Genomic DNA, 121,896 nt, shown 5'->3' on the forward strand with positions numbered 1-121,896 from the left:
GTTCTAATGAGGTTACTTTTTTTCACAAATATGTCGTCACTTCTGGACAAATCAGTTTCTTTTGGATTAATGTGCGCTTCCACAATACTTTTCTTCATAAAACTTTAAATTAAATCTTAACCATGGATGTTAATAAGATTTTTGAATTTTCTCCCTATTTAGAAAATGGCATCAGGAAGTGTAGGGTCATGCGTTTTGGTAGAAATTAAAAAAGTAGACACTGTATTCTATCTGTCACTTCTTTGCCTATTCCCCTAATCTGCCAAAGACCTTCTGCAACCATCCCTGCTTCCTCAACACTACCTGCCCCTCCAGTACCTTTGTATTGTCCTCAAACTTGCCCAGAAATCCATCAATTCCATCATCCAAGTCAATGAAAAGAAGTGGTGCAAACAGAAACCCCTGCAGAGCACCACTACTCTCCAGCAGCCAACCAGAAAAAGCTCTCTGATGAGGGGAGGTTTGATAGAGGTATACAAAACTATGAGGAGTATCGAGTAAATGCAAGCAGACTCTTTTGACTGAGTTGGGTGGGTGGAACTTGAATTCATGGGTTCAGAATGAAAGCTGAACATCAGGACGAGCTTCTTCACTCAGAGGATGGTGAGGGTGTGGAATGAGCTGCCGGAGAAAGTGGTGAATGTGTGTTCCATTTCAAAATTTAAGAGAAATTTGGGTAAGTACATGAATGGGAGGGGTTTGGAGAGTTTGTCTGGGTTTTGGTTTAATGGACTAGGCAGAATAACAGGTTAGCATGGTCTGGATGGGCTGAAGGGTCTGTTTCTGGGCTGAAGTGCTCCATGAGACTATGCATCTCTGAAATCCAAATAGATCAATTAAAGCATCCTGAAAAAAATGTGATATCCCCTCCCTCTCTCTGGGAGGAGTTTCTCCCTCATGTCTCCAGACTGAAGGGATGGACAGGGAAGCAGGTGCTGGAGTCTAAGAGTTGGCGGGTCTGAGTGCCCCGAACTTCTATGAAAGGCGAGGAAAATGTCAGGATGTGATAAGCACGGCATCAAATGGTGACCAGACTGGAAATACATAGTTCGATGGTCACAGCAGGAGGCCAGCAATACGTGCAGCAGAAAGAGGAACATTATTTACCATTCAGACAAGTATATGGGAGGGGGAGGGAGGCAGATGGACTTGCATGGATAGATATGTTGAAGGACCAAAAAAAAATGAGAGCTAAATGAGCAAAAGGAAAAAAGGATATTGAGGGTGAAAGTGTGTGGATAGTCGGAGGTATTGAGAGAGAGAGAGAGAGAGAGACTTGTGGAGGTAGACCGAGATCAAGGCAGTTCAACAGAAGCTGAGGAAGTCAAGGGCTGAAGGTGAAAATTGGAATTGCGTATGTTCTGAGAAAGGGTTTGAATCAGCGGATCGGGACGTAACCACGATAAATAGTGCTTTCACGCACTGAAAACCTGATCACATCAAAATGTTCTGTAACCAGAGATGAAACATTGAAATCTGACCTTACCGAGAAAGATGGCCAATACAAAAGCACAGTTCCAGGACGTCCCCATCTTCAAGCTTGTCTGGTGAGTTCGATGGCCTTGCGATTGTCTCAGGAGGAAGTAGAGCAGGAACTGAATATGTCATCACGAGACGAGAAGTACATATTTGACAAAAGTATCATACTGGGCCCACCCAGTTCCTTTATCTGATTCAAGTTTTAACTTTCTGAGTTTGAACTACTAGCTCCCTCCTCACTGACAAGGCTGCTTCCACTGTGGTTTGCAGAACCGATCACCATCAGCTCTCAGCAACAGACCTCATTTCTCCGGATCATTTTCACTTTTCCCCACTGCCACACAGCCATTCCGAGCCCATTTGGAGCTTCAATTCCAGAAAAAGAAGTTGGATTGTCCGGGTGGATAAACGTTTTCAGTGGCCCGAGCCTCACTGGATCGTCCTGGTGGATCAGCTATTTCCAGCTGTCCGAGCCCCTCTGGACCATCCAGGGGGATCAATTGTTTCTAGCTGCTCAAACCATAAGATATAGGAGTAGAAGTAGGCCATTCAGCCCATTGAGTCTGTTCTGCTATTCAATCATAGGCTGATCCAATTCTTCCACTTCCCTGCTTTCACCCCATACCCCTTGATGCCCTGGCTAATCAAGAACCTATCTATCTCTGCCTTAAATGCACCCAATGACTTGACCTCCACAGCCACTCATGGCAACAAATTCCACAGATTTAACACCCTCCGACTAAAGTAATTTCTCCACATCTCTGTTCGAAAAGGACATCTTTCAATCCTGAAGTCCTCTTGTCCTAGACTCCCCTACCATGGGAAATAACTTTGCCATATCTAATCTGGTCAGAGCTTTTAAACATTCATTCAGATTGTTTCTATAAGATCCCCCCTCATTCTCCTGAACTTCAGAGAATACAGCTCAAGAGGTGCTAGATGTTCCTCATATGGTAAACCTTTCATTCCTGGAATCATTCTTGTGAATCTTTTCTGAACCTTCTCAACTGTCAGTATTTCCTTTCTAAAATAAGGAGCCCAAAACTGCATACAATACTCCAAGTATGGCCTCACCAGTGCCTTATAGAGCTTCAACATCACATCCCTGCTCTTATATTCTACGCCTATAGAAATAAATACCAACTTGCCTTCTTCACAACCGAATCAACCTGGAGGTTTTAGGGTATTTAGGGTATCCTGCACAAGGACTCCCAAGTCCCTTTGTATCTCTGCATTTTGACTCTGTCCTCATCTAAATGATAGTCTGCCTGATTATTTCTTCCACCGAAGTGCATGACCATACACTTTCCAATATTGTATTTCATTTGCCACCTCTTTGACCATTCCCTAAACTACCTAAGTCTCTCTGCAGGCTCTCAACACTACCCACTCATCCAACTGTCTTTGTATCATCGGCAAATTTACCCACAAGTCTATGAATCCCATAGTCCAAATCATTGACATACATCATAAAAAGCAGTGATCCCAACACCGACCCCAGTGGAACTCCACTGGTAACTGGCAGTCAGCCAGAATAGGATTCCTACTCTCTGTTTTCTGCTGAACACCCAATGCTCCACCCACTAATAACTTCCCTGTAATTCCATGGGCTCTTAACTTGTTAAGCAGCCTCATGTGCAGCACCTTGTCGAAGGTCTTCTGAAAATCCAAATACACCACATCCACTGCATCTCCTTTGTCTACCCTGCTTGTAATTTCCTCCAAAAATTGCAGTAGGTTAGTCAGGCAGGATTTTCCTTTCAGGAAACCATAATGGTTTAGGCCTATCTTGTCATGTGCCTCTAGATATTCTGTAATCTCATCCCTAACAATTGATTCCAACAACATCCCAATCACTGATGTCAGGCTAACAGGTCTATAGTTTCCTTTCTGCTGCCTCCCACCCTCTTAAATAACAATTTTCCAGTCATCCAGTACAATGCCAGAATCTATTGATTCTTCAAAGGATGCCTCCGCAGACTCTCCAGCTACTTCCTTCAGAACCCAAGGATGCATTCCATCAGATCCAGGAGATGCATCCACCCTCAGACCTTTAAGCTTCCTGAGCACCTTCTCAGCTGTAATTTGTACTGTACAAACTTCACTTCCCTGACACTCTTGAATGTCCAGTATACTGCAGATGTGTTCCACTGGGAAAAATGAAGAAAAATTTATATTCAGTTCCTCTGCCATCTCTGCGTCTCTCATTACAATATCACCAGCGTCATGTTCTATTGGTCCTATATCTACCATCAACTCTCATTTACCCTTTATATATTTAAAAAAGCTTTTACTTTCTCCTTTGATATCAGTCATCAGCTTCCTTTCATAATTAATCTTTTTCTTCCTAATGACCTTCTTAGTTTCCCTGTGCAAAAGCATCCCAATCCTTTATCTTCCCACGAGCTTTGGCTTCCTTGTATGCCCTCTATTTTGCTTTTACTTTGGCTCTGACTTCACTTGTCAGCCACGGTAGTGTCCTTCTTCCATTCAAAAATTTCTTCTTATTTGGAATATCTGTCTTACACTTCCCTCATTTTTTGCAGAAACTCAGTTCTTGCTGCTCTGCTGTCCCTTTCCATTCAACTTTGGCTGTTTCCCTTTTCATACCATTGTAATTTCCTTTATTCCTCTGAAATATCGACACATTGGAATTCAGCTTCTCCTTCGCAAATTTCAAAGTGAACTTTGTAATATTGTGATTACAGAACCCTAAAGGTTCCTTAACCTTAAGCTCTCTTATCACCTCTGGATCATTGCACAACACCCAATCCAGCACAGCCGATCCCCTAGTGGGCTCAACAAGCTGTTCTAAAAAGCCATCCTCCAGACATTCTAAAAATTCTCTCTCTTGAGGTCCAGTACTGGCCTGGTTTTCCCAATCCACTTTCATGTTAAAATCCCCAACAATTATCATGACATTGCCTTTCTGACATGCCTTCTCTATCTCCTTCTATCCCGGCTGCTGTTTGGAGGCATATATACAACTCCTATTAAGGTCCTTTTGCCCTTGCCATTTCTTAACTCAACTCATAGAGACTCTACACCTTCCGATCCTATGTCATTTCTTTCCAATGATTTAATATTATTTCTTATACACAGAGCTACACCACCCCTTCTGTCTACTAACCAATCTTTCTGATATACTGTATATCCTTGAACCTCCAGCTCCCAATGGTAGCCATCTTTTAGCCAAGATTCAGAGATGGCCACAACGTTGTATTTGCCAATCTGTAGCTGAATTTCAAGATTGCCCATTTTATTCTTTATGCTGTGTGCATTCAAATACAACACTCTCAGTCCAGTATTTGTTGCTTTCTGTTTTAGCTGCACCACACCTCTATTGCCCTATAACTCACGCCACTGGCTTTGATTAAGCCTTATCTCCTACATGTTCTTTCTATAATCTCTGTTGCACACTATCTTTGATTTATTTCTGTTTTCCTCTTCCTCAGCCCTATCACTCCGGTTCCCATCCCCCAGCCAAATTAGTTTAAACCCTCCTGAACAGCTGAATTAAATGTGCCTGCTAGAATATTGGACCCTTTTGGTTTCTGGTGTTACCTGTCCTTTTTGTACAGGTTGTACCTCCCCCAGAAGAGGCCCCAATGATCCAGGAATCTGAAGTTCTGCTCCCTACACCAGTCTTTTAGTCCCAAAATGATATGCCTGATCATGCTATTCTTGCACTCACTAGCAGGTGGCACGGGCAGCAATCCTGAGAGGACTACCCGGGAGGTCCCATTTTCAGCTTCCTACCGAACTCCATGAATTCTTTCTTCAGGGCCTCCTCCCATTTTTTTCACCAACGTGTACCAAGACTTCTGGCTGGTCACCCTCTTCCTTCAGAATACTCTGCACCTGATCCGAGACATCCCATACCCTGGCATCTGGAAGGCAACACACCATGCGGCTAACTCTATCAGGCTGACAGAACCTCCTCTCTGTTCCCCTCACTATGGAATCCCCTATGACTACCACATTTATCATCTTCCTCTTTCCCTTCTGCACCACGGAACCAGGCTCAGTACCAGAGACCCGATCGCTGTGTTCGTCCTCTGTCAGGTTATCTCCCTCAACCGCTTCCAAAACAAGGTAACAATTACTGAGGGGGATGGCCACAGCGGTGCCCTCTACTATCTGAGCTCTTTCCCTCGTTTCCCTGATGATCACCCATTTATCTAACTCCTGCAGACTTGGGGTGACTAACTCCCCGTAGCTCCTCTCTATCTCCTGTTCACTCTCCCTAATCAGCTGTAGGTCATCAAGCTGCAGATCCAGATCCCTAACATGGTCTCTCAGGAGCTGCACCTGGTGCAGATGTGGCCACCTGGGAGACTGGAAGATTCCCAGGATTCCCATATCCAACAGCATGAGCATGCCCTCCATGCAGTACTTCCCTGTCTTCCCTCTGCCTCAGTAAAGCAGCCACCATTGTCAGAGACCCCACCCATCTCAGACATTCTCTCCCATCCACCAGATGACTCAAAAACCTGAAGGCATTCACCAGCAGGATCAAAACTGATGGCAGATACAGTGGGGACAATTAAGAAACTGTAACACAGGCAGATGGATGATAGAAAATTTGAGAGCAATGCTGGAAGTTCAAAGGTCTATTGTATAGTCAAAGTATGCATGTAGAACACAATGATTTTGCCTTCTCCAGATAGCCAAGGAATATTGAAAGATCATGAGTATGGATAAAAGAAAAGACATCAACTCCCCCATCCCCGGCACAAAAAAGAATCAAAACAGAATAGAGTTTATTTCATTTCTTACATCTATCTCTCAACATGAGGGATTCAAAATCTTAATGTTGCATCTCCGTTGCTACATGTTGCCCAAACACTAAGATTGTGCATGTTATTGTTTTGTATACGTATTTACAATCAGATACAATGTCCAGTCAGATATACAATCAGATCAATGCGTATTGATAAATCTGATTGCCTGGTGAAAGAAGCTATCCCGGAGCCTGCTGTTCCTGGCCTTTTGCTGTGGTACCTCCATACAGAGGCAGCCAAAACAATTTGAGCTTGGGGTGGCTGGAGTCCCTGATTATCATCTGGGCCATTTTTATGCACCTGCTGCTGGAAATGTCCTGAATAGAGGTGGAAAATGACCCACTATAGACCTCACTGCTTCTGTGACAGTCCTCAGACCCTATTGACCTGCCTGTCTCTACAATCCTCTCCAAACCCCATAGACCTCCCTGTCTCTTTAATCACCTCCAGACCCTATATTCTTCTCTCTCTAATCTCCTTGAACATATATAGTCCTCCCATTCTCTGTAATCCCCTCCAATACCTTTGGTTCTCCCTGCCTCTGCAACAGCCCCCAACCCCTCTAAAATTCCTTGTTACTGCAACGTCCTCCAAGCCTCATAGACCTCACTGCCCCTGTGATGGTCTCCAGACCCTGTAATCCTCCCTGTCTAACCCTAACCCTAACCACTATAGATCTCACTGTCTCTGTAACCCCCTCCAGGCCCAATTGACCCCCTCTATCTGTAAGCCTACAACCCCAGTAGGCCTTCCTGTCTCAGTAGCCCCCTCCAAGCTGCATCAACTTTGCTGGCTCTGAGATAGTCACCAGATTCTAAAATCCTCCCAGTCTCTGGAACCGCACCTTTGTCCTTCCTGTCTCTGGAAACCCAAAAACCATTGTACAGTAAAAATCCCTGTGTCTGTAAACTTCCAGATCCCACAGACCTCACTGTCTCTGAAACAGCCTCTGATCCGTTCAGACCCTCCTGTCAACGTAACCCCCTCCAACCACTCTGGAGCTTCCTTTCCCTGTAACCCTCTCCAATTTCCATAGAGCTCCCCATTTCTGAGATAGTCTCCAAACCCCTCCAGGTCAAATAGACCACCCTACATCTATAACACCCACCAAATGCTATCGACCATCCTGTCTCTGGAAATCACTCCCAACCCCATATTCCTCACTGTTTCTGAATCAGTCTCCAACCCTTACAGCCTCCCTGCCTTTGTAACACTCTCCAACACCTATTGACCCTCCTGTCTCTGTGACAATGCAGAGCCCATGGACCTCCTTGTCTCTGTAACCCCCACCTACTTCTGTAGAACTCCCTGTCTCTGTGACAGTCACCAGACCCTAGAGACCTCCCTGTCTCTATAACCCCACTCGAACCTCTTTCCACCTCCCTCTCTGTAACCCCACTCCAACCCCTTGTCTCTGAAAACCCTCCAACCCTTATAGACCATCCTATAAGGTCTCCAGAATCTCCTCCAGACCCCATAGATCTCACTGTCTCTAAAACAGACCAGGTGTCTACGACAGAACTCCCTGTCTCTGTAACAGCCCTCCAACCGCTATAGACCTTCCTGCCTCTGGAAACCCACTCTGAGCTCCATAGACCTTCCTGTCTCTGAGACAGTCTCCAGATTCTATAATCCTTTCTATCCCTGTAAACCCCTCCAGACCAGATACATCTTCATGTCTCTGTAAACCCCTCAAACCACCATCGACCCTCCTGTTTCTGTAACTCCAGCAGACCATATAGACCTCTCAATCTCAGTAACCCACTCCATCCCCTATAGATCACTCTTTCTCTGTCACCTCCTCCAAGCCCTCACTTTCTGTGTAAGCCCCTCCAACCGCTATGGACCTCTCTCTGTGTAGCCCCCTCCAGAACATAAAGACACATCTGTCTCTGTAACCCACTCCAGTAACTGTTGCCTTTCCTGTCTCTGTAAACCCTTGCAGGCCCCATGGACCTCCCCAACTTTGTAACTTCCTCCATTCCCTTTACTGAATCCTGTCTCTGTAACCCCCTCCAGCCTCTATAGAACTCACTGTCTCTATGACAACATTCAGACCATGGAGACCTTCCTCTGTAGCCCCAGTCCAACCCCGAAAGACCTCACTTTCTCTGTCACCCTCTCTGAGCCCTTTAAACCTCCCTGTCTGTGTAATTGACTGCAGACCCTACATACCCTGCTGTGTCTGGAACCAGCTCCAAATCCTATTGACCCCACTGGCTCTGTAACTCCCTCTAAACCCCTTTAGACTTCTCTATGTAACTGCTTCCAATCCCTACAGAATGCCCTGTCTCTGTAGCCCCCTCCAAAAACTATAGACCTCCCTGTCTCTGTAATCCCCTCGAACCCCTATATAGACCTATCCATCTCTGTAATCCATTCCACAACCTATAGAACTCCCTGTCTCTAATTCTCCTCCAACCACTATAGATCTGCTTGTCTCTATAACCATCTTCAGACTCTATCAACCTCTCCGTCTCTGTAACAAACCACAATGGCGATTGAACTCCATGTCTCTGTAACCCCCTCCCGACCTTATCGACCCCTGTCTCCATAACAGTCTAGAATTCCAATAGACCTTCAGTTTCTGTAACCCCTCCAAACCCTCCATCTCTATAACACCCTGCATATCCCTATAGATAATGATCTCCAAACCCAATAGACCTGCCTGTCTCTGTCACCCCCTCCATATCGCTATAGATAACAATCTCCAACCCCTACAGACCTCCCTGTCTCTGTAACCCCCTCCATATCCCTATAGATAACAATTTCCAACCCCAATTGTCCTGCCTGTCTGTGTAACAACTTCCAGATTACATAGACCTGCCTGTCTGAGTAACCCCCCCCCTCCAACCTCCATGGACCTTCTCTCTCTGAAACCCTTCCACATCCCACAGACCCATAGTGAATGGTGACTCCTTTGCATTATTGGAAACAGCTTTATTTCTCAGTTTGATATCTCTTTTTTCCCCTTTCAAGGTTCCTTTGAAGACCCTGACCTGAAGATAAACTCTGACTTCGGATCTTTGTGGGAATGGGACCTACTCTCAGCTGCTTTTTGATATCCCAAGGACGCGCTCTGGAAGACTGGTTCGGCTTCAGGCTGCTGGATTTTCGTGCCTCTGGAGACGGGCTGATTCAAGGCTGACTGACATGTCGCGGGAGAACACGGAAGATCGGAAGCAGCGGGCTTGCTGCTGGCTGTGTGTCCAGAGGTACAGAGCTCAGAAAAAAGCGAGACCACAGACTTTTAACACCATAAATCAGTGAGTTGTTTTGTAATGTCTCCCTTCTTGCTGTGAAATGGTGCCAAGTCTTTTTTCCCTTCTTCGGGAGAGAGGGAGTCTGTGGATTGTCAAATTACCGGGTGAGCGAGTAGTCTTTGGGGTACTGCAAGACTGTGTCTTTATTGATGCTTTGCTGCACATTTGAGTGCTTGGTGGAAAGTGTTGAAGTATTTTTGCTCCTGTGGGGGAAGTTGGGAGGGGCTTTGGTGTTCTAACATTTTAACTGTCTTTCATTCTTTGGGGCACTCCTTAGTTTTCCTGGATGTTTACAAAGAAAAAGAACTTCAGGATTTACATTGTATGCATTTCCCTGACATTAAATGTACCTATTGAATCCTCCCTATCTCTAACAGCCCTCCAACTCTTATTGAGCTGCCTGTCCGTGTAACGTCTTACCAGCTCCATAGATCTCCGTGATAGTCTCTGTGATAGTCTCCACAAACTATAACCCTCCCTGTCTCTGGAACCCCACCAGACGATACAGACCTCCCTGTCTCTGTAACAGACTCCAGACCCTATAGTCTTCGTCTCTGTAACAGCCTCCCTATCTTTATAATCTCATGCAGCTCCTTTAGATCTCTCTCTCCAACCTCTGTAGACCTCCCTTTCTCTGTGATGCCCTCCAACCACGAAAGACCTTCCTGCCTCTGTAATCCTCTGAAGATGCCACAGACCTCTCAATCTGTGTAATTGCCTCCAGACCATGTACACCTCCTTGTCTCTGTAACCCCCTCCAGACCAGAAAGGCATTCCTGTCTCAGTAACCCACCCCCCAAAACCTCTTGACCTTCCTGTCTCTGTAATAACCTGAAGACCCCATAGACATCCCTGTCTCTGTAATCCCCTCCAGCCCCTGTAGACATCCCTCTCTGACACCCCACTCTAATCTGTATAAACCTCCCTGTCTCATACCCTACAGTTTCCAGACCCTACAGACCTCACTGTCTCTACAACAGCCTTTAGAACCGATAGTCCTCCCTGTCTCTGTAGCCACATCAACCCCTATCAACCTCACCGTCTCCAGACCCCATAGACCTCCATGACCTTGTAACCCCCTCCAGATCATATAGATCTCCCTATCTGAGTAACCCATTCCAACCACTATAGACCTCCCTGTCACTGTATACCCATCCAAACCACAGAATCTCTATCTCAGTAATCCCCTCTAGACCACATAGACCTCCCTGTCACTGTATACCCATCCAAACCACAGAATCTCCATCTCAGTAAACCCCTCCAGATCACGTAAACCTCCCTGTCACTGTAAACCCCACCAAACCTTATAGGCCTCCCTGGTTCTCCAACATACTCCAACCCCTGTAGACACCCCAGTCTCTGCAAGATCCATCCAAACACTATAGACCCTCCTGTCACTGTAACAGGGGTCCTCCAACCCCTATGCTTCCAGCTCTGAACACCCCTCCAACCTCTATAGAACTTCCTGTTTCAGTGACCATTTCCAGACCCAAGACATGTCCCTATAACCCCACTCCAACCCTGAAAGACCTCCCTTTCTCTGTCACCCTCTCCGAGCCCTTTAAACCTCCCTGTCTGTGTAACTGACTGCAGACCCGACATACCTTGCTGTGTCTGTAACCTGCTCCAAATCCTATTGACACCACTGGCTCTGTAACACCCTCCAAACCCCTTTAGACCTCTATGTAACTCTTTCCAATCCCTACAGAATGTCCCCTCCAAAATCTATAGACCTCCCTGTCCATTTCCAGACTCAAGAGACGTCTCTGTCCCTACATCCCCTTTAGACTTTCCTCTCTGTAAACTCACTCCAACCACCATTTCAGTAACAGTCCCTAGATCCGACAGACCCTCCCCTGTCTCTGTAACAGCCTCTAGACCCTATGTAACTCCATGCGTCCGTAACCCCCTCCTCTATAGGAGTTCTATAGAACTCCTTGTCTGTGACACCCCTCCAACTCCTATAGATAATCCTAGCTCAGTGACAGTCCTCAGACCTGAGACCTCCTTGTCCCTATAACCCCAAACAAACCATTTAGACCTCCCTCTCTGTAATCTCCTTTAGACCTCCCCCTCTGTAATCTCCTTTAGACCTCCCCCTCTGTAATCTCCTTTAGAGCTCCCCCTCTGTAATCTCCTTTAGACCTCCCTCTCTGTAATCTCCTTTAGACCTCCCTCTCTGTAATCTCCTTCAGACCTCCCCCTCTGTAATCTCCTTTAGACCTCCTCTTTAACCCCACTCCAACCCCTATAGGCCTTTATGTTTCTGAAAATCTCCAGATTCAGATTCAGTCAGATTCTGACTTCCCTTTATCTATAACCCATCCAGCGCTTTCAGACCTCCCTTTCTCTAAAGGGGTTGGAGGAGGCTTGTGGCTGGGATCCCAACATTTATAGGAATCCCAGTCTCTGTAGCCTCCTCCAACCCTTTTAGACCTCCCTGTTTCTGTCACCCCCTCCAACTTCTGTAGAAATTCCCTGTCTCTCTAATCCCATCAGACCACTATTGACCTCCATATCTCTACATACCCCTCCAACACCAAAAGACCTCCCTGTATCTGAAACAACCTCCAGATCATATAGAACTCCCTGTCTCTGTAACCACTTCCAAACCATATAGAAAAACCTGTCTCTGTAAGTGCCTTCAACCACCATGGACCTTCCTATCTCTGGAAACTCCTCCAGACCCAATAGACCTCACTGTCTCTGAACAGCCTCCAACCTTTTCTACCTCCCTGTTTCTGTAACAGCCTTCAACCCCAAAAGACCTTCCTGTCTCTGCATCCTCCTCCAAGCTCCATAGGCCTTCCTGTCTCTGAGATAGTTTCCAGATCCTATAACCCTCCCTGTCTCTGGAACCCCACCAGACCATATAGACCATAGTCTCGGCAAACTTCTCCATCCTCTGTTTCTAGAACTCCATTTGAACCCCTTTACGCCTTCCTCTCTGTAATCCCATCGTACAGACCACCCTTTCCCTGTAAACCACTCCAACTCTATAGACCTCCCCTCTCTGTAACATCCCTTCAATCGCTATAGACTGAGAGTCTGTGAGTCTCCGGACTCTTTGGATTTCCCTTTCTCTATAAATCCCATCAACCCCTTTAAACCTCCTTGTCTCTGTAACAGCCTACAACCTCTTTAGAGCTCCCTATCGGTAACACCCTCCAAACCCTATAAACCCCCTCGTCCATGGAACCTCTCCAACCCCTATAGACCTTCCTGTCCTTGTAAGCACCTCCTATCTCTATAGACAACCCTATCTCAATAACAGTCTACAACCTCCAATGCCTGTAGACCTCCCTGTCTCAGTAACCATCTACAATACCGACCCTATCGACATTCCTCTGTCCATAACAGTCTATAACTCCAATAGACCTCCCCAATTCTGTAATTCCCTCCAACCCCTTAAGTCCTCCATATGCCTGTAACCCCCTTCAACCCCAATAGACCTCTGTGTCACAATAACTCCCTCCAACCCTTATAGACTTCCCTGTCTCTGCAACCTCCTCCAACCCCAGTAGATCTCCCTGTCAGTTTCCACACCCTATAAGATCACAGATCACAAGAAAAAGGAGCAGAAGTAGGCCATTCAGCTCCGCCACTCCACCATGAGCTAAACTATTCTCCCATCGAGTTCCAATTTCTGGCTATTACCCCATATCCCTTGATACCCTGACTAATTAGATACCTATCAATCTCCTCCTTAAACACCCTCAATGATCAGGCCTCCACAGCTATATCCTCTTGTCCTGGCTGTAGCCATATATCCACAACCCTCTGGCTAAAAAAAAATATTTTCTCATCTCTGTTTTAAATGGGTACCCTCTAATTCTAAGACTGTGGCCTCTTGTCCTGGATTAACCCACCAAGGGAAACAGCCTTTCCACATTTACTCTGTCCAACACTTCCAACATTCGAAATGTTTCTATGAGATCCCCTCTTATTCTTCTATACTCTAATGAATACAGTCCAAGAGCCGACTAACACTCCTCATATGTAAGTCCCTGCATTCCAGCAATCATCCTCGTAAATCTTCTCTGAACTCTCTCCAACATCAGTATATCCCTTCTAAGATAAGGGGCCCAAAACTACACACTGTATTCCAAATGAGGTCTCACCAGTGCCCCATAGAGCCTCATCAACACCTCCTTACTCGTATACACTATTCCTCTTGAAATGAATGTCAACATAGCATTCGCTTTCCTTACTGCTGATCCAACCTGGTGTTTAACCTTTAGCATATCCTGCACGAGGATCCCCAATTCCCTTTGCACTTCCGATTTTTGAATTTTCTCTGTACATTTCTCAACATTGTATCTCATCTGCCATTCCTTTGCCCACTCTCATAAACTGACCAAGTCTCTCTGCAACCTTTCTGTTTCTTCAACACTTCCTGCTCCTCCACCTATCTTGGTGTCATCCACAAACTTAGCCACAAAACCATTTAATCCATAATCTAAGTCATCCATATACAGTGTAAAAAGAAGCAGCCCCAACACTGAACCCTGCGGAACACCACTAGTAACCAGCAACCAACCAGAGTAGGATCCCTTTATTTCCACCCTTTGCTTTCTGTGATCAGCCAATGCTTCACCCATTCCAATATCTTGCCTGTAATTCCATGGGGTTGCAGCTTATTAAGCAGCCTCTTATGTGACACCTTATCGAAGGCCTTTTTGAAAATCCAAACAGACAACATCCACAGACTCTCCCTTGTCAATTTTATTTGAGATTACCTCAAAAAATTCCAATAGGTTGGTGAGGCAGGATCTTCCCTTCATGAAACAATGCTGGACTCCATCTCCCGCTTAAGGACATGTAAGACTTAGTTGCTTCTTGTCCGCCTTTAATCTCTCCATTTTCCAATTTAAACTTTGAAATTTCAACTTTATTCAGTCGAATCTGTACAGCAATAGTTATAATTATGGCTACTTTGAAGAGCACCTGGCGGAATCCGGACCTGACTAACGGAAAGTCTAAAAAAGCTGACGAGTTCTCGGAATAACCCTCTTGGGTTAAGAGATTAGAGTCTCGAATTAGCAGTATCGGCACTGAAATATCTCAACTAAAAGAGAAATTTGAAGAAAAAATTCACTCTCTGAGCCTCGATCTTAGTCGAAATGCAGATGACCTTTCTTCTCGTTTGGAAAAGGCTTAACAATGAATCGTGGATTTGGAAACGCGATCGCATCGGAATAATTTTTGAATTGTTGGATGAAACGAGAAATCAGAATCTGCTGACACACTGGATTATTTTGCTAAAAGGTTTCAGTCTTTATTTCCGGAGGTTTGTTCGCAACTCCCGGAGATTGAATCGTCTCACAGAACCGCTGCTTTAAAATCTTTGGATGCAGGTAAAAACAGACATATTGTTGTGCACTTTCTCCATTTTAGAGACAAGGACCGCATTATTAAACTTGCAAGAAAACAAAGATTATTTCAATTTCAAGGTTCAGAAGTTCACTTTTTTGAAGATTTCCCACACGAAATTGTTAAGAAACGTGCTGCATTTGCTTCTTCTATGAAACTAGCGTATAAAAAAAAGCCTTTTCCATCGTTACAGTACCCAGACAAATTAAGGCTTTTTGTTAAAAATTCTGGAGCTTGTATTTTTGATGATCCAGCCGAAGCACTGCGTTTTATTAACTCTTTGTCTGATGAGTCTGAAGCCTGAAGTTTGAATGATCTACAACACTTTGAATGTCTCGTGGTGTAAAGTGATGAAATTGGAAGATTTGATGGTTATAGAAAGTCTTTACCTTAAAATGTATTTTTATCTCTGAAAAAGACTGGTTTGGATGGTTTTAACCTCAGAAGACATAGCGGGAGAACTGTTGAAAGACTATAGATAATTCTGAACCATCTAGAATTCTTTTTTCTGCAGCATTTAAATGAACCAACTGTTTTTTTTTATTCTGTATGCTTTTGTAAAGTATTTTTAAGTAATTACTGGGATTTTTTTACGTATTAAAGAAAGACTGGATAATTTAAAATTGGCGATTGTTTTTCTTTTGTGCAAATATTTCAATGACGACGAGTCTGAAGCCTGAAGTTTGAATGGTTTATAATGGCTTGAGTGTCTCGCAGTGTAAAGACTGATAAGATTGGAAGCTTTTAAATGAATTAATTGTTTTTTTTAATAATCCGTATGCTTTAGTGAAGATCTTTTAAGTAATTATTTGGATTTCCTTGTGTTTTAAAGATAGATTGGACAATTTAAAGATGGCGATTGTTTTTCTTTTGTGCAAATATTTCAAGAATATTATGAAGGTTACTCTCAAATTGAAGGTCGTTTTGTTTTACAAAAAAAGACCACTATCCTTCCAAGTTAATTATATTGAGATATGTAATGAGATTTATGTTCAGTAGAGGGAGACAGAGATGAATTTTTAAAAATGTTTTTATTACTTAGGTGGGCGGAGCTGTATCTGCATCTATGCTTTCCTTGGGGATTGCGTCAATTGATATCGACTTGTTTCTGGGCTTTGTAGTTTGGGTGGGTTTTTCCTTCTTTTCTTATCGCCATTATGGAATCCTGGAACATACGCTAATTATTTTTATTGTTGTTCACCTCTGCCATTTTATCCTGACATGCATCTAATTACTCTTTTTTAGATACAAAGTTTCATGATAATATCTAAACAGTTAAATGTTTTAACTTGGAATGTTCGTGGTTGGAATCATCCTATTAAGTGAGAAATCATTTCAAGTTATAAATCGACTCCAGCCTAATATAATCTTTGCTCAAGAGACGTATATCAGGTTATGTGATAAAAATCGATTTTTTTAAATTCTGGAAGGATCTTCAGTTTCATGCAAATTTCCAAAAACTAGGGGAGTCTCTATTTTTATTGATTCCAATATTCCTTTTAACGAGGAAGATATTATAGCCAATATTAATGGTAGAGTTTTGAAAACTATTTCCTAGTATAGGCAACTACTGTGATAGATGTAAAACTGAAATAGCAACTTTGTCATGTTATGTTCTGGTCATGTTCTTCATTAAAACCATTTTGGAAATCTTTATTTTCTACAATTTCTAAAGCTCTGAAAATTAATTTACAACCTAATAGACTGACTGTTCTATTTGGAATAGTTCCACATCATATTCAGGATATTTCATCTTCAGATCAACATGTAATTGCATTTGTTACATTATTGGCAAGAAGGGCTTTTCTGTTAAAATGGAAAGGTATCTCTTCCCCTACATCAATTGAAAGGTTTTCTCAAGTAATGTTATATCTCAGTTTGGAAAAAAATTAGAAGTAGAACTTTTGAATCCTGATTCGATTTTGAGGGAAGATGGGGTTCTTTCGCCAAATATTACCATTGAATTTGAATTATTCTATATGGTTTCCTTCCAATTTTATTTTTTTTAAATATGAATTGGCAGTTGATGACTCTTTCTCTTTGTATATTTAGATGATGGTTAAACGTATTGCTCTGGAGGGTAGATTCCTAATGGTTCTTTTTCCTCTTTTTTTGTAGTTATAGGGTTTTTTTTTTCTTAGTTAGACGGGGATTTTTTCCCTTCTTTTTCCTATACATACATTTTTTTAATTCCCATTTTTATATATTACGATCAGCTTTTTTTTTTCTTCAGCTCTATTAATTGTATACATATTAATTTGTTGAAGTTTTGTATCATTCTATAGCTGTAGAAGATTATGTACCAGTAAAAATATTCTAAAAATGAAAATGAAACCATGCTGGCTTGGGCCTATCTTGTCATGCGCCTCGAGGTATTTCATAACCTTATCCTTGAGAATTGACTCCAATAACTTTCCAACTACCGATGACAGACTAATAGGTCTGTGATTCTCTTTTTGCTGCGTCCCTCCTTTCTTAAACAGCGGAACTACATTAGTGACCTTCCAGCCCTCCAGAACCATGCCAGAGTCTATTGATTCCTGGAAGATCACTTCCAATGCCTCCACAATCTCCAAAGCCACCTCCTTCAGAACCTGTGGGTGCACCTCATCCAGTCTGGGAGACTTACCTATCCTTAGTGCATTTAGTTTCCCATGCATTTTCTCTCTAGTAATCTTGACTGTACCTAATTCTATTCAGATTCAGATTCAGATTCAGTTTATTGTCATTTAGAAACCACAAATGCAATGCAGTTAAAAAATGAGACAATGTTCCTCCAGAATGATATCACAAAAGCATGACATGACAAGACAGACTACACCAGAAAATCCACATAACGTTTGGCAATCCCCAGTCCAGAGTCCGGAGAGGCTGCTGCGTATTGAATTACCCCTTGGGGATGAATAAAGTATCTATCTATCTATCTATTAATATTGCGCTACTGTCTTAGCGCGTTCCCTGGAAAGGAGCTCCAATCCCACCAGACAAACAAAACCAAAAACTAAAGCTACAAGACCTGCACAAAACCAGATAGTTACAACAGTGCAAACAATAGAATAATTGATAAAAAAACAGACCATGGGCACAGTAAATATAGTCCAAAGATGTTAAAAGACTAAAAGTTCGAAAGAAACCACCACACAGTTTCCAGAAGTCCTCAGGGTCCCGATTGACTCATCATCCCACAGCGGCAGCAGAAGGGAATACCCTCGCTATGGACTTCCACGGCACCGCCCGACTCAGCCTCACAAACGCAGCACACAAAGCGACCTGATCGCAGAGGACCGTCGACAGTCCGTCGAACCTCTGAGCCTCCGACCATCCCCTCCGGCACAGCTTCTCCGAGCACCATTCTCTGCTGAGCGTATTAAGATAGCCCCGCCAATGGCCATCAGCAATGTGACCCCGAGGTCTGGGGGCCTGTTCTTCCCAGCAGAGTCCCGGACCTCACAGCAGCAGCAGCAGCAACGAAGAAGGTCTTCCTGGAGATTTTCAGATGTTCCTCCGTGCTCCCACATCCGTTTTTCATCTGATTACGATTGCGCATGGCACCCCGCTTCACAAATAACAGATAATCAGCTCTGGAGTGGCCGCTGCAATCTGCATCGCATCGCCATCTTGGAATATCAGGTGTGATGCTAAAGTCTTCCACTGTGAAGACTGATGCAAAATACTAATTTAGTTCCTCTGCCATCTCTTTGTTACCAATTATAATTTCTCCAGCATCATTTTCAATTTGTCCTATATTTACCTTTGTCACTCTTTTACTCTTCATATATTTTAAATCTCTTAGTATCCTTTTTTATGTTAATTGCCAACTTCCTTTCATAATTCATCTTTTCTTTCCTAATGACTTTCTTAGTTTCCTTCTGTAAGTTTTTAAAAGTCGTCCAGTCCTCAGATTTCCCACTAATTTTTGCTTCCTTGTACACCGTCTCTTTCGCTTTTATTTTAGCCTTAACCTCTCCCGTTAGCCACGTGTGTGCCATTTTTCCATTCATGATTTTCTTTTTTCTGGGAATATATTTATCCTGTACTTTCCTTATTTCTTGTAGGGATTTCATCCAATTCTGCTCTACCGTCCCTCCATCTAGCTTACTATTCCAATCAATTTGGGCCAGTTCCTCTCTCGTACCACCATAATTTCCTTTCTTCCACTGAAATATTGATACACCTGATACCAGCTTCTCCTTTTCAAATTTGAAACTGAACTCAATCATATTATGATCACTACTTCTAAGGGGTTCCATTACCTCTAGCTCCCTAATCGCCTCAGGTTCATTACACAGAACCCAATCCAAAACAGCTAATCCCCTGTTGGGCTTATAGAAACATAGAAACATAGAAAATAGGTGCAGGAGTAGGCCATTCAGCCCTTTGAGCCTGCACCACCATTCAGTATGATCATGGCTGATCATCCAACTCAGAACCCTGTACCTGCTTTCTCTCCATGCCCCCTGATCCCTTTAGCCACAAGGGCCATATCTAACTTCCTCTTAAATATAGCCAATGAATCGGCCTCAGTTGTTTCCTGTGGCAGAGAATTCCACAGATTCACCACTCTCTACAATTATGGACAAGCTGCTCCAACAAGCCATCCTGTAGGCATGCTACAAACTCCCTCTCCTGAGATCCAGTACCCACCTGATTTTCCCAATCTGCTTTCATATTAAAATCCCCCATAATTATCTTGACATTTTCCTTCTGACATGCTTCTTCTATTTCCAGCTGTAACTTGTGGTCCACATCCCAGCTGCTGTTTTGAGGCCTGTATATAATTACTATTAGTGTCTTTTTACCCTTGCCATTTCTTAACTCGACCCATAAGGATTCTACCTCTTCTGATCCTACGCCCCATTCTTTCTAGTGATTTGATATCGTTGCTTACCATCAGAGCCACTCCACCCCCTTTACCTCCCTTCCTATCTTTCCTATACACTGTGTATCCTTGGACATTCAGCTCCCAATCACATCCATCATTTAGCCATGACCCAGTGATGGCCACAATGTCATATCCTTTAACCTGTAGCTGTACAACTAGGTTATCCACTTTACTTCTAGTGCTGTGTACATTTAAGTATAGTACATTTAGATCAGTATCTGTTACCAATTTTGCTATATTTCTGTCACACAGCAAATTACCCTGTCTACTCACCTGCCTGTCCTTCTTGCCATCTTTGCTGCACAGTATCTTTGACTTATTTCTATTTTTCTCTTCCTCGACCCGAACACATTGGTTTCCTTCCCCCTGCCAACTTAGTTTAAACCCTCCCTAAAAGCTATATTAAACAATCCCACCAGGATATTAGTACCCTTTGAGTTCAGGTGTAACCCATCATTTCTGTATAAGTCATGCCTCCCCCAAAATAGATCCCAGTAATCCAAGAATTTGAAGCCCTGCCCCCTGCACCAGTTACTCAGCCACACATTCATCTGCTTAATTCTGCTATTCTTATCTTCATTAGCGCGTGGCTCAGGCAGTAATCCTGAAAGATTATTACTCTGGAGGTCTGTCTTTCCAATTTTCTTCCTAGCTCCCAGTAATCTTCCTTCAGGACCTCCTCTCTTTTTCTGTCTATGTTATTGGTATCAACATGTACCAAGACTTCTGGTTGCTCGGTCTCTCCCCTGAGAATACTCTGGACCCAATCCGAGATATCTCATACCCTCGCACCAGGGAGGCAACACACCATCCAGATATCTTTGTCCGGCTCGCAGTATCTCCTGTCTGTTCCCCTCACTATAGAATCCCAAGGCTCTCTTGATCACGGCACTGGGCAGAGTGCCAGAGTCCCATTCGTTGTGGTCTTCCTCTGTCAGGTCAACCTCTCCAACAGTATCTAAAACGATATATCGATTCCTGAGGGGGACTGTCACAGAGGTGCTGTCCACCATCTCTCTACAGGTATTATCAATCACCTCCTCACTTTCCCTAATTAGCTGAAGGTCATCAAGTTGCAGCTCCAGATCCCTAACACTGTCCTTAAACAGCCTCATCTCAATGCACCTGATGCAGATGTAATCCTGGGGGAGGCTGGGAGTCTCCCAGGGTCCCCACATCTGGCACTCCAGACACAACGCTGATCCTAGATGCATACCTCTAGTGCTGCTGTTATTACGAAATAAATAAACCTGTAACTTACCCCTTTACTATAAGACTAAATGGTTGCAGGAAGCCTCTTCCCGTTTCCGCCAAAGCCCGATCACTCTGCACCCTCAAACTCTGCTGTCCGCTGGATATGGTGGTGTTCTTTTCAAGCCTTCTGCGCTCTGAGGTTACGCGCCTGTGCATTCGTGTCCCCTCTTTCTACAATGCCCTCTAAAACCTTTAGGGTACCTTGTCTCTGTAACTCCCTCCAATTCCTATAAACCTCCTTGTCTGTGGAACCACCCCAGAGGACTTCTTGTCTTTGTAAACCCCTTCTATTCCTATAGACTTCCCCATCTTTGTAACCACCTCCAGCACCTATAGAATTCTCCGCCTCTGGAAGCCACTCCAACCCTATAGAATTCCCTGTCTCTGGAACTCCCTCCAACCCTATGGAATCCCCGTCTCTGGAACTCCCTCCAACCCTATAGAATCCCCTGTCTCTGGAACTCCCTCCAACCCTATAGAATCCCCTGTCTCTGTAAACCCCCCTTCAAAAACTTCAGACTTTCCTGACTCAGTAATCCCCTCCAACCCATATAGACCTCTCTGCCTCAGGAAACCCCACTAACCTCAATAGAACTCCCTGTGTCTGTAACTGTCTGCAACCCCTATAGATTTCCATGTCTCAAAAACTTACTCCAACCACTATAAACTTCCTTGTCTGTGTAACTCCCTGTAATGCATATAAATCTCCTATGTCTGTAAACCCCTCCAACCCTTACAGACCTTACTGTCTGTCTAAACATCTCCAACCTGTATAGACTTCCCTGTCTCTATAACATACTCCAAAACTGATGAATTCTCCTCTGGGAAAAGGGGGTTTAATGAAGGGTCTAAGGAATGCAGAGCCAGACAGTCCTCTTATCGTATTCTGGATCACTGGTCGTCTCGTGTCGGGGAGCTCAGATCCCCTGGCTAACTGGAGAATCACATCGCCTGGATGAGTGTTTCTAGGCACTGGACACTAGAATACTACAGCACAGTACAGGCCCTTCAGCCCTTGATGTTGTGCCGACCCATATATTCCTTAAAAAAGAAATACTAAACCCACACTACCCTGTAACCCTCTATTTTTCTTTCATCCATGTGCCTGTCCAAGAGGCTCTTAAATACCCTGAAAGTTTTAGCCTCCACCACCATCCCTGTCAAGTATTCCAGGCACTCACAACACTCTGTGTTAAAAAACTTACGCCTGATGTCTCCCCTAAACTTCCGGAAGCAGAAATAGACTGGAGTTTCCGGGGGATAATCACCCCTAAAAGTCAGGAGACAGGTAGCTGGGTGATTGTCAGGACAGGGAAGGGGATTAGACAGGAAGAGCAGAGCACCCCTGTGGGCCGTTCTCATCAATAATAATTATACCATTTTGGATACTGTTGTTGGGGATGACCTACCAGGGACAAGTTGCAGTGATTGCGTCTCTGGCACCAAGACTGTACCCTCAGCTCAGAAGGGAAGGAGGGAAAAGAGGAAAGCAGTAGTGATAGGGGATTCGATAGTTAGGGGGACAGATAAGAGGTTCTGTGGGTAGATCTGTGGGTGAGCAGCCAGATGTCGTGTTCCATGTAGGGACCAATGACATGCATAGGAAGAAGGAGGAGATCCTGCAAAGAGAGTTTAGGGAGTTAGGTGCAAAGTTGAAGGACAGGACCACCAGGGCTGCAGTCTCAGGATTGCTACCCATGCCACGTGCTACTGAGGCTTGTAACAGGAAGATAATGCAACTGAATACGTGGCTAAGGAGTTGGTGCAGAAGGGAGGGCTTCATGTTTCTGGACAATTGGGCCTTGTTCTAGAGAAGGTGGGACCTGTTCCGATGGGATAGGTTGCACCTGAACTGAAAGTGGACTAACATCCTTGCCGGAAGGTTGGCTAGTGCTGCTCCAGGGGGTTTAAACTAGGTTTGCAGGGGGAGGGGAACCAGAATGTTAGACCAGATAGTGAGGTGGAAGAGGTTAAAGGTCATACAAGTATAGCGCATGGAGTAAAGCCAGATCTAACATATGAAGAGGCTTTGAGGAAAGAGAAGCAGAATAAAAGGTTTAAAGGTAGTAAGGTAGAAGGGCTAAAGTGCGTGTACTTCAAAGCAAGAAGCATCAGGAACAAAGGTGATGAACTGAGAGCTTCCATGTACACATGGAATGATGATGTAGTGGCCATTATGGAGACCTGGCTGGCATCAGGGCAGGGATGGATTCTCAATATTCCTGGATTTCAGTGTTTTAAAAGGGATAGAGAAGGGGGAAAAGGGGAGGAGGGTGGCATTACTGGTCAGGGATACTATTACAGCTACAGTAAAGGTAGGTAATGTAGCAGGATCCTCTTTTGAGTCAGTATGGGTGGAAGTCAGAAACAGGAATGGAGCAGTTACTCTACTGGGGGTATTCTATAGGTCCCCTGGTAGCAGCAGAGATACCGAGGAGCAGATTGGGAGGCAGATTTTGGAAAGTTGCTAAAATAACAGGGTTGTTATCACGGGTGACTTTAACTTCCCTAATATTGAATGGCACCTGATTAGTTCCAATAGTTTAGATGGGGCAGAGTTTGTTAAGTGTGTCCAGGATGGATTCCTGTCACAGTATGTTGACAGGCTGACTAGCGTGAATGCCATACTAGATCTAGTACCAGTTAACAAACCGGGTCAGGTTACAGATCTCTCAGTGGGTGAGCATCTGGGGGACAGTGACCACCACTCTGTGACCTTTAGCATTATCATGCAAAAGGATAGAATCAGAGAGGACAGGAAAATTTTTAATTGGGGAAGGGCAAATTATGAGGTTATAAGGCTAGAAATTGTGAATTGGGATGATGTTTTAGCAGGGAGCAGTACTATGGACATGTGGTCGACGTTTGGAGATCTCGTGCAGAATGTTAGGGATAAATTTGTCCCGGTGAGGAAGATAAAGAATGGTAGGGTGAAGGAACCATGGGTGACAAGTGAGGTGGAAAATCTAGTCAGGTGGAAGAGATGAGGTTTAGGAAGCAAGGATCAAATGGGCCTATTGAGGAATATAGGGTAGCAAGAAAGGAGATTAAGAAGGGACTGAGGAGAGCAAGAAGGGGGCATAAGAAAGCCTTGGTGAGTAGGGTAAAGGAAAACCCTAAAGCATTCTTCAATTATGTGAAGAACAAAAGAATGACAAGAGTGAAGGTAGGACTGATTAGAGATAAAAGTGGGAAGATGTGCCTGGAGGCTGTGGAAGTGAGCGAGGTCCTCAATGAATACCTCTTCGGTATTCACCACTGAGAGGGAACTCGATGACGGTGAGGACAATATGAGTGAGGTTGATGTTCAGGAGCATGTTGATATTAAAGGAGAGGAGGTGTTGGAGTTGTTAAAATACATTAGGACGGATAAGTCCCCGGGGCCGGACGGAATATTCTCCAGGCAGCTCCATGAGGCAAGGGAAGAGATTGCTGAGACTCTGGCTAGGATCTTTATGTCCTCGTTGTCCATGGGAATGGTACCAGAGGAATGGAGAGAGGCAAATGTTGTCCCCTTGTTCATAGAAGATAGTAGGGATAGTCTGAGGTAATTATAGACCAGTCAGCCTTACGTCTGTGGTGGGAAAGCTGTTGGAAAAGATTCTCAGAGATAGGATCTATGGGCATTTAGAGAATCGTGGTCTGATCAGGGACAGTCAGCATGGCTTTGTGAAGGGCAGATTGTGTCTAACAAGCCTGATAGAGTTCTTTGAGGACGTGACCAGGCATATAGATGAGGGTAGTGCAGTGGATGTGATCTACATGGATTTCAGTAAGGCATTTGACAAGGTACCACATGGTAGGCTTGTTCAGAAAGTCAGAAGGCTTGGGATCCAGGGAAGTTTGGCCAGGTGGATTCAGAATTGGCTTGCCTGCAGAAAGCAAAGGTGGAGGGGCTACATTCAGATTGGAGGGTTGTGACTAGTGGTGTCCCACAAGGATCGGTTCTGGGACCTCTACTTTTCGTGATTTTTATTAACAACCTGGATGTGGAGGTAGAAGGGTGGGTTGGCAAGTTTGCAGTCGACACAAAGGTTGGTGGTATTGTGGATAGTGTAGAGGATTGTCGAAGATTGCAGAGAGATATTGATAGGATGCAGAAGTGGACTGAGAATTGGCAAATGGTATTCAACCCGGAGAAGTGTGAGGTGGTACATTTTGGAAGGACAAACTCCAAAGCAGAGTACAAAGTAAATGGCAGGATACTTGGGAGTGTGGAGGAGCAGAGGGATCTGGGGGTACATGTACACAGATCCCTGAAAGATGCCTTACAGGTAGATAGGGTAGTTAAGAAAGCTTATGGGCTGCTAGCTTTCATAAGTTGAGGGATAGAATTTAAGGGTCGCGAGGTAATGATGCAGTTCTATAAAACTCTGGTTAGGCCAAACTTGGAGTACTGTGTGATTGCCTCGCCACAGAAAGGATGTGGAAGCATTGGAAAGGGTACAGAGGAGATTTACCAGGATGCTGCCTGATTTAGAGAGTATGGATTATGATCAGAGATTAAGGGAGCTAGGTCTTCACTCTTCGGAGAGAAGGAGGATGAGAGGAGACATGATAGAGGTGTACAAGATATTAAGAGGAATAGATAGAGTGGACAGCCAGTGCCTCTTTCCCAGGGCACCACTGCTCAGTACAAGAGGACATAGCTTTAAAGTAAGGTGGGGGGAGTTCAAGGGGGTTATTAGAGGAAGGCTTTTCACTCAGAGAGTGGTTGGTGCGTGGAATCTACTTCCTGAGTCAGTGGTGGAGGCAGATACACTAGTGAAGTTTAAGAGACTACTAGACAGGTATATGGAGCAATTTAGGATGGGTGGGTATATATGGGATGCAGGGTTTAAGGGTCGGCACAACATTGTGGGCCAAAGGGCCTGTACTGTGCTGTACTATTCTATGTTCTATGTTATATGTCCTATGAAAATAATTAATCTGCCTGTTCCTATCCTCTCTGTCTCATGGCACAGGCAGCAATCTCGAGATTACCACCCTTGAGTTCCTGCTTTTTAACTTCTTTCCTAGCTTCCTATATTCCTCCTTCAGGACCGCATCCCTACTCCTATATATGTGTCATTGGTCCCCACGTGGACCATGACATCTGGCTGCTCACCTTCTCTCCTGAGAATACAGAGAACTTGATCAGAGATATTGCGGACCATAGCACAGACCATCCGAGATTCTCAATCTGTCCCACAGAACCTCCTATCTGTCCCCCTAACTATCGAATCCCCTATCACTACAGCTTTCTTCTTTTCCCTCCTTCCCTTCTGAGCTGAGGGTCCAGACTCGGTGCCAGAGACATGACCACTACAACTTATCCCTGGTAGATCGTCCCCACCAACAGTATCCAAAACAGTAAACTTTTTGTTGATGAGTACGGCCACAGGTGTGCTCTGCTCTTTCTGCCTATTCCCCTTCCCCCTCCTGACAGTCACCCAGTTAGCTACCTGTCTCTCGACTTTTAGGGGTGACTGTCTCCCTGAAACTCTGATCTATTGCTCCCTCTTCCTCCCGAATGATCTGAAGTTCATCCAGCTCCGGCTCCAGTTCCCTAATTCGGTTTGACAGGAGCTGCAGCTGGATGCAGGTGTAGACATCAGAGACAATTGTGCTGTCCCTGACTTCCCACATCCTACAATCAGAGGCTGGACTGCCCTATCTACTGCCTCCATCACCAACTCCTAAGTTAATTAAAGAAATAAACTTACCCAGCCAAACCTCTTGAGCCAAAGCCTCAAAGCTCCACTCCTTTACAGGCCACTCGCCACTGGCCACTCTGCTTCAGCTACCCCTCTTTTTATTTGGTTGAACTTCTCAATTTTTGATTGCCTAATCAAACTGCTTGATCACCTGACCTCGATTGCCCAAATCAGCTGCTTTCTGCTGAGCCTGAGCTATTAATACCTTGATTGACTTGATTGCACAATCCAACTGCCGAAACCTCTCGAACCAAAGCCTCAAAGCTCCACCCTTCACTCACTCACTCCCCACTCTCCACTCCCGGTTGAGGTAGAGCGGCCTCTACATGTTTCTGGTGTATTTGAATGGCCTCCCCAAGGCTTTTGTTGCTTCAATAGTCTTTTCATCTGGGCCGTGTGGGAGGTGTAATTTTACATGCTGCTTGGCTGCTTTATCAGCTGCCACATTGCCCCATGTTACGGGATCTGTGGTACCAGTGTGGGCACCGTACTTGATTGTTGCTGAACTATTTCGCAGCTGCACCGCCTGTAGCAGGTTCACCATCACACTGGCGTGTTGTATAGGCTTCCCAGATGAAGTAATAAATCCCCTATTTTCCACAGGGTCCCAAAGTCATCTACTACCCCACAGGCTTAACGAGAGTCAATATAGATATTGGCGGTCTTCCCGGCAGCGAAGATACAAGCCCAGGTTAACGCACAGAGCTCACCTGCCTCAGCAGATGTGCCTAGAGGGAGGACTGATGTTACTATCTCCACTACATTCAGGCAATCATGGGGTTGGGAGGACCAGGGAGAAGCATTAAAGTGGAGGGATTTAGGGCTGGTGTTCTGTGAAAAGAGAGGTTAGGTTTACATAGCAACATCACCTCTTAGCCGGTTCGGCGAGGTACGGTCAAATGCTGTGTTGTTGTTGAGTTGAGGAGCGGCAGCTCTGAGTGGGGAGTGAGAACGGTGCAGCCATGATCCAAGACCAATGGCGTGGCCTTTCCCACCATAATGACAGTGGTGGTGACCACAGCACAGAGGCAGCAAGGACCTCAGGGGGCAGAAGGGTCAAATAGTTGGCTACAGACCATCGAAGTCCACTGTGTTCTTGGGTCAAGACAGCACTAGCAAACCCCTCCATTCATTCTCAAATTTCAACAAATAATTGTTTCTGTGCATGGAAAAAGCCAGAGTTCAAATAAACTTCGGCAACTAGTCTCTCCAGACCAAAACCTATGGCCCCACCAAAGAACTTACAAATAGGAGTAATGCCATCTGGCCCATTGAACCCGCTCTGGCATTCAATAAGATGATAGTTGATCTGTCCATGGACTCATCTCCACCTACCTGCCTTTTCCCCATATCCCTTAAATTCCCCTACTACACAAAATTCTATCGAAACTTGTCTTAGATATGTTTACTGAGATAGGCTCCACTGCTTCTTTGGGCAGAGAATTCCACAGATTCACCACTCTTTGGAAAAGCAGTTCCTCCTTATCTCCGTACTAAATGTAATGCCACAAATCTTGAGGCTATGTCCCCTAGTTCTAGTCTCATCTGCAAGTGAAAACCACATTCTTGCCTCAATCTTATCTATCCCTTTCATAATTTTATCTGTTTCTATAAGATCTCATCTCATTCTTCTGAATTCCAGTGAGTACAGTATAAGGAGACTCGATCTCTCCTCATAGTCTAACCCCTCATCTCTGGAATCAACCTCGTGAACCTCCTTTGCACCGCCTCCAAAGCCAGTATACCCTTCCTCAAATAAGCAGACCAGGACTAGACTCAGTACTCCAGGTGTGGCCTCACCAGTAACCTGTACAGTTGCAGCCTCTTGAATTTAATCCCTTCAGTAATAAAGGCAAACATTCTATTGGCCTTCTTGATAGTCTGCTGCACTTGCAACTCAACCTTTTGTGATTCATGCACAAGCACTCTCAAGTCCCTCTGCACAGCAGAATGCTGCAATTTTTTACCATTTCTTTACCATTTAATAATCTGCTCTTCCATGTCTTCCTTCCAAAGTGAATGACCTCACAGTTACCAACATTGTATTCCATCTGCCACCCCCTTGCCCACTCACTTAACCTATCTATGTCTCTCTGCAGACTCTCTGTATCTCCAGCACAATTTGCTTTTTCACTGAATTTAGTATCATCAGCAAACTCAGATACACTACACGCGGTCCCCTCTTCCAGATCATTAACGTAGATCATGAACAGTTGCGGGCAACTGGATCTTCTGGTCTTTCATGTGGCACCTTATCGAACACCTTCTGGAAATACAAATAAATAACATCCATCTGATCCCCTCTATCCACAGCGCTCATTATATCCTCAAAGAACTCCAATAAGTTTGTCAAGCAGGATCAGTATTGGCTGAATCCATCCTGTGTCTGCCTCATGGATCCATTTCTTTCCAGATGCCTGACTATTTCTTATTTAATGATAGCTTCAAGCTTTTCCCAACTACAGATGTTAAACTAACTGGCCTACAGTTACCTGCCTTTTGCTTAAATCCTTTTTTGAACAGTGGTGTGGCATTTGCCACCTTCCAATCTGACTGGAGCTGCCCAGAGTCTAGAGAATTTTGGTAAATTATAACCATATAACAATTACAGCACAGAAACAGGTCATCTTGGCCCTTCTGGTCCGTGCTGAACACTTACTCTCACCTAAACCCACTGAACTGCACTCAGCCCATAACCCTCCATTCCTTTCCTGTCCATATACTTATCCAATTTTTTTTAAATGACAGTATCGAACCTGCCTCTACCACTTCTACTAGAAGTTTGTTCCACACAGCTACCACTCTCTGAGAAAAGAAGTTTCCCCTCGTGTTACCCCTAAACTTTTGCCCCCTAACTCTCAACTCATGTCCTCTTGTTTGAATCTCCCTTACTCTCAATGGAAAAAGCCTATCCACGTCAACTCTATCCTCCTCATAATTTTAAATATCTCTATCAAGTCCCCCCTCAATCTTCTACGCTCCAAAGAATAAAGACCTAACTTGTTCAACCTTTCTCTGTAACTTAGGTACTGAAACCCAGTAATGTTCTAGTAAATCTTCTCTGCACTCTCTCTATTTTGTTGACATCTTTCCTATAATTCGGTGACCAAAACTGTACACAATACTCCAAATTTGGCCTCACCAATGCCTTGCACAATTTTAACATTACATCCCAACTCCTACACTGAATGCTCTGATTTATAAAGGCCAGCATACAAAAAGCTTTCTTCACCACCCTATCCACATGAGTTTCCACCCTCAGGGAACTATGCACCATTATTCCTGGATCACTCTGTTCTACAGCATTCCTCAATGCCCTACCACTTACCATGAATGTCCTATTCTGATTAGTCCTACCAAAATGTAGCACCTCACACTTATCAGCATTAAACTCCATCTACCATCTTTCAGCCTACTCTTCTAACTGGACTAAATCTCTCTGTAAGCTTTGAAAACATACTTCATTATCCACAATGCCACCTATCTTAGTACCATCTGCATACTTACTAATCCAATTTGCCACCCCATCATCCAGATCATTAATGTATATGACAAACAACATTGGACCCAGTACAGATCCCTGAGGCACACCACTCGTCACTGGCTTCCAACTTAACTAACAGTTATCCACCACTACTGTCTGGCATCTCCCATCTAGCCACTGTTGAATCCATTTTACTACTTCAATATTAATACCTAACAATTGAACCTTCCTAACTAACCTTCCATGCAGAACCTTGTCAAAGGCCTTACTGAAGTCCATATAGACAACATCCATTGCTTTACTCTCATCGACTTTACTAGTAACTTCGTCAAAAAATTCAGTAAGATTTGTCAAACATGACCTTCCTCTCACAAATCCATGTTCCTAATCAGACCCTGTCTATCCAGATAATTATATATACCATCTCTAAGAATACTTTCCAGTAATTTACCCACCATTGATGTCAAACTTACAGGCGATTATTGCTAGGTTTACTCTTAGAACCCTTTTTAAACAATGGAACCACATGAGCAATACACCAATTTTCCGGCACCATCCCTGTTTCTAATGACATTTGAAATATTTCTGTCTTCTATAACTTCTAACTTCCATAACTTTTTCTATGATCATCTTCTGTAACTTCTGCCATTTCTTTCAGCACCCTGGGATACAGTCCATCAAGACCGAGGACTTGTCTATCTTCAGGCCCACCTTCAGACCAAGTTTGCTCAGCACTACCTCTTTAGTGACAGCTATTGTATTGAGGTCCTCACCTCCCATTGCATCCATAACATCTCTCATTGGCATGTTAGGCATGTCCTCCATCATGAGGATGGAGTTATTCAAAGACTCTGCCATTTCCTCATTACCCAAAATCAATTCCCCCTTCTTGTCCTTCAAGGGACCAACGTTCACTATAGCCACCCTTTTCTGCTTTATATAATAATACTGGTGGCCCATTTTCCAAACGTTCACTTTACGACAGCTTGCTGTTACGAAAGACCCACATTAATTATCTGGTTTCGCTAGCCGAAGAGTGTTTTCACTGTTACAAAAAAAAGGCAGCGCGCACCCCGAGCAGCCAAACTCCTCCCCCGGAACAACATTCTAGCTGCCATAGCTTAAACACGTGTCTGTGAGCATGTGTGCTTTATCTCGATTCATTTTGCGCATCCGTTAACAAGATGAGTTCTAAGGTATCGGAAAAGCCTAAGAGAGCTCGTAAGGATGTTATACTTAGCGCAAAACGGACTTAATTAAGCACTTCGATCATGGTCAACGAAGTAAGGGCATTGTCCATGCGTTGAACTTGCCTGTGTCCACCATTCGCACTATTTACACACAGAGAGAAAGAATCTTGAAAGCTGCCAATGTTACTGTTGGTTCTGCTTGTAGCAGAGTGGTCTCTATTAGTCAGCATCCAATAATGGATAAAATGGAAAGTCTATTGCTTGAGTGGATTGATGTATGTACAAAGTGTGGTGTTTCTTTATCTTATACTTAAGGAGAAATCAGTCAATCTGTTTAATAAGCTGAAACAGAAAGCACTCGACGATGGTGATGAAAGGTAGTCATGGGTGGTTTGATCGGTTTCTGAGGTGAGGGCAGCTTCATAGTTTAACGTTTACTGGACAATGCGCTTCAGCTGATACTGAAGTTGTTGAAAAGTTCCCAGCAGAAGCGAAGAAAATAATTACAGAAGGTGATTATTCATATAAGCAAGTGTTTAACTGTGATGAAACTGCAATTTATTGGAAAAAAATTTTCCCACATGAATTAAATATTTTTGTGAAAATGGAATTTAAAGATAGTCATGGGTGCTTTGATCAGATTTTGAGGAGACAGCAGCTTCATAGCGTAAAGGTTACTGGAGAGAGCACTTCTACTGAGAGAGTTTGTGTGAGATTTTCACTACGCTTGACCGTACTGCAATGGTTGCAGAAAAGTATTGCTACTTTATATATAGGCTGTATATTTATCATATTATTCCTGCCTTTACTATATGTTAGTGTTATTTGGTATGATTTGGTATGTTATTTTTTTGGATCTGGGAACAGTCACAAATTTTTCCCATACAAATTATTGGTAATTGCTTCTTCACTTTACCACATTCCAGCTTACGAACCAATTCACAGGAACACTCTACTTTCGGATAGCAGGGGAAACCTGTAAAAACTTTTACTAGGCAACACGAGTGAATCTGCAGATGCTGGAAATAAATAAAAACACAAAATGCTGGCAGAACTCAACAGGCCAGACAGCATCTATGGGAGGAGGTAGTGATGACTTTTCGGGCCGAAACCCTTCATCAGGAGGGTATTGGCCCGAAATATGGCCACTACCTCCTCCCATAGATGCTGTCTGGCCTGCTGAGTTCTGCCAACATTTTGTGTTTTTAAAAACTTTTACTATCCTTTCTTATATTTTGTGCTAGTTTATTTCCATAATCTATCTTCCCTTCCTTTTTACTTGCTTAGTGGTTTTTTGTTGCTTTTTAAAGTTTTCCCTATCTTCCAGTTTCCCACTACTCTTGGTGACATTATATGCACAAGCTTTTAGTTCTTTTATTTCCTTAGTTGCTGTCTGTCCTCACCCTTACTGTCCTTGCTTTTAACTGGAATATACCTTTTTCTGAGCACTGTGAAAAATGTCTGAAAGTCTTCCACTGCTCCTCAACTGTCCCACCATATAGCCTGTGTTCCCAGTCTACACTAGCCAAATCCTCCCTCATCCCATTGTAGGCGTAATACTCTGGTTTTAGATCAAACTATTGCACTCTCCATTTCTATGAGAAACTCAATCATTCTGTGATCACTCTTTCTAAGAGGATTCCTAGCAACAAGATCACTAATTTTATCTGTCTCATTGCACAGGACCAGATCTAAGATAACACATTCCCCTGTAGGTTCAGTGACATGTTGTTCAAGAAAGCCATCACCGATGCATTCCTCCTCAAGAGTGCCTTGACCAACCTGATTCACCCAATCTATGTGTAAATTAAAGTCCTCCAAGTTAATTGCTGTTCCAATCTTACATGCCTCAGATATTTCAGTTCAGTTCAGTTTCTGTTTATTGTCATTTAGAAACCACAGGGTCAATGCAGTTAAAAAATGAGACAATGTTCCTCCAGAATGATATCACAAAAGCACACTACAAAAAAACACTACCAGAAAATCCACATAACATTTGGCAATCCCCAAATCCAGAGTCCGGAGAGGCTGCTGCATATTAATATCATGCTACTGTCTTAGCACGTTCCCCGGAAAGGAGCTCCAAAATCCACCAGACAAAACAAGACTACCCAGACACACTAAGTCAGGAGACCAACTCTACCACCCAACAAACCAAAAACTAAAGCTACAAGACCTCCACAAAACCACATAGTTACAACAGTGCAAACAATAGAATAATTGATAAAAAAAAACAGACCATGGCACAGTAAAAATAGTCCAATGATGTTAAAAGACTATAAGTTCAAAAGAAACCACCGCACAGTTTCCACAAGTCCTTAGGGTCCCGATAGACTCATCAGCCCATGCAGGCGGCAGAAGGGAATACCCCCGCTCTCTCTGTTTCTCTGTTTATTGCCTAAGCCACTATAATATTATTCAGTGGCCGACAGACAACTACCACCGGTGATTTTATTCCCTTTACTTTCACGAGTAGCTTCAGATTCTTCTGCTTGGAGCTGAGTCTGATCTGCGCTAATGATACATTGCTAGGACACTGCCATAACCGTAAACTACTTGAAAGTGGTTAGCAGCTTGAGCAGGGTGGTATGATCATGAACAAGGCAGTTGCAAGGAACCGCTGACGAGGATTTGATCCAGAATAGCTATCAAGTTCTTGCAGCCTATGTAGATGCTAACAAAGACTGTGGCGAGGATAAGCTAAATGAAAACAGGTTCACACTGTCTATTCCAGCTCTGGGAGCAAAAACTGTGGGGCATAGAGGAAATATAGATCAGGGTATAAACACTACTCTCTATTCCAACCTGAAATGCGTGACCTGTTTCATTGAGTTATAAAAATGAGAAATGCTGGATGGCTGTAATGAAGACAGAAAGAGCTCATTATGTCAGCATCCTTGGGGGGAGATTGAGAACAGCTTTTCTTCACACTGCAGCTTCTTCATCAGGACTGACTGGGAAAGACTGACTTCAGAATATGAACTACAAAAGGTTGTTTTCAGGTGACACATGTTATCAAATGGAATCTTGGCCTTCATTGTGAGAGGAACTGAGTTTAAGAGTAAAGCATTTTGCTGCAAATGTACGGGATACATGGAGTCCAAGAATCCAGATAAGAACTTAGAATTAAGAACTAAAGTAGCTTTATTAATTTTATTAACAGTGACAATGCAGACTTTGTGGCACTACTGCATACCTGTCTTTTCTGGGCAAGCTCATGCAGTTCTCTCACACCAGTTGGACATGACATGTTAAACGCTCAACATTGCTTTTTCTCAGCATTATAAGGCAATCGTTCTACTTTGCTTTAAAAGTGTTGCAATGCATGAACACCCCCAGACGTGTCCTCCACTGTGAAGAATGACACAAGATAATCATTCAAAGCCTCTGTTGTTTTCTCATTCCCCAATATCAATTCATCTTTCTCATCCTCCAAGGGATTTACATTCACTTTAGCCAACCTTTTCCACTTTATATAATTTTAAAAACTTTTACTATCCATTTTTATATTTTGTGTTAGTCTCCATGTAGACAAGACAAAAGATGACTGTGGGCTTCAGGAAGGCTCCTGTCAACCACTCTCCATTGCACATCAGTGGCTCTGCTGTAGAGAGTCTGAAGAGTATGAAGTTTCTTGGTGCGCTCAGAATAAAAGCCACCGAGAGGTTCAGCTGGGTCTCCCTCCCCCTGTTTGTCACATTTACTGGGAGTGTTGATAAAAGAGCCCAAAGTATTGATGAGGACCCCTTCCACCCATCTCAAAATCGCCAACACCATCAGGAAGGAGGTACAGAAGCAACAGGACTGGGACTGACAGATCGGGAACAGATTCTTCCCTCAGGCTGGGAGACTAATGCCTCCCCTGTCAGCACCGAGGTCTCGTCACTCAGATAGTGAACAGCTTACTGGTCCTGCAGACTACATGTGCTCGGAATTACATTTTATTATTTGTGGTAATAACGTGATGTTTTATGTCTTGTGAGTGTGCCACACTCCAGAGGAATATTGTTTTATTTGGTTGTAAATAAAAACAGTCAGATGACAATAAACTTGAACTTGAGTTAGTAATTGGCAGATAATGGAGGAATCCTGAACCAGAGGGCATAGGTTTAATCTGAGGAGTAGAGGCATTCGAGGGGATCTCAGGAAAGCAAGTTTGCAACCTGAAACACAGTTCTCTCACAAGATTTGAAAGTATCTGGTGAACACTCGAATAGTCAAAGCACAGAGGCTACGGAGCAGGTGTTTGGTGAATGGGTTTGGTACAGATGGTACTCGGTGAGCTGTATGAACAGGAAGGGTGAAGGATGGGGTGGGCAAGTTACCCGATATACATGCTCTACCTACCCCACCCACACCTACCCTCACGAGGGTACTGCCTGGGCCACAAGAGAAACCCATTGCAATATCTGCCCTCCCACCATCCCCACCCTGATTTAACACCCAAGCACTCGCGACTGTGGCTGTCGAACACGGATCACATCCGTGGAGGATGGTTGTCTCCTGGTTCACAATGGTGGGTTATTTGAGGGGACCTAGGGGTCTTGACAGTGTCATACACGGTGGGAGGAATCTTCATCATCTCCTCTTGACTGTGAACCTGCAGAGAAAGCACAGATTTCAGAGACGAGATGCAATCCTGGACACGGGAAATGCAGGTGGGGGACAAGACCATTCTCTCATTCTGCAGATACCCTCATTCCTCAACATTAACTACCCCTTCACCAATCTTTATATTATCCACAAACTTTACCACAAAGCCATCAGTTTTATGATGAAATTCATTGACATATAACATGAAAAGTCCCCAACACCAACCCCTGTTGAACACCACCGGTCACCGGCAGACAACCAGACAAATTCCCCTTTACTCCCACTCCTGCCAATCAGACAATCGTCTGTCCATATCGAGAAAATCTGTAATTGTTGGAAATCCAAGCAACACCCGCTGAATACTGAAGAGCAGGCCAGGCCAGGCAGCATCAATGGAAATAGTCTCAGACTGACCCTTCATCAGGACTGGAAAACAGATGAGAAGTCAGAGACAGAAGGTGGGGTGAGGGGTGGGGAGGAAAAAGTACAAGGTGGTAAGTGATGGGTGAAACCGGGAGACGGGGAGGGGTGAAGTAAAGAGCTGGGAAGTTGATCAGTGAAAGAAATAAAGTTCTGGGAAGGGGGAATCTGATATGAGAGGCAAGAAGACCATGGAAGAAAGGGTAGGGAGGGGCACCAGAGGGAGGTGAAGGGCAGGTAAGGAGATAAAGTGAAAGAGGGAATTGTGAACGGGGGAGACATTACCGAAACTTTGAGAAATCCATGTTCATGCCATCAGGTTGCAGGCTACCCAGATAGAATACAAGGTGTTGCTCCTCCAACCTGAGTGTGACCTCAGTGCTGAAGCAGAGGGTGTTGTGGACTGACATGTCAGAATGGGAATGGGAAGTAGAAATGACATGGGGGCCACTGGAAGATCCTGCTCTACCCCAGCCAGCTCTCTCTTATACCTCTGTAATACCCATTGTACTACTAATAAATCTCACTTCAGCTTCTCCCTCTCAAACTGCAGTAGGGAAATATTTTATATCATCATCACTGCCTTCTACAGATCCTTTACCTCAAGCTCCCTGATGAAATCTGATCAAATAGCAGTGACTGGGTGTGAGGGTGTAATCTACCCCAGTGACTGGGTCTGAGAATGTAATCTACCCCAGTGACCAGGTGTGAGAATGTAATCTACCCCAGTGACCGGGTGTGAGAATGTAATCTACCCCAGTGACTGGGTGTGAGGGTGTAATCTACCCCAGTGACTGGGTGTGAGGGTGTAATCTACCCCAGTGACTGGGTGTGAGGGTGTAATCTACCCCAGTGACCAGGTGTGAGGGTGTAATCTACTCCAGTGACCAGGTGTGAGGGTATAATCTACCCCAGTGACTGGGTGTGAGGGTGTAATCTACCCCAGTGACCAGGTGTGAGGGTGTAATCTACTCCAGTGACCAGGTGTGAGGGTGTAAAATACCCCAGTGACTGGGTGTGAGAATGTAATCTACCCCAGTGACTGGGTGTGAGGGTGTAATCTACCCCAGTGACCGGGTGTGAGGGTGTAATCTACTCCAGTGACCAGGTGTGAGGGTGTAAACTACCCCAGTGACTGGGTGTGAGAATGTAATCTACCCCAGTGACTGGATGTGAGGGTGTAATCTACCCCAGTGACTGGGTGTGAGAATGTAATCTACCCCAGTGACCGGGTGTGAGAATGTAATCTACCCCAGTGACTGGGTGTGAGAATGTAATCTACCCCAGTGACCGGGTGTGAGAATGTAATCTACCTCAGTGACTGGGTGTGAGGGTATAATCTACCCCAGTGACTGGGTGTGAGAATGTAATCTACCTCAGTGACTGGGTGTGAGGGTTTAATCTACCCCAGTGACTGGGTGTGAGAATGTAATATACCCCAGTGACCGGGTGTGAGAGTGTAATCTACTCCAGTGACCGGGTGTGAGAGTGTAATCTACCCCAGTGACCGGGTGTGAGGGTGTAATCTACCCAGGTGACCGGGTGTGATCTACCCCAGTGACTGTGTGTGAGGGTGTAATCTACCCCAGTGACTGGGTGTGAGGGTATAATCTACCCCAGTGACTGGGTGTGAGGGTGTAATCTACCCCAGTGACCGGGTGTGAGGGTATAATCTACCCCAGTGACTGGGTGTGAGAAGTTAATCTACCCCAGTGACCGGGTGTGAGGGTGTAATCTACCCCAGTGACTGGGTGTGAGGGTATAATTTACGCCAGTGACCGGGTGTGAGAATGTAATCTACCCCAGTGACTGGGTGTGAGAATGTAATCTACCCCAGTGACCGGGTGTGAGGGTATAATCTACCCCAGTGACTGGGTGTGAGAATGTAATCTACCCAGTGACTGGGTGTGAGGGTGTAATCTACCCCAGTGACTGGGTGTGAGGGTGTAATCTACCCCAGTGTCTGGGTGTGAGAGTATAATCTACCCCAGTGACTGGGTGCGAGGGTGTAATCTACCCCAGTGACCGGGTGTGAGGGTATAATCTACCCCAGTGACTGGATGTGAGGGTGTAATCTACCCCAGTGACTGGGTGTGTGGGGATAGTGCAGCCCGGTGAATGGGTGTTTGGGGGAGTGTATCCAGTGAGTGCATGTGTCGGGTCAGTGTACCCCAGTGATTTAGTGCTGGAGAGGACAGTGCACTCCAGTGAATGGATGCAGGGGGGCAGAGTACCCCAGTGATTGGGTGCGGAGGGCAGTGTACCCCAGTGAATGGGTGCGGAGGGCAGTGTACCCCAGTGAATGGGTGCGGGGGACAGTGTACCCCAGTGACCGTGTGCATGGAGGGGGAGAGTGTACTCCAGTGACCACGTGTGTGTGGGGGGGGGAACAGCGTAACCAAATGACCAGGTGTGTGAGGTGGGAGAGGCCAGTGTACCCCAGTCACTCAGTGTTTGGATGGAGACAATGTATCCCAGCGACTGGGTGTGTGTGTGTGTGTGTGTGTGTGGGAGGGACAGTGTACCCCAGTAACCGGGTGTGGAGGTGGGGATGTGTATCCCAGTGACCGTGTGTGTTTGGGCGGGGAGGACTGTGTACCCCAGTGACTGGGTGTCTGGAGGGGAAATGACAATGTACCCCAGTGACCAGGTGAGGGGTATATGATCGGACAGTGTACCCCAGTGACCGGTGAGTGTGGGAGGTCAGTGTGCCCCAGTGACAGTGTGTAGGTTGGAGGTTTGGGTGACAGTGTACCCCAGTGACCAGGAGTGTGTGCGCAGGGGGGTTGATAGTGTACTCCAGTGACTGAGTGTGGACAGAGGGGGACAGTGTACCTGTGTGTGTGTTTGTGTGTGTGTGTGTGTGTGTGTGTGTGTGTGTGTGTGTGTGTGTGTGTGCGTGTGTGTGTGTGTGAGTGTCTGGACAGTGTATCCCAGTGTTTGGGTATGTGGGAGCTCTCTTCCCCAGTGAATGGGTGCAGGGGAAGGTCAGATAACCACAGTGACTGGGGGGGGGGGCGTGGAGGGGTGGTGACAGTTAACCTCATTGACCAGGAGCAGGGAGGGCAGTGTACCCCAGTGGGCCAGGGTTTGGAGTGTACCCTTGTGACTGGTTGTGGAGGGAGGGGGATAGTGCACTTCAGTGACCGTGTATGTGTCTGGGGGGAGCAGTGTACTCCAGTGACCGGGTGCAAGGGAGTAAGTGTGCCCCAGTGTCTGGGTTTGTGTGTGGAGATTGTGCTGTGACAGTGTACCCCAGTAACTGAGTGTGTGGGGGCAGTGTACCCCTGCATATGAGTGGGAATGGAATCTTGCTGCCCTGGTTGAACCAATGTGAAGGTCACTGTTCAGTTTGAGGGGGATTCTCTTTGTTTATTGCCCGGGATCTCACAGAGCCTTTGTTTATGTTGCTCAGCTCTGTGGAATCTTTGACAGGACTGTAAGGGCGCTCAGCTTTGGCTCTCGATGAGCCTGCGATTGTCCTTTGTGCCAGCAACACCCAGTGGTCTGAGGACATTAAACTAGTACCCCTTCCCGAGGTAATGTGGCTGTCCTTCAGACTGTGAGAGTGGTCCCAGGGGATTGAAGAGTTCAGTCTGCAGTTTCCCCTCCCTTCACGGGGTAATACATCTCCTCTTACCATCTCGTTTCCCTCTGGAGGCTGCCGGTTAGTTGCTGTTATGTTTATTGCCTGAACTTCTGCGTAAATAGTGCAGGGACTTGGGTCTGTGGAGCAGAGGAAGAGGAGATGAGGACCAGGCCCACCACAATGTTTCCTTCATGCCCCAATTACTGTCACCCCTCTGCACCACATCCACTGCCAATCCCCCATCTCTCTTGAATCCCCCCCTCATCTCTCCTTTCCCTCCCACCCTCCACTCCCTCTAACCTCTTTATTCCTTTCTCCAACCACCCACCTCCTCCCTCTCCCACCTGCACCCCATCTCCTATCGACCCCACACACCAACTACATCCCTTCTCTCACCTTTTGTCCCGAGATGTGAGGGTCAGGATGTGAGACACCTGCCTATACCGCTCCCCTGCTCCCCGGTCCTTCGGGTAGGACAGTTGGGTACTTGCCTTCAGGCCTGCTCCCTTCTGTTGTCCTCCTCCCGTGGGTGAAATAAATCGAGCGAACTGAGCCCTTCATCTTAATGGCAACCACAAAGACGATGATTAGAGTGCCTGCAATGACTGCAATGGCTGCAATGACTGCAATGTTCTGCTTGTTGTTGCTGTTTGACGATTTGTCAGCTACACCAGGAGAGGAGAAAAACAGCAGTGAATAATCCCATCCTCACGCTTCCAGTGATGGGAGATCGAAGGATCAATTTCATCCCACCTGCGGATGAAGAAAACTCCCATTCACCCCAACCATCACTCCCCACCCTTCTATTACCATCACTCCCCACCCCTCCATTACCCCTCATCACACCCCTCCACTTCATTACCTCTCCACATCACTCCTGATATCACTCCCCTCCAATACCCCTCATCACTCCCATCCCATCCATTACCCATTATCACTCAAATCCCCTCCATTACCCCTCATCACTCAGATCGCCATCATTAAACCTCATCACTCTCTCCTCCATTAACATATCTCCTGACCCCTCCATTAACCCTACCACTCTTCACATCACTCCCCTCCATTACCTCTCATCAGTCCCATCCCCTCCATTACCCCTCATCACTCCCCTCCCTTCCATTACACTTCATCACACCCTTCCACTCCACTACCCCTTATCACACCATTTCCCTCCATTAACCCTCATCAATTCACTCCCTTCGATTACCCCTCATAACTCCCTTCTCCTACATTACCCATCATCACTCCCCTACTCTCCATTACACTTCATCACTCAAATCCCATCTATTATCCCTCATCACTCCCATCCCCACCATTACCCCTCATCACTACCCTCCCCTCCATTACCCCTCATCACACCCCTAGACTCGATTACCCCTTATCACACCACTCCCCTCCATTACCCCTCATCACCACCCTCCCCTCCATTACACCTCATCACTCTCCTTCCAGCCATTACCCCTAAACACTCCCCTCTCCTCCATTGACCCTCATATCTCCCATCCCGTCCATTAACCCATCACTTCTCACATCCTTCCCCTCCATTACCCTCAATCACTCCCTTCCCGTCCATTACTACTCATCACTTGCCTCCTATCCATTACCTCTCAGCACTATCCAGCATCCCTTACCTCTCATCACTCTATTCCCCACCATTATCCCCATCACTCCCAGCCTCTCCAAGTCCCCTTATCACATCACCCTCCTCCATTATCCCTCATCACTATCCTGCCCTCGATTATCCCTCATCACTCAAATCCCCTCCATTATCTCTCATCACTCCCATCTCCTCCATTACCCCTCATCAATCCCATCCCTTTCATTACCCCGTTCACTCAAATCCCCTCCATTATCTGTGTTACTCCAGAAGCCCCCTCCTTTGAGAGAATCGCAAGATCACTGTTGGGTTGGGTCAGGAGTGCCAGGAAATGAGAGAGAGACCTGTGGAATGTCTCGTTCCCCCGGCAATTTAAAGCTACGGGACACGGCCATTGTCTCTTGGAGACGAACTTGTGGATTGAAATACTGTGCTACGTGGAAGCCCTCAGGCAAAGTGGGCTGGTTGAGGGAGGGATTGCATCACCCCCAACCTGATTGACATCTGCGACCCTGTGAGTCAGGATAAAAGAGGGTCTGTGGGAACAGCCCCTCAGCCGCACCAGAAGAAACGCTAGTGATCCCATAATAGCGGAAGCCATTGGAAGGAGGCCACGTGCGTTCAGTTCCGTTTGCCTGGAACTGGTGGCTGTACCACGGAAAACGGCTTTTAGCTAACAACGGGGAAACCAACTTCCCCCCCCCCCCGACTCAAAGGATTGGCATCATAAAAGACCTGGGCAAGTTTAACCCGTCTCTCTCTTAAACCCAAAACGCTGCAGCTTGAACCAACTAACAGTGACTTTTATATTTCCATCGGACAATACATTATCCCCTAGACAATGATAGAGCTATTTCTTATTGATTATTATGATACCCGCGCTTTTAGATTTAGTATTGACGATGTATATTATCTGTATGTTTGCATTAATCTTATTTTGGGCCCCTTTATCAATAAATACTTTTAAAAAATAGTACCATCAGACTTCAACGGACCTCTCTAACTTTGCTGGTAAGTGACCCAGTTACGGGGTTACGTAACAATTGGAGTTCTCGCCTTGGGATTTGACACCAAATTGGGAGGCCAGTGAATCGAGCTTGTAAGTCCACAACTTGGATCTGGTTACGTGGATAGCCAGACGGGGAACCAGCAAAGATGGACATGGGTGAATTTATAGAAAACCCAACTCTGGAGGCGCTAGAGGCAGCCACCAAATCAGAATTGATAAATTTGGTGAAGGAGTTAAACCTCGCAGAGGTGAGGTTGTCAATGAAAAAGCGGGAGGTGCGAAGGGCCATAACTCAGTATTATATCGGGAAGAATGTGTTTGCAGCTGAGGTATTGGAAGATATCCCTGTAAAGGTACCAGCTAGTGGGACGGCTCAGTTAGAGTTGGAGAAATTAAGGTTGGAACATGCAATTAAGTTAAAGCAGCTGGAAGCAGCCCAGAGAGAAAGGGAGCAGGCGCTCCAGCTAAAGGAGTTAGAGGTGAAACGGGAGCATGAAATTCAGTTGAAACAGCTGGAAGCAGCTGAGAAAGAGAAAGAGAGAGCTGAGAAAGAGAAAGAGAGAGAGAGAGAGAGAGGGCCAAGAAGGAGAGAGAGTATTGGGAGGCAGAGAAACAAAGGAAACATGACTAGGAGATGCAGAAGTTAAGGCAAGGGTGAAGAGATCAAGGGTCAGACTGAGAGGAGCGGTTTAATGTTAGTCGAGAGTTGAGGCTAGTACCTCCGTTCGAGGAGACGGATGTTGATAGTTATTTCTTGCTTTTTGAAAAGGTGGCAGTGAATCAGAAGTGGCCCAGAGATCAGTGGGTGGTGCTGTTACAAAATGTGTTAAAAGGGAAGGCACAGTGGGCATATACGACGTTGGCCATGGAGGAGGGGAGTTATAACAAAGTAAAGGCGGCCATTCTCCGGAGTTACGAGTTAGTACCTGAAGCGTATAGACAAAAGTTTAGAAATTTAAAGATAGGGTGGAATCAGACGTATACTGAGTTTGCCTATGAGAAGGGTGTGCTCTTGGACCATTGGTGCACCGCAGAGATAGTGGCAGAGGATTATTGGCGTCTCAGGGAGTTAATTCTGATTGAGGAATTTAAAGGTTGTGTTTCGGAGGATATCCAGATGTATTTGAATGAGAAGCCGAATAAGTCCATTTCAGAATTTGTTAGGTTCGCAGATGAATATGCCCTAACCCACAAGACAAAGTTTTCCTCGAATAAAAGTTCCCAGAGAGACCGTGGGAACGATCGAGAAAGTCCACAGGCTGAGGCAGAGGTCCCGCCAGGAGCTAGTGGTAAGGTTGAGGGGGAAAGGCCAGACGGCCAGAGATTTCCGGGCTTGACCTGTTTTAATTGTGGAAAGGGGGGGCATATTGCATCTCGGCGCTTTGCTCCGAGGAAAGAGACAGGAAAAGGGAAAGCAGCAGTCCCTATCGGATGTGCCGTGGTAATCAGTAAATCGACAAGAGAGCCCCGGGTAGACAGAGTACGAGAAGGGTCTGAGACTTGTCTGTCACATGGAACTGTGTCTGTGAGGGAGGGAGACACATCATTTCCCGTACGGATCTGGAGAGACACGGGGGCTGAGCTGTCATTGATCAGCAGTAAGGTACTAGAGTTTGGTCACAAGACGAGAATGGTAGCTGTGAAAGGAATCAGTAATGGTGCCCTTACATAAGGTCATTATGGATTGTGAGCTGGTGTCTGCACCCGTTGAAATAGGGGTGCGATCAGAATTCCCGAGAACTGACGCGGACATACTTCTCGGTAACGATTTAGCAGGTGGTAAGGTTTGGGCAGCCTTGACGATGACCAGCCGGCCAGTGAGTGTTGCGGCCCCACCCCTAGAGTCCCAGATCTATCCCGCATGCGCGGTCACTCGCAGCCTGCCGAGAGAGGCAGCTGAGAACGAGAGCAGTTTAAATCCGGCCAGTTTCTATTTGGCCGAGACGTTTCTACCGACCCTGTACCATGAGTGTTTAGAGGGTGGTAAAACGAAGAGTAGTAAAGTGAAAGAGGGTAAGGGAGAGGAGGTAGATCTGCCCTTAGCAAGGAGAAAGGTTCCAGAGGGAGAAAATAAAGATGAGGAACTGATAGAGCAGTTAAAAAGTCCAGGGTTGGACCTGGATGATCTGACTGGGTTGGCAGAACTGTTTGAAGAAGTTGAAAATGTTGGAGGTGTGCCCGATAATGAAATGAGGGCAGTCTTAGATGAAAAGGGTGCCCTTACCTTGAAGAAGTCTGCTGGGTTGGCAGATGAGGTTGTTTCAACCGCAGGGTTGAGTTTACTCCGGAAGGGAGTTGCCCAGAGAGTAACTGGGAGGATCAGGGGAACTTAGAATTTGAAAAGGGTACGGGTATTGAAAGCCTGGAAGAGGCCAATGTCCCGTTTGAGTGTGGCCAAGATGGGGATGCACATGGTACTGAACCTAGAAACGGAGCTCAGAAAAAGTCTGAGGTATTTGATTCAGTTGAATGAGACGGCTGTCCTTTTGGGTCAAATAGACTTGGTTCAGTGAAGAAAGGGTTAACCTTGGTAATAGTGAGAAGTGAGAGTTCCCAGGTGTTTGTGCTTGAAGGTGTGTTAAAAGTTAATGTGGAGCTCAAAAATGGGGAGATAAATATTGCTATTGAAGGAAACGGGAAATATGTAGTTCCCAAATCGAATGAAAAAATTTTAAACCCTGCGGATCGCTTCCAGATAAAGCCGGGAGGTGACCGGGGGGGGGGGCGGTGGGGGGCGTGCTATTGTTATTCCAGAGTGTGGTGTGAAAAGGCAGAATTTGAAATGCTGCTTGAACAAAGAGTTCGAACTGAAACACACATAGCCTGAAGGGTCCTGAAGAGAGGGCTAGCCACCGGTATAAAATTAAAGAATTGGGTGGAAATTCAGAAGATGGTCTAAGTTTGGGACACGGTGTTGATAAAATAACTCCTATGAAAGAAATGGGCGACAGTTTACCTCGCCAAGGTACCCAAGCCCCCCACATGGGAACTAACTGGAAAAGAGGTGATGGTTAATGGGGATGCCATTTTTAAATAGCAAAAGCCGGTTGTACAGGATTTCGACAAAGCATGTGAACAATAAAGACAACTCCATGGAAACCTGCCTGTTAAGTTTGAAAACAACCGAAAGAATAGTATTTACATAAACTTTTGTAGATGCACGGCAGCTAAGATCACAACTCCTTAGTTTTGTTGCTGAAGGGAGGAAATAAAAATAGGTGGTTATTAAATTGAAGTCTGATGCTACAAGACTTTAGTAAGGTACAAGATGTTGATATTAAAGGAAGTGACACTGTAATCGTTAACTGTTTGGATGCTGAATTGGATGTATAACTGTATTACTCTGTAGAGAAAAGGAAAAGCTTTTGTATTGTGTTAGATTCCACAATCCTGTAAGACTCTGTACTACTTCATTTTAACCGCTGGTAAAAATGCGTTGAAGAAAGGGGGTGTTACGCCTGCAGCCCCCTCCTTTGTGAGAATCGCAAGATCACTGTTGGGATGGGTCAGGAGTGCCAGGAAATGAGAGAGAGACATGCGGAATGTCTCGTTCCCCCGGCAATTTAAAGCTACGGGACACGGCCATTGTCTCTTGGAGACGAACTTGTGGATTGAAATACTGTGCTACGTGGAAGCCCTCAGGCAAAGTGGGCTGGTTGAGGGAGGGATTGCATCACCCCCAACCTGATTGACATCTGCGACCCTGTGAGTCAGGAAAAAAGAGGGTCTGTGGGAACAGCCCCTCAGCCGCACCAGAAGAAACGCTAGCGATCCCATAATAGCGGAAGCCATTGGAAGGAGGCCACGTGCGTTCAGTTCCGTTTGCCTGGAACTGGTGGCTGTACCACGGAAAACGGCTTTTAGCTAACAACGGGGAAACCAACTCCCCCCCCCCCCCCCCGACTCAAAGGATTGGCATCATAAAAGACCTGGGCAAGTTTAACCCGTCTCTCTCTTAAACCCAAAACCCTGCAGCTTGAACCAACTAACAGTGACTTTTATATTTCCATCGGACAATACATTATCCCCTGGACAACGATAGAGCTATTTCTTATTGATTATTATTATACCCGCGCTTTTAGATTTAGTATTGATGACGTATATTATCTGTATGTTTGCATTAATCTTATTTTTGGGCCCCTTTATCAATAAATACTTTTAAAAATAGTACCATCAGATTTCAACGGACCTCTCTATCTTTGCTGGTAAGTGACCCAGTTACGGGGTTACGTAACATCTGTCATCACTACCTTCTCCTGCGTTACCCTCATTACATCCCTTCCCTCTATTATCCCTTATTACTACACTCCCCTTCATTATTCCTCATCACTCACCTCCCTCCATTACTCCACAAACCTCCCCTCCACTCCATTAACACTCATATCTCCCAGCAAGTCCATTGCCCCATCACTTTTCACATCCCTCCCCTCCATTACCTTCAATAACTCCCGTCCCCTCCATTACCACTCATCACTACCCTCCCCCCATTACCCCGCATCAATATCCTCCACTCACATTACCCCTCATCACTCCCCTCCTCCCCATTACCCTTCAGCACTACCCTCTCCATTACCCCTCATCACTCAAATCGCCTCCATTATCCCTCATCACTCCCATCCTATCAATTACCACACATCACTCCCCTCCCCTCCATTAGCCCTCATCACTCTCCTCCCTCCATTACCCCTTAAACTTCCCCTCCCGTCCATTAACACTCATATCTCCCAGCAAGTCCATTGCCCCATCACTTTTCACATCCCTTCCATCCATTACCCTTCATCAGTCCACTCCCATCCATTACCCCCATCACTCTCCTCCCCTCCATTACCCCTTATCACTCCCATCCCCTCGATTACCCCTCATCACTACCCTCCATTACTCCTCATCACTCCCCTCTCCATTAACACTCATCTCTATTACCTCGATCACTCTTCACATCACTCCCCTCTGTTACCCCACATCACTCCCATCCCCTCTATTATGCCGCATCACTCAAATGCCCATTATTACTCATCACTCCCATCCTCACCATTACGCCTCATCACCGCATCCCATCCATTACCCCTCATTACCATCCTCCCCTCCATTACCGCTCAACACTCCTGTTCCCTTCATTAACCCTCATCACTCCCATCCCCTGAATTACCTCTCATCACTTAAAACCATTCCCTTACCCCTCATCACTCCCTTCTTCTCCATTACCTCTCATCACTTCCCTCCCCGCGATTACTCCTAAACACTCCCCTCTCAACCATTAACCCTCATATCTCCCATCCCGTCCATTGACCCATCACTTCTCACATCCGTCCCCTCCATTACCCTCAATCACTCCCGTCCCCTCCGTTACCGCTCAGCACTCCCCTCCACTCCATTACCACTTATCACTCTCATCTCCTCAATTACCTCTCATCACTCCCCTCCCTTTGACTACCCCTCATCACTCCTATCCCCTCCATTACCACTCATCACTCCCCTCCCCTCCATTACCTCAATCACTCCCGTTCCCTCCATTACCCCTCATCAGTACTGTTCCCTTCATTAGCCATATCACTCACATCCCCTCCATTGTCTCTCATCACTCAAATCCCCACCATTAAACCTTACCACTCCCCTCCCCTCCATTACCCCTCAACACTCCCATCCCCTCCATTACCCCTCATCACTCCCCTCCCCTCCATTACCCTTCATCACTTTCTTCTCCCCATTACCCCTCATCACAAACCTCCCCTCCATTACCCCTCATCACTCCCGTCTCTTCCATTTACTCTCATATCTCCCTTCCACTCCATTACTCCTCATCACTCCCCTCCGCTCCATTACCCTCATCACTCAAATCCCTTCTATTATACCTCATCACTCCCATCCCCTCCATTAACCCTCCACTACTTTCTCCCCCATTACCCCTCATAAGTCCCCCCATTACCCATCATCAATCTCGTCACCTCCATTACCTCTCATCACTCCCCTCTCCTCCATTAACCCTCATATATCCCATCCCCTCCTTTAAACCTATCACTCCTCAAATCACTCCCCTCCATTACCCTCAAGCACTTCCATCCATTCCATTACCTCTCATGACACCCGACCCCTCCAATACCCCAATCCCTCCTACATTACCCCTCATCACTCCCCTCTCCATTAACCCTCATCTCTCCCATCCCACTACCTCGAACACTACTCACATCACTCCCGTCCCCTCCATTAGCACTCATTACTCTTGTTCCCTTCAATACCCCTGATCACTCCCATCCCATCCATTATCCATCATCACTCAAATCCCTTCCATTACCCGTCATCACTCCTCTCCATTACCCCTCATCCCTCCCTTCCATTACCCTTCATCACACCCCTCCACTCCACTACCCCTTATCACACCACTCCCCTCCATTAACCCTCATCACTGCACTCCCCTCCATTACTCCTCATCACTGCCCTCGCCTGCATTACGCCTCATCACTCCCATCCCCTCCATTACCCCTCATCACTCCCATCCCATCCATTACCCCTCATCACTCAGATCGCCACCATTAAACCTCATCACTCTCTCCTCCATTAACACTCATATCTCCCGACCCCTCCATTAACCCTATCGTTCTTCACATCACTCCCCTCCATTACCTCTCATCACTCCCATCCCCTCCATTACCCCTCATCACTCCCCTCCCCATTACCATTCATCACACCCTTCCACTCCACTACCCCTTATCACACCACTTCCCTCCATTAACCCTCATCAATACACTCCCTTCGATTACCCCTCATAACTCCCTTCTCCTACATTACCCATCATCACTCCCCTCCTCTCCATTACACTTCATCACTCAAATCCCCACCATTACCCCTCATCACTACCCTCCCCTCCATTACCCCTCATCACACCCCTAGACTCGATTACCCCTTATCACACCACTTCCCCTCCATTACCCCTCATCACCACCCTCCCCTCCATTACACCTCATCACTCTCCTTCCAGCCATTACCCCTAAACACTCCCCTCTCCTCCATTGACCATCATCTCTCCCATCCCACTACCTCGAACACTACTCACATCACTCCTGTCCCCTCCATTAGCACTCATCACTCTTGTTCCCTTCAATACCCCTGATCACTCCCATCCCATCCATTACCCGTCATCACTCAAATCCCCTCCATTACTCCTCATCACTCCCCTCCATTACCCCATCGCTCAAATCTCCTCCATTACCCCTCATCACTCAGATCGCCACCATTAAACCTCATCATTCTCCTCTCCTCCATTAACACTTATATCTCCCGTCCCCTCCATTAACCCGAACATTCTTCACATCACTCCCTCCATTACCTCTCAACGCTCCCATCCCCTCCATTACCACTCCTCACTCCCATCCCCTCCATTACCGCTCATCACTCCCATCCCCTCCATTACCCCTCATCACTACCCTCACCTCCATTACCCCTCATCACTCCCCTCCCCATTACCATTCATCACACCTCTCCACACCACTACCCCTTATCACACCACTCCCCTCCATTAACCCTCATCAATACACTCCCTTCGATTACCCCCATAACTCCCTTCTCCTACATTACCCTTCATCACACCCCTCCACTCCACTACCCCTCACACTGCCCTCGCCTGCATTATGCCTCATCCCACCCCTCCATTATCCCTCATCACTCTCCTTCCAGCCATTACCCCTAAACACTCCCCTGTCCTCCATTGACCCTCATATCTCCCATCCCGTCCATTAACCCATCACTTCTCACATCATTCCCCTCCATTACCCTCAATCACTCCCTTCCCATCCATTATCCCTCATCACTCCCACTCCACTCCATTAACACTCATCACTCACCTCCAATCCATTAACTCTCATGTCTCCCATCCTCTCCAGTACCCCTCATCACTGCCCTCCCCTGCATTTCCCCTTATCCCGACCCACCCCTCCATTACACCTTATCACTCCCGTCCTCTCCATTACCCCTCATCACTCCACTCTCCTACATTACCCCTTATCTCTCCCATCCCCTCGATTACCCCTCATCGCTCCCCTCTCCACCATTACCCCTCATATCTTCCATCCTGTCCATTAAACCATCAATTCTCACATCTGTCCATTACCCTCAGTCATCCTGTCCCCTCCATTACTGCTCAGAACTCCCCTCCCCTCCATTACCCCTCAATACTCCCACCACTCCATTACCCCTCATCACTCCCATCCACTCCATTACCCCTCATCACTACCCTCCAATTACCGCTCATCACTCAAATCCTCTCCATTATCCCTCATCACTCCCATCCCGAATTACCTCTCATCACTTAAAACCCCTCCCTTACCCTCATCACTCCCCTCATCTGCATTACCCCTCATTTCTCCCCTCTCTGTCATTAACTCTCATACCTCCCATCACCTCCATTAACCACAACACTCCTGTCCCCTCAATTACACCTCATCAATCCCCTCTCCTCCATTAACTCTCATATCTAACAGTCCCTCCATTACCCCATATCACTCACATTCCCTGCATTAATCCTCATTTTACCCCTCCCCTCCATTACCCCTCATCAGTCCCATCCCCTCATTTACATCTCATCCCTCCCATCCATTTCCCCTCATCACTGCCTTCCCTTCCATTACCCCTCATTACTCCTGTTCCCTTCATTACCCCTCATCACACCCATCCCCTCCATAACACCTCATCTCTAAAATCCTCTATTATCCCATATCACTCCTTTCTCCTCCATTACCCCTCATCACTGTTTCTCCATTACCCCTCATCAATCCCCTCCATTACCCCATCTCTCCCCTCTCCTCCATTAAATGTCATATCTCTACTCCCCTACGTTACCCTTCATCACTATCCTCCCCTCCATTACCCCATCATTCCCTTGCCCTCCTTTACCCCATTACTACCGTCCACTCCATTAATCCCTCATCACTCCCATCACCTACATTACCATCATCACTATCCTCCACTCCATTACTAGTCATCACTACCTTCTCCTGCATTAACCCTCATCAGTTCCCTCCCCTACATTACCCCTTATCACTACCCTCCCTTCCATTACCCTCAACACTCCCCTCCCCTCCATTAACCCTCATATCTCCCAGCCCGACCACTGCTCCATCACTTCTCGCAACCCTCCCCTCCATTACATTCAATCACTCCCATCCACCCCATTACCACTCATCAATCCACTCCCATCCATTACCCCTCATCACCCCCTCCTCTCCATTACCCCCATCACTCAAATCACCTCCATTATCCCTCATTACTCCCAACTCCCCCATTACCACTCTTCACTATTCTCCCCTCCATTACACCTCATCATACCCTTCTGCATTACCCCTCATCACTCCTGCCCCTCCATTACCCCTTATCACTACCCTCCCCACCATTACCCCTCACTCCCGTCTTCTCCATTAACTATCTCTCATCCCCTCCATTACCCCTCATCACTCCCCTCCACTGCATTACCCCTCATCACTATCCTATCCTCCATTAATTCTCATATTTCCAAATCCACTCCATTACCCCTCATCACCCCATCTCCTTCACTCTCATACCTCCCATCCCCTCCAGTACCCCTCAGCACTCCCCTCTCCTCCATTAACTCTCATCACTAACTTCTGCTTGATTACCCCTCATCACTCAAATCCCCTCTATTATCACTCATCACTCCTTTCGCCATTATCCCTCATCAATCCCCTCCCCTCCATTACCTCCTATCACTACCCTCTCCACCATTACCCCTCCTCACTCCCATCTTCTCTATTGACTCTCATATCTCCCATCCACTCCATTACCCCTCATCACTACACTCCCCTCCATTAGCCCTCATCACTCCCTTATACTCCATTCCCCTCATCACTCCCTTCACCAATTAACTCTCATAATTCCCATCCCCTCCATTACCCCTCATCACTATCCTCTTCTCCATTAACTCTCAGATCTCCCATCCCCAACATTACACATCATCACTCCCATCCCATTCATTACCCCTCATCACTCCCCTCCCCTGCATTACCTCTCATCAATCCTCTCTCCTGCATTACCCATCATCACTCCTTTCTCCTCCATTAACTCTGATATCTCCCATCCCCTCAATTAACCCCATCACTCCCGTCCCCTCTATTACACCTCATCACTCCCCTCTCCTCCATTAACTCTCATATCTCCCAGACCCTCCTTTACCCCTTATCACTCCCCTCCTCTCCATTGCCCTCAATGACTCCCATCCATTCCATTACCTCTCATCACTCCTGTCCCCTCCAATACCCCATTAATCCCCCTCCATTACCCCCAGCTCTCCGCTCTCCATTAACTCTCATCTATACCATTCCCTCTATTACCTCCTCACTTCACTCCCCTCCCCACCATTCCCCTTATCACCATTCACATCACTCCCGTCTCATCCATTACCCCTCATCACTCCATCCTTTCATTACCCCTCATCACTGCTCACATCCCTCCCATCCTCACCATTACCCCTCATCAGTCCTCACATCACTTCCCTCCATTACCTTATAAGACCATAAGATATATTAGCAGAAGTAGGCCTTCAGCCCATCAAGTCTGCTCCACCATTCACTAATGGGCTGATCCAATTCTCCAAGTCATCCCCACTCCCCTGCCTTCTCCCTATATCCTTTGAGGCCCTGGCTAATCAAGAACCTATCTATCTCTGCCTTAAATGCACCCAATGATTTGGCCTCCACAGCTGCTCATGGCAACAAATTCCACAGATTTGCCACCATTTGACTGATGTTACTTTTCCTCATCTCTATTCTAAATGGACGTCCTTCAATCCTGAAGTCATGCCCTCTTGTCCTAGACTCCCCTACCTTGGGAAATAACTTTGCCATATCTAATCAGTTCAGGCCTTTTAACATTTGATATGTTCCTATTCTCCTCATTCCCCTGAACTCCAGGGAATACAGCCCAAGAGCTGCCAGACTTCCTCATATGTAACCCTTTAATTCCTGGAATCATTCTCGTGAATCTTCTCTGAACCTTCTTCAATGTCAGTATATCCTTTCTAAAATAAAGAGCACAAAACTGCACATGATACTCCAAGTGTGGTCTCACGAGTGCCTTATAGAGGCTCAACATCACATCCCTGCTCTTGTATTCTTTACCTCTAGAAATGAATGCCAACATTGCATTCACCTTCTTCACTACTGACTCAACCTGGAGGTTAACCTTTAGGGTATCCTGCACAAGATCTCCCAAGTACCTTTGCATCTCTGCATTTTGAATTCTCTGCCCATCTAAATAATAGTCTGCCTGTTTAATTTTTCCACCAAAGTTCATGACCATACACTTTCCAACATTGTATTTCATTTGCCACTTCTTTGCCCATTCCCCTAAACTATCTAAGTCTCTCTGCAGGCTCTCTGTTTCCTTAACAGTACCTGCTCCTTTACCTATGTTTATATCATCGCCAAATTTAGTCACAAATCCCACAGTCCAAATCATTGCCATATGTCGTAAAAAGCAGTGGTCCCAAAACCGACCCCTGTGGAACTCCACTAGTAACCGGCAGCCAGACAGAATAGGATCCCTTTATTCCCACACTCTGTTTTCTGCCAATCAGCCAATGCTCCACCCATGCTAGTAACTTCCCTGTAATTCCATGGGCTCTTATCTTGCTAAGCAGCCTCATGTGCGGCACTTTGTCAAAGGCCTTCTGAAAATCCAAGTACACCACATATACTGCATCTCCTTCATCTATCCTGCTTGTAATTTCCTGAAAAAATTGCAGTAGGTTAATCAGACAACCATCTTTCAGGAAACCATCCGTCTTTGGCCTCTCTTGTCACTTGCCTCCATGTTCTCCTGAATCTCATCCCTAACAATCGATTACAACAACTTCCCAACCACTGATGTCAGGCTAACAAGTCTATAATTTCCTTTCTGCTGCTTCCCATCCTTCTTAAATAGCAGAGTAACATTTGCAATTTTCCAGTCATCTGGTACAATGACTGTCGATTCTTGAAAAATCATTGTTAGTGCCTCTGCAATCTCTCCAGCTACTTCCATCAGAACCCAAGGGTGCATTTCATCAGGTCCAGGAGATTTATCCACCCTCGGACCATTAAGCTTTCTGAGCACATTCACAGCTGTCATTTTCACTGTACAAACTTCACTTTCCTGACACTCTTGAATGTCCAGTATACTGAACACGTCTTCCATTGTGAAGATTGATGTAAAATACGCATTCAGTTCCTCTGCCATCTCTGCGTCTCTCATTACAAAATCTCCACCGTCATTCTGTACTGGTCCTATATCTACCCTCAACCCTCTATTACCCTTTATATACTTTAAAAAGCTTTTAGTTTCTTCTTTGATGTTAGTCACCAGCTGCCTTTCATAATTCATCCTTTCCTTCCTAATGACCTTCTTAGTTTCCTTCTGCAAGTTTTTAAAATCTTCCCAATCCTTTATCTTCCCACTAGCTTTGGCTTCCTTGTATGCCCTCTCTTTTCTTTTTAGTTTGGCTCTGACTTCACTTGTCAGCCACGGTAGTGTCTTCTTCCATTCAAAAGTTTCTTCTTATTTGGAATACGTCTGTCTTGCACGTCCCTCATTTTTTGCAGAAACTCAGGCCATTGTTGATCTGCTGTCTTTCCTGCGAGTGTCCCTTTCCAGTCAACCTTACCCATCATCACTCCACACTCCATTCCCCACCCCTCCATTACCTCTCATCACTCCTCAAATTACACCTCTCTCCTCTATTACCACTTATCACTCCTCACATCACTGCCCTCTCTCCCCACACTCCGCTGGATTCTACCTCTCCATATATCAGTATACCATCTCTTTGCTCACCCTCCATTAATGTGTTTAATCAGCTCCTGTGTCAATCATGTGCACTGTTATCAACAGTATGTATGCATGCACTTACATCTTGCATGCAAGTGAAACTCCCTAACCCCCATGAGGCCGTAACACGATGGGTTTGGACTGGATGTACCACACAGTTCCTCGTTTGTGCTCATTATCCGGGCTTGCACTTTCTCAAAAACAGCTCTGAACACGGGGTGAATGGGCAAGGTTTCAGAAAGCTCTCTCTAATTCTCTCCTTGCCACAATAGGAGTATTTATTCCCAAAAAGAATTGAAGCTTCGTCCTTCTGGACCAGGTCCGGATAAACCAACATTAACGTGTCAAGGATCTCAGCTACTCCCGCATCTTTTTCTGAAAACTCCAGCTTCAATGACAAGTAACCATCATATGGGTAGTCATTCATTCTAAGACCTCAGATCTCTAGTGCACTGAGTGGTGTCACTGGTAAACTCGTCAAATACCAGTTGTAAAGTGAACAGTACAACAGAGTAACCTGAGACCCAGTGTCAAATATGGCTCTAGCATAAATACCCTCGATCCATAGTGATACACTGGAGCTTGACCCACTAAGACTTCAGAAATAGGGATTTTTTGCTTTTGGGTGTTCCTTGATACACTGTTTGGAATGTGTTCCTGTGGTGAACTACATATACCTGTGTAGACATGCCCCCTGCTGACTGCTCCTGTGGCTCCTCCCACAGACCCCTGTATAAAGGCGATCAAGGCCTGAGCCCGGCCTCTCAGTCGCTGAGATAAGGAGCCATTTGTTCAACTTAGGAATGTTACGTCAGCCAGTCGAGTTGGCCTTGTAACAGGTTGTAAGTCTGTTCAGTGGGATGCCATGAAACATTTGAGAGAGCTGGGTGGGACCAGACTTCTGAGGAACAGTGGGCTGGCTTTGATTGGCTGATGTTGGAAGAAGAAAGTGTGGAGAAGAACCCAGGGGAAGACACTGGCAGAATCCCGCCTGAAGGGGAGACCCTGTTGCAAGAATGTGCAGATAAATAGCACAGAGGAGGAGTTAGCCAGTTTGTTTGTAACATTTTTTGAGGGAAGTTCGACCAGTGGCTGGTGACGTGGGTTCAGCACCGTGAGTAAAGTGATACACCCAACTACTTTAGAAATGAGCTCTGATATTTATGTGCACATTTAGTCTGGTTTAACTGTGATGGTCCCTTTTTTCTTAACTTTTACTATGAAATGTTTGTAAAAGTTGAAATATCTGTAAATATATTTGCACTGTAAGTTTATGCTGGTGTAAGATATAAATCGCATAGAGGCAGTAGGAGTTCTTTCGAAGGTTGCCTGGAGTCCATGGGTAATGCCAGCGGTCCAGCAGCCAAGAATAGGTCTATCAGGATCTGTGCTGATTTAAAGGTCACCATCAACCCAATACTAGTGGTGGTATTAAGAGGAATAGATAGAGAGGACAACAAGTGCCTCTTTCCCAGGGCACCACAAGAGGACGTGGCTTTAAGGTAAGGGGTGGGAAGTTCAAGGGGGATATTAGAGGAAGGTTTTTCACTCAGGGAGTGGTTGGTGCGTGGAATGCACTGCCTGAGTCAGTGGTGGAGGTAGATACACTAGTGAAGTTGAAGAGACTATTGGACAGGTAATATGGAGGAATTTAAAATGGAGGGTTATATGGGGGGGCAAGGTTTAAGGGTCGGCACAACATTGTGGGCCGAATAGTCTATACTGTGCTGTAATGTTCTTTGTTCTTTGTAAGGTCTGTTATTTCCTGGCAAACGACACCTTGGCACAGGAAAGCATTCGCCTCAAATCTGCATTCCCTCAGGGGAACATTCAACTTTCCTATTTGGTTAAACCTGAATCATACCAGCCCTAGGTATGTATTGCTTATTGAAGTAATGCCTTCTCACCATTACCCATGCAATACTGAGTCACGTGGCTGTTGGCCAGAGTTAGCCTATGAAACGAGTTGGTTAGAAGCCTCAGTGACAGGGTTATCCACATCATCCAGTGAAGCCTACCCATGATGCCTCACCGTACAGAATAGGTGTAATCATGTCACATGTTCTGAGTGATGAAGGCTTTGCATCACGCTCCCTAACTGCTGCAGGTAAAAATCATGCACAGATTGACAGAGGCGTTGAATCCGGTTTGGGGTATAAAACATTTCAACCAGTACTTGTATGGTGAGAGTTCACCCTCATTACTGATCATCATCCACTGGTGTCCATTTTCAATCCACAGACGGGTGTTCCAATAACAGCAGCAGCAGAAATGCTGAGATGGGCTCTGATTCTTGTAAGACACAAATAAAACATTGACTACAAGATGATTAATCATGGAAGTGCTGATGGATTGTCCTGTTTACCCTTAGAAAAGGAACTACCTGCAAAATTTACAAAAGAGGACACATCCTTTGATGCATTCACCCTCATGCAAATCGAACGTTACAGCAGAGCTGATCCAAAGGGAAACCAGGAAAGATCTCTGATCTACATGGCCACCCAAAATGGCTGGAGTGTGCTGCAGAAATCCCAGTCCCCCCATTTTTACCAGCGCTGGGATGAACTTGTCCTTGGTGGAGTTTTCCTTGTTTGGGTTGTACCATCCAAGCTGACAGCTGGAGTGTCGGAGGACCTACATGCTGGTCATCTAAATGTGGTCAAAGTGAAAGCTTTGACTTGAAGCTTTGTCTGGTGGCCTCAGATAGATCAGCACATCGAGCAACTTGCCATGCGCTGTTCAGGTGATAAATGGAAAAAGTAGATAGCAGAAAGAGGAGGAATCTGATAGGAGAGCAGAGTAGACTATGGGAGAAGGGAAGGAGGAGGGAACTGAAGGGAAGTGAAGAGAAGGGGTAAGAGGAAAGCCAAATGGGAAATGGAATCATTTTGGGGGTTTTAACCAGGTCAGCTTGAAAAAGTCACTAAATAATTATCTTCAACAAATCATAAACACACTGGACCACTGTTACACCACCATTAAGAATGCCTACCGTGCTATTCCACGCCCTCACTTCGGGAAGTCTGATCACCTGGCTGTACTTCTACTCCCTGAGTATAGACAGAGATTGAAGACTGCAGCACCAGTCGTGAGGACCAAGAAGGTTTGGACCAGGGAAGCACAGGAGTGCCTACAGAACTGCTTTGAATTGGTGGACTGGACTGTATTCAGGGATTCATCTTCAACCCTGGATGTGTATGCTGCAGTTGTTACCGACTTCATTAAAGCCTGTGTGGATGACTGTTTGCCTATGAGAACATACTGTATAATCCCAAACCAAAAGCCATGGGTGAATCAGGAGATTCGCTGTCTGCTGAGGACGAGGTCTGTGGCATTTAAGTCTGGGGACCCAGATCTGTACAAGAAAGATGTATGATGCAGGGGGCTATTTCAAGAGCAAAGAGATGATTTTGTGTGAGGTTGGGGGTGAGATCAGATGCACGTCAACTCTGGCAGGATTTGCAGGATATTATTTCCTACAAAGTCAAACCCAACAGCATAAACATAAGATCATAAGAAATAAGAGCAGGAGTCGGCCATCTGGCCTGTTAAGCCTGCTCCGCCATTCAATAAGATAATGGCTGATCTGGCCATGGACTCAGCTCCACCTACCTGCCTTTTCCTTTTAACCCTTAATTCCTCTACGATGCAAAAATCTATCCAAACTTGTCTTAAATATATTTACCCAGGTAACCTCCACTCTTTCATTGGGCAGAGAATTCCACAGTCTCACCAGTCTCTGTGAAAAGTAGTTCCTCCTCATCTCCGTCCTAAATTTACTCCTCCGAATCTTGAGGCTATGCCCCCGAGTTCTAGTGTCATCTACCAGTGGAAACAACTTTCCTATTTTATCTGTTACTATAAGATCTCCTCTCATCCTTTGAATTCCGGTGAGTACAGTCCCAGGAGACTCAATCTTTCCTAATATTCTAACATCTTTGTCTCTGGAATCAACCAGGTGAACTTCCTCTGCACCAATTCCAAAGCCAGTATATCCTTCCTCAAGTAAGGAGACCAGAATTGCACTCAGTACTCCAGGTGCGGCCTCACCAGCACCCTGTACAGTTGCAGCGCAGCCTCCCTGGTCTTAAATTCAATCCCTCTAGCAATGGAGGGCAACATTCCATTTGCCCTCTTGACAGCCTGCTGTACCTGCAAACCAACCTTTTGTAGTTCATACACAAGCACTCCCAAGTTCCTCTGCACAGCAGCATGCTGCAATTTTTACCATTTAAATAATAATCTGATCTTCCATTTTTCCTTCTAAAGTGGATGACTCAGTCTGCCAGACACTTGCCCACTCACCTATCTATATCTCGCTGCAGATTCTCCGTATCTTCTGCACAATTTGCTTTTCCACTGAATTTAGTATCATCAGCAAACTTAGATACACTACACCTGGTCCCCTCTTTCAGATCATTAATGTATATCGTGAACAGTTGCGGGCCCAGCACCGACCCCTGCGGCACACTGTTCACCACTGATTGCCAACCAGAGTAACACCCATGTATCTCAACTCTCTGCTTTCTCCTCTATCCATGCTAATACACCAACCCAACCCTATGCTTCCTTATCTTATGGATAAGTCTCTTATGTGCCACCTTATTGAACGTCTTCTGGAAATCCAATTAAATAACATCCATCTATTCGCTTCTATCCACTGCACTCATTATATCCTCAAAGAACTCCAGTAAGTTTGTCAAACAGGACCTGCTTTTGCAATTTCTTATTTAATGATAGCTTCAAGCATTTTCCCAACTACAGATATAAACATATAACAATTACAGCACGGAAACAGGTCATCTCGGCCCTTCTAGTCCGTGCCGAACGCTTACTCTCACTTAATCCCACTGACCTGCACTCAGCCCATAACCCTCCATTCCTTTCCTGTCCATATACCTATCCAATTTTACTTTAAATGACAATATCGAACTGCCTCTACAACTTCGACTGGAAACTTGTTCCACACAGCTACCACTCTCTGAGTAAAGAAGTTACCCCTTTTGTTACCCCCAAACTTTTGCCCCCTAGCTCTCAACTCATGTCCTCTTGTTTGAATCTCCCCTACTCTCAGTGGAAAAAGCCTATCCATGTCAGCTCTATCTATCCCCACATTAGTTTAAATACCTCTATTAAGTCCCCCCTCAACCTTCTATGCTCCAGAGAATAAAGACATAACTTGTTTAACCATTCTCTGTAACTTAGGTGCTGAAACCCAGGTAACATTCTAATAAATCTTCTCTGTACTCTCTCTATTTTGTTGAAATCTTTCCTATAATTCGGTGACCAGAACTGTACACTATACTCCAAATTTGGCCTTACCAAGGCCTTGTACAATTTTAACATTACATCCCAACTCCTATAATCAATGCTCTGATTTATAAAGGCCAGCATACCAAAAGATTTCTTCACCACCCTATCCACATGAGATTCCACCTTCAGGGAACTATGCACCATTATTCCTAGATCAATCTGTTCTACCGTATTCTTCAATGCCCTACAATTTACCATGCATGTCCTATTTTGATTAGTCCTACCAAAATGTAGCACCTCACACTTATCAGCATTAAACTCCATCCGCCACCTTTCAGCCCACTCTTCTAACTGGCCTAAATCTTTCCGCAAGCTTTGAAAACCTACTACATTATCCACAATGCCACCTATCTTAGCATCATCTGCATACTTACTAATCCAATTTACCACCTTATCATGCAGATAATTAATATAAATGACAAACAACATTGGATCCAGTATAGATCCCTGAGGCACACCACTAGTCACCGGCCTCCAACCTGACAAACAGTTATCCACCACTACTCTCTGGTATCTCCCATCCATCCACTGTTCAATCCATTTTACTACTTCAATATTAATACCTAACAATTGAACCTTCCTAACTAACCTTCCATGCAGAACCTTGTCAAAGGCCTTACTGAAGTCCATATAGACAACATCCACTGCTTTACCCTCATCAATTTTCCTAGTAACCTCTTCAAAAAATTCAATAAGATTTGTCAAACATGACCTTCCACGCACAAATCCATGTTGACTGTTCCTAATCAGACAATTATCCAGATAATTATACATTATACATACCATCTCTAAGAATAATTTCCATTAATTTACCCATCACTAATATCAAACTTACAGGCCTATAATTGCTAGGTTTACTCTTAGAACCCTTTTTAAACAATTGAACAACATGAGCAATACACCGATCCTCTGGTACCATCCCATTTCTAATGACATTTGAAATATTTCTGTCAGAGTCCCTGCTATTTCTACATTAACTTCCCTCAAGGTCCAAGGGAAGATCCTGTCAGGACCTGGAGACTTATCCACTTTTATATTATTTAAAAGCACCAGTACTTCCTCTTCTTTAATCATCATAGTTTCCATTACTACCCTACATGTTCCCCTTACCTTACACAATTCAATATCCTTCTCCTTAGTGAATACCAAAGAAAAGAAATTGTTCAAAATCTCCCCCATCTCTTTTGGCTCCACACATAGCTGTCCACTCTGATTCTCTAATGGACCTATTTTATCCCTCACTATCCTTTTGCTATTAATATAACTGTAGAAACCCTTTGAATTTATTTTCACCTTATTTGCCAAAGCAACCTCGTATCTTCTTTTAGCTTTTCTAATTTCTTTCTTAAGATTCTTTTTGCATTCTTTATCTTCCTCAAGCACTTCATTTACTCCATGCTCTTTTTCTCTCTTTTTCTGAACCAAGTTTCCAATATCCCTTGAAAACCATGGCTCTCTCAAACCATGACATCCGAGACGGCGGCACGACACAGCTTGCAGCGGCTACTCCGGAGCTGATTATCTGTTACTTGTGAAGCGGGGTGCTGTGCACAATCATAATCGGTTGAAAACAGACGTGGGAGCATGGAGGAACATCTGGAAATCTCCAGGAAGACCTTCTTCATTGCTGCTGCTGCTGCGAGGTCCGGGACTCTGCTGAGAAGAACAGGCCCCCAGTCTTTGGGGTCGCGTTGCCGATGGCCATTGGCGGGGGCATCTTAATACGCTCGGCAGAGGATGATACTCGGAGAAGCTGTGCTGGAGGGGATGGTCAGAGGCTCAGAGTTTCGACAGACTCGGAGTCCGCTGCGATCAGGTTGCTTTCACTGTGTGCTGTGTCTGCAAGACTGGGTCCGGCAGCACCGTGGAAGTCCATAGCGGGGGTATTCCCTTCAGCCACCAGCGTGGGATGACAAGTCAATTGGGACCCTGAGAACTTGTGGAAACTGTATGGTGGTTTCTTTCGAATTTATAGTCTTTTAACATCTTTGGACTATTTTTACTGTGCCATGGTCTGTTTTTTTATCAATTATTCTATTGTTTGCACTGTTGTAACTATGTGGTTTTGTGCAGGTCTTGTAGCTTTAGTTTTTGGTCTTGTTTGTCTGGTGGATTTGGAGCTCCTTTCCAGGGAATGTGCTAAGATGGTGGCGCAATATTAATACGCAGCAGCCTCTCTGGACTCTGGATTGGGGATTGTCAAACATTATGTGGATTTTCTGGTGTAGTCTGTTTTGTCATATCATGCTTTTGTGATATCATTCTGGAAGAACGTTGTCTCATTTTTTAACTGCATTGCATTTGTGGTTTCTAAATGACAATAAACTGAATCTGAATCTGAAACTTTTAACCTTTCTTTTCAACCTAACAGGAACATAAAGATTCTGTACTCTCAAAATTTCACCTTTAAATGACCTCCATCTCTCTATTACATCCTTCCCATAAAACAAATTGACCCAATCCACTCCTTCTAAATCCTTTCGCATCTCCTCAAAGTTAGCCTTTCTCCAATCAAATATCTCAATGCTGGGTCCATTCCTATCCTTCTCCATAATTATATTGAAACTAACGGTATTGTGATCACTGGACCAGAAGTGCTCCACAACACATACCTCCATCACCTGACCTAGCTCATTCCCTAACAGGAGATCCAACACTGCCCCTTCTCTCGTTGGTACCTCTATGTATTGCTGCAAAAAACTATCCTGCATTCATCTTACAAACTCCAAACCATTCAGCCCTTTTACAGAATGGGCTTCCAGTCTACATGGGGAAAAGTAAAATCTCCCACAATCACAACCCTGTGCTTACTACAAGTATCCGCTATCCCCTTACAAATTTGCTCCTCCAATTCTTGCTCCCCATTAGGTGGTCTATAATACACCCCTATAAGTGTTACTACACCTTTCCCATTCCTCATTTCTACCCAAATAGTCTCCCTAGACGAGCCCTCTAATCTATCCTGCCAGAGCACCGCTGTAATATTTTCTCTGACAAGCAATGCAACACCTCCCCCTCTTGTTCCTCTGATTCTATCACACCTGAAACAACGAAATCCAGGAATATTTGGTTGCCAATCACCCCCCTCCTGCAACCATGTTTCAATAATAGCTATAACATGATATTTCCAGGTATCAATCCATGCTCTAAGCTCATCCACCTTTCTTACAATGCTCCTAGCATTAAAATAAATGTACTTAAGAAATTCTCCACCTCTTCCTCTCTGTTTATCTCTAACGGTGCAAACAATTTTACTATCTTCTGTTTCTTTCTTCTCCCATTCATCTGTTCCTACACTTTGGTTCCCCTCCCCCCTTGTATCAAGTTTAAGTCCACTGGAGCCTCTCTAGCAAACCTACCTGCAAGAATATTTGTCCCACTCCAGTTCAGATGTAAACCATCCTGCCAGAACAGGTCCCACCTTCCCTGGGAATCTGCCCAATTATCTATAAATCTGAAGCCCTCTCTCCTGCACCATGTCTTCAGCTACGTGTTGATCTGCGCTATCTTACTACTTCTAAACCCACCTGCACGTGGCACTGGTAGCAATCCTGAGATTGCTATCCTGGAAGTCATGTCCTTTAATTTGGTGCCTAACTCCCTAAACTCACCTTTCAGGACCTCCTCACTCTTCCTACCCATGTCATTAGTACCTACATGGACCACGACATCCGGCTGCTCACCCTCCCTCTTGAGAATACTGAGAACTCGATCCGAGATATCGCAGACCCTGGCACCAGGGAGGCAACAGACCATCTGGGATTCTCGATCTCTTCCACAGAACCTCCTATCTGTCTCCCTAACTATCGAATCCCCTATCACTACTGCTCTCCTCTTTTCCCTCCTTCCCTTCTGAGCTGATGGTCTAGTCTCGGTGCCAGAGACCAATCACTGCAACTTGTCCCTGGTAGGTCATCCTCACCAACAGTATCCAAAACGGTATACTTATTATTGATGGGAACAGCCACAGGGATGCTCTGCTCATTCTGTCTAATCCCCTTCCCTTTCCTGACAGTCACCCAGCTACCTGTCTCCTGCCACTTCCTAACTGGAAGACCACAATCTGTGCAAATTAGTGATAATATCTCAACCTCACTGGCGATCAACACTGGTGCATCTCAGGGCAAGTCCTAGGTATGGAGGCCCTTTTCTCACTGTTACCATCAGGGAGGAGATAGAGAAGCCTGAAGGCACAAACTCAGCGATTCAGGAACAGTTTTTTCCCTTCTGCCATCAGATTCCTAAATGGACATTGAACCCTTGAACACGACCTCACTTTTTTTGTTTTTATTTCTGTTTCTGCACTCTTCAATGTGAATATACTTACTGTAATGGACATTTATTTTTCTTTCCATATTGGTCATGTATTGTAGTGTACTGCTGCCGCAAAGTTAACGAATATCACGATATATGCCGGTGATATTAAACCTAATTCTGACAATATAGAAGGGGAGGGGTGAGAAATTACTGGAAGTTAGAGAAATCAATGTTTGTGCGATTCTCTGACAGAATATCAGGAGTTGCTCTCCAACCTGAGAGAGCTCGCACCGTGACAGTCGAGGAGGCCGATGGTCGAACTGTCAGAATGGGAGTGGAATGTGTGTTTGAAAGGGTGGCCTCCAGGGAATCTTGCCTTTTGTGGCAGATAGAGCAAAGCTGCGACACAAAGCAGCCCCCAGTCTACATAGGGTCTCACTGATGTAGAGGAGGCCGCACGAGGGGCACTGGATAGAGCAGATGAGCCCATCAGACTCACAGGTGAGGTGTCACCTCACCTGAAAGGAATGTTTGGGGCCCTGAAGGGTGATGCCCTTGTTCTGCTTGCAGGGATAAGTGCCATGAAGCTGATCATTGGGGAAGGGCAAATGGACCAGGTACCCTCAGAGAGATCCATCCCTGTGGAAAACAGAGAGTGAAGGGAGGGAGGATGTGCCTTGTGGTAGGATCCTGTTGAGCATTGTGGAAGTTATGGAGAATGATCTGCTGTACATGGCGGCCCATGGAGTGATAAGGGAAGCTCTATCCCTGATACGGTGGCAGGAAGATAGACTGAGGTGGATACCGGGAAATGAAGAAGATGTGAGTGAGGGCAACAGTGTTGGTGGAGGAAGGAGAACACTGTTCTTTGAAGAAAGAGGACACTTCAGATGGTCCGGAACGGAAAGCCTCATCATAGGAACAGATGTGGCAGAGATGGAGGAACTGAGAAAGGGGAAGAGTCAGGATTCCTGGAAGAGTAGGTTCTCTGTAGCTGTGCATGTGTATGTGTTCTGCATCATAGTGACGCCATGCTTGGACGATCATGTGGTGTGGGTGAAGCTCACCCCACTATGCATGTGGGTAGGGTGCAGCTCACTGTCTCTTTGACATGTAACTGGTGGAGGACAGCTGATTTTCAATCATCTCATCTAACTGAGAACTTATCTGGGTCCCACACTGACAAATTGATAGGAGGTAGCTTTTGAAAGTCACCAGCCACAAGGGTTTTAGTCATGACTGTTCCAAGTATTTTCCAATAAGGGCCGAGCACTGGTTGTAAACCAACTGGTGATTTCCATGCCATGGTCACCTTGCTCCCACCCCACGTCTCTCCCGCCAAGATCCAGAAGCAGATGGTGGATTTTCTGTGTGGCAAGGATTTCTGATATAGTTCTGAGACTCCTGATTGAGGAGAGTGGTCAGTCACGGGTGTGCTTCTAAAACCAGGTGGCAGCTCTCTGAATCTGGACCCTGCAGATCCCTGTATGTTGAGCATCTTCCCAGAGTGTAGTCACTCCTGATGCATTTCTTCCCCCAGGAATAGGGCTGAAGGGCTCTTTTCTCAGCTCTGTGTTACATTATGACGCCAGGCCCTCAGGACAACAAGCGGCTCCCAGTGGCGAGCACCTGTTTCCCTGTTAAATCTGCCTGCCATTCACTGGAATCGGGGAATCCCTACCTCCAGGTACTGCGACTTGACAGGGAAGGAGTGAAATGCTTGAAGAGCGAAGCTGCACAGCACCAAGTCTTCTAGTGGATGATTTTGGTTTCCATGTCACCTTGTGATAAGAGATTTCTACATATTTTTACAGATATACTGTGGAGACATTCTAACAGGTTGCATCACCATCTGGTATGAAGGACCATTGCAAAGGATTGGGAAAAGCTGCAGATAGTTGCAATCTCAGCCAGCTCAGTCATGGGCACCAGACTCCTGAGTACTGGGGACACCTTCAAAAGGTGACAGTTAAACAAAGGAGATATCCGTCATTAAGGATCCTCATTACCCAGGATTGGCTCTAATCTCATCGCTGCCATCAATGAAGACATTTTAGGAACACCTTCCTCCATCAGCTTTCTGAATGGACGGTGAACCAACTCATGAACACTGCCACACTATTTGTTTTGCTCGCTTTTTGCACTACTTGTTTAATTTTCTTAATGTATTTTATATTCTATATATAAATAATACACAAGTGTCTTACTGTGACTTGGTACTTGACTGCACTGCGACCACAAAACAACATATGCCTGTCATATTAAACCTGATTCTGATTCCAATCGGGGTCTCATGACCATTGTCTGCTCCCAACTGGACAGACTCCCATTTTCCAGGAATTGCTTCTTGGCCTGAGAGTCCTCAGAGACAGTCTTATACAATTATGGGCTGCTTCTTGCAAATGCCTTGTATCCACATGGAGGCATTTCCTGTACACCCTAACTGTTCACCGTCATCTCCCCCATCTTTGGCCATTGTTCTGTGTCCTGGATATAGCTATATGGGACCTGGGGTGGGGTGTGTGCTGGTGGAAGCAGTGCTGTGCAGTAGAATTTTAATTTTATATTCACCTGTGGACTCATGGGTTCCTGTCTTTTTGTAGCCTGGATGAATATATGTTCCGTGTACAAGAAGGTGTGTCTCAATTCAGTATTTGATGTTTGCCTGGACTTAATCCCTGAACAAAGTGTGGCCAGATGTGAAGGGAGGGAGACCTCCTCATCATTCTGTTCATGAGCAAGGTGGCCATTCCTAGTGCAGACAATATCCCATCGAAAGCTCCACCTGAACCCACAGCCTGCCCATCATCCGAGGATATATCCATTCATGGACGTTAAATTAGAAGAAGTAAGCATTGTCTGCTGGAGACTTTCAAGGAGCAGTGGGCTCCACAAAGCTGGGTCCATTCTAGGAATGGGACAAATGCTTTAATCAAGCTTTGCTTAAAATAAGTGGGGAAAATATTGGGTACAGAATAAACCCCTCTCTCCAGTGATCTGTCAAACACTGCCAAGATACGTCAGATCTAGAGTAAAGCTCTTCTTTGCTGTCCCACCACACACTCTCAGCACAAGATTCAAAGTGAAGCTCTCTGTACACTGTCCCACCTAATGCTTCCAAGATACGGGCTAGATGCAGACTGAAGCTCCCTCTGCAGGGAAACAACACCCTCAGAATAACCTGGGTTCTTTACTCTGACACTCACCAGATGTGTCCAGTTTGCAGATGTCCTTCAGCTGGATCTCTGCCTTTCCATTACTGATGGGGTTCCTGGCCTCACATTTGTACACAGCGTCCTTGACCTCTGCAGTGTGATGAACCTCTAGCATATTTCCGAGTACCCAGATGTGCCGCGTGCTGCCATTTACCAAAGTTTCTCCTTCCCACCACCACTTGAAGCTGGTGGGGTCACCTGAGGTCACGGTGCAGGTCAAGGTGAGGTTGCAGATCCCAGTGGTCTGAACTATGATGTTTGCTCCTGACACAAGCTCTGAGGTTGGAACAGAGAGATGCAAGATGAGTAAAGGAAATCTTTGTGGACACTTCAATCACCAACTTCCCCATCCCATGCTGAACAGTCCCAAGTGAACATAAAGCTGATCCCAGTTCATATCCCCCCACCCGTTTAACCCTTCACTCATCTTCCATTCAGCCAGTTGCTGCTAGAGGAAGTTCCCACATGTGCTGTGCCCTCCATCCCAAAAATTGCCCAGGCTCATCCACAAGCACTCAGCTATGTCTTGTTGATGGCTCTGTATGCTGGGAATTCTCTCAGTTCCATGTCTTTTGTTGCTCCTGTGAGTGGTCCTGAATCTGGACCAAGAGCAGTAACCATGGGACTGTGACTGGCACAGAGCTAGACTGGAACAGTGTGCAGTGTTCCAGAGTGAACCTGACACTGGAGATCCTGGGTCACACACCTCCTCCCCCATTCATCAGCTCACAGACCAGGGCCATGGGGATGTTGTTTCCCATCTCACATTCTGAGAAGGGAAACAAGGCAGAGTGGGGAGTAGGATGCAGTGATGGGCAGTAATTTGGGATGACAGATTCAGCCTTCACTCAAGGGCAGCACTCCGAGTACAGCTGCAGCTTTGCAGAGCTGGAGACCGAGGTTCAATCCTGATCTTGGCTGGTGTCCGTGTGGAATTTGTATGTTCTCTGTGGAACGGCTTTGCTTTCCCCCGGGAGCTTTGGTTTCCTTCACATGTCAAAGTCATTAGGGTAGGGAAGCTTATTAGCCATTGGACATACATTAGCATTGGTCTGTATATAAGCAGGGGCACCTGGGACAGGTTGATGAGAATGTGGGAGGATCTAAAAGATGGGACTAGTGTAGGATTAGTGTGAATGGGCAGATGGTCAGTGGGGATCAAGAGCTTAAAGGCTTTTTGTGTTCTGATCATGGACTAACGGGCTTTTCCTGTTCCGTGTATCTTATGGGCTTTTCCTGCTTCTTATATCTAAAGGGTTTTCCTGTACCGTACATCTGATGGGCTTTTCCTGTTCTGTATGTCTACAGGGCTCTTTTTGTTCTGTATATTTGACAATCTTTTCCTGTTCCTGCATATTGAAAGGGTTTTTCCTGTACTTGTCATGGTCCCTTCTGACAATTGCCCACCCTGGCTATTTTCCTCAGGAACTGGGCCTCAATCAGCTCATTTAGTTTCCAATCATTCCCGGCTTCCACTAACTACAAACACCTGATTTCCATCAGCAAATGCCGTATAAAAATCCTGTGACCACAACAAGGAGCTGCCAGTTTGTTTGGTCGACTTGTGTATGAGGAACTTTGTTCCATGGTTCTTAGGACTATCAGTTCTGAGTCTAGCATCGTCCCTGAATTCTCTACTAAGACTGAGACTCCAGGTAAAGATTCCCTTGGCACCCATTCCACGCTCGCTACGACTGTAATACCTCCCGACTCGGCCTCAGCTCCTGTGTTCAGCACTTGGATTCGTTCCACCGCCACATCCTTGCAACAGAACGAACTGGCCACAATGAACCCAGCAGACACGGATGCCGTACAACAGGCCCTGGCCAGCCAGGGCTACCTATTGGGCCATCCCATGGTCCACCTTACCTTCTTCAACCAGCCCTAACCTCTCTCCCCCTTCCGTTCCTTGCAGAGCTCCCGCTCCTACTGTTCTAGTGAGTCCGATGACACTCCCTTCAACCCCCCCAGACTCGGATGCAGATCCCGGCTACCGTGACTTTTCAATGACAGTCTCTGTCCCTTTCCGCTTTGGTGAATTCCGGCACCGAGGGCAATCTGCTGGACGAGGACATAGCCTCCCAGGCTGGAATACCTCATGTGCCGCTAACTACCCCCCTGGAGGCCCGGGCCCTGGATAGAAAACTGTTGGCTCGGGTGACCCACTGATCCTATCTGGCAACCATTGGGAGGAGGTACAGTTCAGTCTCATTCGTTCACCTCAAGCCCCAGTAGTTCTAGGGAACCCATAGCTGACCCAACACAATCTCCACATCGGCTGGTATACCGGGAGGATAGCCAAATGGAGCCAGTCTTGCCACACCAACTGTCCGCGGTCAGCTCCATCTCCTAGGGAAGCTACCGTGACCCCGTCTGTCTCGGAACCCCTCTACTTGTCCCAAGTCCCCACCGAATACCAAGACCTGGGACCAGTATTCAGTAAACAGCGGGCCCTTTCCCTGCCTCCGCAGCGACCATATGATTGTGCCGTCGACCTTCTCCCTCGCTACCCACCAGTCGCCTTTTTAACCGATCCCGACTGTAGAGAGAGGCCATGGAGAAGTACACCAGCGAGTCCCTCGCGGCGGGCATTATCAGACCTTCATCTTCCCCGGCAGGCGCCGGTTTCTTTTTTGTAGAAAAGCAGGACGGGATGCTTCACCCTTGTATCGACTACCGAGGCCTAAATAATATAACCATTCAGAACAAGTACCCTCTAGCCCTCATTAGTTCGGCATTTGAGCCCCTGCACGGAGCCACCATCTTCTCAAAGCTGGATCTTCACAACACCTACCATTTAGTCAGGATGAGGGAGGGGGACTGTGGTGAACTACATATACCTGTCTGGACACGCCCCCCCCCCAGCTGACTGCTCCTGTGGCTTCTCCCACGGACCCCGGTATAAAGGCGAATCGAGACACAGCCCCGGCTTCAGTCCCCAGAATGTAGTATGGTGGTCAATTGCTGCTTGTTCTTTCTTCCAGCCAATAAAAGACTATATCTCGCCTCACGTCTCCGAGAGTTATTGATGCTGCATCAGGGACAAATGGAGGACGGCCTTCAATACATCTCTGGGCCACTTTGAAGATTTGGTCATGCCATTTGGCCTCACCAATGCTCCCTCCATTTTCCAAACCCTGATCAGTGATGTACTGAAGGACTTTATCAATCGGTTCGTATTTGTTTACCTTAACGATATCTTCTTGCAGCCCCCAAGAACACATACACCATGTCCGTCAAGTCCTCCAGAGACAGTGGGAAAACCAGTTATTTGCAAAGGTGGAAAAATGTGAATTCCACGTCCCTTCGGTCAGCTTCCTAGGCTCTATCATTGAAAGCGGACCTCGAGAAGATCCGGGCGGTGGAGGAATGGCCCAGACCCACGACATGCAAACAACTTTAACGATTTCTGAGGTTTGCAAATTTCTACTGCAGATTCATCAGGGACTACAATCGAGTGGCAGCCCCGCTTACCCCGCTTACCTCACCTACCACATTGTTTTGCTCGGACTCCGAAGCGGACTCAGCATTCACCGACCTGAAGAGGCATTTCACCACCGCTCCCATCCTGGTCCATCCGGACCCATCCCGTCAATTCATCATTGAGGTTGACGCCTCTGACTCCGGTTTACCCTCACGAACCGTCCAGGATCCAAGAACGGGAAGCCAGACGTGCTATCCGGCCAGCATGACTCCAAGGATGACACCTCCAGTCCCGAGACAATCCTCCCACCATCCTGTGTGATGGCCACCCTCACTTGGGACATCGAGGGTAAAGTAAAGGAAGCCCAGGAAGACCCTGACCCTGGCAATGGACCCGGCATCACCTGTACGTGCCCGTCTCCGTCAGGTCTCAGGTTCTCCAATGGGGACACACATCCTGGTTCGCCTGTCACCCCGGGAGTGATCGGACCCTGGCTCTCCTGAGGAAGCACTTTTGGTGGCAGTCCATGGAGGGGGACACCCACTCTTATGTCTCGGCTTGTCCCATTTGTGCCCGGGGAAAAGGCCTCTCATCGACCACCGGCGGGTCTACTTCGTCCTCTACCTGTCCCTGGTTGTCTCTGGTCACACATTGCCCTAGATTTTGTCACTGGTTTACCCCCTTCCCGTGGAAACACCACTGTCCTCACCGTGGTAGACCGATTCTCCAAGGCGGTGCACTTTGTGGCCCTCCCGAAACTCCCTTCCTCTCAAGAAACGGCAGATCTTCTCATCCACCATGTCTTCTGCCTCCACGGAATCCCTGTGGACATTGTCTCCGATCAAGGTCCCCAGTTCCTCTCGCAGGTATGGAAGGCCTTCTGTCAAGCCTTGGGTACATCGGTCAGCCTGTCATCTGGCTTCCACCCCCAGACGAACGGGCAGACGGAACGGGTCTACCAAGACCTGGAGACCACACTAAGTTGTGTAACGGAAAACAACCCATCGACCTGGAGTGACCACCTCCCATGGGTTGAGTACGCCCACAACTCCCTTGTGAGCTCTGCCATTGGGAGGTCTCCGTTTGAGTTCTCCCTTGGGTACCAACCCCACTCTTCCCCGCGCAAGAAGAAGAAATTGCAGTACCGTTGGTTCAAGACCATATTGATCGGTACCTTAAGATTTGGGAGGAAACATGCACGGCCCTACTCAGATCAACAAATCGAAATCAAAGACAGCCGACCGACACCGGACTCCGGCGCCAGAGTCATCCCACTCAAAAATAAACATAGGAAACACGCCCTTCGCTTCCTGGGACCATTCAAGGTTGAAAGGGTTATCTATCCCACAGCGGTCCGCCTATAGCTGCCAGGGTCCATGCACATACACCCAACTTTTCATGTGTCTCAGTTAAAGCCAGTTTCCGTCAGCCCCTTGTGTTCCCCATCTGAGACTCCTCCCCCTGCCCGTATCAACGACAACCATCTGGCATACACTGTCCGACGACTACTAGATGTGCGCTGTAGGGGCAGGGGTCTCCAATACCTGGTAGACTAGGAAGGGTACAGTCCAGAAGAGCATTCCTGGGTCCCCCGCTCCTTCATCCTCGACCCCTCATCCAGGATTTTCATCCGGACCATCCAGACAGGCCTGGAGGATCGCTTGGAGGCTCCCGTTGAGAAAGGGGTACTGTCATGGTCCTTTCTGGCAATTGCCCACCTGGCTATTTTCCTCAGGAATTGGACCTCAATCAGCTCATTTAGTTCCAAACATTCTCAGGTTCACTAACTACAAACACCTGTTCTCCATCAGCAAATGCCGTATAAAAATCCTGTGACCACTATAAAGAGCTGCCAGTTTGTTGGTTGACTCCTGTATGACTAACCTCATTACACAGTACCAAGGACTATCAGTTCTAAGTCTAGCATCATTCCTAAATTCTCTACAAAGACTGAGACTCTGGGTAAAGACTCCCTTGGCACCCATTCCATGCTTGCTACGACCGCAACGCCTCCCGACTCTGCCTCCGCGCCCGTGTTCAGCACTTGGGCTCATTCCACCACCACGTCCTTGCAATAGTTTTGTATATCTGCAAGGTTTTCTCCTGTTCTGTATATCTACAGGGCTTTTCCAGTTCCGTATATCTACAGCGCTTTTCCAGTTCCGTATATCTACAGCGCTTTTCCAGTTCCGTATATCTCCAGGGCTTTTCCAGTTCCGTATGTCTACAGGGCTTTTCCAGTTCTGTATATCTACAGGGCTTTTCCTGTTCTGTATATTTACAGGGCTTTTCCAATTCTGTATATCTACAGGGCTTTTCCTGTTCTGTATATTTACAGGGCTTTTCCTGTGCCATATACCTAAAGGACTGTTCTTTTTATGACTTTAAATGCAGAAAATATTAATGAGAGTAATGAGAAAGTGAAATTCATGGCTGGTTCTTTGTAGCAGAAAAGCAATCAGTTCTATGTAAATTGGAATCAAATATGCCTTTCCACTCCATGATCTCTGAGCCCAATCTTATTTTCAATATCTCAGAGTCAGACCACACCGGGAGCACCGTCTATGGTTCCAGTCTCCATATCCCTGGGTCAGACCCACACCAAGAGCACCGTGCACAGTTCCAGTCTCCATATCCCTGGGTCCAACCCACACCAGGAGCACCGTGCACATTTCTGTCTCCATATCCCTGGGTCAGACCCACACTGGGAGCACCATGCACAGTTCCAGACTCCATATCCCCGGGTCAGACCCACACCAGGAGCACCGTGCACAGTTCCTGTCTCCATATCCCCGGGTCAGACCCACACTGGGAGCACCATGCACAGTTCCAGACTCCATATCCCCGGGTCAGACCCACACCAGGAGCACCGTGCACAGTTCCTGTCTCCATATCCCTGGGTCAGACCCACACTGGGAGCACCGTGCACTTTTCCTGTCTCCATATCCCTGGGTCAGACCCACACTGGGAGCACCGTGCACAGTTCCAGTCTCCATATCCCTGGGTCAGACCCACACTGGGAGCACCGTGCACTTTTCCTGTCTCCATATCCCTGGGTCAGACCCACACTGGGAGCACCGTGCACAGTTCCAGTCTCCATATCCCTGGGTCAGACCCACACCAGGAGCACCGTGCACAGTTCCTGTCTCCATATCCCTGGGTCAGACCCACACTGGGAGCACCGTGCACTTTTCCTGTCTCCATATCCCTGGGTCAGACCCACACTGGGAGCACCGGGCACAGTTCCAGTCTCCATATCCCTGGGTCAGACCCACACCAGGAGCACTACGTACCGTTCCAGTCTCCATATCCCTGGATCAGACCCACACCGGGAGCACTGTGCACAATTCCAGTCTTCATATCCCTGGGTCAGACCCACACCGGGAGCACGGTGCACAGATCCAGTCTCCATATCCCTGGGTCAGACCCACACCGGGAGTACCGTGCACAGTTCCAGTCTCCATATCCCTGGGTCAGACACACACCAGGAGCACTACGTACCGTTCCAGTCTCCATGTCTCTGGGTCAGACCCACACCGGGAGCACGGTGCACAGTTCCAGTCTCGATATCCCTGGGTCAGACCCACACTGGGAACACCGTGCACTTTTCCTGTCTCCATATCCCTGGGTCAGACCCACAATGGGAGCACCGTGCACTTTTCCTGTCTCCATATCCCTGGGTCAGACCCACACCGGGAGCACGGTGCATAATTCCAGTCTCGATATCCCTGGGTCAGACCCACACTGGGAGCACCGTGCACTTTTCCTGTCTCCATATCCCTGGGTCAGACCTACACTGGGAGCACTGTGCACAGTTCCAGTCTCTGTATCCCTAGGTCAGACGCGCACCAAGAACACCGTGAACAGTTCTATCTCCATATCCCTGTGTCAGACCCACACTGGGAGCACCGTGCACAATTCCAGTCTCCATTTTCCTGGGTCAGACTCACACTGGGAGCACCGTGCACAGTTCCAGTCTCCATATTCCTGGGTCAGACCCACACTGGGAGCACCGTGCACAGTTCCAGTCTCCATATCCCTGGGTCAGACCCACACCAAGAACACCGTGCACAGTTCCAGTCTCCATATCCCTGGGTCAGGCCCACACTGAGAGCAGCATGCACAGTTCCAGTCTCCATATCCCTGGGTCAGGCCCACACTGAGAGCACCATGTACAGTTCCAGTCTCTATATCCTTGGGTCTGACCCACACTGGGAGCACTGTACACCACCTTATTACCCATATCCCTGGTTCAGACCACATTGTGAGAAACATACTCAATTCCAGTTCCCATCTTCTTTGCTTGAACCACAGTTTTGGACTCTCTTGGTCAGACCACACTCAGAATCAGAAATTACTTTATAATGCAGAAAACGGACATTCAGCCAATCCCAGCTGTGGCAGTTGGGATGGATCTGTCTAGCACTCTTGACTCTGAGCTACGGGGGTGCATGGCTGCACAGTGGCTGAAATACTCCCCACATGTAGCCTATGTTGCTGTGTTAACTGGAATTGGATGCAGCTAGGGAACGATTACAGAATGTGAAAGATTTTCTTTATTGTCCTGTCTTTCATTATATCCTTCAATTCATAAAATCAAAAGAATGTGATTTTTCAACTTTCTAAATATTCATAGTATGCACATTAAAGAGAAATTTAATGTGCTGTGAAGTTTCCAGGCTGTTTAAAGTTTTCCTGTTGAGAACAATGGTGGGTCCGCGCAGTTGTAAAAAATGTTTGCGTGAATGCTGATATCCAGCTTGATCCCAGCTTCCTACCGTGGCTCCATCCCTGCAGGTCACAGTGTCTCAATTCACCTGTGTGCTGCTTGGATGTGGTAGGGCCTTTGCCTTCTCACCCTACCCATCAGCAAGTCCCAGATGTCCTGGCCCTCTTTGAGAAACCCCTTGATTCTGTCTCCTTCCACCACCGCAAATTCCAGAGTGAACCTGACACTGGAGATCCTGGGTCACACACCTCCTCCCCCATTCATCAGCTCACAGACCAGGGCCGTGGGGATGTTGTTTCCCATCCCACGTTCTGAGAAGGGAAACGAGGCAGAGTGGGGAGTAGGATGCAGTGATGGGCAGTAATTTGGGATGACAGATTCAGCCTTCACTCAAGGGCAGCACTCCAAGTACAGCTGCAGCTTTGCAGAGCTGGAGACCGAGGTTCAATCCTGATCTTGGCTGGTGTCCGTGTGGAATTTGTATGTTCTCTGTGGAATGGCTTTGGTTTCCCCCGGGAGCTTTGGTTTCCTTTACATGTCAAAGTCATTAGGGTAGGGAAGCTAATTAGCCATTGGACATGCATTGCCATTGGTCTGTATGTAAGCGGGGGCATCTGGGGCAGGTTGATGAGAATGTGGGAGGAATTAAAAATGGAATTAGTGCAGGATTAGTGTGAATGTGCGATGGTCAGCGTGGATCAAGGGCTTAATGGCTTTTTGTGTTCTGATCAGGGGTTAGAGGGCTTTTCCTGTTCCGTGTATCTACAGGGATTTTCCTGTTCTGTATATCTACAAGGTTTTTTTCTGCTCCATATATCTGAAGGGCTTTTCCTGTTCTGTATATCTAAAGGCTGTTCTTTTTATGACTTTAAATGCAGCAAATATTAATGTGAATAATGAGAAAGTGAAATTAATGGCTGGTTCTTTGCAGCAGAAAAGCAATCAGTTCTATCTAAATTGGGATCAAATTTGTCTTTCCACACCATGATCTCTGAGCCCAATCTTATTTTCAATATCCCTGGGTCAGACCACACCGGGAGCACTGTGCACAGTTCCAGTCTCCATATCCCTGGGTCAGACCCACACCGGGAGCACCGTGCACATTTCCAGGCTCCTTATCCCTGGGTCAGACCATACTGGGAGCTCCGTGCACAGTTACAGTCTCAATATCCCTGGGTTAGACCCACACTGGGAGCACTGTGGACAGTTCTGTCTCCATATTCCTGGGTCAGACCCACACCGGGAGCACCGTGCACATTTCCAGGCTCCTTATCCCTGGGTCAGACCATACTGGGAGCTCCGTGCACAGTTCTGTCTCCATATCCCTGGGTCAGACCCACACCGGGAGCACCGTACACAGCTCCAGTCTCCATATCCCTGGGTCAGACCACACCGGGAGCACTGTGCACAGTTCCAGTCTCCATATCCCTGGGTCAGACCCACACCGGGAGCACCGTGCACAGTTCCTGTCTCCATATCCTTGGGTCAAAACCACACTGGGAGCACTATCCACCACTTTATTACCTATATCCCTGGTCCAGACCACATTGATAGATAGATAGATAGATAGATAGATAGATAGATAGATAGATAGATACTTTATTCATCCCCAAGGGGAAATTCAACATTTTTCCAGTGTCCCATACACTTATTGTAGCAAAACTAATTACATAAGTATTTAACTCAATATAAATATGATATGCATCTAAAATCACCCTCCCAAAAAGCTTTAATAAATAGCTTTTAAGAAGTTCTTAAATAGTTACTAAAGTGCATTGAGTGGTAACTTAAGCTCAGTCCTAACCCCGGCACTTTAACATGTCTTGCCCCTGGTGGTTGAATTGTAGAGCCAAATGGCGTTGGGGAGTAATGATCTCTTCATCCTGTCTGAGGAGCATTGCATTGACAGCAACCTGCCGCTGAAGCTGCTTCTCTGTCTCTGGATGGTGCTGTGCAGAGGATGTTCAGGGTTTTCCATGATTGACCGTAGCCTACTCAGCAACCTCTGCTCTGCCACCAATGTCATACTCTCCAGTTCTGTGCCCATGACAGAGCCCGCCTTCCTTACCAGCTTATTAAGACGTGAGGCGTCCCTCTTCTTAATGCTGCCTCCCCAGCATGCCACCACAAAGAAGAGGGCGCTCTCCACAACTGACCGATAGAACATCTTCAGCATCTCACTACAAACATTGGATGACGCCAGCCTTCTGAGGAAGTACAGTCGACTCTGTGCTTTCCTGCACAGGGCATCTGTGTTGGCAATCCAGTCTAGCTTCTTGTCTAACTGCACTCCCAGATACTTGTATGTCTTAACCTGCTCCACACATTCTCCATTAATGATCACTGGCTCCATATGAGGCCGAGGTCTCCTAAAGTCCACCACCATCTCCTTGGTCTTGGTGATATTGAGACGCAGGTAGTTTGAGTTGCACCATATCACAAAGTCCTGTATCAGTTTCCTATACTCTTCCTCCTGACCATTCCTGACACACCCCACTATGGCCGTGTCATCAGCGAACTTCTGCACATGGCAGGACTCCGAGTTATATTGGAAGTCTGATGTGTACAGGGTGAACAGGACCGAAGAGAGCACGGTCCCCTGCGGCGCTCCTGTGCTGCTGACCACCGTGTCAGACCTACAGTCTCCCAACTGCACATACTGAGGTCTGTCTGTCAAGTAGTCAGTTATCCAAGCCACCATGTGTGAGTCTACTCCCATCTCCGTTAGTTTGTGCCTTAAGATCCTGGGCTGGATGGTGTTAAAGGCACTAGAGAATTCCAGGAATGTAATCCTCACAGCACCACTGACCCTGTCCAGGTGAGAGAGGGATTTGTGCAGCAAGTACGTGATAGCATCCTCCACTCCCACCTTCTCCTGATACGCAAACTGAAGAGGATCCCGGGAGTGCCTGGTTTGTGGCCTCAGATTCTGTATTATCAGCCGCTCCATGGTCTTCATCACGTGCGACGTCAAAGCAACAGGTCTGAAGTCATTCATCTCCCTTGGTTCTGGTTTCTTCAGTACCGGGACAATACAGGATGTTTTCCACTGTCTGGGTACCCTTCTCTGCTCCAGGCTCATGTTGAAGATGCGCTGAAGGGGTTCTCCCAGCTCAGACATACAGGCCCTCAGTAATCGTGGGGATACTCCATCCGGTCCAGCCGCCTTGCTGGTACAGATCTTCTTCAGTTGACCTTTCACCTGTGTAGCCGTAATCTTGGGCGTGGGTAAGGTCTCCTGTGAGTGGCTATTTTCCTGTGAGGGAAGTGAGAGGGAGGACGAGTAGAGAGACAAGCCTGGTTAGGAGTTCTGTGGTGAGGATGAGATTGTGCTATCGAACCTATTGAAGAAGTTATTCAGCTGGTTCGCTTTCTCCACATCTCCACTTATGTTTGCCCCCCGTTTTGCGCCGCATCCGGTGATGATCTTCATCCCGTCCCACACCTCCTTCATGCTTTTGTTCTGCAGCTTTTGTTCTAGCTTCCTCCTACACTGCTCCTTTGCCCCCCTGAGCTGTACCCTGAGTTCCTTCTGAACTCTTTTAAGCTCCAACTGATCGCCATCTTTAAAGGCCCTCTTCTTCTGGTTTAGGAGGCCTTTGATGTGGCTAGTGATCCAGGGCTTATTATTGGGATAGCAGCGAACAGTTCTAACAGGAACAACGGCGTCCACACAAAAGTTAATATAGTCCGTTGTGCAGTCAGTGACCTCCTCAACGCCCCCACAGAGCCCCCCTTGCAGTACATCCCACTTGGTAGTACCGAAGCAGTCTCTCAGGGCCTGTTCAGCTTCAGGAGTCCACTTTCTAAAAGAGAGTGTGGTAGTGGGATGCCTCATCACAATTGATTTATATCTGGGCTGTAACAAAACCAGGTTGTGATCTGCTTTCCCCAGTGCAGGCAGCGGGGAGGCACTGTATGCGTCCTCTACGTTTGCATTCAGTAGGTCAATAGTCCTAACTCCCCTGCTGTAACAGTCCACATACTGGGAGAAAGCAGGTAGTGTCGTGTCCAAAGCCACATGATTGAAGTCCCCTGTGATTAACACCAGTGCCGCAGGGTGCTTTGTCTGAAGCCTAGCCACAGCGGAGTTGATGACATCACAATACTAAACAAATACTAAACATAAAGCACTACGACTAAAAACAAACAAAAAAAAATTATCAAGTTCTCGGGAGCAACTGGAAAAGGCTGCCGCACAGGTCGGCGCCGTGGGTGAAAAGCATGGCAGCATTGTGAGAAACATACTCAATTCCAGTCCCTAGCTTCCTTGCGTTTTGGACTCTCTTGGTCAGACCACACTCAGAATCAGAAATTATTTTATAAAGCGGAAAACGGACATTCAGCCAATCCCAGCTGTGGCAGTTGGGATGGATCTGTCTAGCACTGTTGACTCTGAGCTACGGGGGTGCACGGCTGCACAGTGGCTGAAATACTCCCCACACGTAGCCTATGTTGTTGTGTTAACTGAAAATGGACGCAGCTAGGGAAAGATTACAGAATGTGAAAGATTTTCTTTATTGTATTGTCTTTCATTATATCCTTCAATTCATAAAATCAAAAGTATGTGATTTTTCAACTTTCTAAATATTCATAATATGTGCGACACAGAAAAATTTGAAGCGCTGCGAAGTTTCCAGGCTGGTTAAAATATTCCTGCTCAGAACAATGGTGGGTCCGCGCAGTTGTAAAAAATGTTTGCGTGAATGCTGATATCCAGTTTGATCCCAGCTTCCTACCGTGGCTCCATCCCTGCAGGTCACAGTGTCTCAATTCACCTGTGTGCTGCTTGGATGTGGTAGGGCCTTTGCCTTCTCACCCTACCCATCAGCAAGTCCCAGATGTCCTGGCCCTCTTTGAGAAACCCCTTAATTCTGTCTCCTCCACCACCACAAATTTGTGCTTCGTGTCAACCCGACTGTCCAGGAAAACAGGTCCTCGTGAGCTTGTATTCAATCCTCTGTTTGGTAGTAAGAGTGTAATCTTAAACACACAGATGCTGGAAATCCAGAGCAACACACACAAAATGCTGGAGAACTCTGCAGGTCAGGCGGCATCTATGGAGAGGAAGCCTTCCTCAAGACTGGATAGGAAAGGGAAAGAAGCTGGGATAGAAAGGTGGAGGTGAGTGGGGTTCAAGAAGAGGTCAGCAAACAGGCTATCTCCAGAGATCAAGGGAGAGGAGAGAGAGGTCAGAAATAGACTTAGTCAATCTCAGGGTGGAAGTTGGAGGCAAAGTTGACAAACTCCCCCCATCTTCTTCCCCCTTCCTTTCCAATCCTGATGAGGGGGTCTCGGCCCAGAACGTTGACTCTTTTTCCCTCTCCATAGATGTTGCCTGACCTGCTGAGTTCAGCCAGCATTTTGTGTGTGTTGCTCTGGGAGCAGAATCTTCCTGCTCTTACATTCTTATCCTTAACTGATAAATAACATTCTGTTTGCCTGTTTAACCCCCAGTGGTCTGAGTTTTAAAGGTGTGTGGACACACGGACTGATGTTCTGTTGAATCTCCACGCTGTGTATGACAGCAGCTCAACGCATAAAATCCATGGTCAAGGGATCAAGTTGTTGTTCAGACCAAAGATCAGAATGGGAAAGAAATGTGATCTTTGGCTGTGGGATGATGGCTGATGGGCTGTTTTGAGTATCTCCAAAACTGCTGATTTCTGGGATTTTCATGCACAACAGTCTCAAGTTTACAGAGAAGGGTATGTAAACCAAAAAAAAATCAATGACCAACAGATCTGTGAGCAAAAGTGCCTTGTTAGTGAGAGCAGTCAGAGGAGAATGGCCAGACTTGGTTTTGAAGTGGACAGGCTCCAGCAGGAGAACCCCACACCCTGCGGGTTCCACTCCCCCATCTAATAAAGAGAGCACTGACTCTACTTTTACATGACTATCAGTGTCCTCAACTCTCCAACACTTTGGGCAGAAACTCTTCAGAATAGAGAATGACAGCTACGGGGGAGAGCAGTGGCAAATGGAGCTGAGGTGTAGTGGGGCCGAGGCAATGCAGGGCTGGGGGAGATTATGAAGTGCCCCGGGACAGGGTGTGCACAGTACATAGAGCGAGGTGGAGATCACTTTACTAGGTACACGTACACCTGTTCCTTCATGTAAATGTCTAATCAGACAATCCTGTGACTACAGAAAGTTGTAAACTCTACCATCAGGGGCATTAGCCTCCCCAGCATTGAGGACACCTTCAAAAAGTGGCATCTACCATTAAGTACCCCACTACCCAGGACATGCCCACTTCTCATTGCCTACATCAGGGAAGAGGTACAGGAGCCTGAAGTCACACACTCATCATTTCAGGAAAAGCTTCTTCCCCTCCCCCATCAGATTTCTGGATGAACAATGAACCCATTCACTCGACCTCACTACTTTTTCCTTTCATTGCTCTCTGTTTTGACTGGTTATTTAATTTTATATATATTCCTTATTGTTAATTGGAGTGTTTTTATCATGTACTGCTGCCTCGAAACACTAAATTTGATGACATATGCCAGTGATATTGAAACTGATTCTGATTCTGGTTCTGTTCTAATTGTACGTGTTTGTACCACACTTCTCCCCGTATGCTGCTTCTCCAGGTTCGGGGCCACAGGGTCACCCTGCACGGCCACTGGCCTCATCTCCAGGGATGCAGTGGATGTGTTCCCCCAGCCCTGCACTGTCTCAGCCCCACTACACTGGGACCGTGAGCCCAAATGTGGACACAGGCAGACAGTACATGATCTGCCCTCACCCATTAATCCAGGACCCTACACAGAGGTTTTACTCACCGTACACCTTAAGTTGGATACGCTCTCTGCGTTCGTCTCCTGAATCTCCTGCTGTAACAATGACCTCGTATTCATCAGCATCCTCTTTCCTCAGATCATGGATTTCCAGGCTGAAGTTTCCGGAATGAAGAGTTATTCGGTTGTTGTAACTGGTATTAAAGTATTTAATCGACCGTTCCAAGTATCGTGCTATCTTTGTGCTGGATGATGACCTTCTCCACACAACCTCATCCATGTCCTGTCTGACTGGGATCGAAGGAAGCAAGGAAACCGAGTGTCCCAGGGTTCCATTCACGATGGCAGGGGAAGCTCCAGTCCTGGCTGAGGAGACAAGAGGAGGCAGTCAGAATGTGAGCTCAGTGACCGGAGGAGGAATCAGAGCTTGCAGGATCACAGACACAGGGGCAGGTCATGCGGCCCATTGTCTGGCTACTGGCCCACGAGTGATCAGCCCCACAGTTCCTCCATCACACAGGGAGCTCATGGGGGGAACAGAGTGAAGATTCTCTGCAGCCAGGCCTGAGAATTGAAGTCATGGAGGTAGAGAGATGGTAAAGGAACTCGGTCAAGTGAATGGTATTGGTGGAGAAGGTAGAAGCATTTGGGGAGTTTGAACAAAAGAGGAATAGAGCAACACTCTTACAGTTCAGCGCATTGGAGTTCAGAGTCAACTCTGGCATCCTGTGTAAGCAAGTTTCTCCGTTCTTACCGTGAGTCCACCCACTGCCCAGAGACATACCGGTTAGAAGGTCAAATGCTCTTGTAAATTGTCCTGCAGTTAAGCTCAGGATAACTTGTTGGGTAGCTCGTCTGGCCGTAAGGACCTGTCCAAGTCATATCTCTAAACCAATAAATAAATTGTATGGGGTAAATGGGAGGGTGTGAGCCATGTGGAGGAAGGGATTTCTGAAAATGGTAAAAGACATAAACGGTGAGGTGGAGAATCGAATACGAGAGAGTCTGAGGTTGGTAGCTTTGGAATAGAGATGGGCATTAGAAACGGTTTAAAGCAGTGATGATGTTGCTTTGTTCATGTCAGTCGTGATGCAGGCCTTGGTACAATTAATGAAATTAAAGGCATGTGCAAAGTAATTCAGTAATCTGGGAACTTTAACAGGGAAAATTACGAACATCTCATTCTGTACTGTATAAAAGAAAGAACTGCTTATTTGGAATCCAGGATGCCCTGATTGTGAGGCAGACTCCCCGTGATATATTTTATAAATAAAGTGGGTTTGATCCTCGTTTTCATGGAGTCCAATATCAAAATAGTTTGTTCATTAAACAGCAGGAATTAATAGCACAAGAAAGTCTGTGGGCACAGGGAATCCAAAGCAACTCAAACAGAGTGCTGGTGGAACTCAGCAGCTCAGGCAGCGTCTACACAAATGAATAGAGAGTCAAAGTTTTGGACCAAGACACTACTTCAGGACTGAGAGGGAAGGGGGAAGGTGCCAGAATAAAAAGATGAGGGGAGGGAAAAGAGGCTAGCTGAGAGGTGGTAGGTGAAGCCAGGTGGGTGGGAAAGGTCAAGCGCTGGAGAAGAAGGAATCTGACTGAAGGAGAGTAGACCAACGAAGTGAGACTGCCTGGAAGTGCAGGTAATTCTCAGTACAAAACACTCTCTGCTGTTAGTCTAAGTTTAGTACACTGGAGTATTAGATAATTCTGTCTATCTCTGAGAAAAAAGAGTGAATAAACCTTTACAACTTGTATTAGTAGAGTACTGTAGGGACATTGTTTCTGTCCCAGACTACCCATAGTCACAGTGTGGAGTTCTGTAATGATATTGCTCACACCTCAGACTGTATCCAGTCATATCTGTGACCAAGATGATGACACCAAACCTAATATTTACAATTTTGACAATGATACCAAATGAAGTGAGAATTAGAGTTGTATTGTGAGTGTAATGATGTTTTAAAGTGACAGACAAGCTGTGGGGTGAGTAAGATCATGACAGGTGCAGTACATTGCTGAAAAACATGAAGTTATCCTCGATCAAAAAGACAGAAATACTAAGTTTAGAAAATGTTGTTCAAAGGAATTGATCCCCTGTGCACATTGTCACAGGAAATCAATGTTCAGATCAGGAGGCACTTTGGAAGGCAAAAACAAGAGATTCTGCAGATGCTGGAAATCCAGAGCAACATACAGAAAATGCTGGAGAAATTCAGCAGATCAGCAGTTGACATTTGGGACCGAGACCCTTCATTGGGATAGGAAAGTATAGGGAAAGATGGCAGAATAAGAAGGAGGTGGGAGGGGAGATGCTCGACAAAGCGGTCCCCCAATTTACGTCAGGTCTCACCAATGAAGAGGAAGCACTGGACAGAATTGATGTCTCGAGTGGATTTGCAGGTGAAGTGTTGTCTCACCTGGAAGGTCTGTTTGGGGCCCTGAATGGAGGTCTGCCCTCACTCCCACTGAGAACTTCTGTCGAAACGTTCAGAGGTGGCACAAGTGCAGAAAGAGAGAGAGACTCTGAAGCAGGTCAGCAGATCTCCGACTTCCATGAGAAATGTTGCAGAATTTGAGAAGAAGAAAATCAATAAACACTCAGCCATTGGGCCTGTTAACTGAGACTGAAAGCTAAAAGGCAACACAGCGACTGCAAACACTAAGTGAATAACGCTCCTTTACAGCATCAAACAAAATGGTAGTCCTTTATCCAGGCAAGTACCAGGGTGAGCAGAGCGCAACATGTCACTGTGCATCTGAACAAGACCTGAGAGAATAGGACCAACCAAGTGTGACAGTGGAAAAGTGTGTATGGAACCGGAGATAGCAGAGGTAATTAATGATTACTTTGCTTCAGTATTCACTATGGAAAAGGATCTTAGTGATTGTAGGGATGACTTGCAGCAGACTGAAAAGCTTGAGCATGAAAATATTAAGAAAGAGGATGTGCTGGAGCTTTTGGAAAGCATCAAGTTGGATAAGTCACAGGGACTGGAAGGGATGTACCCCAGGCTACTGTGGGAGGCAAGGGAGGAGATTGCTGAGCCTCTGGCGATGATCTTTGCATCATAAATGGGGGTGGGAGAGGTACCAGCGGATTGGAGGGTTTTGGATGCTGTTCTATTATTCAAGAAAGGGAGTAAAGATAGCCCAGGAAGTTACAGGCCAGTGAGTCTTACTTCAGTGGTTGATAAGTTGATGGACAAGATCCTGAGAGGCAGGATTTATGAACATTTGTAGAAACATAATATAATTAGGAATAGTCAGCATGGTTTTGTCAAAGGCAGATCATGCCTTACGAGTCTGATTGAATTTTCTGAGGATGTGACTAAATACATTGATGAAAGTAGAGCAGTAGATGTAGTGTAAATGTATTTCAGCAAAGCATCTGACAAGGTATCCCATGCAAGGCTTATTGAGAAAGTAAGGAGGCATGGCATCCAAGGGGCCATTGCTTTGTGGATCCAGAACTAATTTGCCCACAGAAGGCAAAGAGTGGTTGTAGACGGGTAATATTCTGCATGGAGGTCAGTGACCAGTTGTGTGCCTCAGGGATTTGTTCTGGGACCCTTATTCTGTGATTTTTATAAATGACCCGGATGAAGAAGTGGAGGGACAGGTTAGTAAGTTTGCTGATGTCACACAAGTTAAGGGTGTTGTGGATAGTGTGGAGGGCTGTCAGAGGTTACAGCAGGACATTGGTAGGATGCAAAACTGGGCTGAGAAGTGGTAGATGGAGTTCAACCCAAATGAGTGTGAGATGGTTCATTTTGGTACGTCAAACATGATGGCAGGATATAGTATTAATGGTAAGACTCTTGGCCGTGTAGAAGATCAGAGGCATCTTGGGGTCCGAGTCCATAGGACACTCAATGCAGCTGTGCAGGTTGACTCTGTTGACTCCATACAGTGTATTGGCCTTCATCAATTGTGGAATTTAATTTAGGAGCGGAGATGTAATTTTGCTGCTATATAGGACACTGGTCAGACCGCACTTGGAGTACTGTTCTCAGTTCTGGTTGCCTCACTATAGGAAGGATGTGGAAACCATAAAAAGGGTGCAGAGGAGATTTACAAGGATGTTGCCTGGATTGGGAAGTATGTCTTATGAGAATATGTTGAGTGAACTCAGCCTTTTCTCCTTGGAGCGACGGAGGATGAGAGGTGACCTGATAAAGGTGTATAAGATGATAAGAAGAATTGATCATGTGGATAGTCAGAGGCTTTTCCCCAGGGCTGGAATGGCTAGCATGAGAGGGCATAGTTTTATGGTGCTTGGGAGTAGGTACAGAAGAGATGACAGGGGTAAGTTTTCAACGCAGAGAGTGGTGCGTGTGTGGAATGGGCTGCCGGCAACAGTGGTGTAGGCAGATACAAAAGGGTCTTTTAAGAGACTGCTGGACAGGTACATGGAGCTCAGAAAAATAGAGGGCTATGTGTAGCTCTAGGTAATTTCTAAGGTATGTTCAGCACAGCTTTGTGAGCTAAAGGGCCTGTATTGTGCCGTAGGTTTTCTATGTTCCTAACAAGAGGAAGTGAGTTAAATGCCACCATAATGAAAAACTAATTCGCTGGAAGGTTCATTCTCACGAGCGTGATTGCTGACCTACTCCACAGCCCGCCTGTGTGTGCCCAGACCCTACAGTGGGGTTTGTGATTGTGACAGCTTTGGTGGGTACTGCAATAAAATCACAACTGCTATTGCTTGTGGAGTCCATCCGCACCGTCCTGAGAAAGGTGCGTGGTATTGGTATGGGCTCAGTTTAATCAGGCCAATTTAAAGCATTCCGCTCTGAAGTGAAAAGGATGTGGAGGGGATGAGTGAGAGTGAGAGTCACTCCGGTGCTGGAATTAAGTATTAAACTGTTGGAAGTGAATGTGACCATGACAAACCTTGGCCTCACTGGTTCTTTTAACCCGTTACAGGGTATGTAACAAAATTGAGGCCTGCGTCTGGGATATGAACAAATTGGTTGTAGTCATTTTAATTTGTTGGGGGCTTAATTGAGTGATTAATGGTCGATCTGGTTGGGGAAAATCCCTTCTGATTTACTTGAGTGGAAAATCAGCAACAATGAAATTTGAGGTCTGTAAGTTTCTGGCAGAACCAACCCCTGAAGTGTTGGATGATGCTAAGAGGGAAGTACTGTTGGGAATTGCTCATGAGTTAAAACTTAAGGTGACCACTAGAATGAAGAATGCTCAGATGCAGATGTTAATAGCACAGTATTATATATCTAAGGGAAAGTTTGAAGAGGATGTGTTGGAAATGTTTGCTGAAAGTAAACCTACTGAGGTGGAGGTTCAGCTTCAGTTAGAAAAATTAAAGATGGAGAATACATTGCAACAAAAACAACTCAAGGTTGATGAAGCAGAAAAGCAGAGGCAATATGAAGCTAGAGGAGCAGAAAAACAGAGAGTGTTTGAGATGCAGAAATGGCAGTAAAGAGGTCAAGTGTCAGATCTTAATGATGGGTTTAGAGTCAGTCAATAAATTAAGTTGGTACCTCCATTTAATGAAGCAGAAGTTGACAAGTACTTCCTGCATTTTGGGGAAGAGGCTGTGACCCTTTCTGAGACTGCTAAATTGGCAGATGAGTTTGCTTTAAACCCTAAGGTTAAGTTTATCCCAAATGAGAGCTTCCAAGAGAGTAGCTCGGAACTGCAATTTGGAATTGGGACTAGTAATGAAAGCCAAGAAGAGGCCGCTGGCCTGTTTATCTGTGTTCAGGTTTTTGAAGTACCCGTGAATTCACAGGGTACTGAACCTTGTGTTGAAACTCAGTCAAGGACTCAGTTGAAAAGGAATGCCGTCCTTTTGTGTCAGATGGACTTGGTTCAGTGAATAAGGGTTTAACCTTGGTACCAGTGGAAATTGAGCATTCTCAGTCACTTCAGTTAGATGGCATTCTAAAAGTTGGTGATGAGATGAAAACTGGTGAGGTAAATGTTACTGAAGTTATTGAGAGGGGTGCTGTTTCTGGACTTTTGTATAAAGTACTTGTAAAGTCTGGATTGGTTTCAAGACCTTTGACCTCGCTGAGAGAAACAGCTCTCTCAGATGCTGAGACGGTAGATGTTGATTTGTTTAACTATGTTTTGGAATTTAAAGATAAACAACTTGGTGATGTTCTTCAAATTTGTGATTTGGAAAGACAGAGTTTGGAGACTTCTCAAAACAAAGGGAAGTGTTGTTTTGACCAAGAGAGGCCATCTGCAAGTGTTATTATGGAAAAATAGAGAACTAAAGATCTTGGAGATAGATTTAATGACTTGTTTGCAACAAAGGACTTGTTTGGAAGTTCAGCGAATGGGCTTAGTTTAGAAAACATGAGTGATGGGTTGGCACCTGTGCAGGGTGAAGTTCAGGCCATCCTTGAAACCCCTGTTTGAGCTGATCATGTGATGGTTAAGTGTTCTGTGGTGAAGGGGAAGAGAGAAAATGGGTGATCAAACTCCATTTTGAATATAACAAGATCTGGTTCTGCAGGAATTTGATTTTGTAACAAACTATGTGAAAGGTAAAGGCAATAACATGGTGGATTGATTGTCTGGATGTTAAGTTTAAGAATTAAGTAGAAACTAGTATTTGTATATGCTTCTGTAATGTGCTACATGTTAATCACATATGTTTTGCTTTATATTCTGTAATCTACAGTTTAAAAAAATTGCTCTTTGATCAAAATCTTGCTTTCTTGGAGGGAAGTGTTATGTACCCCATAGATTCTATCATATCTGCCTCCACCATTGTTGCTGGCAACCCATTCCACGCACTCATCTGTACCCCTGACATCTCCTCTGTACCTAGTCCCCAGCACCTTAAACCTATGTCCTCTTGTGGCAACAATTTCAGCCCTGGGAAAAAGCCTATGACTATCCACAAGATCATTTCCTTTCATCATCTTGTACAACTCTGTCAGGTCACCTCTCATCCTCCTTCGCTACAAGGAGAAAAGGCCGAGTTCACTCAACTTATTCGCATAAGGCATGCTCCCCAATCCAGGCAACATCCTTGTAAATCTCCTCTGAATCATTTCTATAGCTTCCACATCCTGTAGTGAGGCAACCAGAACTGAGCACAGTACTCCAAGTGGGGTCTGTCCAGGGTCCTATATAGCTGCAACATTACCTCTCGGCTCCAAAATCACTTCCACAATTGATGAAGGCCAATGCACCGTATGGCTTCTTAACCACAGAGTCAACTTACTCAGCTGCTTTGAGCGTCCGATGGACACAGACCCTAATATCACTCTGATCCTCCATATTGCGAAGAGTCTTACCATTAATACTATATTCTTCCATCATATTTAACCTACCAAAATGAACCACCTCATACTTATCTGGGTTGAACTCCAGCTTCCACTTCTCAGCCCAGTTTTATATCCTATCAATGTCCCGCTGTATCCTTTGACAGCCCTCCACACTATCCATGACATCTCCAACCTTTGTGTCATCAGCAAACTTACTAACCCATCCCCCCACATCCTCATCCAGGACATTTATAAAAATCACAAGGAGTAAGGGCCCCAGAACAGATCCCTGAAGCACTCCACTGGTGACCGACCTACACGCAGAATATGACCCGTCTATAACCACTCTTTGCCTTTTGTGGACAAGCCAATTCTGGATTCACAAAGCAATGTCTCCATGGATCCCACGCCTCCTTACTTTCTCAATATGACCTTGCATGGGGAACCTTATCAGATGCCTTGCTGAAATCCATATACACTACATCTACTGCACTACCTTATTCAATGTGTTTAGTCACATCCTCAAAAAATTCAGTCTCTGAAGGCATGACCTGCCTTTGACAAAGCTATGCTGACTATTCCTAATCATATTATACCTCTCCAAATGTTCATAAATCCTGCCTCTCAGGATCTTGTCCATCAACTTACCAACCACTGAGCTAAGACTCACTGGTCTATAATTTCCTGGGCTATCACTAATCCCTTTCTTGAATAAAGGAACAACATCTGCAACCTTCCAATCCTCCAGAACCTCTCCTGCCAGCATTCATGATGTAACGATCATCACCAGAGGCTCAGCAATCTCCTCCCTCTCCTCCCACGGTAGCCTGGGGTGCATCTCATCTGGTCCCAGTGACTTATCCAACTTGATGCTTTCTAAAAGCTCCATCACATCCTCTTTCTGCATATCTACATGCTCAAGCTTTTCAGTCTGCTGCAAGCCATCCCTACAATTGCCAAGATCCTTTTCCATAGTGAATACTGAAGTAAAGTATTTGTTAAGTACCTCCGCTATTTCCTCTGGTTCCATACACACTTTCCCACTGTCACACTTGATAGGTCTGATTCTTTCACGGCTTTTACTCTTGCTCTTCTCATACTGGTAGACTGCCTTGGGGTTTTCCTTAATTCTGCCCGCCAAGGCCTTCTGATGGCCCTTTAAGGAGTCGGAATGGGGTGGGGGTCTGCTCTCTTTTTCTTATTAACTTTTTATGCATTTCTACAAAGCAACTACTGACAAAAAACCCAACAACAAAGTGAAGATTAATACAGTGCAAAATAAGCATATCAATTATATAATTTGTAACAATAAGGAAACAGCACCCAGAATAAAATCATATAAAGTTAGTATCCTCCCTACCCTCCCACAATGAAACTCCAGGCTGACTATTACAATATGTAAAAAAAATTATCAGAGCATTCAACCCCACAAAACTGTAAATATAAATAAAAAAATAATAGTAATGCCTCTTACCAAAAGTATGAAGTAATTTCCATCAAAAAGAAACCATAAAACATACAGAGAGAAAAATTACTGAAAGTAAGGGATTTAAAAGAATAAACTTAATCTAAAGGCAAGTTTTAAAGTATTCAAGAAAAGGTCACCACACCTTTTGACACTTTATGTCCAACTTGAGAAGTGAGTAATGAAATTTTTCAAGATCTAAACAGGACATAGTATCATTAAGCCATTGAGCATGAGTGGGTGGGGCGACATCTCTTCATCTAAGGAGAATTAAGCATCTAGCCAAAAGATAGGCAAAAGATAATGTTTGACGCTCAATCGGATTCAAATGCATGTCTGCCTCACGCAAGGTACCAAAAAGAGCAATCAATGGATTATGTTCTAAGTGGCAATTAAGAATATGGGATGAAGATAAAAAAACTTCTCCCCAGAATTCCTCTAGACTGGGACAAGCCCACTACATATGGATAAGAGGAACATCGCCCCCTTTACACTTGTCACAAACAGGACTAATGTCAGGATAAAACTGTGACAATTGAGTTTTAGAAATCTGAGCCCTATGTACAACCTTAAACTGTAAAAGACAGTGGCGAGCACATAAAGAGGTTGAATTAACTGACTTTAGAATTGAATCCTATACCGCATCAGATAAAGAAATATTTCAATCATGCTCCCAGGCAGTTCTAATTTTATCAAAGGGGGCACACCTCAATATTACTAATTTATCATGAATAAAAGATATTAAGCCTTTACCAAATGGATTTATACAAAGAAAGAGGTCCACAATGTTTTTCTCAGGCATCTCAGGAAAATTAGATAATAAAGGGTTAATGAAATGTCTAATTTGAAGGTATCTAAAGAAATGGGTATTAGGTAGATTAAACTTTACAGACAGTTGTTGAAAAGTTGCAAAACGATTATTTATGAAAAGATCTTCAAAGCACCTAGTGCCCTTTCTATACCAATCATGAAATGTTGAGTCTTGCATAGAAGGTAGGAAAAGATGGTTGTGTAAGATAGTAGAGAGAGAGAAACCACGAAAGCCATTATATTTTCTAAACTGAGCCCATATTCTCAGAATATGTCTAATAAGAAGTTTAACAATTAGTCTAGGCAAGAGACAAGTGCAGAAATAGAGATATCCTTAGTAGAGTTCAACTCCATTGTCACCTATTTTAGACAGTCAGACTGATTATAAAAAAAGGACCAAAAAGTAAGACAGCAAATATTGGCTGCCCAATAATATAAACGGAAGTAAGGCAAAGCCATGCCACATCCTTTTTTGATTTTTGAAGGTAAGCTTTATTAAGTCTAGAATGTTTACCCTTCCATAGATAGGACAAAATGATAGAATCTAACGATTCAAAAAAAGCTTTAGAAATAAAATCTGGTAAAAACTGAAATAAGTGTAAAAATTTAGGATGGATATACATTTTAATAACATTAATTCAACCTACCAGGGACATAGGTAAGGGTGACCATTGTGTAAAACTCTGTTTTGTAGAATTTAAAAGATTCGCAAAATTTTCTCAAAAAAAGATTCTTGAAGTTCCTTGTTACTGTAATACCAAGGTAAGTAAATAAGTAAATAGATTATTAACTACTTTAAAAGGGAGGTCATGAAATACCAATGCTTGTGCTTCTCTATTAATCGGGAAGAGTTCACTCTTATGTAAATTATGTTTATAACCAGAAAGCTGGCTGAATTGATCAAGAAATAAAAACATTGAGATTAAGGAAGTGGATGGATTTGATACAAAAAGTAACTGATTGTTGGCACAAAGAGAAACTTTATGCTCAACACCTCCCCTCCAAATCCCCATAAATTCAGGACGACTTCGAAACGCGATCACCAGTGGCTCTCTAGCCAAATCAAAAGTTCAAGTTCAAATTCAAGTCACTTTTTATTGCCATTTCAACCATAACTGCAGGTACAGTACACAGTAAAAACAAGACAATGTTTTTCAGGACCATGGTGTTACCTGAAACTGTACAAAAACTACACTGAAATACATGAGAACAACACAGAAAAAAGAACCACACTAGATTACAGACCTACCCAGGACTGCATGAAGTGCACAAAACAGTGTGGGCATTACAATAAATAATAGACAAGACAATAGGCACAGTAGAGGGCAGTAAGTTGCTGTCAGTCCAGTCTCTGGGTATTGAGGAGACTGATAGTTTGGGGGAAGAAACTGCTGCATAGTCTGGTTGTGAGAGCCCGAATGCTCCGGTGCCTTTTCCCAAATGGCAAGTGGGAGAATAGATTGTATGAGGGGTGCATGGGTTCTTTCATAATGCTGTTTGCCTTCCAGATGCAGCGTGTAGTCTAAAGGTCTGTAATGACAGGAAGATGACCTTCTCAGCTGACCTCACTATCCGCTGCAGGGTCTTGTGATCCAAGATGGTGCAATTTCCAAACTAGACAGTGATGCATCTGCTCAGGATGCTCTCAATACAACCCCAGTAGAATGTGATGAGGATGGGGGGGAGGGGAGATGGACCTTCCTCAGCCTTTGCAGAAAGTAGAGACGCTGCTTGGCTTTCTTTGCTATGGAGCTGGTGTTGAGGGACCAGGTGAGATTCTCCGCCAGGTGAACACCAAATTTGGTGATCTTAACTATCTCTACCGAAGAGCCGTCGATGTTCAGTGGGGAGTGGTCGCTCCGTGCCATCCTGAAGTCAACAACCATCTCTTTTGTTTTGTTCAAAGTAAGGGACTTAAAGGGCATCCTTGTCGAGTGCCACGTTTAAGGCTAAAAGACTGGGATTGCTGAGAGTTGGTCAAAACAGAAACAGTGGGACATAAATATAGCAGATATATATTTATATAGCAATATAAATTTGTTGGATCTTTACCTTTTTTAGCTAAAAGAATAATACATGCCTCATTAAATGATAGTGGCAATTTACCATGTTTAAATGAATCAGATAGAACTAAAATTAACTGAGATGAAAGTAGTGAAGAAAATGATTTATAAAATTCTGCAGAAAACCCATCAGGTCCAGGAGATTTACCCAACTGCAGTGTAGACATGGCAGTGGATATTTCTTCTAGTAATAAAGGTTCATTGAGGTATACTTTAAAGTCAGAGGAGAGCAAAGGAATATTCAAACTATTTAAAAAATGGTCAACAGAAATATTATCATTTAAAGATTCGGAGGTGTAAAGTGGAGTATCATTCTTAAAATGTATCATTAATTTCAGAATGATTCGAAGTAATATTCCCATTTCCCATTCGCATTTTTGTAATATGTTGTTTAGCTTTCGAGCGTCTCAGTTGGTTAACTAAGATCTTGCCAGGTTTATCACCATGAATATAAAATCGGCTCTTGCTTTCAAGAAGTTGACGTTGAACTGGTTGAGTGGAAATAAGGTCAAATTTAGTTTGAAGTTCTACCCGCTTCTTGTACAGTTCCAGATTTTAGTCAGGGGTGGGGCTCTGCTCTCTTTATGGGGATTCAGAATGGGGGTGGGGCTCTGATCCCTTTGGTTTCATTGTGGGAAGATTTGGAGAGTTGTTCACTGCCCTTCAACAGCCCAGGAGTGTGACAGGCTGACCATAAAGTTGCTGTTGTGAGATTCCCAGTGATGGGGAAAATGCTCTTTGTGTGGTGCAAGGCAGCCATCATCCTGCTGTCTGAATGGAGTCATTACCAGTTTTAACAATCTCAATGTGTTCTCTCCCTCCTTAACGCAGATCATAGAATCATTGCCCAGCTTTCCAATAGTCTGGCTTCCCCCTCATCTGGCTTCATCTATCAGCTTTTCAGGTTGTACTCCTTCACTTCCCTCTACCAACTTCTTCGCCCGTTCTCTCCAGTCCCGATGACCAAGATCTCACTCGGACAGCGACCTGTTCACAGTTTACTGTTCAGGGTTCAATGGCTGAGAAGGCATTGGAGCAGCGCATTGTGGAGTGTGTAGGGTGCGGCAGAGCACTTAAGAAGATGCGACCATCCAATGCAGCCAAGGAAGATGCCAGATGTAATGATTCTTTGTGCCACTGGATCCTGACTTCTGAGGCCGAGAGAGTGGGATCGTCTCTGTGCAAGGCTCTTCCACTTTAATATCTTTCACGCACTGGTTACATTGTGCAAAAGGTCAGCTTGTGTCACAGTGAGATCAGCGCCAGGCTCAAGAATGGAGATTCCCCAGTTCGATCCAGTGACAGGCCGCCCCCGAGCGTGCTCTCCATCCATGCTGGGTTGATGTCGAACTCACAACTTGGTCTCGTAAAAAACATACTGCCACCCTGCACAATGTAGTCTTCCTCGGACCCCGAGAGATAACCGTATTCATTTACTGTTCACCTGTTCACTGTTTACCTGTTTATTATATTGTTTACCTGTGCTGTGCTCTACATGCACATATAATTACATTTTATTAACTTATTAATGGTAATATTTTGTTTTACGCATTGTGTGTGAGTGTCAGGGTCCGTTCCGGTCTGGAATCCACGTTCTGGATCTCGATCCGGTCCGAGTGCTCTGGACTCCGGGTCTTGCAGCTGTCCCTCCCGGCCCCTTTGAGCCTGTTAAGATCATCCCGGATCAAAGATGCACACCTGTGGCTAATTTGGCTGCAGGTGTTTATAAGGGGCCGTGGGACAGAGACTGGGTGGGTGGTTGTTTTGTTCTGCATTTGTCTGTTCTGTCAGCTCTGAATCCTGTCTGTGTCCTGTTCTGCCCTGGTTGCTGGCCTGGCCTATCCTGTATATGCTCTATCTGGTTGGCCTTGTTCCCCTGCTTCTCTCCTGTGTGCTGGTTCTGCTGTTCTGCCTTATTCTACTTGCTTGCACTGCCATGCTGTTGGTTGCCTTTCCCAATTTACCAATGTACGCGGTGGATCACTGTAGTTCTGCTGCTTACCCTGGACCCAGCTTCTTACCTGTTGCCTCTGTCGGATGGGTCTGGCCATATTGCCGCTGCCCAACAGGGGCTCTGCCCCTTCCTACCCGTTGCCTCTGTCGGGCAGGTCCGGCTGGACTGCTGATGCCTGGTGGGGGTTCTGCTCCTTCCACCTATTGCTCCCTAAGGGTTGTGACCTGCACCTGCCCAGGTGTCTGTGACTGGCCCAGGCCTCTGTGTTTTCTGCCTGGGAGGTGGCCCTGCCCGGGATCTATACGGCCCGCCCTAGGGACTCCTATCCTTTCCTCCCCTCATTTGCCATGGATTGTGCCCCACACCTGCCCAGGTATCCGTGACTGACCCAGGCCTCTGTGCTCCCGCCTGAGAGGCAGCCCTGCCCGGGAACCCTGCGGCCTGCCATGAGGGCAGGTCTCTCGAAATAATAATCTAGAGGAATTTAAAGTTGCTGACCCCCCTCTGCCTCTGATCCTCCCATGAGGACTGGATCCTGGACCTCTGGATTTCTCCTCCTGAGGTCAATAATCAGCTCGTGGGTCTTGCTGATATTGAGTGAGAGGTTGTTGTTATGGCACCAACCAGCCAGATTTTGTATCTCCCTCCTGTATGTTGATTTGTCATCACCTTTGATTCCCCCTATAACAGCGGTGTCGTAAACAAACTTGAACATACAGTTTAGCCACACCATCACAAGTGTAAGGCAAGTAGAGCAGAGGTCTAAGCACACAGCCTGAGGTGAACCTGAGCTAATGGAGATTTTGGAGGAGGGGGTGTTTCTAATCTGATCTGACTAGGGTCTGCAAGTGAGGTAACCGAGGATCAAATTATAATCAAGGAGGTATTGAGGCCAAGGTTTTGAAGCTTACTAATTAGTTTTCAGTGGACAATGCTATTGAATGTCAAGCTGCAGTCGATAAAGAGCATCCTTTTTTTTTTACTAATTTTTTAGTGGAACACCAACAAATTACATTCAATACAACCAATTACCAATTACATTTTGACTATTTAACCCAGCCACCCCCCAACCTTCCTCACCATCCCCCCTCTACCCCCTCCCCTCCACCCACCAACTGCATAGTAGTGCATACACAGACAAAGCATTCCTATTTTAACAAAAGATCTTTTTAGTTAGATATCAAATATGTCCACATTAAGATTGTGTTTGGTAGTGCATCATTTACTCTTGCTGATGGAAGTTCCAAGTAAGAAATGTCTATAAAGCTCTGAAGCCAGTGAATATATGAAATATCATGGGGAGGTTTCCAAAGCCGGACTACAATCTTCTTAGCTGCAGTCAGACCTGCCAGCCAGACTTTGCATGTTTTTTCCGTAAGGGAAAGGTGAGTCAGCATTTAGAAGATGTACAGTGGGGTCCATTGGTAATTGTACCCCCATTAGTTCCGTAAGAGTACTGATAATCTTCCCCCACAAACCAAAACCCCTGGACATTCCCATACAACATGTATAAAACAGCCAATGGTTCCGTGGGGGCAAAATGAGCAATATGGGTCAGAAACCAGTTCCATATGATGTCTAATTCTTGGTGTTAGATATGCTCCATGACAAAATTTCAAGTGTATATACCGATGATTTGGGTTTTTCGAAGCACCGGCAGCATTATCCCAAATCCCATCCCAGTCTAAGTCTTGTCCCAATTCAGATATGTCCCTATCCCAGGCTTTCATTCCTGATGTGGGCATATAATTCTGTGAGTTTAATTTATCATAGATATATGACACTATCTGTTTTGGAGCACCCTGTATCCAACTTAAAATGGGATAGTCCTTTAAATCTGACCTCAGGGAACCCCGTAGGCTTTACAAGCTGATCTTACTCTAAAGTAGAAAAGAGAGTGTTTATCAATATTATATCAAGATCAGTTCTTGAAAGCTAAGGATAGTACTTGCCCCATTAATATCTTGAAGAGTAGCAATACCTTTATCTTCCCAAGTTCTGTTAGTGAATGGTTCCCCCCCCCCAGATAGAAAATGATTATTGTTCCATAATGGAGATGACTTGCACCATAAGCTTTTAAATTTTAGGAATTTTTCTGCTGCTCTAAACACTTGTAGCACATGGGTTAAAATTGGACCGTAATATAAATCACATTTTTTGGTAGAAAAATTCTTTCTGTAAGGAAAAAGTCCTTCAACCTTATTGGTGCTATTAGCTCTTGTTCTATATTTTTCCATCATGAAACTTTATCCTCCTCCATCCAATAGCTAAGACTTTTTAGTACAAATGCCCAGTGATACAATTTAAAATTTGGACATGCCAATCCCCTATCTGACTTTTTGAATTGTAGAGTTGACCACTTTATATTGGGTCGTTTACCGTTCCAAACATAGCATTGTAGTAAGGAGTCCAATTTTTGCCAATATCCTGCTGGAGGTGCAAGTGGGATCATTGAGCTGATAAAATTAATGCGGGGTAAAATGTTCATTTTAATGACCGATATACGGGCTGGGACTGATGCTGGCAGGTGTCTCCATCTTCTACTTTTTTCAAAATTAAAGAGTAATTTGTTTTAGCCACAAATGATAAGGAAGTATTAACTTTAATACTCAAGTAGCGGACCTCATTTGTAACCATGATTTGGGGAGGGAGAGACACTTTACTTTTATCCATATTAATCAGCTTCATTGCTGATTTTGACAAATTACCTTTGTATCCTGAAAGAAATCCAAATTGCTCCGGTGTTTTTAAATCACAGGGGAGAGTTTGTTGAACATTTGCCATATAAACTATATAAACTAGCGTAAAGTGATAGCGAATGTGAAATTGTACCTATTGTAATAGGGGAGATCTGAGGAGAGTTTCTCTGTGCAAGTAGTTCAATAGATATAGTGAAAACTAAAGGGGTCAAAGGGTCCCCTTGTCATGTGCCCCATCCTATGTCAAATAACTCTGAGAAACCTCCTCCTACACATACCCGGGCTGAAGGATTAGCATACAATGTTTGAATCATATTAATAAATTTATCACCAAACTTAAATTCTTTAAGAACTCTCCAAAGATATGGCCATTCAAGACAAAAGAATGCTTTTTCAGCAGGTGGAATTTTATGTGTTGCACTCAGTATTTGTAAGAGCCGGTGAATATTATCAGATGCGAGATGCCCCTTGATAATGCCCGTCTAATCTGGGTTAATTATTATCCCAACTACTGTCTCAAGTCTACTGGCTAAGACTTTGGAAAATATCTTGAGGTCGGCATTTATCAAGGAGATTGGATGGTAATTGGCACACTCCAAGGGGTCCTTACCAGACTTGGGTATAACTGTGATCAGGGCTGTGTTTAGATCTCTATGGAAAGTGCCATTTCCAAAAGCATAATTTAATGTTTCTAACCATACTGATCCAAGAATATCCCAAAGTGCTAGGTAAAGTTCCACAGGTATGCCATCTATACCTGGCATACAGCATCTATTTGTAGCTTTGACTGCTTTCAGTAGCTCATCCAGTGTAATAAGAGAGTCTAGAGTTTTGGTGATCTCCAATGACAACGTAGGGAGGTCTAATCCACTAAAAAAAATCGGTGAAGTCATTCTCAGAAGGAACTGAGCCAATTGTATACAATTCTTTAATTCTTGAATGTCTCATTTATTTCCTCTGTTGAAGATACGACTCCACGTTTAGTACACCTAATCGCTGGTGTAGCCCTTTTAGCTTCCTGTTGTTTGAGCGTTAGTGCCAAAAGATGGTTCGGTCTGCTGCCTTCTACTTAACACGTATGTTTGGTTATATGGATCATATATTCTGCCCTGCTTCTTAATAAATCATTTAATTCTGCTTGTTTTGTTTTGAGCTTGTTTCCTTTTGTTATGGTGTATCTCCTTTTGAGATCATTTTTGAAAACCTTACATTGTTCTTCTAGGGTGGAAATTTTTTGAAGCCAGCTTTTTTGTAGATGGGTACTGAACCATATGGCGTTATTTTGTAAGAAACCCTTGATGGAGGCCCAAATCACTGTCACATCTGAGACACTATTTTTATTTAAATTCATAAATTCTGTCAGTTTTGTTCTCAGTTGTGATAGAAATTTGTCGTTTTTTAGAAGGGTGGAGTTAAACCTCCACCTAGTAGCCTTATTTATAATTTTGCCATAATTAAAAGTAGATATTACTGGGTTGTGATCAGATAAATGTCTGGGCAAAAATTCTATTGAGTGTACTAAAGGCAGCAGACCAGAGGATACAAGAATGTAATCTATCCGAGAGAAAGTTTTATGTCTTGTGGAGAAGAAGGTATAGTCTTTAGCAGATGAATTATACACCCTCCACATATCAATTAAATTTAAATCCGTTAGAAAAAGATTAAGTGGTTTGGAAGCAGATTCTTGAGAGCTTGATATAGTTGAGGAAGATTTATCAAGGTTAATGTTTACCAAAGCATTCATGTCCGAACCAACGTATAGTTGGTAGTCAGTTATCTTCAGTAATTGTGAGGTAATTGAGGGAAAAAATTCAACCTTGAAAATAGCTGGGGCATATAGGCTAATGAATGCAACTTTTTTACCCTGAATGGATGTACAGCAAAAAGCTAGACGTCCTTTATTGTCCTTTCAATTGCTACATTAATATTACATCTCATTAATATCATAACTCCTTTGGTACGAGTACCATCAGCTGAAGCCACAACGGGTTTATAAAAGCGGTTTTGAACCCTGGGAATGTCATTAGGTTTAAGATATGTTTCCTGTAACAGTGCAATATCTATTTTCTTCCTGCATAAGAAACCTAAAACATTTGAACGTTTGTAGAGAGAGTTTAATCCTCTAACATTAAATGATAGAATAGTAAGATTTTCTAATTTATCAGTGTTGCTCATCTTCCCCTGGCTCTGTTGTTGTAAGTCGGTGGTGGAGCCCTGAGTTACCCCCTTCCCACCCCCCCCCTCCCATCACCCCTCATATTCAACCCTTTACTTTGTAACATCTGTGAGTGTCACTTAGCAATGTCAAACACCGAACACTGACATTAACTGCCCCCCTCTAGCAACAACAAATTAGAAAGGTAAAGCAGTTCTCATAGACAATCATATCATAGAGAAAAGAAAAAAAACCTGGACAAACCCGTTAACCTATATAATTAAAACCATTTCCTTCTCAAATATAGTATAACACATTATCAGGACCCCAACAGCTCTCTAGTGAGAAACTGTCGCTTTAACAGATCGTCACTTGGCGATGGCTCCAGTGCTATCTTATCTGGTGCCCAGGAACGTAAACAAGACTACTGGAGACATAACGTTCTAAGTTATTCAGAACAAACTGCTGTTTTTCAGCTTCATTCTTGATGAAGTATGACAATTGGGGATATTGAATATCACCTTAAAACTCTGACCTGCAATACTCAGAAACAAATTGGCCCCTTAATTAACTAAATACAAAAATGCAACGAATGACTTTCCAGTAAAAGTATAACCAGAGAATGTCACACCTAGAATTTGCCCGTGCCTGTTAGACTGCGCATACAGGCTAGTCCAAGCTCTTAATACAGTTCCATCTCCTCCTGAGGGGCATGTGGACTTTGCCCATGGTCTTCTTCCATATCTCCCAGCACCGATAATTTCAGAGCTTCTTTTGTTTCCTCTGCCGAGTTAAACGACATCTTCATGCCCTTGATGTTCACTTTCAAAATCGCCAGGTATATTGTTGATAGGTTGACCAGCCACACATTGTTTCTCCTGGATCTGTCCTCCAAGTCGTTTAGCTTCTTCCTTATCTTAGTCACCTCCGCGAGACAGGAGTTAGTAACTTTCTCATTCTTGCATAAGCAAACCTGAATGTTCTCTATTTTGTTGAAGATCGTGCTAAATTTTTTAGCATGGATGTCCGCTTGCTCCTTTAACGACCTGAGAATGTTACCATTCTCTGCCATATGCTTCTGTATGGGGTCGAGAGCCTTTTCCAGTGACTCCTTTAGCATGTGAGCTACTGTTTCTTGCAGCGATTCCATCTCCGTTGCCATTGTTTGCTTAATTAGCATAGCTATTTCCTCAGATGAATCGCTAGCTTGGTGTCGTCTGCTGGTATCTTGTTTCTTGGTTGAGTTTGAATTTTTGAGGCCATATTTTTAGTAAGAGCTTTCTCCAACTCAACCTTGTATTTAGACTGTCTATGAACCCTGAATAACTTGAAAAAGGAGGGTTTTATGTCAGCGCTCAGTGCCATGTTGCCATCTTGCCTCATGCCTCACTGGAAGTCCCTCGATAAAGAACATCCTGATGTATGGATCTTTGCTGTCCAGATTTTCCAGGATTGAGTGAAGAGCCAATGCGATGGCATCTGCTGTGGACCTGTTGCTCCGGTAGGCAAACTGGAGCAGATTCAAGTCACTTCTCTGGCACAAGCTGATATGTTTCAACACAAACCTCTCAAAACACTTCATCACAGTGGATGTAAGTGCTACTGGATGATAACCACTGAGGCAGGTTACCTTCTTAGGCACTGATATAATCGAACCCTGATAGAAGCAGGTGGGTACCTCAGACTATCGAAGTGAGAGTTTAAAGATCTCAGTGAACACTCCAAACAGCTGATCAGCACAGGTCTTTAGTACTTGGCCAGCTACCCTGTCTGAGCAAGATGCTTTTTGTGAATCCCCCTCCTGAAGGCTGCTCACATATTGGCCTCAGAGATCACAGGATCATTTGGGTCTGTGGAAGTTTGTGATAATTCCTCCCAGTTCTGAAGGACAAAGTGAGCATAGAAGACATTGATTTCATCTGGAGCGAAGCCCTGTTGTCGCCTATGTCGCTTGATTTAACGTAATAAGCAGTGATGGTATCCGAGCCCTGCCACAACTGTCGAGCATTCTTCGTTTAGTCTAGAATTGCCACTTCACCCATGAGATTACTTTCCGCAAATTGCACTTAGATCTCCTGTAACCTTCATGGTCACCAGCTGTGAACGTGTCCAATCTGGCCCTCAGCAGACTGTAGATCTCACGGTTCATCCAGGGCTTCTGGTTGGGAAAGATTCTGAGTGATTTTGTGGGGACACACTCAAAGTCTGTGACGATCATGGTGTAGTCATCCTGATCCACAGCTGAGTCCTTGAACACGGCCCAGCCCACTGACTCGAAGCAATCTCTTAGCCACTCCTCTACCTCCCATGACCACCCTTTGTTGTGCTAATCTCCGGAGTTTTACTCTTTAGACTCTGCCTGTGTGCAAGAGGGTGAAGGACAGTCAAGTGATCTGATTTACTGAGATGTGGTCTGGCCATGGAAGAGTAGACATATGACAGTGGTCTTATGTGTTGCGACCTCTGATGCTACAGGTGATATGCTGTTGGTATTTGGACAGGGTTTTCTTCAAGCAAGCCTGCTTGTAGTCCCTGACTATGATTTGAAATGTTTTGGGACAGACTGTTCCTCATTTGGAGACAGTATCATGCAGTATTGTTGATAGTCGGCCGCTGGTTGTATATCAACTGCGGTCAGGATTATGGAGAACTCGCTGGGTAAATAAAATGGATGGCATTAAACAGTCAGGTGTTTAAGGGTGGGGGAACACGAGTTCAACAAAACCACCACATTGGAACAACACTGCAAGTTTGTAATGGAACACATATGCCTTTTCTGAATCAGCAGTTTTGTCCATCCTGTGAATCGAGAAACCCTCGGGTCTGATCACCATATCTGGCGTGCTGGTAGTAAGCCATGTTACGTTCAAACAGAGAACTCAACAGTCTCACACTTCTCTCTAATACAACACCCTTGCCCTCAGATCCTCAGTTTTGTTCTCCAGCCACTGCACATTTGCTAACAAAATGCTGGGTAGAGGGGCCTCATCCCTTTGTGTTTCAGCCTGGCTTGGAGACACTCCCTCCTGCCTCGTTTCCAGCCATGGTGATCAGCATTTATCAGCATAAAGGTGCCATACCTGCTTGTTCGGGGGCTAAGTCTGCCGAGACATTTATCAGATCGCAAAATCTACAGATCATTAAATCGATTTAAAAGCATATTGCTTAAAATGAAAAAATATACTGCAGATTGCAGTGAGAGTAATTGGAAAGAGGTACATTTAGCCCACAGAATGTTGCTGTGGTTTGCTGGTGCCATCTTATCAGGTTCCTAAACCCGCAAGAATAACTTCACTCAACTTGATGCTGAGCTACGTCCACAACCCGTAGACTCACACCGACTCTACAGCTCAGTATTCTCGATGCATTTTTCTTTTATTGCTTGTCCGCTTTTGCACATTGGTTGTTTGTCAGTCTTTGTTATTTATAGATTTCATAAACTATATTGTATTTCTTTATTTTCTTAAAGCAAATCTCAAGGCAGGTATACGGTGACCTGTATATCCATTGATAATAAATTTACTTTGAACTTTTGGATCAAAATAGATCACTGAGGGGGTAGCTGTGCACCAGAGGAGACAAGAAAGACCATCACTCTTCCTGGGCACTGTCAAGGGAGCCTCAAAGTTCAAATAAATTTACCAACTCTGAATTGATTCCACAACTTCGGAGGTATATCACCAAATACTTTGAGATTCATCTTCTTTCAGACATTCGTAGTAAAATAAAGAAATTCAATAAACTCAATCTGAAACTATAACACAAAGACTAAGAGACAATGTGCAAAAGATGACAAACTACACCAATAAAAATAATTGTGGTAATAATAAATAATAATGCTCCGAGCAAGAGTCGTAGAGTCCTTTCAGAAGTTTGTCCCTAGGTAATGAAATCAGTTCAGAATTAAGGTTCAAAGAAGTCCACTTATTATCAAAGTATGTACAAATTATCCAACCTTGAGATTTGTCTGCTTACAGGCAGCCACAAAGCATGAAACCCGAATAACCCAATTAAGCAAAAGACCAACACCCAATGCAGAGAGAGAAAAGAAACACAAATCCTGCAAACAATAAAGGCAAGCGAGACCATTCCAAATCAACCCAGCCACAGACCTGGACGTTTGTTCTGATGAAAGGTCTCGGACTGAAACATCGACCGTTTACTCTTGTCTATAGATGCAGCTTTTGCCTTCTCTGCCGATTTTCTCATCCATACACCCAGAGGCCAGAGGAGCCAGAGCAGGCCCAAAGCCTCAGCCTCAGTTCATCACACAAAGGGGCAAATTACTTGCAGATACAAAACTTGGAGCCAAAAAGGCAGTTTCACAGCCTCAGAACTGCCAAGAGAGGAGCAAATGTTGTGAAAGAGCAAGAGAAATCAGCCTGACCCTGCTTCCGGTCCCAACATTCTGCTTTTTCAGTCTATCTGAGTCAATGTGTAAATTGTCGAACCACTGGGTGGTGTCCCATACTTGGACCTGACCCTGCCTCTGGTCCCAACATTCTGCCTTTTAACAGAGAAACATAGAAAACCTACAGCACAATACAAGCCCTTCAGCCCACAAAGCTGTGCTGAACATATCTTTGCCATAGGAGTTACCTAGGGTTCCTAGAGCCCTCTATTTTTCTAAGCTCCATTTACCCATTCAGGGGTCTCTTAAAATACACTATCATTTCTGCCACCACCACTATTGCCAGCAGCTCAAACCACACACTCACCACTCTCTGAGTAAAAAAAAACTTACCCGTGACATCTCCTCTGTACCTACTTCTGTACCTACTTTCTTAAAACTGTGCCCTCTCGTGCTAGCCATTTCAACCCTGGGAAAAAGCTGCTGACTAAACAACAATCAATGCCTCTCATCAACTTATACACTTCCATCAGCTCACCTCTCATTCTTCGTTCACTCAACCTATTCTCATAAGGCATGCTCTCCAATCCAGGCAACATCATTATAAGTCTCCTCTGCATCCTTTCTATAGTTTCCAAATCCTTTCTGTAGTGAGGTGACCAGAACTGAGCACAGTACTCCAACTGGGGTCTGACCAGGGTCCTATATAGCTGCAACATTACCTCTCGGCTCCTAAACTCAATCACAGGATTGATAAAGGCCGATGCACCTTTCACCTTCTTAACCACAGAATCAACCTGCGCAGTAATGTTGAGTGTCCTATGGACTTGGAACCCAAGATCCCTCTGATCTTCCACAGTGCCAAGAGTCTTACCATTAATACTATATTCTGCCATCATATTTGACCTACCAAAATGAACCACCTCACACTTATCTGGGTTGAACTCCATCTGCCGTTTCTCAGCCCAGTTTTGCATCCTATCAATGTCCCGCTGTAAACTCTGACAGCCCTCCACACTATCCACAACACCCCTAACCTTTGTGTCATCAGCAAAGTTACTAACCCATCCCTCCACTTCCTCATCCAGGTCATTTATAAAAATCACAAAGATTAGGGGTCCCAGAACAGATCCCTGATAAACACCACTGGTCACCTACCTCCATGCAGAATATGACCCGTCTATAACCACTCTTCGCCGTCTGTGGGCAAGCCAGTTCTGGATCCACAAAGCAATGTCCCCTTGGATCCCATGCCTCCCTACCTTCTCAATAAACCTTGAATGGGATTCCCTATCAAATGCCTTGCTGAAATCCATATGCACTACGTCAGCTGCTCTAATTTCATCGATGTGATTAATCACATCTTCAAAATATTCAGTCAGGCTCGTAAGGCATGACCTGCCTTTGACAAAGCCATGCTGACTATTCCTAATCTATTATGCCTCTCCAAATGTTCATAAATCCTGCCTCTCAGGATCTTCTCCATCTACTTACCAAACACTGAGGTAAGACTCACTGGCCTGTAATTTCCTGGTCTATCTCTACTCCCTTTCTTGAATAAAGGAACAGCATCTGAAACCCTCCAATCCTCCAGAACCTCTCCTGTCCCCATTGATGATGCAAAGATCATCACCAGAGGCTCAGCAATCTCCTTCCTCACCTCCCACAGTAGCCTGGGGTACTTTCCCTCTGGTCCCAGTGACCTATCCAACTTGATGTTTTCCAAAAGCTCCAGCACATCCTCTTTCTAAATATCTACATGTTCAAGCTTTTCAGTCCACTGTGTCATCCCTACAATCATCGAGATCCTTTCCCATAGTGAATACTGAAACAAAGTATTCATTAAATACCTCTGCCATCTCCTCTGTATCCAAGCACGCACTGTCACACTTGATTAGTCCTATTCTCTCACATTATGTCCTCTTGCTCTTCACATACTTGTAAAATGCCTTGGAGTTTTCCTTAATTCTGTCTGCCAAGGCCTTCTCATGAAGCCCTTCTGGCTCTCCTAATTTTATTCTTAAGCTACTTCCTGCTAGCTTTATAATTTTCTAGATCTCTATCATTACCTAGTCTTTTGAACCTTTTGTTAACATTTCTTAACTTCTTGACTAGATTTACAACAGCCTTTGTACATCACGGCTCCTGTACCCTACCATCCTTTCCCTGTCTCATTGGAACATACCTATGCAGAACTCCACCGAAATACCCCTTGAATATTTGCCACATTTCTTCCGTATATTTCCTTGAGAACATCTGTTCCCAATTTTGGCTTCCTAATTCGTGCTTGATAGCCTCATGTTTCCCCTTGCTTCAATTAAACGCTTTCCTACTTGCCTGTTCCTAACTCTCTCCAATGCTGCTGTAAAGGAGATAGAATTATGATCACTGTCTATGATCAAAATGCTCTCCCACTGAGAGATCTGACTCCTGACCAGGTTTATTTCTCAATACCAGATCAAGTACAGCCTCTACTCTTGTAGGCTTATCTACATATTGTGTCAAGAAACCTTCCTGAACAAACTCCACCCTATCTAAACCCCTTGCTCTCGGGACATGCTAATCAATATTTGGGAAATTAAAATCTCCTACCATGACAATCCTGCTATTATTACACCTTTCTGGAATCTGTCTCCCTATCTGCTGCTCGATGTCCCTCTTACTATTGGGGGTTCTATAAAAAAAACACCCAGTAGAGTTATTGACCCCTTGCTGTTTCTAACTTCCACCCAGAGACTCCATAGACAATTCCTCCATGACTTCCTCTTTTTCTGCAGCCATTACAATATCTCTAATCAACAGTGCCACGCCCCCACCTCTTTTGCTTCCATTCCTCTCCTTTCTGAAATATCTAAAACCTGGCACTTGAAATAACCATTCCTGCCCCTGAGCCATTCATGTTTCTGTAATGGCCACAACATCATAGCTCCAAGTACTGATCCTCGCTCTAAGCTCATCTGCTTTGTTCATGATACTCCTCGCATTAAAGTATGACACATCTCATACCATTGGTTTGAGCATGTCCTTCTCCATCGCCTGCCTGCCTTCCCTCTCACACTGTCTCCAAGCTTTCTCTATTTGTGAGCCAACTGCTTCTTCCTCTGTCACTTCAGTTCAATTCCCACCCCCCCAGCAGTTCTTGCTTAAACTTTCCCAAAAGCCTTAGCAAATCTCCCGGCCAGGATATTGGTCCCCCTGGGATTCAAGTGCAACCCGTCCTTTTTACACAGGTCACACCTGCCCCAAAAGTGATCCCAATGATCCAGAAATCTGCCCCCTTCTCCAATTCTTCAGCCATGCATTTACCTTCCACCTCACTCTATTCCTATCCTCACTGTCGCATGGCACAGGCAGTAATCCCAAGATGACTGCCTTTGAGGTCCTGCTTCTCAACTTCCTTCCTAACTCCCTGTATTCTGTTTTCAGTCTATCTGTCTCAGTGTTTAAATTGTCAACACTGGGTGGTGCCCCACACTAGGGCCTGGGCCTGTAGCCCGCTGCCAAGCCTGTGGCTGTTCTCCACCTCTCCAAATTTTTCAGTGTTTAGAACAGTCCAGTCTCTCTCCCAGTCTAGGTGGACAGGCTCCAAAACTCCTCTGCACTGACTCCTCTCCAACACGCTTACTCCAACTCCAACTCCATCTTGATCATGCCTCAATCTCCCTTCTAATCGAACATGCCAAGCTCTGATTTTGCATCGCACCCACACAGCTCAACCCTTGAGTCAACCTCACCTTCGCTTGCTTCTTTACGGTTTGTGTTAATAGTTCACCACAGAAAAAATGCTGTTAATAAAGTATTTAGTCATATTTCCTGCCTTACGAACCACCATTAACCTGGCAAGTGAAGTTCGGTACTCTGAAGGTTGGGTAATAACTATTGCCGAACCTGGTGGTGTTGGGCCTGAGGCTCCTGTATCGCCTTCCCGACAGTAGCAGTGAGAAGAGAGCATGGCCTGGATGGTGGGTCATTGATGATGGATGATCTTCCTGCGGCAGCCCTCCCCTCCGTGTAGTTGTGCTCAGTGATGTGAAGAGCTTTGCCTGTGATGATCTGGGCTGTGTCCACCACCTTCTTGTAGACTTTTCTGTCCCTGGGTATCAGTGTTTCCATACCAAGCCTGGCCAAGCTTCAGGAACCGAAGGCAAGTGTTGCCACCCACTAGGGTGATGGACGGGACCTCTCCACCAGGAGTGAGCTCTCAGGGCATCTGTACTGTGTAACCTGTTGGTCTCTTTGAGTTCACTCCCTTTTGCTGATGAGATCAGGGTGAATCTGATGGATTTTGCTGGGCAAGAGGAGAGTGGTCAGGTATGTGAGTAAACCCAGGTAGTGACTCCATCTTCAAAACCTGCAGAGCATCGTCCCAGGTGAAGCAATTTATATTTTCCGTCAGTGCACTGCCTTATGAGATAACACACACCTCTGAGGGGGTTGGCATGGCTTTTACTGGGACATTTTCCACAAAGTCTGGCACTCTGTCATCTTAATTAAAGCTTTATTTTGTCTCCTTTTATAATAAGGTTACTTTGGGAACAAAATAAATGCACAAAGAGAAAGGCTGGAGTAGAGGCCAAGGGAAGTGAAGCATAGTTGCTTCTGACTAAGACCATAACACCACATTGGAGCAGATGTAGGCCATTTGGCCCATCGAGTCGGCACTGTCATTCCATCATGGCTGATTTACTTTCCCTCTCAACCCTATTTTCCTGTCTTCTCCCCATAGCCTTTGATGCCCCGACTCATCGAGAACCTACCAACCTCCACTTTAAATATAATCAATGACTTGGCCTCCACAACCGTCTGTGCCAGTGCATTCCACAGATTCACCACCCTCTGACTAACGAAGTTCCTCCTCAGTTCTGTTCCAAAAGGATGTCCGTGTATTCGGAGGCTGTGCTCTCTGGTCCTAGACTTCCAAACTACAGGAAACATCCTTTCCATGTCCTATCTATCTAGGCCTTAATAGATTTCAATGAGATCCCCCCTCATTATCCTAAACTCCAGAGAGGACAGGCACAGAGACATCAATCGTTGCTCATATGTTATTCCCAGAATCATTTTTGTTATCTGTTCTGCGTCCAACATATTGATAAAACTGCAAAGAAAACTAGACAGCGACTGCGTTTCATTAGGACTTTGGGTAGATTTGGTATGTCAACAAAAACACTCGAAAATTTCTACCAAGAGCATTCTAACTGGCTGTACCACTGTCTGGTCTGAGGGGGTTGCTACTGTACAGGATCAAAGTAAACTGCAGAGAGTTGTCAACTTCGTCAGATCCATCATGTGCTCTAGGCTCCATAATATCCAGGATATCTACAAGAACCAGTGCTTCAAAAAGGTGGCATCCATCATTCAGGACCCCAACCCCCAGGACTTCTCATTGTACCATCAGAAAGGAGGTATGGGAGCCTAAAGGCACAAATTCAATAATTCAAGTAGTTTCTTCCCCTCTGCCATCAGATTTCTGAACCAACTTTGAATCCATGAACACTATCTCAATAGTATTTTATTTCTATCTTTGCACTACATAATTAATTTAATTATTTAATATATATGTACTGTAATTCACATTTTTCTCTATTATTACCTATTGCATTGTACTGCTACTGCAAAGTCAACAAATTTCATGACATATGACAGTGATGTTAAACCTGCTTCTGACTCTCTCCAGTGCCAGAACATGTTTTCCTAGGTAGGGGTTTCAAAACTGTTCACAACACTCCAGTCTGAGCAACGCTTCATAAACCCTCAGCATTACATGCTTGCTTTTATCTTCTTGTCCTGTTGAAATGAAAGCTAACATTGCATTTGCCTTTCTTACATAGGAACTCCAAAGTCCCTTTACACCTCAGATTTTTGAATTTTCATTTCATTTTCAATCTTTTTATTAATTTAATCAGAGGAGAAGTTATATCAAATACATAATGCAATAAACGTACAAAACAATGAAAGGGATGTATACTGTCAAAGTCATGTAAATATAATACTGGGCTATTATATATAAACAAAGAACCACAACTCCTCTTGGCAATTCATACAAAAAAAAGACTGGATTTTTTTTTTATAATTAAGAGGTAAAAAACCACTAAACTAACCTAAAACAAAATAAAAAGAGGACTGGGCAGTCCATTTGAGGATAAAATTACTAAAGAAAAAAGAAAACATCCTTCTGATTAAATCTGAAACTTCGCACAGAGAGAGAGAGAGAGAGAGAGAGAAAATTACCTAAAAAAAGATACAGAAAAAAATATAGATCATAGGAAAATATTGAATAAAAGGTCACCAGGTTTGCATGAATTTAAAAGATGTATCGAACGTCCGACTTCTAATTTTCTCCAGGCTTCAACAAGATGGAATGGAGAAGAGCCAAAAGAAACAGTAAGTGGATTAGAATCTTTCCAGTTTAACAAAATAGCTCTCCTGACCAGTAAAGTTGAAAAGGCTGTCAATTGTTGAGCAGAAGCAGGAACACTTCCTGCTTCCTTTGGAATAATCCCAAAGTTTGCCGTAAGTGAATTAGGTTGTAAGTCCACACCTATGACTTTTGATAATGTTCTAAAAACATCTCTCCAAAAATTATTTAACTTTGTACAGGACCAAAACATATGAGTTAGGGTAGACACCTCAGTGTTACATCTACCACAGGTGGGATTAATATTAGAAAAAATATGCACTAGTTTGTTTTTTGACATATGGGCCCTATGCGCTATCTTGAACTGAATTAGGGAGTGACATGCGCAGATAGATGAATTATTAACTAAATAATAAATTTTATTCCATTGATCATCTGAAAGTGAATGCTGAAGTTCCATTTCCCAAGCACGTTTAATCTTATCATTAGGCATCATATGTGAATTCATTAACTGATTATATATAATGGCTACCAATCCTTTTTGAAATGGTTTAAGCTGAAATATAGCATGTATCATATTTGATAAATGAATAAATAGATAATTTGGTAAGAAATGGACAAGGGAGAGCCAATGGATGTAGTGTATCTGGACTTACAGAAAGTTTTTGATAAAGTCCCACATAGGAGATTAGTGGGCAAAATTAGGGCACATGGTATTGGGGTCAGAGTACTGACATGGATTGAAAATTGGCTGGCTGATAGGAAACAAAGAGTAGCGATTAACAGGTCCCTTACGGAATGGCAGGCTGTGACCAGTGGGGTACTGCAAGGTTCAGTGCTGGGACCACAGCTGTTTACAATATACATTAATGATTTAGATGAAGGGATTAAAAGTAATATTAACAATTTTGCTGATTACACAAAGCTGGGTGGCAGTGTGAAGTGTCAAGAAGATGTTATGAGAATGCAGGGTGAATTGGACAGGTTGGGTGTGTGGGCAAATGTATGGCAGATGCAGTTTAATGTGGATAAATGCAAAAACAGGAAGGCAGATTACTATCTAAATGGAGTCAAGTTAGGAAAAGGGGAAGCACAACAAGATCTAGGTGTTCTTGTACATCAGTCAATGAAAGCAAGCATGCAGGTACAGCAGGCAGTAAAGAAAGCTAATGGCATGCTGGCTTTTATAACAAGAGGTATTGAGTGTAGGAGTAAAGAGGTCCTTCTGCAACTGTACAGGGCCCTGGTGAGACCCCATCTGGAGTATTGTGTGTAGTTTTGGTCTCCAAATTTGAGGAAGGATATTCTTGCTATTGAGGGAGTGCAGCGTAGGTTCACAAGGTTAATTCCCGGAATGGCGGGACTGTCATATGTTGAAAGATTGGAGCAACTGGGCTCAGAAACACTGGAATTTAAAAGGATGAGAGGGGATCTGATTGAGGCATATAAGATTATTAAGGGATTGGACACGCCGGAGGCAGGAAGCATGTTCCCACTGATGGGTGAGTCCAGAACTAGAGGCCACTGTTTAAGAATAAGTGGTAGGCCATTTAGAACTGAGATGCGGAAAAACTTTTTCACCCAGAGAGTGGTGGATATGTGGAATGTTCTGCCCCAGAAGGTAGTGGAGGCCAAGTCTCTGGATGCAGTCAAAAGAGGGTTAGGTAGAGCTCTTATAGATAGCAGGGTCAAGGGATATGGGGAGAGGGCAGGAATGGAGTACTGATTGTGTATGATCAGCCATGATCACAGTGAATGGTGGTGCTGGCTAGAAGGGCCGAATGGCCTACTCCTGCACCTATTGTCTATTGTCTATTGAAATCACATAAAAAATTCCTAACTTGTAAATATCTAAAAAAAAATGTGCATTAGATATATCACATTTATCCACCAGCTGCAAAAAAGACATTAAACAGTCCTCTAAAAACAAATGTAAAAAAGTTCTTATTCCTGAAGTTTTCCATATTAAAAAAGCCTTATCCAAAATTTAAAGGAAAAGTTAAAATGGCTATTACTGGAGGGGACAAAGTTATTTAATTCAAAAAATCTGCGAAACTGAGACCAAATTTTTAATGTATATTTAACAATGGGACCAAGACCTTGTCTACCCATCCCAGAGAACGAAGAAGGAAGAGGAGCTCCCAGTAAAGAAACCAAAGAAAACCCCCTCACCGAGCTCTCCTCTGAGTGTAACCATGAAAGGCAGTCCTGATCATCTATACCGTGAACCCAAAATGTGATATAATGAATATTAATTGCCCAATAATAAAATCTAAAGTTTGGTAACATCAGTCCTCCATTTTTTTTTATTTTTGCAATAAAGATTTATTCACTCTAGAGATTTTATTATTCCAAATGTATGACAGAATCATGGAATCTATTCTGTCAAAAACCATTTTTGGGACAAATTATGGAACCACATGAAATGCATATAAAAATTTCAGTAAGATTACCATTTTTATAGCATTTATTCGACAACTTAATGACATCGTCATAGGTGACCATTTGGAAAACATTTGTTGTGTATAGTCAATTAGAGGAAGGAAATTATATAAGTCTTTTAAAATTTTTAGTAATTTTAATACCAAGATAAATAAAATAATTTTTAGCAACATTAAAGTGTATTTGATCATAATAATCAGAGTAATTATTAATGGGAAATAATTCACTTTTATGTAAGTTTAGTTTATATCCAGACAAAATAGTAAATTCAGTAAATATGGATAAAATAAAGGGAATAGATTTCCTAAGGTTTGAAATGTAAACTAATAAATCCTCTGCGTATAATGAAACCTTATGTAGTTTATCCCCTCTCTTAATACCCTTAACAGAATTAGAATCCCTAAGAGCAAAGCAAGTGGTTCTAAAACCAAATAAAATAATAAAGAACTGAGAGGACAACCCTGATGGGTTGTCTATATAATCTAACATAAGGAAATTTTTGATTATTAGTTATAACTGCAGCCACTGGGGCTTGATAAATCAGTTTGATCCAGGAAATAAATTCCAGACTGAAATTAAACCTCTTCAAAGCCTGAAACAAATAAGACCATTCCACCCTGTCAAAAGCTTTCTCTGCATCCAGAGATACAATACATTCAGATTCTTTAACTGAGGGGGAATAAATAATATTTATCAATCTTCAAAAATTAAAATGTGAATACCTATTTTTAATAAATCCACTTTAATCATTTGAGATAACAGTAAGCAAAACATTCTCAAGTATATTGGCTAAAATCTTAGAGACAATTTTAAAATCCACATTCAGTAAGGAAATAGGTCTATAGGATGCACATTCAGATAAATCTTTTCCTTTTTAAGGAATCAATGAAATTAATGCCTCATAAAAAGTTTTCAGAAGATTCCCAGAGGATATAGAATCAGTGAAAGTTTGACAAAGATGTGGTATAAGCATTTCATTGAAGGTCTTATAAAATTCCACTGTATATCCATCTGGTCCCAGAGCTTTCCCCTTGTTGCATAGAGGATATAGCTTCAGCTTTTTTTTTTGTTTAATAGGTGTATCTAGTATAATAACACCTTGAGTCAAAATTTTATGTATATTTAATTTTTGCAAAAATCTGTTCATAATAAAAGTATTGTCAGAGAATTCAAATTTATAAAGATTGGAATAGAAATTCATAAATATCTTATTAATTTCATAAGGGTCTAATGTTTCAGTTCTATCTGCTCTGCATATTTTCAAAATCTGTCTTCCAACCATGTTTGCCTTTAACTGACCAGCTAAGAGTTTACCTGATTTACTTACATGTATATAAAATGAAATTTTAGATTTAAAAATTTGCTGTTCGATGTAAAAAGTCAGAAGTAAATCATATTGTGTTTGAAGTTCAACCCTTTCCTTATATAGATCTTCAGTAGGTTTACTGAATACACTCTATCTATCTCTCTAATTTTATTAGTAAGCACTAACAGTTCCACTTTAGTTTTCTTTCTTAAACCTGCTGAATATGAAATTATCTGTCCCCTACGAAAGGATTTCATCATATCCCATATAACCAAATTTGACATTCCTTCAGTTGTATCATGTTCAAAAAATATAGAAATTTGCTCCTTAATAAGACTAACAAAAGCTGGATCCTGCAACAATATGGGATTCAATCTCCACTGTGACATTTTCAAAAGACTATCAGCGAGCTTCAGAGTTAATTTTACAGGTGTGACAATGCAATGACATCATACGTACACCCGGCAACAGAGTGTAACAAGCGTGTACCTAGAAAATAGTAATCAATTCTTGAGTATTTATGATGAACGTGTGAAAAAGAAGAAAAATCTTTGTCGTTGGGGTGTTTATATCTCCAAATATCAACCAGGCCATATTCTATTAGAAAAGAATTAATACAGGCCGCTGCTTTATTAGGAAGTGACGGATTGGTTGATGAACTGTCAATTGCCGGATTTAGACAGCAATTAAAGTCACCACCCATGATCAGCTTATATTCATTCAGATTCGGTAACTCAGAAAAAAACTTTAAAAATTCAGGACGGTCTGAATTAAGTGCATATACACGCACCACAGCTACCTTTTGACCACATAATAAACCAGTGACTATTAAATATCTTCTAATCGAATCTGTAATAGTATCAAAATGTACAAAAGGGATTTTAGAGTTAACAAAAATAGATACTCCTCTAACTTTATTTGTTGATAACGAATGACATGAAGGGTCCTTCCAGAATCTTCATCCTGTCTCCATACATGAGTTTCTTGTGCAAAAATAATATCTATATTGTTTTTTTAATTTCTTAAAAATCTTTTTATGCTGAATAGGATGATTCATGCCACTCAGATGTCCAAGAATCTCTGAAGAATCTGGACTTTCAATTTCAGATGCTCAAGCAGACTACCCATCAAATCGAGAGGAACATGAACAATTCAGGCAAACTATCAACAAACAAGAATTGAAGATGTCATCTATGGAAAAGAGAATTAATGAAATTACCTCGGAACTATCAAAAATTAAGAAAAAAATGATTGATTTAGACAGCAAAGCACGTCGGAGAAACTTGTGTATGTTATGTTTGCCTGAAAATACTGAAACTGTTGACCTGTTAAAGTTCTTCTCAGATGCGCTGTAATCACTTTTTAGTGAGACTCTTGAAGTGATCCCCTTACTCGACAGAGTCCATAGAATTCCAGGATTTTGGCATTCATCTGAAATACACCCCTGGCCAATCGTACTTGGCTTGCATTATTATACAACCAAAGAAGCCATACTTCGAGAGGCCAGAAGAAAGCAGAAAATAATCTTGAATTCAATTGAAATTTGTATAGTCGAAGATTTTCCTCCGGAGATTTTTGCCAAAAGAAGGAAATAAGTGGAATAAGAAGGAAGTGATGAGTGAATTGTATAAGAAAAATTGCCATCCATCACTTCGCAACCCTGCGCAGCTGATAATCTTCCCCCCTGACTCCCAGCCACAGAGGATCTACTCCCCTGATGAAGGGTGGCAGTTTATTAAAAACTTCAAAGTTAAGCCGACTGTAACCTGAATAGGTAATTCTGATCTTTGAGATGTTTATAGATGTCTTGAGAAAAGTCTATACTATGCTTTTTGGATGTCCGTACGGGACTTGGCTGATTTAATTCTTCTTTTTATTTGTTAATGATTAGTGTATGTTCATAGTTGCTTTGAAGGAAACCTGTATTATATCATAGAGGTCTGTATAGGACCTGGTTTGAATTATCTTTTCACTTGTCTCAATATTAATATAGATTTAGGTTTGAGATATATATATATAGAACCATAGAACATTATAGCACAGAAACAGGCCTTTTGGCCCTTCTTGGTTATGCCGAACCATTTTTCTGCTTAGTCCCATTGACCTGCACCAGGGCCATATCCCTCCAAACCCCTCTCATCCATATACCTGTCCAAGTTTTTCTTAAATATCAAACGTGAGCCTGCATTCACCACTTCATCTGGCAGCTCATTCCACACTCCCACCACTCTCTGTGTGAAGAAGCTCCCCCCCCCACAATGTTCTCTTAAAATTTTCCCCCTTAACCCATGACCTCTGTTTTTTTTTCCTCCCTTGGCCTCAGTGGAAAAAAGCCTGCTTGCATTCACTGTATCTATACCCATCATAATTTTATACACCTCTATCAAATCACGCATCATTCTCCTATGCTCCAGGGAATAAAGTCCTAACCTATTCAACCTTTCTCTGTAATTCAATTTCTTAATTTCCGGCAACATCCTTGTAAACCTTCTCTGCACTCTTTCAACCTTATTAATATCCTTCTTGTAATTAGGTGACCAAAACTGCACACAATACTCCAAATTTACTCACCAATGTCTTATACAACCTCACCATTACATTCCAACTCTTATACTCAATACTTTGATTTATAAAGGTCAATGTACCAAAAGCTTTTGTTACAACCCTATACTTGTGAAGCCACTTTTAGGGAATTATGTATCTATACTCCCAGATCCCTCTGTTCTACTGCACTCCTCAGTGTCCTACCATTTACCTTGTATGTTCTACCTTGGTTTGACTTTTCGAAGTGCAATAACTCACACTTGTCCGCGTTAAACTCCATCTGTCATTTTTCAGCCCATTCCTCCAACTAGTCCAAATCCCTCTGCAAGCTTTGAAAACCTTCCTCACTGTCCAGTACACCTCCAATCTTTGTATCATCAGCAAATTTGCTGATCCAATTTGCCACGTTATCATCCAGATCATTGATATAGATGACATATCACAATGGACCCTGCACTGATCCCTTTGGGACACCACTAGTCACAGGCCTCCACTCAGAGTAGCAATCCTCCACTACCACTCTCTGGCTTCTTCCATTGAACCAATGTCTAATCCAATTTATTACCTCTCCACGTATACCTAGCGACTGAATCTTCCTAACAAACCTGCCATGTGGGACCTTGTCAAAGGTCTTACTGAAGTCCATGTATACAACATCCACTGCCTTCTCTTCATCCACTTTCCTGGTAACTTCCTCGAGAAACTCTAATAGATTGGTTAAACATGACCTACCATGCACAAAGCCATGCTGACTTTTTCAAATAAGTCCCTGTCTATCCAAATACTTAGTATTCCTTCCAATAATTTACCTACTACTGATATCAAACTATAATTTCCCAGCTTACTTTTTGAGCCTTTTTTTCAAACAATGGAACTACATGAGCAATGGAATAACACTGAAACTCCAATCCTCCAGCACCTGATATTGACATTTTAAGTATTTCTGCCAGGGCCCCTGCAATTTCAACACTAGTCTCCTTCAACGTCCGAGGAAATAGCCTGTCAGGCCCTGGGGATTTATCTACTCTGAAGTAATATTCACTTATTTTTTGTATGACTTTTAAGTTTATTTTGAAAGAAAGAAGTTCCATTCTAATATTATCTACTTGGACTTATTCTTTTCTGAATACGTGATTAATACACTTTAGATGAATTTAAGATGGTCGTCACCAGTTACGATGTTATTGCTGTCAGACGTAACATTGCAGTATTTGAAATTTTATTATGGCTAATTTTGGTGGGATAATGGAGGATGGGGTTAAGGGTCATTAGCCTTAGCATGCAACTATCCTATCGGTCGCTTTTTTCTGGGCTTTCGGGGAGGGGGGCTATTAGAATAGGTTTTTTTTTCTCGACTGGGCGGTTCTAATGAGGTTACTTTTTTTCTCAAATATGTCGTCACTTCTGGACAAATCAGTTTCTTTTGGATTAATGTGCACTTGCACAATACTTTTCTTTATAAAACTTTAAATTATATCTTAACCATGGATTTTAATAAGATTTTTGAATTTTCTCCCTGTTTAGAAAATGGCATCAGGAAGTGTATGGTCATGCGCTTTGGTAGAAGGCATAAATTGTACACTGTTTTCTGCAGGGTGTCTGGCAGATGCAATATTGTTGGGAAGTGTATGGTCATGCGTTTTGATAGAAGGAAAAAAAGTAGACACTGTATTCTATCTGCCACTTCTTTGCCTATTCCCCTAGTCTGTCAAAGACCTTCTGCAACCACCCCTGCTTCCTCAACACTACCTGCCCCTCCCGTACCTTTGTATTGTCCTCAAACTTGCCCAGAAATCCATCAATTCCATCATCCAAGTCAATGAAAAGAAGTGGTGCAAACAGAAACCCCTGCAGAGCACCACTACTCTCCAGCAGCCAACCAGAAAAAGCTCTCCGATGAGGGGAGGTTTGATAGAGGTATACAAAACTATGAGGAGTATCGTGTAAATGCAAGCAGACTCTTTTGACTGTTGGGTGGGTGGAACTTGAATTCATGGGTTCAGAATGAAAGCTGAACATCAGGACGAGCTTCTTCACTCAGAGGATGGTGAGGGTGTGGAACGAGCTGCCGGACGAAGTGGTGGATGTGTGTTCAATTTCAAAATTTAAGAGAAATTTGGGTAAGTACATGAATGGGAGGGGTATGGAGAGTTTGCCTGGGTTTTGGTTTAATGGACTATGTAGACTTACAGGTTAGCATGATCTGGATGGGCTGAAGGGTCTGTTTCTGGGCTGAAGTGTTCCATGAGACTATGCCACTCTGAAATCCAAATAGGCCAATTAAAATATCCTGAAAAAAATGTGATATCCCCTCCCTCTCTCTGGGAGGAGTTTCTCCCTCATGTCTCCAGATTGAAAGGATGGACAGGGAAGCAGGTGCTGGAGTCTAAGAGTTGGTGGGTCTGAGTGCCCCGAACTTCTATGAAAGGCGAGGAAAATGTCAGGATGTGATAAGCACGGCATCAAATGGTGACCAGACTGGAAATACATAGTTCGATGGTCACAGCAGGAGGCCAGCAATACGTGCAGCAGAAAGAGGAACATTATTTACCATTCAGACAAGTATACGGGAGGGGGAGGGAGACAGACAGACTTGCATGAAGAAACTGATAGATGAGTTGAAGGACCAAAAATAATGAAAGAGCTAAATGAGCAAAAGGAAGAAAGGATATTGAGGGTGAAAGTGTGTGGATAGTCGGAGGTATTGAGAGAGAGAGAGAGAGAGAGAGAGACTTGTGGAGGTAGACCGAGATCAAGGCAGTTCAACAGAAGCTGAGGAAGTCAAGGGCTGAAGGTGAAAATTGGAATTGCGTATGTTCTGAGAAAGGGTTTGAATCAGCGGATCGGGACGTAACCACGCACTGAAAACCTGCACACATCAAAATGTTCTGTAACCAGAGATGAAACATTGAAATCTGACCTTACCGAGAAAGATCGCCAATACAAAAGCACAGTTCCAGGACGTCCCCATCTTCAAGCTTGTCTGGTGAGTTCGATGGCCTTGTGACTGTCTCAGGAGGAAGTAGAGCAGGAACTGAATATGTCATCACGAGACGAGAAGTACATATTTGACAAAAGTATCATACTGGGCCCACCCAGTTCCTTTATCTGACTCAAGTTTTAACTTTCTGATTTTGAACTACTAGCTCCCTCCTCACTACAACAAGCGTGCAGTACTGACAAGGCTGCTTCCACTGTGGTTTTCAAAACCGATCACCATCAGCTCTCAGCAACAGACCTCATTTTTCCGGATCATTTTCACTTTTCCCCACTGCCACACAGCCATTCCGAGCCCATTTGGAGCTTCAATTCCAGAAAAAGAAGTTGGATTGTCCGGGTGGATAAACGTTTTCAGTGGCCCGAGCCTCACTGGATCGTCCTGGTGGATCAGC

General features: G+C 44.7%; 1 protein-coding gene across 1 annotated transcript; it reads right to left on the reverse strand.

The window, feature by feature from the left end:
• Window positions 1-34,101: 34,101 nt before the first annotated feature.
• Window positions 34,102-121,506, reverse strand: LOC132395787 (SLAM family member 5-like). The gene is made up of 6 exons (XM_059972826.1): window positions 121,430-121,506; window positions 83,147-83,467; window positions 68,197-68,481; window positions 40,499-40,672; window positions 40,059-40,144; window positions 34,102-36,005 (listed from the first exon to the last, which is right to left on the reverse strand). The coding sequence occupies exons 1-6, from the start codon at window positions 121,473-121,475 to the stop codon at window positions 35,883-35,885; spliced, it is 1,035 nt and encodes a 344-aa protein (XP_059828809.1). The 5' UTR covers window positions 121,476-121,506; the 3' UTR covers window positions 34,102-35,882.
• Window positions 121,507-121,896: the final 390 nt, after the last annotated feature.

Source organism: Hypanus sabinus, chromosome 6 (assembly GCF_030144855.1).
Source record: "Hypanus sabinus isolate sHypSab1 chromosome 6, sHypSab1.hap1, whole genome shotgun sequence".
NCBI lineage: Eukaryota > Metazoa > Chordata > Chondrichthyes > Myliobatiformes > Dasyatidae > Hypanus > Hypanus sabinus.

What these genes read in the sequence shown, in the direction of transcription:
- LOC132395787 (XM_059972826.1), bottom strand. Translation starts at nt 121,475, where the DNA reads ATGGGGACGTCCTGGAACTGTGCTTTTGTATTGGCGATCTTTCTCG. An exon ending in TGTATTGGCGATCTTTCTCG is followed by an intron (nt 83,468 to 121,429) that starts GTAAGGTCAGAT and finishes TTGTCTCCTCAG; the next exon opens with CCAGGACTGGAGCTTCCCCT. An exon ending in CTCCAGAGGGAAACGAGATG is followed by an intron (nt 36,006 to 40,058) that starts GTAAGAGGAGAT and finishes CTTTCTCTGCAG; the next exon opens with GTTCACAGTCAAGAGGAGAT.